The 142,215-nt window shown below is 44.2% G+C and overlaps 5 protein-coding genes and 1 long non-coding RNA gene across 12 annotated transcripts; 3 read left to right on the plus strand and 3 right to left on the minus strand.

Annotated features, from left to right (window-relative positions):
• Positions 1-1,948: 1,948 nt before the first annotated feature.
• NYNRIN (NYN domain and retroviral integrase containing) lies at positions 1,949-22,478 on the plus strand. Of its 2 annotated transcripts, none has more exons than XM_037985643.2 (9): positions 1,949-2,124; positions 2,273-2,481; positions 10,849-11,507; positions 11,632-13,188; positions 14,054-14,184; positions 14,332-14,428; positions 16,172-16,273; positions 16,491-16,592; positions 17,792-21,281. In XM_037985643.2, the coding sequence occupies exons 2-9, from the start codon at positions 2,284-2,286 to the stop codon at positions 20,640-20,642; spliced, it is 5,697 nt and encodes a 1,898-aa protein (XP_037841571.1). In that variant the 5' UTR covers positions 1,949-2,124; positions 2,273-2,283; the 3' UTR covers positions 20,643-21,281. The 2 variants fall into 2 exon arrangements, with proteins under 2 accessions (XP_037841571.1, XP_007984533.1); XM_007986342.3 differs by having other exon boundaries at positions 1,996-2,124; positions 2,267-2,481; positions 17,792-22,478.
• Positions 22,479-30,043: 7,565 nt separating this feature from the next.
• CBLN3 (cerebellin 3 precursor) lies at positions 30,044-33,173 on the minus strand. The gene is made up of 3 exons (XM_007986349.3): positions 32,137-33,173; positions 31,671-31,790; positions 30,044-31,372 (listed from the first exon to the last, which is right to left on the minus strand). The coding sequence occupies exons 1-3, from the start codon at positions 32,434-32,436 to the stop codon at positions 31,175-31,177; spliced, it is 618 nt and encodes a 205-aa protein (XP_007984540.3). The 5' UTR covers positions 32,437-33,173; the 3' UTR covers positions 30,044-31,174.
• KHNYN (KH and NYN domain containing) lies at positions 32,684-44,687 on the plus strand. Of its 5 annotated transcripts, XM_007986345.3 has the most exons (9): positions 33,314-33,479; positions 33,820-33,984; positions 34,075-34,292; positions 34,809-35,956; positions 36,068-36,198; positions 36,282-36,378; positions 39,396-39,503; positions 39,705-39,806; positions 40,359-44,687. In XM_007986345.3, the coding sequence occupies exons 3-9, from the start codon at positions 34,092-34,094 to the stop codon at positions 40,606-40,608; spliced, it is 2,037 nt and encodes a 678-aa protein (XP_007984536.3). In that variant the 5' UTR covers positions 33,314-33,479; positions 33,820-33,984; positions 34,075-34,091; the 3' UTR covers positions 40,609-44,687. The 5 variants fall into 5 exon arrangements, with proteins under 5 accessions (XP_037841596.2, XP_007984537.3, XP_037841588.2 ...); XM_037985668.2 differs by lacking the exons at positions 33,314-33,479; positions 33,820-33,984 and adding an exon at positions 32,684-32,789; XM_007986346.3 differs by lacking the exon at positions 33,820-33,984 and having other exon boundaries at positions 33,247-33,351.
• Positions 43,099-46,144, minus strand: SDR39U1 (short chain dehydrogenase/reductase family 39U member 1). 2 transcript variants are annotated; one of them, XM_037985678.2, is made up of 6 exons: positions 46,088-46,144; positions 45,679-45,785; positions 45,511-45,593; positions 45,122-45,146; positions 44,129-44,483; positions 43,099-43,825 (listed from the first exon to the last, which is right to left on the minus strand). In XM_037985678.2, the coding sequence occupies exons 1-6, from the start codon at positions 46,101-46,103 to the stop codon at positions 43,416-43,418; spliced, it is 996 nt and encodes a 331-aa protein (XP_037841606.1). In that variant the 5' UTR covers positions 46,104-46,144; the 3' UTR covers positions 43,099-43,415. The 2 variants fall into 2 exon arrangements, with proteins under 2 accessions (XP_037841606.1, XP_007984541.1); XM_007986350.3 differs by having other exon boundaries at positions 44,129-44,272; positions 45,025-45,146.
• A 23-nt stretch (positions 46,145-46,167) lies between these two features.
• Positions 46,168-91,484, plus strand: LOC140710056 (uncharacterized). Its single transcript, XR_012090927.1, has 3 exons — positions 46,168-46,466; positions 47,293-48,573; positions 90,848-91,484. It is a non-coding gene; the product is annotated as an uncharacterized lncRNA (long non-coding RNA).
• A 2,408-nt stretch (positions 91,485-93,892) lies between these two features.
• Positions 93,893-97,217, minus strand: CMA1 (chymase 1). Its single transcript, XM_007986352.3, has 5 exons — positions 96,739-97,217; positions 95,905-96,055; positions 95,016-95,151; positions 94,575-94,829; positions 93,893-94,199 (listed from the first exon to the last, which is right to left on the minus strand). The coding sequence occupies exons 1-5, from the start codon at positions 96,794-96,796 to the stop codon at positions 94,056-94,058; spliced, it is 744 nt and encodes a 247-aa protein (XP_007984543.1). The 5' UTR covers positions 96,797-97,217; the 3' UTR covers positions 93,893-94,055.
• Positions 97,218-142,215: the final 44,998 nt, after the last annotated feature.

Raw genomic sequence — 142,215 nt, forward strand, 5'->3', positions numbered from 1 at the left:
AATGAATTTGGTCCTATGAGTGAATTTAGATGAGGAAGCCCAGAGAGTTCAAGGGACTTAGTGACCTGCCTGAGTCCACATTAACTCATTAACTCATCCAGAACTGGGCACAGCTGGGATTAAAACCAGGCTACCTAACTAAATCTCTACCTCCAGGAGAGGCAGGAGCTGGGGGATGGGTTAGTAGGAAGGGTAAGGAGAGGATTTCTACGAAGGTGTGGTGACACATTGCCCAGAACTGAGGTTGGGGAGAAGAGATAAGCTCTTGAAAGGGGGAACTAACATATATTGGGTATCTACTCTATGTCAGGCATTGTGCCTGGCACTTTACCTGTGTGGTCTGATTTCTACCCTCTGCTGTATGTATTATCATCCCAGTTTTCATGAGTTAAGGAAATAGGGATGCAAGAGTTTAAATAAATTGTCTGCTTTTGTCCGTTAATACATAACTTGACTCCTAAGCTTGACCTCTTCTGACCCTCAACATGGCCTCTTTAAACATAGAATTAAACCCAGGAGTTCTCCATGAAGATGGCCACCATGCTTGGGGTTCATGATCAGATAGAGGAGGGCAACAAGAGTTAAGTATTCATTCAGGGAAAGTGCAGGGAACAGGGGTATGTAACTCTCACCTTGCTTTGTAACAGAAACTGAAGCACAATAAGGCAGGAGCCTCTTTTGATAAAAGGAGAGCAGTCAGAGGTGGAAAGAGGGCCAGAGATGGAGATTCACCCCAAAGGCCTTCTGCTTCAAGGTACTATAGAGGGGCAGGACAGGAGGACCAGGCAGTTTGGAGCAGAAGGCTTTGGAGCCAGAAGTAACACAGATGACTTTTTCCTTTTCTGGATTCCAATCTAGGGAGAAGAATCAGGTGTGTGGGATGAAGCGGGGTCCGGTGAGACCAAGAGTAGCATAAGCCCCTCCCTGCCCCCAGTTGGGCCCCTTCCTTGCAGTGGGGTGCTCCTGGTCCCTTGCCTGCACACAAACATATGATGACCCTGCAGCCCAGATGTTCCAGGGCAGGCCTAATTTAAAGTCTGATGCCTTTTGACCCCATAGATATACTTGTGTCTATCAGACTGTGGCTCTTCGTTTTAATCTGGAAAATAAGGTCACTGAGGCCGAGACACACGCCCTGCCCTCCATAGGGCCAAGTTCTGCTCAGGCCCAGGGCTGTATAAGGTGTTCTTTGTGCTGGAGATGTGACCAGAGCCTGGGTGTTGAAGGTGGCCCCCTAGCCCAGGGCTAGTCCCAGAGCACTCATGCCAATTGGCTGGCTGGTCAGGTGTTGCAGGAGACCTCGGAGGTTACATTACTGCCTGGACCCTCTATCTCCTTCCCCTCACAGCATAACTCAAACGTGCTAAAAAGGGCTTTCATAAACAACTCAAGTCTGAAAACTCTGGCAGCTTTCCCGCCCCTCCAGCCCTGGGGGGCTTCAGAAGGGTCTGGGCTGCCCGCCAGCTCCAGGCTGTCCCTAGACTTCAGTGGGGGGTGGGGAGTCAGTACTGTTACCCTTTCCTTCCTGCTTGGTCTCCAGCCCAGAGTTTCCTTAGGCCCCGGCCTCCCTGGGCTCCCCACCCTACTCTACCTTAACCCTTTCCTTCCAGGGAAGGAGTGGCCGAGGTCCCCGTTCTCTTGGGACGCCTGGGAGAGGCGGTTGGGGGTTCGGGGGGGAAGGCGAGGGTAAAAGGGAGAGATCCCTGTTCCAAATCTCAAAAGAGTGTCCCGGAAACCAATCTTCCCCTCCTTCCTCTTCCCCCGTCCTTCCACTAGCAAGAGGGGAACGTGGAAGGAAACTAACTTTGACCCCTGGATTCTGGCTGTGGGCCCAAAACTTGGGTGGAAGGCAGAGGCCTCCGGGACCCTCCCCGCCCCCTCCTCCCCGCCCCGGCTCCCCCTCCCTCTTCTCCGCGCCCCTTTAAGCTATCCAGCAGACGCAGACAGAGTTGATCCAGGAGGGGCTGGCGGAGTGCTGGAGGGGGAAGGCTGGGGGCGGAGGGAAGGGCGGCAGGAGCCCGACCGGTCCCACCCCTCCTACAACCCCGGGCAGGAAGAGCTCGTCGCGGGAGCGGCGGTCGGAGGGGACCAAGCTCCAGAGGGCGGGCGCCCGAGCGGTGCCGGGTGGGTCCGGCAGCCTGGAGGAAGGAGGCCGTGCGGGGGGCGCGCCGCGGGAGGAGGGGGCGTGGCTTAGGCGCCTGGGGCTGGGGGCTGGGGCGCCTGCCGCGCCGAGACCCGGGTGACACTATCTTTTCCTTCGTTCCAGGAGCAGGCGGGGCAGCCATGCTCCTGTCTGGGGGCGATCCTCCGGCGCAGGAATGGTTCATGGTGCAGACAAAATCGAAGCCTCGGGTGCAGCGGCAGCGGCTGCAAGTGCAGCGCATCTTTAGGGTCAAGCTGAACGCCTTCCAGAGCCGCCCGGACACCCCCTACTTCTGGCTACAGCTCGAGGGGCCCCGAGAGAACATGGGTAAAGCCAAGGTAAACAGCTTCTCCCCACCCCCACCCATCTCTTCCAGCCAGATCACTCTCTTCCGTTCCCCTGGGGAAATGGTGGTCCTCAGAGGCACCACCCACCCTGCCCCCGCCTGGATTTGGCAGTGTGGCGGGCAGGTACTGGGCCTTCCTCCTGCCTCGCCAGATAAGCCTGCGCTCCTTCCATGCCCTCTCTTTCCCTCTGGTTCCTTCCTTTCCTGCCCCACCCCTTCCCTACGTGTCACCTCTGTCCCTCAAGTGCACTGAGAGCACCTCCTCGGTGTGTGTCCCCCCATGAGACTTCCCTGGCTAGGGCCCCAGCATCCGCAGCGCCACTTTTCCATCTGGGCAGCAACTCAAGGCGCTGTATTTCTGTGGCCTCTGCAACACACCTCTTTGTTCTCCACCAGGACTGAAAGGCCCAGGTCCTTCTGTCTCCTCTTAAGTCTCCTTAAATCCTGGGCGGCCCCTTGGAGCCTCTGAGTACTAGGACTGGAGGGGCCTTTAGAGATCCTTCTAGAGTGATACTGGCATTTTACAGATGAGGTACTGGTGGCCAGAGAGGGTAAGGGGCCTGGCTGAGTGCTCAGAGTCAGGTAGGTGAGGTGGTGGGGGTTGGACCAGAAGCCAGGACTCTGGGCTCCTTACCCCACACTCTTGATGCTACTCAGCCTCTTGCAGGGGTTCTGAGTGGGGTGCAGCCCTCTTCCCAGATTCCCACCCATCTCCAAGGGCTGGGAATCTGGGAGGAGGGCTGTGGGCTTTCAGATGAAAGGGCTTGCTATGTGGGGCTGGACCTTGGACAGGCCAGATCACAGCACACCTCTCTTGCAATCTCCCTGGCTTCTCTCACAAGCTTTTCCTCCCCTTGGGCCTGTTAGATTCCCCTGTCCCCCAAAGTTTACCTCTTCCCTTAGATTCCTTTATCTTACTTCTTTGTAGAAATGCGACAGTCTCCCTCTGCCCCAGACCACCACCACCTTCCCCTTCAACACACACACCTACTGCAGCTGGGTCTATACCTATATCTTAATTGGTCAAGGCCTTGGGTAGACAGGCCCAGAACTCGGGTAGACAGGCCCAGAACTCGGCCAGCCAGGCTGGTAGGCATGCAGGCTGGGAAGTTCCTCCCTCAACCCCCCTGTGCAGCTGCTGGGTCAGCAGTTTTTCCAATTTTGACAGAGGTGCTAGGAGAGGGAAGTTCCGGGTGGGTGTCTTCCCAGAGAACAGATGTGCAGGAGGCCTTGAGAGGAAGATGTTTCAGAAGCCTAGGTAGGGTACGCTAACAAGAGGAGTGTTTTGGGTTCTTTGGGTTCTTAATCTTTTTGTTACTTTGAAAGGCAGCAGCTCACCCTCTTAGGGGACTCGCACTTTCTTTTTCTTTTTCTTTCTTTCTTTCTTTCTTTTTTTTTTTTTGAGATGGAGTTTCACTCTATTGCTCAGGCTGGAGTGCAATGATGTGGTCTTAGCTCACTGCAACCTCTACCTCCACCTCTCGTGTTCAAGTGATTCTCCTGCCTCAGCCTCCCGAGTAGCTGGGATTACAGGCACCTGCCACCATCCCCAGCTAAGTTTTGTATTTTAGTAGAGATGAGGTTTCACCATGTTGGCCAGGCTGGTCTTGAACTGACCTTAGGTGATCCACCCGTCTTGGCCTCCCAAAGTGCTGGGATTACAGGCATGAACCACTGTTCCGGGCCTCATACTTTCAGAGGTGCTCCACAACCCCCTCCTTGCTCAAATCCTGGATTGGCTTCTCCAGGCCTACCTGCTCCGTCTCCCTCTCCTGCTTCAGGGTTCTTCAGGCCACAGATCTCACACCTCAGGCTCCCACTCTAGGCCCTGCTAATGGAATCAGTGGCTCCCTTGATTCCTAGCTCTGTTCCTCCACTTCCCTTTGTCTTCCCTTTGGGAAAGGCATTGTTGAAAAGTGGGAACCCAGCATGTGGGGATTCTGGGTAGCTCCCTGACATATTGTACACAATGAGCAGAAAGGAAACTTTGTTGGCAATTTGGAGGAGGACGAAGGGAAGGTGGAGGGGGATAAAGTTTTGTCTCAGGGGTTAGGGGATCTGGGTTTTATATGCTGTCACCAAGTTACAACCAAGATAGGAAGGGTATGGTGAGTAGAGTATGAGACTGGGGTTTGCTACCTGTTAACTGGGTGACCAGATCGAATAATTTATCCTCTCTTGAGCCATTTCCCTCATCTGTGGAACAGACTATAATAATACCTGGTTCATGAAGAGGTTGTGACAGTCTGCGGAAATCATGCATGTTACAATACTTTCATAAAATGTGGAGAGCTATAGAGTATAGATGTTAGCTACTATTGTTTTTAACTAGCTCCGTAACTTTGAGCAAGTCCTTTTCCCTCTCTGAGTCTCGATCTCCCTGTTTGTAAAGTGGAAGTCTTGGATTAAATGCTAAGGTCCAGCGATCTGACACATGAACATTTCCCAAGTGTAAGGATCTCCTGTGGTTCTCATAGGGAGGTAGTGTGGCTGGCCCCAGTCTCAGCTATAGGGACGCAGAATTATGCACTTTGTTAATGGCCTACTGAACACAGGCCAACAGGCAGAGAGGACTCTGGGAGACCACAGGTTGCAGGATGCTGGGAGGGCTGACGGTGAGGGTGGCTTGCTGGGGTCTAAGGGGAGGAGGGATCGAGAAGGATACAGGCTCATCTGGAGAAGGGCCTGAGTGTTTCTACGTGGTTGGTTTCTCAGGAAAATCTCTGTAAAACTTGAGTGCTTTAAATTGTTTTGTTTGGTGGGATTAAAAAACATTGAAGACATTACTGTGAAACACATTCCCAGGCAGCAAAACAAACACTGGGGAGGACTCTCTGAGGTGAAATCAGTGAGTCGGGAGGCGGGTTTTAGTAATGATCAGAAGAGGCCCAGAACAAGCCCTGCTCCGCCCTTCTGCCCTTTGGCAATGAGGTGAGGATGGGGTGGGCGGCAGAGAAGAGAGGTGACCACCGCGGGAGGTGATGGGGAGCCTAAAGGCAGTGGTACCTTCTGGAGACTGGGTTCTGGAGCTCTGGGACAGGGTGTGGCCTGCTGACATCTGGCTTGGCTGTCAGATGGAAGTTGAACTATCTTTGCTGCACACTAACTGTGAGAAGTACCCTGAGAGTTGGTTGTGGTCAGTGCCTGCAGTTGGCTCCTATGGACCCACTGTTAAAATTTTGGGAATTGTGCAAGCGAGTGGAGGAGTATTTACAGCCATGGTGGGAGTATTTATGCCACAAAAATTGGCAAATGTGACAAATCAAGGTTACCCCCCACCCCCAGCTGATTGTTAAACATTTACCAGGACACCTACTTGTGTTTGGGCACTGAATGCTTCTTTTTCTTTAAACTTAAATTTTCTTTTATCAAAGTAATACACATTTGGAAAGTCCAATTATTACCAAAAGGCTTAGAAGAGCACACAGTGGTTCCCTGCCCTGGCCCTCCCAATTCCTCCTTCAACAACCGTCCCCATTGACAGTATTTGCTCTGGCATTTACGCATCTCCACATTTCTAAAAGAATATGTAGACACTGTTGTCTTTTAATTAATCGATTTTTGGTGTTATCTTTTTTTGGTCCCATTATTGTATGTGAGGATTTAGCTCCCTTTCCCTGCCAGTCCCTCTTCTCAAGATAGTTCTGTTTCAATTATCTGCTAAATCTACATTTAGCATTGCCTCATTATGCCTGTGCACATAGCGTTCACATTGAAGCACTGAAGTGTACTATGATTTTGTTTTCCTTCTTACTTTTTGGTTTCACTGAGGTCATTGAGGTTAAGTACTCCTTGTTTTTCAATTTGCCTTTCTTTGTACCTATTGTTAATTCTTACCACTTCCAGTAGCCTCTCAGTACAGTTTTCTACAAGGTCAGTCTATCAGTTCAAGGTGTTCTTTTGGTTCTAAATTTTTTCTCGGCGCCATCTCTCCTGTCTGGTCAGTTGCTTTCCAGGCTGACACAGCTGTCATTCTTGGCATCCTTTGCCTTTTTTCTTTGCTAAATACTCATGTCCTGGACCTTGAAACTTTTTCTTTCTTGGGTTGATGGAACACATCCATCTATAGCCTCAAGTTAAAAAGATGGCGCAGCAGCAAAGTGTATGCAGATGCCTGCTTTCAACATGCCTGCTTTCAACATGCCTGTTTCTTGAGTCATACCCTCCAATCTGAACTAGTTGTCCTGTGTAATGACCATTGTCACCCTAAAACAGTGCCTGGCATGTAGTGAAGAATGATTTATCAAATGGATGAATAAATTCTGAGATTTCTCTTCACCGTCATCCTGGAGATGGTCTTTGCTTCTTTCCTATTTGGTTTGCTGGAAAACTGCTCTCCAGTGGCTTCCTGGGAAAGGTTTTACAGGAGGAAAAATGCTGAGGTTGCATGTCTACATTGCATAGCCAAAGGATACTTGATTGATAGCTTGGCTGATATCGAATTATAAAAGGAAAATTATTTTCCTTCAGAAATGTGAGGGTTGTGCTCCATTTGGAGGAGCCTGAAGCTATTCTGGTCCCTGGTCATTTGCGTCAGATGTTTTTTTCTCTCTGGAAGTTGTCAGTTTTCCCCGGTGTTCTGCAGTCTCCCAGTGAGGCCCCTTTGTGTGGGTCTGTTTTCCTCCATTGTCAGGCACTCTTGTTGTACTTAGGGGGCCTTCTATCTGGACGCTCATGTTCCTCAGATCTGGGAAATGTGGGGGAAATATTTAGTGGATGATTTCCTCTCCTATGCTATCTCTGTCCTCTCTTTCTGGAAGTCCTCTACTTTTCTTATGTTTTCTCCTCTTTTTCAACTTCTTGTTCTGCTTTCTGAAGATTTCCTTATTTTTATCTTTGAAGCCTTTTCTTGGGTCTTTCATTTCTGCCATCAAATTTTTAATGTCTGGAAGTCACTTATATTCTGTCTGTTAAAAAGCAGTATCCTATGCTTTTATAATAAAATTTGAAACTTATGTATTCTATTCTTGTTTAGTGTGTACCATATTCTGTTATCTCTCTGAGGAGAGAAATGACAGTGAGCTTTTTGAAGTTTTCTTCTCCCCACCTAGTTTCTCTTCTTTCAGGTTGCTTTTTTTTTTTCCCCCCCTGTATGGTTTGGTCTCTGTGTTTCACATTAGAAGTTTTTCTCATAAGCCTGATAATCCTTGCATGATAAAGAGTGAAGGACAAAAAGCTGATTGGGAGTGAAGGCTGTGGGCAAGACTTGTTGATTTTGAACTTGATTGTACAGAGATTTGCAGGTGCTGTCGGTTAGGGACCCCGTTTTGTGATCTTTAAGTCTTTGCTCTTGGGCTGGCCAGGTTTTCCAGAATGTATGCCTCTCTTCTCTGGCCTGGAGGGTCAAGGTCTGGCTGCCAAGCGAATCTCTGAGTGGGCAGAATGAGTTTCTCTGCATTTAGCTTGCATTATATACATCATTCTTTGGCCGTCCTCAGTCCCTCCATGTTTTTTGTGTGGTACTCACACTTTTGATTATGCTGATCAACCTCTACTCCTAAGACCTTGTTTTGTACTCCCTGGAGAACAGCCCTCCAGTGAGCGGGAAGGTACTTGTCACACCTATGTGTGTGTGTGTCTGTGTGAGAATGTCAGTGTGTGTGAATGTGTGTGAATGTGTGTGTGTGTGTGTGTTGGGAGTGGTTGGGCTCCCAGGTCTAACTGCTCCTCAAAGAACCTGGTTTTTCGTGTTCCCCTTCACTTCCAATTCCAGAGTTTCTTGTTGTTTTCTGAGTCTTTTGAGTATCCTGCAGTGTAAATTGGGGTGGTTCTGGAAAGTAGACAGTGAATGATAACTGACTTATGAGAAAGGAGAACCCTAAGTTAGGCGTTAAGTAATAAAGCACCTTGACAAGTATAGAATAGTATTAAAATAGGTCATATAAATGCTTTTATTTAACTTACAAGTTGACTAACAACCTGCCGGTATTGGACAATCTATTCTTACAAATACAGTGCACTTTTTCTGTGCCCTTTTCTATTCAGCCATATCATCTTTCTACCTAGTTGTTAGTTGTTCCTGCCTCTTCTTCTCTACTTTTTCTCCTCTTGGAGGAAGAAGGTCTGGGTTGGCTTTAGGCAGGAAAGCTGTTCAGGTATTTTCAGGCTGTAAATGCCTGTTGTTTCCTTATCTTCTCTCCCTCTACAGTGTAGACAGCATCATGGTGAAGACGCCCGACTGTGGAGCTAGGGTGCCTGAGTATCCCAGCCTACTAACTGTGTGATCTTGGACATATGGCCTTCCTTGCTCATCTAAAATGGGGATAATACTGTTTCCTTAAAGGGCAGAGAGAAGAATAAATAAGAAAATGTGTGCAAAGTGCTTGACACATAATAAGCTCTCACTAAATATTAGTTCAGATTTATTATTTTAAAAATTATCACAGTTCCTATATATTTCTTAATTTTAAAATATCAGGCCGGGCACAGTGGCTCACACTTGTAATTCCAGCACTTTAGGAGGCCGAGGAGGGTGGATCACATGAGGCCAGGAGTTCGAGACCAGCCTGACCAACATGGCGAAACCCCATCTCTACTAAAAATACAAAAATTAGCAGGGTGTGGTGGTGCACGTCTGTAGTCCCAGCTACTCGGGAGGCTGAGGCAGGAGAATTGCTTGAACCTGGGAGGCAGAGGCTGCAGTGAGCCGAGATCGTGCCACTACTCCAGCCTGGGTGACAGAGTGAGACTCTGTCTCAAAAAATAAAATAAAAAAATAAAATAAAATAAAATAAAAAAAATATATTGAACAATTGATGGCACCATAACTATTCTAAGCTCTCTGCAGAAAGAGAAAGAAGCCTCCCATAATCTTCTTCCCCAGCACATCTCTCCATGTTTCATGCTGTTTTCAGGTCATTGAAATGGGGGTGCATGGGGTGGGGAATATTTGTTAAGGTCTAAGACAGCCCACACCTGCTCAGATTTAACCTTGCTAGGCAGTGGGACCAGATGAGGTTGGGATAGGAGGGGTTGGCTTGGGATGTCCATCAGGTTTTGAGCTGGTTTTGGACTGACTGAAAAGGGATTAGACATGTATTTCAGGCTCTGAGGAAGACGTTGCAGGTCTGTGGCCTTGGCCAGGTGGAAGAGGGACACGTAGGCCTGAGCAGGGAAGGATGGCCCGGGGACTGAGGAGAGGCACCTGGGTGGTCTTCAGGATGGCTGTTGGAGATCCAAAATGGAGTATGGGACTGCCAGGGGAAAGCAGGAAGAGGGATGAGAGGGATGACTGTCAAAGAAAGGAGATGTGGAGGGGCATGGGGGCATATGAAGTCCACGTGGGGTGGCTGATCGGAGAGAGAGCTCATGGGACCACACTGATGGAACTCAGCCAGAGTGGAGGAACCCCAACCTCGCCCACCCCAGCCAGTGCTAAAGATGGCGAGTGTGTGCCCTGTGAGCTCTGTGAACTCTAGGACTTAGTCTGCCCAGAAAGCCAGAGGTCTTCCTTCTGGTTAGCTATTGTGTGTATGTGCAGGTGCAAGGGTTCCCCTGGACACTGGCCCAGTGGCTTATCTCCTCCTCTGTCCCCTCTGGGCAACACAGTTACTATGATTAGGGGTACAGGTTGTGCTAGAGGCATTCTGGAGGGGGATGAAGCTCGAGTCTCACATGATTACCCTGTAGTCACTGTGGTCAGCCAGAGGAGGTGGAAAAAACTCTGGTATCAGAGCCTCTAGCTATGTGCCCTTGGACAAGCTGCATAGCTCTTCTCAGCCTGCAAAATGGGAACAGGTTGTGCCAGGTGTCATCCTCAGTACTTTCTGCATATTAATTCACTGAAGCTTCACAGTGGCCCAATGAGGCAGGAACTATTACTGTTCCCATTTTACAGATGAGGAACCGCAGGCCTGGGGCAGGCGTGTTGTGTGATTAATAACTTGCCCCACATTGCATCAGTTCCTAGCTTATGGAGGGTGCTCAGAAGTGTGCAGCCACTTTCCCCCCAGCTGTCACACTATTCAGGAATGCCAAACTGGGACTAGACCTCAGGAGCATCCAGTTCCATCTTCCTTTTTCTCGGTGAAGAGACTGAGATGCTGAGAAGGTGATAAATGCCCCACAATTAAGCTAATCAGTTGAGGTTGAGTTGGAGCTGCAACCTGGGTTCTTTCCCTCCTCCCTCCCAGGCTTCCCTGTTCTGTTGGTGTTCCCTGGAAAGAAATGGGTGTGTGAGGGTGCAGGACCAGGGAAAGAGTGGCTGGCCATGGTGGAGTCATTTGGCTCGTGATGGATGGGGGGTGGTAGTGGTGGGGCCACATGGTTAGTGAGGGACTGGCCTTTTGGGTGGCGAGGGCAGATCCCAGGACAGGCCCCTAACGGGCTAACTTCATTGTGTTCTCCCCACTGTGCCCAGGAATACCTGAAGGGCCTGTGTAACCCGGAGCTGTGGAAGGAGGTTCGCTACCCACCGATCCTGCACTGTGCCTTCCTTGGGGCCCAAGGCCTCTTCTTGGACTGCCTCTGCTGGAGCACGCTGGCCTACCTGGTGCCTGGCCCCCCTGGCTCCCTGATGGTGGGCGGGCTGACTGAGTCTTTCGTCATGACACAGAACTGGCTGGAGGAGCTGGTGGGGCGACTGCGCTGGGGCCCTGCCCCTCTGCTGACCCCCCGGGGGATCTGGGAGGCTGAGGTGACCCGGGCCTTTGGGGCCCTGGTTTGGATCCGTGGTGACCAGCATGCAGGGGACCTACTGCAGCTGCCCCCAGCAGTCCAGGAGCTGCTGCTGAGCCTGGTGCGGGATGCTGCGGGCAAGGAAGACATCATCGAGTGGCTCAGCCGCTTCGGCATCTCTGACTCCCACTCTGATCCAGAGGTTCTAATCTGCCCTCCCCAGCAGCAGAAGGAAGCCCCAGCCATGGTGTCTGTGGGAGAGAGTCCTGGACCCTTTGTGGACATGGGGACCCTCCAGAACAGGGTCCCAGAAAATTCAAAGAGATTATCTAGCCTGGGAGCCACTGGGTCCCTGATCCCAGCCCAGAGTACACCGCAGGAGGCAGCAAACCAGCTGGTACGGTAAGTTCTGGAAAATGAGCCTGGCTTCTCTGATCCTACCCCTGCTCCCCTACCCCAAGGAAATAGTAGTAGTTTGGGATCAAACTGGCCTTCCACCTTTTCAATGAACTTGGGCTTCCTCCAGGGTCGGTTCCAACAGCCAAGGTGGTATGGACAGTGCTCAAGAGGAAGGGCCAGTGCAAGCCACCAGCAGCCAAGACTCCACGAACCACACACAAGCCTTGTTGAAGCAAAAGCAGGTCCAGAGGATAGAAGATAAACTCCTCTTCCAACCTCCAGTATCAGCCCTGGGTGTGTGCCCATCCTGGAAGGCCTGGACCCCGGGGCCAGCCTTTGGGCCATTGTGGCCGGGGGCTATTGCTGCAACCTTCTGGAGGATCAATGAGCTGCATTCTCTCCATCTGGCCTGGCTCCTGTCCCAGGCATGCTTCAATTTCCCCTTCTGGCAGAGGCCTCTGGGCCCCATTCAGTTGAAGCTGCCAGGGCAGAATCCTTTGCCCTTAAATCTGGAGTGGAAGCAGAAGGAGCTGGCTCCTCTGCCCAGTGCAGAGAGCCCAGCTGGTAGACCAGATGGGGGGCTGGGAGGAGAAGCAGCCCTGCAGAATTGCCCAAGGCCAGAGATTCCCCCAAAAGTTACGAGTTTATTGGTGGTCCCTGGGAGCTCAGATGTAAAAGACAAAGTCAGCTCGGATCTTCCACAGATAGGGCCACCCTTGACCTCTACACCCCAACTACAGGCTGGAGGTGAGTCGGGGGATCAAGGGAGTATGCAGTTGGATTTTAAGGGACTGGAAGAGGGACCCGCTCCAGTGCTGCCAACAGGGCAAGGGAAGCCCATGGCTCAAGGGGAACTGACAGATCAGTCAGTACCTGGAGCTCAAACAGTGCCTGAAACTCTCAAAGTGCCCATGGCTGCAGCAGTGCCCAAAGCTGAAAATCCCCCAAGAACTCAAGTGCCACCTGCAGCTCCCAAAGTGCCTACCTCCCAAATGATGCCGGCAGTGCACACAGAGCCTGCAGCTCCCAAAGTGCCTTCGGCTCCTACAAAGCCAGCAGCTCAATTGATGGCCACAGCTCAAAAAACAGTTGTGAATCAACCAGTGTTGGCAGCTCAAGTGGAACCCACAACTCCAAAAACTCCCCAGGCTCAGAAGATGCCTGTAGCGAAAACATCACCTGCAGGTCCCAAAACACCCAAAGCTCAAGCCGGGCCTGCAGCTACAGTTTCCAAAGCACCTGCAGCTTCCAAAGCACCTGCAGCTCCCAAAGTACCTGTGACCCCCAAAGTTTCCAGAGCTCCCAAAACGCCTGCAGCTCAGAAGGTGCCCATGGATGCAGGGCCAACCTTGGATGTAGCCAAACTTCTGAGTGAGGTCCAACCTACATCAAGGGCTAGTGCCTCCTTACCAAAGGGCCAGGGGCAGGCTGGAAGGCAGGGTCCCCAGCCCAGCGGCACCGTGGCCCTCAGCAGTAAGCACCAGTTTCAGATGGAGGGGCTCCTGGGGGCGTGGGAGGGGGCCCCAAGGCAGCCGCCTCGCCACCTGCAAGCGAACAACACAGTGACCAGCTTCCAGAGGTACCACGAGGCCCTGAATACACCCTTCGAGCTGAACCTGTCAGGGGAACCTGGAAACCAGGGGTTGCGGCGAGTGGTCATTGATGGCAGCAGCGTGGCCATGGTGTGAGTAGTCATGGGCGTGGGGTGGGTTGGGGATGCTGTGGAGCTGGGGCAGGACATCCCAGGGGGACAGAATGTCCCATGCTTCTGATGGGTGACATGGGGAAGAAATGGGAGGGAAGTGGTCCATGTTGAATGGCTCCTGCATGCCAGGCAGTGTGCATGGAATCCTCACTGCAGCCCTCAAGGGCAGGTTTCTGGTTTTCCTCTCTGATAGATGCTGAAACAGGCTCAGAGGTGGCAAATCCTGCCCAAGGTCCCTGAGCCAGCAAGGGGTCCAGCTGGCCTTTTGGCTCAGCTGTGTCCACTGCCAAGGTCTATGCCCTTCCCAGGCCAGCTTTTAAACTTTTAGCCCAAACTTCAAGGCCCAGCATAGATCTCTGGTGTGAAGCTTTTCCTGATCGTGCTGGCCCTTAGTGATTGCTCTTCCTGCACAGCACTTACTGCTGTAGAGGTGTTAGCATAAACACGTGCATGCCACTGAATTTGCCACATGATAGAGTAGTTATCTGTGCAGAGCACACTCCCAGCACACAGTCAGTGGCCAGGGAATTTTTGTTTGCTTTAAGCTCTCAACTGAGCTCTCTGAGTGGAGGGGCTGCCTTCTTCCTCTTGCCCTCAGTGTCCCTACACACATGCTTGCACACAAGTACATGCACACACACACATGCACACACACATGCGTGTACACAGAGTTTCTGGCAGTGCCCCGCACCCAGTAGGTGCTCACAGAATGTCTGAATATGGAGGGAAGGGGAGAGGGCATCATTAGTGTCCTTGGTGCTGGCATTGCCTGCTTGCTGCCCCAGGGCTGGCTCTGAGGGAGGAGTGGTGAGGCAGGGTGTTTCCTTGTCCCACAACCCCACAGGCACGGCCTCCAGCACTTCTTCTCCTGCCGAGGCATTGCCATGGCAGTGCAGTTTTTTTGGAACCGGGGACACCGAGAGGTCACTGTGTTTGTACCCACCTGGCAGCTGAAGAAGAACCGGAGGGTGAGAGGTGAGGTGTCCCCTGCCTGCCCAACCTCCGCAGTGTCACTAGGCTTCCTTCTCTCTGCCTTGCTGCCCCCACCCTCCGCCACTCCAGAGTGACCGTTTCCACTTAGCCCTCCCTTGACCATTTCTGTCTTCTGCCTTTTGCCCCCAGAAAGCCACTTTCTGACGAAGCTACACTCGCTCAAGATGCTTTCAATCACACCCTCCCAGCTGGAGAACGGCAAGAAGATCACCACCTACGATTATAGGTGTGCCGGTCCCCAGGCCTGCCCTCCTGGGCTCAGGGAGTTGGGCCTGGCTGGTGTGTCAGGTGGAGTCTGGCCTGTCTTCTCTGGGGAAGTGGAGGCAAATATGTTGGGGGTGCAGGTCGTGCAGAGGGTGGGGTGGAGCATGGGCTTCTGTTGGCAGAGGGATGGTCACAGTGAGGAAAGGGCTGGAGAGTTGGCTCTCCCCAAGCCCGGAGTTGTTCCTGACTTTGGGACTCTGGAGTCCGTCTGCCTTAGCTAACAGCCATTCTTTCTTCCCCCATGACCTGTGAACATCAGAGGTTCCCCGGGTTTTGGGTGCCCGTTTTGGTTGAGGCTTATGTCTCCAGACTGCTTTAGTCTTTTCCTCCCTCGGAGCCCTGGCCCTGGCGGAGGTCTATGCATGGCTGATGTGGATGGAGCCCTGGGCAGGGCTCTGAAAAAGGAGAGACCTGAATGCGTAAACCCCGAATGCTTGCCTGCTTGTCAATCCTAAGCGCCCACTCTTCGGCATGGCTTCAGGACCACTGTACTCAGGGAAAGCCTGTGACCCCACCTCTCTTAGGGCAGGGAAGGCCCTGGCATAGTCACTGGTCCTGGGTTGGAGTTGATGCTGGGCAGACAGAGATCTTGGTTTCGCATAGTCAACTCTCATGCCAGGCAGGGAGAAGTTCTGTTTCTCCACACTTTTCCCAAGACATGGCACCCAACCAGGCCTGGGAAGGGCTGGGCAGAGAGCCTGGCGCATCCCTCCTTGTAGAGCTAGTCCCCTCCCTAGTCTTTAAGTACCTCTAAGTTCAGGCATAGGTTTGAGGGAAGATGCCTTTTCTGCAGACAGTCCCTCTGCTGGGCACTTGTGGAATAGCATGCTCTGGGGAGCAGGAATGGAAAGTTTCAGGGAATACTGAGAAGTAGGTAGCCTTTGCTTTCTTTACTGGTCACAGCCCTCTTTAGAGGAGAGGTGATCCTTGGAAAAGTGGATTTGTTTATTCAGGTATGTGTGCTTATATGTGTTAGCGTATATATGTATCTATGTCTTGGCATGTGTATGAATATTGTGCATTGGTGAGACATTATAATGGAATATGTGTGTGTTTGCTATGTGGCGGGCACTTACCTAGACACTTAAAAGCATTATCTCATTCAGTTTAATCCTCACAGCAACATGGGGTAGGTATTTTGTCTTTTTTTTTTTTTTTTTTTTTGAGACGGAGTCTCGCTCTGTCGCCCAGGCTGGAGTGCAATGGCACGATCTCCTCTCACTGCAAGCTCCGTCTCCCGGGTTCACACCATTCTCCTGCCTCAGCCTCCCGATAGCTGGGACTACAGGTGCCCGCCACCACGCCCAGCTAATTTTTTGTATTTTTAGTAGAGACGGGGGTCTCTGTTTTACAGATGCAAAAACGGAAGAAGTAAAAATACATGTGTGAATGTGGATGAATGTGAGTTGCTGTGTCTGTGCATGTGTATGTATGTGCCCATGTGTATAACAGGGGTGTGTGTTTGTATATACAGCTGGGAGTGTGTGCATCCAAGGTCACCCTTGGATGACGTCGATCCCTATCAGTGATCTCACATGGCTGCATAGAGGAGGGGATGGGCTGGGGGTCCTGGATTTCTGAGTAGGAAGGGCAGTGCCTTTGTCTGACACACCTCAATGTGAAGCTGCAAGTTCATTTTCCCAGATGACCCAGGAAGTAAAGGGGCTAGTTACTGGATCATTAGTGACTCCCCCTCTCCCTGCAGGTTCATGGTAAAGCTGGCAGAGGAGACAGATGGCATCATTGTTACCAATGAGCAGATTCACATCCTGATGAATAATTCCAAGAAACTGATGGTCAAAGATCGGTAAGATGGCTCCCAGAGATTTGAGCCATTCCTTCCCCTTGGATGTCAGGCAGCCCCTGGCATGGGAGAGGTTAGAGCAGGAAGAGAGGCCTTGGAGTAGTGCCCAGCAGCACCTGCCAGGATGTGGGTCTCAGCCCCGTGGAGAAGCCAGGCGACAACAGGGTGTGGGTGGGTCAAGGGCTCACAGTGACTGTGCCTCTTCTCCTCCTGGGCCCAGCTTGCTGCCTTTCACCTTTGCGGGGAATCTCTTCATGGTGCCTGATGACCCCCTGGGCCGTGATGGCCCCACCTTGGATGAATTTCTGAAGAAGCCAAACAGGTAATGGGTCAGGCCTCCCCAGCCTCCCAGGCCCTCCTGGGGCTGATCAGAAACTTCCCCTTAGTGTTGGCCAACATCTAGTGTGTAATAACGATCGGAGTGATCGGACTTTTTCATGTCTTTATACTTGTGCCATGTTTATGTGTTTATAAACCACTTACAGTAGGTTTTAATACAGACATGAAAGCACATATGTAGAATGTAGTTTTAACATTCTATATACATCCTTTAATAGTATATGTATCTTTCCAAACTGGCATTTGTACTCAATGATTTATTAGTTTTTTCAGATGTATCCTATGCTAATTCATGTAGCTCTGTTTAATGGTCATATAGTATTCCATTACATGAGTACCCAATAGATTTTTTCTGTTTTCTTGTTGAGGGCCATTTGGCCATTTCCATTATATGCTGTTGGGTCCAAGGCTGCGGTGAACAGCCTTGCTCTTATTCTTTGTATCCAAGGGAAGCTGTGTCTAGAATATTCACCAAGTAGGATTTTTTCTATGTTTATTATCTCATTCAATCCTCACAACTTGAGTTATACGTAAATGACCACTGTCCTCATTTTATAGATGAGGAATCTGTGACTCAAGTGACTTTTCCAAGGTCACGTTGCTGATGCCAGCAGAACTGGTTTGCAGTAACTTGGATCTTCGGCTGCCCACCTGCCAGTTCCCTAGGCCCGGCAGGGGACCTTGGTCAGAATCTTCTGGGCAGAGCACTGCTTCCTGGGGCCAGATCCCCCAGTCTCACCTTGCCAGTTTGGAAAAAGTGATGTGGATGAAGTTTGTCTGCTGTGTCCTCACAAGTCCCTTGTCAGGCTCTCCTTTGCTTTGGTGACCCCTCCGCTCCCCCGCCTTTTCCAGGATTGCTCATCCTGGGTTAGGCTGGAAGCCATCAGTCATCTCTTATCAAACCGTTGGCTTACAGCTAGTTTAAATGTTACTTGGTCAGTGACGTTTTGATTGGATGAACCTTTAAGGCACAGATGAACTTCTAGTATTGGAGGTCTGGCCCATGCAGGAGGTAGAGGAAGTGTTTATAGGCAGGGGCCCAATTGTGCCTATGCCATGCAAGTTGTTGGCACTTGGCCCAGCCTCAGGACACTTTGGAATGGGGTTTCCACAGAGGTGCTTTCCCTTTGGAGGATTGCTCAGAATGGGGCTGCCCTCCCTCTTCCATCTGTTTTGGTGTAGGTTGGACACTGACATTGGCAACTTCCTGAAGGTGTGGAAGACCCTTCCTCCCAGCTCAGCCAGTGTCACTGAGCTGAGTGATGACGCTGACTCTGGGCCCCTGGAGAGTCCGCCGAATATGGAAGAAGTCAGGGAAGAGAAGGAGGAGAGGCAGGATGAGGAGCAGAGACAGGGGCAGGGCACGCAGAAGGCGGCTGAGGAGGACGACCTTGACTCTTCGCTGGCATCAGTGTTCAGGGTGGAGTGCCCGTCCCTTTCAGAGGAGATCCTGCGGTGCCTCAGCCTTCATGATCCCCCCGATGGGGCCCTGGACATTGACCTCCTGCCAGGGGCAGCTTCTCCCTACCTGGACATCCCCTGGGATGGACAGGCTCCCTGCCAGCAGGTTCTTGCCCACCTGGCCCAGCTCACCATCCCCAGCAACTTCACCGCACTCTCCTTCTTCGTGGGCTTCATGGACTCCCACAGGGATGCCATCCCTGACTATGAAGCCCTTGTGGGCCCCCTGCACAGCCTCCTCAAGCAGAAGCCTGACTGGCAGTGGGATCAGGAGCATGAGGAGGCCTTCCTGGCCCTGAAGCGAGCCCTGGTGTCTGCCCTCTGCCTGACGGCCCCCAACTCCCAGCTGCCCTTCCACCTGGAGGTGACCGTTAGCCATGTGGCCCTGACGGCCATCCTCCATCAGGAGCACTCAGGGAGGAAGCACCCCATAGCCTATACCTCAAAACCCCTCCTCCCTGACGAGGAGAGCCAGGGCCCCCAGTCAGGGGGAGACAGCCCCTATGCCGTGGCCTGGGCCCTCAAGCATTTTTCCCGCTGCATCGGAGACACCCCCGTGGTCTTGGACCTTTCCTATGCTTCCCGGACCACGGTGGACCCTGAGGTGCGGGAGGGCCGCAGGGTTTCCAAAGCTTGGTTGATCCGATGGTCCCTCTTGGTTCAGGACAAAGGCAAGAGGGCCCTGGAATTGGCCCTCCTCCAGGGCCTGCTGGGGGAGAACCGCCTGCTGACCCCTGCGGCCTCCATGCCTCGCTTCTTCCAGGTTCTGCCGCCTTTCTCTGACCTGTCCACGTTTGTCTGCATCCACATGTCGGGCTACTGCTTCTACCGTGAGGATGAGTGGTGTGCTGGCTTTGGTCTCTATGTTCTATCGCCCACCAGTCCCCCTGTTTCCCTTTCCTTCTCCTGCTCCCCTTACACACCAACCTATGCCCACCTGGCAGCCGTGGCCTGTGGCCTGGAGCGCTTTGGCCAGTCCCCACTCCCAGTGGTTTTCCTCACTCACTGCAACTGGATCTTCAGCCTTCTGTGGGAGCTGCTGCCCCTCTGGAGGGCTCGGGGCTTCCTGTCCTCCGATGGGGCTCCACTCCCTCACCCAAGCCTGCTCTCCTACATTATATCCCTCACCTCTGGCCTCTCATCCCTTCCGTTTATCTACCGAACCTCCTACCGGGGCTCTCTGTTTGCTGTGACAGTGGACACCCTGGCCAAGCAGGGTGCCCAGGGGGGTGGGCAGTGGTGGAATTTGCCAAACGATGTGCCAGCCCCTACAGTGACTCCCCATGCCATGGGCAAGAGGCCCAATTTGCTGGCATTACAGCTGAGCGACAGCACCCTAGCCGATATCATTGCCAGGCTGCAGGCTGGGCAGAAACTGTCCGGCTCTTCACCGTTTAGTTCTGCCTTTAACTCACTCAGCCTCGACAAGGAGAGTGGCCTGCTTATGTTCAAGGGAGATAAGAAGCCCAGGGTCTGGGTAGTCCCGACGCAACTCCGGAGGGATCTGATTTTCTCTGTGCATGACATTCCCTTGGGGGCCCACCAGAGGCCCGAAGAGACCTACAAGAAGTTGCGTTTGCTGGGGTGGTGGCCCGGGATGCAGGAGCATGTGAGAGATTACTGCAGGAGCTGCTTGTTCTGCATCCCTCGAAATCTCATAGGCAGTGAGTTGAAGGTTATTGAGTCTCCATGGCCACTCAGGTCGACCGCCCCCTGGTCGAACCTGCAGATCGAGGTGGTGGGCCCGGTCACCATCAGTGAGGAGGGCCATAAGCATGTGCTTATTGTGGCGGACCCGAACACCAGGTGGGTGGAGGCATTCCCCCTGAAGCCCTACACACACACGGCTGTGGCCCAGGTGCTGCTTCAGCATGTGTTTGCAAGGTGGGGTGTTCCTGTGAGGCTGGAGGCAGCCCAGGGGCCCCAATTTGCCCGGCATGTCCTTGTGAGCTGTGGGCTGGCCCTGGGAGCCCAAGTAGCCTCCCTGAGTAGGGACCTCCAGTTCCCCTGCCTGACGAGCTCAGGGGCCTACTGGGAATTCAAGAGGGCCCTCAAGGAGTTCATCTTCCTGCATGGGAAGAAGTGGGCGGCCTCCCTGCCCTTGCTGCACCTGGCCTTTAGGGCCTCCTCCACTGACGCCACACCATTCAAGGTCCTGACTGGGGGTGAGTCAAGGCTCACAGAGCCCCTGTGGTGGGAGATGAGCTCTGCAAACATTGAAGGGCTCAAGATGGACGTCTTCCTGCTACAGCTGATAGGGGAGCTGCTGGAGCTCCATTGGAGGGTGGCTGACAAGGCAAGTGAAAAGGCTGAGAACAGGCGTTTCAAGCGGGAGAGCCAGGAGAAGGAGTGGAATGTGGGTGACCAGGTGCTTTTGCTGTCCCTCCCCAGGAATGGCAGCAGTGCCAAATGGGTGGGTCCCTTCTATATTGGGGACCGTCTGAGCCTGTCACTCTATAGGATATGGGGCTTCCCAACCCCAGAGAAGCTGGGGTGCATCTATCCCAGCAGTCTGATGAAGGCCTTTGCCAAGAGTGGCACCCCCCTGTCCTTCAAGGTTTTGGAGCAGTGAGCGGGAACAGTGGGGGTGCCCCCTGTCCCAGGGCCCTGGGTTTCTGCTGCTAGGCCTCCCTCTGTCCCAGCAGTTCTCTCAGTCCACTGGGAGCCCTCAGTTGTGCCTTTTGTAGAGAAGTTGCTTCATAAAGCTTTGCTGAATTGCCTTGAACTAGGGACCAGCATCCCCATGGAAACATCCCTAGTTTGGGGTACTTGGAGAATTTGCCAAAGGCTGCCAGATATGAGTCCCTGGCAGTTTTACACTGGGAAGTAGAGTGCTCCTCTAGGATATACCAGGCTCCGTGTCTTTTCCCCAAGTATCCTCTTTCCCCTTCACGTGTCGGTGTGTGGTGGTGTGCACACACACTCACCCCAGAATCTTACTATCTTGGCTATGAAACTATGGCTGTGGGCCTCAGAATTGGAACCACAGTTCTTTCCCATACAGAAACCCCAGATGAGGGCTCCTCCCTCCAACCTGTTCTTTTGGGGACCCTTTGCCCTTAAAGCTGTCACAGCTGACATAAACCTGGGCAGGCTGTGGGGAGGCCACTGCCTCCTAGCCTCACAGCTTTCTTAAGCCAGGTGTGGCCTGCTCAGCTGTGAGGGCAGGGCTGGCCATCCTCCCAGGCCTCGAGGACAGTGTCATGGAGTGGGAGAATGGCCAGCCACAAGCCACCGGCTTGTCAGCACGGGAAGGGCAAGAGGGAAATGGGTTGGCCTACCTCATTTGACTCCAGCCAATGGAGACAATTCCTGACCCCTGCTTTGATGGTGTTGACCCCACAGGAATCAAGGATATTGATGCCAAGTGTGGCAACTCTACCTGAAGAGCTGCTTCTGTTAGACCCAGGGGCCCTGGCCTCTGTTTTAAACGAGGAGGGCATCTGCAACGAGAGTGGCACACGGCGAAGTGCTGGCGTGGCTCTACCTCCCAACCTCTCCCAACCCCATCCCAAAGCCCACAGCTCTCTGCTCCTTCCACCTCCACTGTACCCTGCATCCCAGACCCTACAGACTGTGTGATTGCTTCATCTGTATCACCCCGCAGTCATGTGGACCTGCCTTCTGTGTAGAGCAAAACCCAGGCTCCCTCACAGCCATTCTTTGCAGAGAGCACCCTTGCAGTGAGAGTGAGTTCCTCGCAGGTGTGTGCGCGTACACTCACCCTCTGAATTGCTGCCACTGCCAAGGAAGTGGGCTCCAGGTGAAAGCCAGTGCCACGTCACTCTGGCTGGCCTTCTGAGTAGTTTCATTTCTCTGGAAGCTGAGCCAGTCTCCTGGTCTAGCCCAGGTTGCCAGAAAGCTTGGCGTTGCAGAGTGCTAGAGCCAGTACGGAACTTGCCGACTTGATTGTTTTACAGCAGAGGAAAGAGGATCACAGAGGGAAAGTGATTCACCCAAAGTCACACAGCGAGTTCATGGCTGAGCTGAGACCAGGATTAAGCTTCCTGACTCCCAGTTCACCATGAAAAGGGTTCTGGCAATAGGTTCAAGCTGGAGAATCCTTCAAAATCCTACACCCACATTCCCTGCAACTCCTCATCTCCCTGATCTTCCAGACAAACTACCTGGATGTTGCCCTTAAACCATTTCTAGCTGTTAACCCTGTCCAGAAAAATGATTGAGTGATAGCTGAGAAGTGGAAAGTGTGGGATTTTTGGCAGGTGCTCTCTTTCCTCCGCTCCCTGTGCCATTCTTTCTCTTCCTCCTCTCTGTGATGGTATGTCCAGCCTCACTCTCCCTCCCTGGTGCTGTATGCTGTATCCCCCTGTTAGCTACATTTGTGATCACATACCCTTTTAAGTGAATTTTTTTTCATTTGATTTGTCAATAAACGAATCAAACTGGAGCTGATGTCCAGTTTTTTGTTTAGCTTCAGTCTCAATTGTGGAAATGAGGAGTGTGGGGCAGTCATGGGGTATGACTGCTATATGTTTCCCAGATAGACTTGCAGATTTGAAGACCTGGATAGTACCTTTTCCAGATCATCTGCCCTAAGCTCCTACTGTACAGATGAGGAGACCAGGGCCCAGAGTGTGATATGCTTAAGGCCCCATAGCTGGTTCATGGCAGGGATAGAAGGAGAGTCCCACCTTTGGCCTTCCAAGCTGGTACCCTTGGCAGTTAATGTCTTGGAAGTGGGCAGGGTGGGAATGAAAACAAATGATGAGGCAGGGCACGGTAGCTCATGCCTGTTATCCCAGCACTTTGGGAGGCCAAGGCGGGTGAATCACTTGAGGCCAGGAGTTCAAGACCAGCCTGGCCAACGTGGTGAAATCCGTCTCTACTAAAAATACAAAAATCAGCTGGGTGTGGTGTCAGGCGTCTGTAATCCCAGCTACTCGGGAGGCTGAGGCAGGAGAATTGCTTGAACCCAGGAGGCAAGGTTGCAGTGAGCTGAGATCACACCACTGCACTCCAGTGAGACTCCGTCTCAAAAAGAAAAGAAAAGAAGAAAAGAAAATTTATAAATGAATGATGAGAGAATGGTGTTAGTGCTGAACCAGCTTCATTGTACTGGAAAAATTATAGACCTAGGTTTGTGTCTATATTTGCTACCTATGGCAGGCTGTTTCCTGGGGCCTCAGTTTCCCCATCTGTAAAACACAAGGTTAACAATTCCTAATTTATGAGATGGTTCAAGGATTACATGAAATAATCTGTTTGAAGAGGCCAGTATGGCTGGGATGGAATAGCATTCATCACATGTAGCTAACATTACTCTTCTTGCTGCCCTGGGAACTCTTGCTGTTCTCTCCCCTTAGGGTCAGAGACCTTCTTAACCCAGGCCAAGCTTCGTGACTTTAGGCCTTTGCTTTTTGCTGCCTTTCTCACCTGCCCAGGGTTCTGCTCAGCACTGGCTGGCATATGGGTGGGGGTGGGGACCATCCTTCCTGAGAACTCCCCAGCTCATGTGCATACCATTGTTCATTCAGTATTTATAGGACAACTACTATATGCCAGGCTCCACCTAGGTGTGGGATGACTAACAGGTAACAGGAGTGACACGGTCTCTGCCTCTTTGCAGCCTACAGTCAGGTGAGGGAGACAGACAATCCAACAAACAAATACAGTTCAGGGTGGTAAGGGAAACAATGTGGCTTAGGAGCCCATGGTGCAGGGGCCTGGGGCCTTCAGCCCACATGACAGTCAGAGAGGTCTTGCCTGAGCCCCTTCGTCAAAAGTAATAAATTGTTTGCAGCACAGGTCAGCAATGGAAAGGGTCAGCACTCTAAAAGTGGAAGGCTGACTGGAAAGGTGGCTTGGCAAAATCCTATTATTTTTTACTCTAGATGACTTTAAGCAGGAATCAGATTTTACTCACACTGACTTCTAAGTCCTCTGACAGTGAGGTTTTTCTTCTTTGCTGTTCAACAATCTACCAGGTCTGAACAGAAGTTTGAGATTCCTTCTATGTTTGGAGGGGTGAATTAAAGAGTTTTGTCCATAGCAAAGAACCACGGACACTCTAGGCAACCAGTCAGTGTTTCTCTGGTTTACACCATCACAATTATTCCTTCTTATTTGGGCCCTGGCAGGAGGGCTTCCCTAAGTCTCTAACAGAGAAATTACAAAGTTGCCAGTATCCAGACAATCCCATGACATAAGCAAACAATAAAAATAAAGAATATCCCTATCTCGTGCCCTTGTTAAAACTTACATAAACTATCTGGTGAGGTTGGCACCACCTAAGACTTCCTATACCATGCTTTCCTAGCAAGTATTTACTAAGTCCATGCATTCATGAATGAAAGTGAACACACTTGGAAGACAAAAATCCTTGTAACAGGTAAATGGCTACAATAAATCAAAAATCCTACCTGCTTTTAAAAGATTGTCCAAGAATCCCTGGGACAGGCCCAAGTTTTAACTTGTTTACTAAGTCATCTGGTAACAGTAACTTACATATACTGAGTACTTGCTTTGTGTTGGGTACTGTTCTAAATGCTTTCCAACCCTGTGGGGTGCGAACAATTAATATCTCCATTTTATAGATGAAGAAAATGAGGCGTGGAGAGGTGAAGTAACTCACTGAAAGTCATGTACAGCCACTGAGAGGCTGGATTTGAGCACTGACCCCTGTGCTGACCATCTTTTTCTTTTCTTTTTCTTTTTTTTTTTGCAACAGAGTTTTGCTCGTGTTGCCCAGGCTGGAGTGCAATGGTGCAATCTCGGCTCACTGCAACCTCCGCCTCCCGGGTTCAAGCGATTCTCATGCCTCAGCCTCCTGTATAGCTGGGATTATAGGCGCCTGCCACCATGCCTGGCTAATTTTTGTACTTTTAGTAGAGACGGGGTTTCACCACATTGGCCAGGCTGGTCTCGAACTCCTGACCTCAGGTGATCCACCTGCCTCAGTCTCCCAAACTGCTGAGATTACAGGCATGAGCCACCGTGCCTGGCCTCTGTGCTTACCATCTTAACCACTATACTACTGCCTCTGACACAAGTACATTCATTTTGTTGTTAGAATTAGTCTCCCCTCGTTTAATTTATGGTCTCTCCATCTGTTATTAATGCACTATATAGTATCCGCTAAGATGCCTCCATTAAAGTTTGGTTCTCAGTAAGATGATTCATAAACTAAAACGGATTTACCTCCATTGAGTCCAAGAACTATTCTCTTGGTCCTGATAAGTTTTGACTGAAACGCTGTACTCTCTTTTTCCAAAGAGGGCCGTTTCCCCTCAGCTAATAAGTGGCACTATTTCTTAGGTCTGTACATTCTTGTAGATGGTGAAAAATGAAGTAGTGGAGATTCTGGGAGATGAATTGTGAGGGATCTCGAAAACCATGGTAAGAAATATGGATTTCATTCTGAGGCCCACCTGGAGCCCCCAAAGGGCCTTAGGCAGTGAAGTTTATTTACACAGATCACTAAGACAACTGCAGTCTGGAGAACTGAAGGGAAAAACCAGAGACCACAGGACCAGTTAAGAGGCTTTCATAGAAATCTAGCTAAAAGATGGTTAGTTTGAGCCAGGGCAGATGGAAAGAAATGAATGGAACCGATGGATGTGAATGACTAGATATGAGGTTATGGGAAAGGGAAGAATTAAGGATAATGGCCATTTTTGGTTTGGGCAACAGGGAAGTTCCATTTACAGATACAGAAAACAAGGGCAAGAGAACAGATTTAGGGCAGAAGGACTATAATTTCAGGTTTCAGCATGTAGACTTGAAAGTGGAATATTCAATGTATGAGTCTGAGTTTTAGAAAGGGCGATCCTGGATAGAGACAACATTGTCAGCATATGGATGGTCATTTGTGCCTTTGAGAGTGTCTTAGGACCAAAGAATGCTAGGGCAGAACCTTGACGAAAATCAACACTTAAGAGACGCAGGGCGCAGGAAGAGAGGTGGAGGAAAACCAGGGAGCACACAGTCAGGGAAGTCAGGGCAGAGAGTGCTTTTAGAAGGAGGGCATAGTCAGCAGGGTCAAGTTAGGGAGAGTCTGAATGACAGGAGGACTAGGAAGTGTTCACCAGCTTCAGTAACACGGAAGTTATGAGCCATGGCTGAGGGCAGTTCAGGTGGAGCAGTGGAGGCCATAGTTCACTGGTGATTACGAAGTGTAAGGGAGAGTGTAGGCATTTGTACGATGATATTTTGCTTTAAAGAGGAGGTGAGCTGATGCTAACTACCTGCAGGAATAGATAGAGCTGAGGATAGCTATATCTATATCTACAACTACTCCATGCCTATCTTCTCTTTTAGATTTAAGAGACTTGAGCTCTTAAACTTTAAAGCTGCTGAAGGGAAGGAGTGAGTAGAAAGGAGAGTGATAGATGGCAGGATGTCTGCAGGAAACTGGATCCAAGACTGGTGGATAAGGATAGCAGCCTTGACAGGAGGAAGAACTCGTCTCCCATCAAGACAGACAGGAGGAAGCAGAGATGGGGAGGAAGGTGAGTTTATAAGTGTGGTGGTGGGCAGGGTCCTGCTTGGAGTTTCTGTGTGCTCAGTGAGGTGAGGCTGTCTGCCGCTGACCATGGGCCATAGGAGCAGAACCGGTGGGGCAAAAGGCTTAAAGAGTGAACAGAAGTCGGCAGTGGATTCTGGGGAAGATGAGGGGCAGCAGGCAAAGGAAACCAGTAAAGAGTCAGAGGACTGAGGATTACAGGATTGAGGACCAGATGTGGCTGGAGGCCATGGATTTAGATCCACACTGAATCCTTCATCAGTGGGACTTCTCTGTAGGAATCAGCTGCCAGGCCATGGGCATAGGGAAGGTGAACAGTTGGAGTCTGCTGTTAGGATCCTTAAAGTCTGAGGAGCTTTTGGTACCTGAAGAGGATCACTCACCATCACCTGTGCTTTATTTATTGTTTAATCTAGTCACAAACCTACTGAAGGAAAAATGGTCTAAATATTTGAACACAATTTCTATGACCAGCAAATCAAAATCTCTACATTTAACAAGTAAAATTATTTAAACATTGATTAAAAACAATCAAATCCTCCTAAATATTTCAATTGAATCACGAATACATCAGTTTCTCTAAAAGCTTCATTTTGATAAAGGACACACACCATTATAAGGATGATACAGTTTATGACACCTATGCTTAAATCCACTATAAAAATGGGCTGTAGACCTGAGAGATATTATTTCAGCTCAGGCCAAGTTTTGAATTTAGATATCTAAAATAAAAATATATCTCAATGTAGATCAAGTTTTGAATTATTAATCAATGAATTTTTGGTTGGGACCTGGGAATTGGTTCACCTTCTAAAATGATTAAAATCTGAACTGATATTTATCTTGTACACATCATGGGAAATTTTCAAGCCCATACATTTTCCATGCAGTGGTATTGGTATTGTAGCTAGATGCCTTTTCTCTACATGATGCCATCTTTAAGTTTAGTGACTCTGATATGCAGATATCCCAAAGATGTCTATGTCTTAATCCCTGGAACCTATGAATATGTTATGTTACATGGCAAAACAAACTTCAAATATGCAATTCAGGTTGTGGACCTTAAAATAGGGAGATTATCCTGGCTTATCTGGGTGGGCCCAATCTAATCACATGAGTCCTTTAACTCACAGAACTTTCTCCACTGAAGTCAGAGAGATGGTAGAAAGGTAGGCCTGAGAGATTCAAAGTGTGAGAAGCACTTGGCTTGCCATTGTTGGCTTGAGAATGGAGGGGGCCAGGACCTAAGTCTTACAACCATAAGGAACTGAACTTTAAATGAGTTTAGAAGTGAATTCCTCCCCTCCAGTAAGGAAGGCCGCCCTGCTTATACTTTGCTTTTGACCTTGTGAAACCCTGAGCAGAGAAGCCAGTCACGTTTTGTTGGACTTCTGACCCACAGAGACTGTTAGATAATAAATAGTTGCTTTAAGCCACCAAGTTGGTAGTACTTTGTGGCCGGATGTGGTAGCTCACACCTGTAATTGGATCACGTGAGGCCAGGAGTTTGAGACCAGCCTGGACAACATGGCGAAACCCCATCTTTACTGAAAATACAAAAAATTAGCTGGGCCTGGTGGCGCACAACTGTAATCCCAGCTACTCGGGGGGCTGAGGCATGAGAATTGCTTGAACCTGGGAGGTGGAGGTTGCAGTGAGCAGAAATTGCGCCACTGCACTACGGCCTGGTCAACGGAGCATGACTCTGTCTCAAAAAACAACAACAAAAAACAACTTCCAGTTGTCTTCCCCGATAGCTAATCTCCCCTTCTTCTTTATTATAAAACTCCCAACTTCTAGCTGGACATGGCTGCCTGGAATAAACCCTATAGCTCCTAGCCTCTCTCCCTGGCTTGGTGAGCCCAGGTGACTAAATTCTACTGAGACACAATCAGACATATTGGTGCACCTTTCAGAAAGCTTCTTTTTTTTTTTTTTTTTTTTTTTGAGACAGAGTCTCGCTCTGTCACCCAGGCTGGAGTGCAGTGGCCGGATCTCAGCTCACTGCAAGCTCCGCCTCCCCGGTTTATGCCATTCTCCTGCCTCAGCCTCCCGAGTAGCTGGGACTGCAGGCGCCCGCCACCTCGCCCGGCTAGTTTTTTGTATTTTTTAGTAGAGACGGGGTTTCACGGGGTTAGCCATGATGGTCTCGATCTCCTGACCTCGTGATCCGACCGTCTCGGCCTCCCAAAGTGCTGGGATTATAGGCTTGAGCCACTGCACCTGGCCCAGAAAGCTTCTTTCAAGGAAAGAGATGTGCTGTTTCTTCCTTCCTCCTTCCTGTTAGGCTGATGTAATGGCTGGAGCTCAGGGAGCCGTCTTGGGTCATGAGGTGGCAAGCTAAGGATGGTAGAATAGCAAGACAGGAGACTGGGCTTTCAAATGATCATAAGGCTGCCATCCATCCCTGGACCCTTATTTACAGATTATTCTATGTGAGACAGAAATGAATTCCTATTTTGTTTAAGCTATTCTTATTTTGGGTTTTACTGTTACAGCCAAACCTACTCTTAATCATTTTGCCTAATTAATATCTCATTATAATAAGTGGGGTAATACAGAGGATTCATTTTCCAGGAGATGAACAATCAAGCCTGAGCAGTGAACAGTTGTCTTGGACATTTGACTAATCCATTGTCTTATAACACACCATTGGACTGTTTTTCTTCTTAGTTGCAAAATATACCCAAATAGTTCCATCAGTATCTTTCATTCTTGGCACAGTGCCAGATCTTCCTGGAATTACTCACAGTTCTCTGTACTCACCCCTCCCTACTTACACAGATAAAGAAAAACAAACGTACCTTGCAAATAGACAAAATGTCTACTATATTTATGTTCTACTTATCGTGACTCACTAAAAATAGCCTATTACGTTCACTCTTTTTCACTTAGTATATTAACTACCTTTTGGCACACTTTATAGTGACTTCTTTCTTTTTGAATATCATTATAGATGCATGGATTTTAAAAAATTCACCTTGTTCCAATTAGCTATATTATTTTCCTTTTGATAATCAAATTGTCAAAGCATGTTAAGTGGGAGCCTCTTTAAATTGATTCCTTTGCCTTTCAGCTTTACTTTATACATTTCAAAAGTATCTTTGCTTTCCATCATCAACAACATTTTCTGGGCCTGGAGTTACTTAAGGTGTGCAGCTATTCTTCAAGGAACCTGAGGTTTTTTTGGTATTTTTTTTTAATGGTGACTAATATTTGAAGCAAAGATCCAGTTTCTAAGAATGGATATCAGATTGTTCCTAATGTTGTTTTTAGTGTTAGTGACAGTTCAAAAAGTTATTTCTTTTTAAAACCACAAATTCACCTTGGTATTTCCTATTTAACTCAAACATTATTCAACTTTTAAAATGTAACTTTAGTATACAGTTTAATATTTATTTTCCTCTGCAACATACCTACTTGTACCTGTAATACCCGATCCAAACTCCAGAGGCATCTTCTCTTTAGTGATCCTATAGTGTCTCACTGACCACCATTCTCTAGTTGTTTTATTGATAGATTCATCCAGGCTGGGCCAATGGGACAGAAGGATAAGAAAGAGAGAGGGAGGGTTTAGCATACTGGCAGGAGAGGGTCTGAAGGAATGAATCATGGAATCCCAGGTAATAGGAGGCCTAAGGAGGAGAATAAGACAGCACAGATCAGGAGAAGGAGAGATGGTGTAGATAGGCTGGAACAGGTACAGTGAAGATAACTCAGTGAGAGAGCTGGGAGGAGGGAGGCAGCAGTCAGAATGTGGAGGGACCGACATTCAAACTTCAAAGGTGGAGCAGTTTCAGGAGGTGGCCAAGCAAGAGGATGCATGGTTATTGATGTTTTCCATGGTCCACCTCCAGCTCTGTATACCTGCTCTCAGCTCTGCTCTCAGCCAGAGCAAACACACTCACCCTAGTCTCAGGTGGGGAGGTAAGGGCCAGAGTCTATCTGGGATCTGGCATAGAAGGACAGCCAGGATTGCTGCCTGCTGGCTGCTCTGCTATACATGCAGAATGTGTACCATGTTCAGACTAGACAATACACCCTCCTTCCTTCCTCACCAGCTACAGATTCCAGGCCCTTCCCACACTTCTGCCTGTGGCTGAGCTTTCCACCCTAGCCCATACGGTGCTGGTTCAGCTTCTGACGGTGCTGGCTGAGATCTGTGATGCTGGCATTCCTCACAGGAAGAAGCCTGCAGGGTATGCTGAGGCTTGTCCATCTGGGCTCCTGTGGGGGCCTGTGAGGCTCACCTGTGCCACCTGTTCCTGAACAGCATTGAGCAGGAAGCTGGGGTGGGGGAACAGGAGGAGCAGAGGCTGCAAAGTAGTGCAGATCTTCCTTCTTGCCAAACCTTGCCCTGATTCTAGGGCTGCAGGCAGGAACAGATGCAGCAGGTGGCTGGGAGGGGAACTGGTGGTGGGTGGGTGGAAAGACCAGGTCTGGAGATGCCACAGCTCTACTCTTTTCTTAAACTTGGGTGTTTGGCACAGGGTCCCATGCAAGGAGGTGGGATATGGGCAGCCAGAGGGGAGTCTCTCTCCTGCCTCTGCTGTTTCTGGGGCAAGAGAGGGCAGAAGAAAGTCGTCAGCGGCTGGATTCTTGTGCTTGAAAGGCTTGGGTCCTCAGAGAGGGAAGATGAGGAAGCCAGAGAAACTTGAGTATTTCCAGCCACCCAGTAGATTTCCCCGACGCAGGCGCAGAGACACTCGGTCCCCGGGGTCCAAGGGCAGTAGCACAGAGCTGGTGGCTGCCTCCCGGGTCACATCAGGGTCATTGGCAAAGGCTGAGATGACAGGCCACGTGTTCAGCATCAGGCTCACCTGGGGAGGGGAGCCCAGTTAGCCTCCATTCCCCAGTCCTTAGCTCAGGACCCCCACTTTCCCAGGGGCTTCCTCTTGGGAAGCTGGGTCTTAACGGGCTCTCCTGGGAGGGTTGAGGGGTGGCCAGCATTGGACTCTGCACATCCTCCACACTCAATGCAAGGCAGGCCCATTCCTCCCCTGGTCCTGGCCTCCAGGACACAGGTCAGTGGAGGGTCCACCTGGAGGTCAGCTGGGCTCCACTTCTTCCCCCTCCCTCCCCTCCTGAGCCAGGGATGGGGGCCAGTGCTGAGGTCACCTGGACAGTTTGGCGGTTGTACACTTTCACCACATGGAACCGGAAGCTGTAGACACCCCGGACAGGGGCTACGAAGGAGCCGGAGGCCCGGTCAAAGCCACCGCCCTCGTTCACCAGGACCTGGGGGAAGCAGAGCCTGCTGAGTGGGGCTCAGGAAATGCCCATGGCTCAGGGGTACCATGGGGACTGGGCAGGGGCAGTGAGTAATGAATAGAAGGAGTGGCAAGTAGGAGTTAATAGGCATGAACAGATTCAAAAGAAATGGTGAGAAGGGGCAAGGAGGGGCTGCGTATGGGTGGAGGGAGGGGAAACCATTGGTGGGGTGGAGTGGCAACAGGCCAGATTAGGGAAAGATGTAGGAAGCTGTTTTCTTAAAGCCTCAGGGACAGCAAAGTGGGCTTGGACAGTTGCTTCCAGGTCCTTGCAGGGTCCTTCCAGGTCCCATGGACAGGGGTAGGGGGATTACCTGGTCGAAGTAGATGGCCCCACTGGTGCCATTGCCGGTTTCCCCTGCTGGCTCATGGTGGTGGCTTCGGACCGCAGCAAATGCCACTCGCCCAGGGGGCGCCTCTCCCAGGGCTGCTCCTCCGGGCCCCCCTGCGGCAGCTCGCCCAGGCTCACAGACCACAAGGCACTCCCCCTCCAGCAAGACGGGCTCTGACCCCTCCTGGGCCCACCCGGCCCCCAGGGCCAGAAGCACCAGAGCCAAGGGAAGCCCGGGACTGTGTAGGGGACCTGGTAGCCAGTGTGGCTTGGCTCCCCACATGGCTGAGGGGCTCTGCAACCCACAAGTGCCCCTGTCTTCTGCTCCTCTTCTGTTCCCGCTCCTCTCCCTGGACTCTCACCGCCAGCACCCTGATCGTCTGCCCTCTCTAGGCTCGCTAAACCCCCTCTCCATACCTGTGTCCCGGCTCTGTCCTGCCTCCCACTCTTACTCCTGCTGTCACTGCAGTTCCCTCCTCCTTGGCAGAGCATGCAGTGACAGCAGTTGGGCTTTGGGAGAGAGAGGAGGGATGAAGCCGCCCGCCCGCTGGACGGGAGGGCTGCAGCCAGAGCTTCAGGGCAGCCCTGCTGGACGGGACTGCACTGAAGGCTGGACCTGGGGGGATGGAGAACACGGTATGTGTGTGTGTGAGGGAAGTGAGAGAATGTGTGAGTGTGTGCATATGCCAGAGGCAGCCCCTCGACCCCCTCCTCCTATTCCTCCTCTCTTCAAAATCCCCCACAAATCAACAGCCCTTCTTCGTGGCATCTTTCCATTTGTTGGAAGAAAGGGGTACTCCACCCGGGGTACCCCCCTCTCTCGCCTCCGCCACGATTGCTTTGGTGGAAAGTGCTTGGGCCTAGAGCACCAGTGGAGCCAGTGACGCTGCCTCTTTGGTTGGCCACATCTTTATTCGCGGGAAAAAACTTTCAACGCATGGTTTCACTTTCCGAGAAATAACTGCGCAGAATGCGCAAGGACCCCGAGGGCGGGGAGACAGAGTGGAGAAGCGCGAGGAGCGAGCCCTGGAACCGCCGAGGGGACTAGGCCGAGCGGGCCCGTCGGGGCCGCTGGGCGCGGCGGCGGGGCTGGGAGGAGGGCGCGCAGCCGGGAGGAGCTGGGCTGACTCCGCCCCAGGCCAGGAAGTGACTCAAGAAACAGTTTGCGTGCGATGTGGACAAGAGAGGTCCCCGTTGGGTGAGGAACCCGGGAAGGACCGCCCAGATTCGGGCCCCCTGCCCTTGTCCCCTGGGCTAGGGGCGCGGGCAAGGCGGGGGCCCGGCGGGCGCTGAGAGGACCCGAGGCCGGCACGGGCGGCGGAGGCGGTAGGCGCGCCCCTCCCCCGCGCCCGGGAGAGGGGAGCGGGGGCCATGGTGCGGAGTAGGCCTGGCCCGGGGTGGCTGTCCCAGTCCGCGGTGGGCGGGCCCGGCCCGGCCCGGCCCCTGGGCCCTGGGCGGTGCTCGTGGCGTGACGGAGAGGGGCAGCGGACGGCTGGGGGAGGGGTGGGAGTGGCTTGAACCTTGGAAATGGCAGACCAGGGCCCCCAGAGGACAGCCTAGTTCAAACCCCTGCTGAGGATTCGTCTTTAAGAAGCTGCAGAGTCCCCCAGGAGACTCCTTCTGGCCTCCAGGCCGAGAGCTGAAGCCCCCCACCCTTCTTGCTCAGGACTGTGGTCTTCGTTTTCCAAAGCCCAGACGCCCACCCTCGGTAGACAGCCTTGTTTACCGGGACTTCCTCTCCGGAAAGGCCTGCATGACATACTCCCTCCCTACCTCCAGTGGACTCAGATGCTTGTCACCTACTGGGGCTGTTTACCAGAGCCTTAACTAGGTGCGACCTGTTGATAGCTAGTGTAGTCCCACAAACCAGGATTTGGATTGAGGGTGCAGTGAGGCTCTGAGCTGCCTTCTCCCCTTCCAGGGCTGGGGGCAGCAGCCATGCCTACCTGGGAGGCCCGCCCCGCGTCCCCAGACCGCTTTGCGGTGTCTGCGGAGGCTGAGAACAAGGTTCGGGAACAGCAGCCTCATGTGGAGCGCATCTTCAGCGTGGGGGTGAGTGTCCTTCCGAAGGACTGTCCGGACAACCCCCACATCTGGCTGCAGCTGGAGGGCCCTAAGGAAAACGCCAGCAGAGCCAAGGTGAACTCCTTCTCTCCCCCATCCCTGCAGGCACCAAGGACGCTTTCCCCCGGGGCGGAGGAGAGCAGGGAAGAGGAGGGGCCTGGGGAGGATCTCGACTTCTTGGTTGTCTCACTGGCAACCTCAGTGCCCCTGAGTTTTGAGGGACTTTCCAACTCTATATTTGTTTTCAGTTTCAGCTTAGTTTCTTCTGTGATAGCCCAGGCTCGCAAAAATCATTCTGTGCTCTTTGGTAGAGTAGCGATATCTGGCTGAACAAGTTGGCCCCACCCAGGAATGCACTGTGGGGTGGGAGGCTGGGCCACATTGCTTCCTTTGGGATTAGGCTGGGGTTCCAGGATGGCTCAGTTTTGTGATGGGAGTCTCAGTTTCCTTGTTTCTCAAATGAGAATAACATCATGTGGATACTTCAGACATTCTGGAGCTCAGGAGCGAGCAAGGAGCCAGGAGAGGTGACCCAGGCCAGTTAGGATTCCAGCAGTTTACTTTCCCTGACCTTCCCTTCCTCCCAACCAGGAGTACCTGAAGGGCCTCTGCAGCCCAGAACTGCAGGATGAAATCCACTACCCGCCCAAACTGCACTGCATCTTTCTGGGAGCCCAGGGCTTCTTCCTTGACTGTCTGGCCTGGAGCACATCAGCCCATCTGGTGCCCAGGGCGCCCGGCTCACTGATGATCAGTGGCCTGACTGAGGCTTTTGTCATGGCTCAGAGCCGGGTAGAAGAGCTGACAGAGCGGCTGAGCTGGGACTTCATGCCAGGACCATCTTCTGGAGCCTCTCAGTGTACTGGAGTGCTGAGAGACTTCTCTGCCCTGCTGCAGTCGCCGGGGGATGCCCATAGAGAGGCTCTGCTGCAGTTGCCCCTGGCTGTCCAGGAGGAGCTGCTGAGTCTGGTGCAGGAGGCGTCCAGTGGGCAGGGGCCAGGAGCGCTGGCTTCTTGGGAGGGGCGGAGCTCAGGCTTGCTGGGTGCTCAGTGCCAAGAAGAGAGAGCTCCCCCTAGTGACAGCAGGGAGTCCCTGGACACTGGATCTGTGGGACCCAGAGATTCCAGGGGAGCAAGGGGAGACAATTATGCTGTGGAGAAGGAGGGAGGGAAACAGGGTGGTCCCAGGGAGATGGATTTGGGGTGGAAGGAGTTGCCTGGGGAAGAGGCCTGGGAGAGAGAAGTGGCCCTCAGGCCACAGTCAGTGGGTGAAGGGTTAAGGGAGTCAGCACCCTTGAAAGGGAAGGCCCTGGGGAAGGAGGAGGTAACTCAAGGAGGAGGAGGGGTCTGTGTCCACCGTGAGCCTCCCGGTGCCCATGGCTCCTGTCACAGGGCAGCTCAGTCCCGAGGAGCCTCCCTCCTCCAGCGGCTCCACAATGGGAATGCCTCTCCTCCAAGGGTGCCCAGCCCTCCGCCTGCACCGGAACCCCCATGGCACTGTGGAGACCGGGGTGACTGGGGAGACCGGGGAGACGGTGGGGACAGGGGAGACAAGCAGCAGGGCATGACACGGGGTCGGGGACCTCAATGGAAGCGAGGTGCCCGAGGGGGCAACTTGGTGACTGGCACACAGCGTTTCAAGGAGGCCCTGCAGGATCCTTTCACACTGTGCCTTGCCAATGTGCCTGGCCAGCCAGACCTCCGCCATATTGTCATTGACGGCAGCAACGTGGCCATGGTGTGAGTACCTGGTGGGGCTAAGGGCCCAGGGGAGGGAGGATATGTCCTGAGGGGCTGGCATTGTAGCCAGGGTGCCAAGCCCCTCCTCTGGCCGACCCCCTCCCACTGCAGGCATGGCCTTCAGCACTACTTCTCCAGCCGGGGCATTGCCATTGCTGTGCAGTACTTCTGGGACCGTGGCCACCGTGACATAACTGTCTTTGTGCCTCAGTGGCGCTTCAGTAAGGATTCCAAAGTCAGAGGTGAGTTGGGCCTGGTCTTCAGTGTCCCAGGGTAGGCTCTGTTTCCACCTTGAGGAGAACCCTATTATGTTTTTTTTTAATAGAGAGTCACTTCCTGCAAAAGCTGTATTCCCTCAGCCTGCTCTCCCTCACACCCTCACGAGTCATGGATGGCAAGAGGATCTCCTCCTATGATGACAGGTACTTGCTCCTCTCCTGGCCCCAGGCTTGATATTCAAGGAGCCGTGTGGAAGATTGAGGGAGAGAGAAAAGCTCCTGGTGGTTTATACTGTTTCCAAGCCTTGGTGGTGGGTAAGGGCCAGTTACTCCTCTGTGTGCCTTATGATCGGGTAGGTAAACCTGCCCTGCAGGTGTGATGAGACGAACTGTAGACAACCATGTTTGCCCATTCATCATTCATCAAACAAAATGATACCTCGTATTTGTATAGTGCCTTACTGTCTAGAAAATACTGGTTTAGTGGAAAGGTGGGAAAGCTGGTTACATAAATAGCTGACAGATGTCTTCTTATAACCTGAATTTCCAAACATGCAGAGAAACTTCCCTAACATTCTGGAAAAACCAGAGTAAAGATCAAAATAACAAATAAAATGAAGAAACAACCCACGAATAATAGGACTGTACAAAACATGGTATAATAGAAAGATCACTGGATTTAGAATTGGAAGATCTGAATTTGAGCCTCATGTAGCACTACTCATTGACTTTGACTGTGCAACTTTTCTTAGTGAATTAACCTCTTTGTCTCAGGGTCCTCCTCCATTCATTTACCCTCCTTGTGAATATACGAAAAAGATGAGGTACGTGCTTGCCTTGCTCAAGGTGCCGGGCAAGAGTACACTGACGTTCCCTCGTAACTTTGCACAGACCTACTCAAGTGTAGCAGCAGGTATATCTCCAATCTACAGTCGTGGAGACAGAGCGTCAGAGTGGTTACCTTTCTTAGCAAAGGGAAATTAGACCTCAAAGCTGCCAGATGGTTTGAATGAAAATACAAGGCACACTTCTAGGTGGTGTGAGAAATGAGCAGATTTTAGAAAGCCAAGGTAAAAAATTTACAAGTTCTTTATTCTCTAGGGCATTATTCAGTTTTTAAAAATTAGTTTCCAAACCATAGTGATTATATACTTTGTCTTTTCAAACACTTACCTTCTATTCCTTAACAAGTAAATGGTATTCTACAAAAAAGCAGTTTACTTTCTCCCAATGTTATTCTATTTATGTCTAGATTTCACAGATTACCCAAGATATGGAACCTTCTTTCCACACCTGCATTGAAACAGAATTGAAACTGAAGATTGAGTTCGTTTTAATGAATGTTAAAGGCATGTGTCTGCCCAGTTGTGTGGGACCTGGTTGGCAGATAACATAATATAAATTGGGAATTTGCCCAATAACAGTGAATAAACACAGTGGTGCACAGCATAGGCATACTGAATGAATGTTGCTGAACAACATACTGTGTAATGCAATCATAGTAAAATATGCTTAACCGGAAAATACCATTTGCATACCATAAGTGTACCATATACTTTTTTTTTTTTTTTTTGGAGACAGAGCCATGCTCTGTCCCCATGCTGGAGTGCAGTGGCATGATCTCAGCTCACTGCAACCTCCGCCTCCTGGGTTCAAGTGATTCCCCCACCTCAGCCTCCCAAGTAGCTGGGACTTCAGGTGCATGCCACCATGCCTGGCTAATTTTTAGCATTTTAGTAGAGACAGGGTTTCACCGTGTTGGCCAGGGTGATCTTGATTTCCTGACCTCGTGATCCGCCCACCTCGGCCTCCCAAAGTGCTGGGGTTACAGATGTGAGCCACCAAGTCCGGCCAAGTGTACCATAGACATTTGTATGTCATTACCTGAATTTGTTTCCCAGACAGAAGCTCAGAGGCCGATATCTGTCACATCTAATCCTGACTCCCAGTTCCCCCTATACCACACTATCTTTCAAATAGTGACTGCTCACTTAGTACTAGGTGGATGGCCTGCAGGGGGAGGTGGGAACACTGGGAACAAGATCTGATTCTTGACTAGGGAGCTGAAAGAAACCATAAACCAAACACTACAGGAATGCGCCCTTCTGGCTGGGGTTTTGTGGGAAAGGAGAGATTTGTGTTTTTGTGTTGAGAAGACTGGGATAGTTTGGATCTCTTGGTTTCTAAATCTGTTAAAAGACCACCACCCACCACCTCATGAGTCCTATCCTGTCTTGTGGAATCAGAATTACCGAAGTGGAGCCGAGGCATTTTTAAAAAAAGTTCCCTTGGTGATTCTTTTCCTCAGCAAGTCTTGGGAAGTGCCTTCCAGATAGAGGAAATAGTTGGAGAAATATGGAAGTCAGCATAAGACATATGTGGAGAGCAGAGTGTAATCTGATTATTGATTTTAGCTGGAGTTGGGAGTGGATTAGGGAATATTGGGAGAGAGAAGGCTGTAAGGGTGATTTGAGCTGGCCTGTAGAAGGCCTTAGCTGCCAGGCCTGGGCGTGTAGACTTTATTTGGTAAATAAAGGGCAAGTGTGGAAGAGTTTTGTGTAGGGGATAAGCATGCTTTCTTGTGGCAGAGCAGGGGAGACTCGAGGGTGGGTGAGTGGTCAGACGCGGGGACCCCCTTGTTAGGAAGTGATGCATGATCTCAGTTGCAATATTTGAATTACTAGGGTGGTAATGGTGGGCCTGGGAAGGAAGGGAGCAGAGCACAAAGGCTTTTCAAAGGAAGGGCATGTTGGATTTGCGGGGGTTTGGTTGGGCAGGGTGGAAGACAGTCAGAGCTAGATCTTACTGTTTACTAATGAGGCACAAGGTGTTGGGTAAAGGACTATGGTGAGCAGATAGGATACTACTGGGAGACCACCTTGGATTCATCTTTGTTTCCTCTCTAGCCCATAGCACTTATATCTAGTCAGTTGCCTGTAGCTGGGTCAAGTGAGGTAGGGGGCCAGATCTCCATCATCAGAAGTGACTCATGGGAGTCAGTAAAACTTCTGGGGTTGGGGCCTTGGAGAGTCTCAAATAGTTGCTGTGGTTTTTACTTTTATTTTTATAGATTTGGGGGATACCAGTACAGTTTTGCTACATGGATATAATGCATAGTGGTGAAGTCTAGGCTTTTAATGTAACCATGATCCAAATAGTGAACATTGTACCCAGTAGGTAATTTTTCAACCCTCTCTTGGTTGCTGTGATTTTGGAGACAGGTTCATGGTGAAGCTGGCTGAAGAGACAGATGGGATAATTGTCTCCAATGACCAGTTCCGGGACCTGGCGGAGGAGTCTGAGAAGTGGATGGCAATCATCAGAGAACGGTGAGGGAGCCCTCCTGCTGAGAATTGGGCACAGATGCAGATGTTTTTCTAAAGCCAGCTCTGCTCTGGCCATGGGGTGAAAACTCTGGGAAGCAGGTGAAGTTTTCTTGAAGGATGGAGCCAGCAGCTTCTGGTGATACTGGTCTCAGTCATCTGGGAGGTGGGCCAGGGCCCTCTGTGACCGTATCTTTCGCCATCCAGCCTGCTGCCCTTTACCTTTGTGGGAAACCTCTTCATGGTACCTGATGACCCACTGGGACGAAACGGCCCCACCCTGGATGAATTTCTGAAGAAGCCAACCAGGTAATCCTTCCCCTAGACTACTTGCAGGCAGCCCCCACCCCTGGCCCTCTCTCAGCAGGCCCAGAGACTTGGGTGGAAGTGTGATCTCAGTTTGGGCAAAATTAAGTGTAGTCTTAATTTTGCAGTGGTTTGAGTTGCCTTGGCCTTTATAAGCTTCCCAGGGGATCCTGACATAGAACCTCCTTGCTGGGAGGGAAACACCTGCTTCCTGTTTCTCTTAATCAGCATGTTTGATGGAGTTATTTGGAAAACGGTTGCTTATACTGAGAGCCAGTTGTATTCAGCATGCCTTCTACTGACCATTACATAAATGATTCATTTAGGACTAGAACTAGATCATAATAGTGGCAGAGTTCACCCTGGTTCCAAAAGAACGGCCCAGTTCCCCTTCAGAAGTGGGTTGATACTGCCACTCAGTGGTCAGCTTCAGGAACTTCAGGGTTTCTCCCCCAAAGCCAAGAATAGGCAGGACAATTAAGAGAGGGATAGCCCACTAAGATCTGATTTCCCCCCAGGATGCTCATCAGCTCTTTTTGGTCTGTTTCTTCCTAGGACACAAGGGTCTTCTAAGGCTCAGCATCCTTCCAGGGGCTTTGCAGAACATGGTAAACAGCAGCACGGGAGAGAAGAGGAAAAAGGTAGTGGTGGCATTCGGAAGACTCGGGAAACAGAGCGGCTCCGGCGGCAGCTGCTGGAGGTGTTTTGGGGTCAGGATCACAAGGTGGACTTCATCCTGCAGCGGGAGCCATACTGCCGGGACATTAACCAACTGTCTGAGGCCCTGCTCAGTCTTAACTTTTGAGCCTCACCTGCTTGAGTGGTTGCCGCCCCGTCAGCTCCAGCCGCCTCCAGCTCAGCCCTTTCTGTGAGAGTCCCTCTGCTGCTCACACTCTGATCCAGAGTCACCCTGAGTTGATGCTTTGGATCAGGGAAGCCACTTTGGGACAGGTCCATAAAGTGACCTGATCTTACCAAGTCAGGACCTCAGCCAGCTCTCAAGAGGTTCTGCTCAGCCTTAACTTCTCAACTTTGCCTTAGCACAGGGTTTCTGTAGGGAGTAGGGGCTGCTGGAGAGGATTAGTTCTGGACACTGAGACTGTTGGCTCCACCTCCAAGCTGAGCTGGGGTGGAGGGCAGGGTGGGCGGGAACTGACAGGAAGTTAAGCTGTTCCTCTCTCTGGCTGCTGCTGTGGATGGCCAGAGGACAGGATACTCCCTGGCTGAGCTCCTGGGAGGAAGGAGACGCTGGGCCCTGGAAGGGCCACAGTGTTATGTGGATGGGGCCACGATAGAATGGAGTGAGCTAGTGAAGAAGGCAGAGGGAGACTTGGCTTCTGGTCTCAGCTATGCCTGTTTGTGACCTTGATTGAGTTGCTTGGGCTTTACTTCCACCTACAAATCAGTGGTAAAAATACCTGTTGGGAGGAGAAATGAGAACATAGAGAAAAGGTGCTTGGACCAAGTCTCAGGTGTGTCTGCCTGTGGCTGCACAGGCTCTCTAACCAAAACCTCACTTTCAGAGAGATGTGGGTCCTTTGTCTTCAGGGTCCACACCCTAGATTTTAACACTGCATTCTCACTATAACATGCCCTATAATGGCTGCATCCCTTTTGAGCAACCTCCAAAATCCACATTTACACAATAGGTAAATTAGGGATGACTGCATTATCAGAATACTCTCAGGGTTCCTATAAATGGCAGCTCTCCTGTTGTATTCAAGTGTTTGTTTACAGACTAACAAATTTGTTGGCAAATCCCTGGTTAGATGCACTTGCTGGTGTTGAGATGAACACATCGATTTTTCACCAAATTGATGAAGCCATGCTCTGCAATGACAATATTAATGTGATCCAACCCTAACATTTTCTCTATGGAAGACATATGTTGCATAAAGCGAGGCACACTTCTGCTTTCTGTATATGTATGGGGATGGGAGGACTTAACGGAAGTTGAACCAGTTGGTTCTAGATGAACCAATTATCTGGAAAATGAAAGAACCAGAGTTGGAAGGCACTTGACTGGCCACCAGACCAACTCTGCTGTCACTAACATGCTCTCTCCACCCTGATTCCTACAGGTCATTGCCCTGGGTCTGCTTGAAGTCCTCCTGTGCCAGGGAATTTACTATCTCCAAGGTAGCACATTCCCTGTGTAGACGGTATTAATCAGTACTCCTTCCTTTAGTGCAGCCTAAAGTATGCTTTTCTGTTACGTCTACCTTTGAGGCTGGTCATACCCCCAGGAACAATACAGAGCCAGTCAACTTCCTGGAATCCAAGACCAGATAAAGAAGTAGGACAGGTGCCCCTGGATTCTGTTCTATGTGGGCCCTGTGGTGAGTCTCTGGATAAGATCTTTTCCAGGCCCTGACTTTTGCCTCCCTCTGAATGGCACAGGGAGTTGAATACTGCATGGAGAATGTAATGATGATGGGGAGGGTCCTTGGGTCCTTGTGTCCTCACCCCTCCCTTTTTGGTGATTTACACCACTGTACCATACTGACCCAGGCTGGGGGCAGGTGTGTTGGAGACAGGCTGGTCAAGGAGGTGACAATGATTCAGAGATAACCCAGAGGTCCCTGAGAAGAAGAGACTGGTTAATATGGCCTGAACCGGTGGCTGGGGGAACTGTGTCTGATCAAGTTATGGCAGATGTCACAGCTTTAGGTAGGTAAAAAGGGTCCTAGATGAAAACTTGGGAGGTTTTTTTTTTTTTTTTTTTCCGGATAGGGTTGTTTATAGTTCTTGATTGGTATCTTGCCCTTTTCACTTTCAGTGATGGTGGGTGTACAGTAGACCAAAAGTATCTTCTGCCCTTTTGTGCTAACGGTGCTGGTTGACTTGAGTGGCCCCAGTCAGATGAAAGGCAAGTCCTAAGCTTCTTATAGACAGGGATGTTGGCTTTGTTCTGCTGCAGCCTGATAAACTGGGACCACTGTGTGGTTAGTAATGCACTTGCCATTTGGTGACACAGACTGAAGTCTATCCTACACCTGGGCCTCAACTCTTCCTCTACTGGCATTCTAATGGCACTCTGACAGCATCCAGGGTGACTACAGGGCCCACTGGAAATGGATCATCATTCTGTCTTCTAGTGCCTACCTTTATCATAACCAGATGTCCCAAACTTGTGACAAGCTTTTTTGGCAACTGAAGGACCAAGAAGGGAGAGGGTGATGAGAGAGACTGCCCATTATAACTTTCAAAACCCCGTCTTGGGGGAGGAATCATCTAGGGTGACATTCCTTGAAGTAAATCGTAGGCGAATCTAGGCCAGAGAGATGAGCCAAGGTTAGTGAGATAATTTATCTTTATTGCCTAAACTGCAGAGCATTCTCTACACAGCATAAAGGAGAAGTGGGGCAGCTGCAGGACATGTAGAGAAACCCAACTGGGAAATCTTGCAAGGAGTTGAAAAGATTAATGTCCCAACCTGATGAGATTACAGCCTTGAGACAATAAGGTGGAGCAACAGAACAATGGGAAAGAGGACTGGGGGAGAAATCTAAGAACCAGATGGCTTCAGCTCTCTAGAGGAGCCGAGCCTATTCACAGTGCCTAACCTGGAAGCCTATGACGGACAGGCCTCAGGCCCTTGCCATGACCTACTTAGGCTACAATTTCCTTTAAGGCAGCCCCTAGCTCTGGGAAGGAGTACTGGTAGCCAGTAGCCAGTGTTCGCCGTGGGATCACCTTCTGGCCCTCCAGCAGCATGATGGCACGCTCTCGCCCAAAGACAGCTTGCACTATAGTGCTGGGGACAGGGATGAAGGCTCGGTGGCCCAGGGCAGCACCCAAGGCCTGGGCAAACTCAGCATTAGTGGCGGAGGATGGAGCCACTCCATTCAGGACCCCGTGCACGTGGTTTGCTTCAAGAGCATGGGTCAGGATTCCTGCCAGGTCCCCGATGTGTATCCAGGGGAAGAATTGGTGGCCTGAGCCGATGGGGCCCCCCAGGCCCAGCCGAAAGGGCAGCAGCATGTGGCCGATGGCACCACCCCCACGGCCCAGTACAACCCCTACAGCAGGCAAGAGGGAAGGTACAGAGGTCCTCTCAGCCTTGAAGCAGCCCCACTGCTCCTCCTGGTTTCTGTTTCCCTTTCCTCACTCTCCCCATGCTGACTTGGCTCTGTAACAGAAGTGAGCAGTATGGCTCTCTAAGACTTCACACCTTCTCATCTGCAGGTTGGCTAGAAGTGGTAGCATCCTCTCACTCTGTAATCTCAGCTCTCCTAATCCCATCAGCTCTCCTAATCCCATCACTTCCCCAGCCCAGAGAAGACATTCCAACCCTGTCTGATACCCAGGCCCCTGTTTCTCACCCGAGCGCACCACCACCTGGCGTGTAGAATCTCCAGGAAGCCTGGCTTCAGCTTCCCATTTGGTTACGAGGTTGGAGAAAAAGTCAAAGTCCCCTCCTGGGCTGTCTTCATCATACTCCGCAGTCAGACTGGGCTGGTAGTAAGCTGCCGGTGGAACACACTCATTTGCCCTGGGTGTCCTTGGTCCTGCCTGGCTCTCTGTAGTGGAGGCTTCCTTGGCCTCACCTTCTTTGGCCCTTAGGATCTCCCCATTTGGAGACAGCGCCATTTGGATATTTTCCCCTTGACCTTCTCCAGGACCTGAAGTGTTCCTTCCCTGGAGGAACTCTGGTTGCAGGGCTAAACTTAGAGGCTGCTAGAGTGTAGTGGTTAAGAACAGGAACTTGGGTACCAGGCTGCCTGAGTTTTAATCAGCTTCCTCATTTTTAACTCTGTGACTTGATGCAAGTTACTTAACCTCTCTGTATAGAATTTTCACATCTTTAAAATGGGAATAATAGTACCTACCTCATAGGGTTGTTGTAAGGAATAAATGATAATAAGCATAAAACACTTCAAATAGTGGCTGGTGTGTGCATTATAATTGTTTGCAATTACTTGGTCCCAGAGGTGACCAGGAACTCTGTTCCTAAAGAACCATGGTGTGAGAAGTAAGGGACTTTGGAATAGGTGGGCTTTTCCCGGGCACTAAGAGTGATGCCACTCCTCACTCTTTTTCAGGGTCTTAGTTTCTTAGTGAAAGTACACAAAGGTTAGGAGAAACATGCATGGATCAAGGGCCTAGGAAGTCATTTTGCCTGGAAAAGACCAGTGCTCTGGTGTGTGCACACCTACAGAGGTCTGAGTTACCCCCTTCCCATGGCTAATATGAGGGGCTGGTGATTTAGGGGGCATACCTACACCTGTGACTAAGACCCAGGCCTTGGGGGGTTGTGGGGCTTTGGTGATGGCTTTAGCCAGCAATTGGGTGGTCTCTAGGCGGCTGCGGAGAACCTCTTTTTGGAAGGTTTCATTCCATCTGCAGGAGAAACATGGGAAATAAAAAGCCACTAAATACATAGGTGCACATATCCCTCTCTCTATCTTTTCCTGGGAACTATTTCATACCCATTTCTAGTAAAGTCCTGAATTTTGGCTTAATAGAAACAGTCAGCGTCTCCTGTAGAGGGAAAGGGCATACATTTTCTGGGCACCCTGAGTTATACCTGAGGACTTAAGCCAGTTGGCTGACTGGGTGGAGAAGTGGAGCAGAATGAGTAGTCTGGGATATCGGTTTAGTTCAGAATCTGGGAGCTCCATTACCGGTAGCTCACAGATTCTCATCAGTGGTACACTCTCCTCCCTATGCTCTAGTGGGTATCAGCTTTAGGGCCCAGGCTGACCTTCGGAGAGGGTTGAGGATGTTCTCTCCGGCCAGGTTGACGGCGGCATCGCAGCTCGGCAGCCCAGATGCAGCGAGCTCATCCTGTTGGAGAAAGCACACAGTGCCCCTGCCCCACCCTGCACCGCCCAACTCTGCCCTCCCACCCGCTTCCAGAGGATGGACTTACCCACGTGATCCGGCCGGGCCCGGGCTGTCGGGAGACCAACGTCACTTCGTGGCCTCTGGCATTCAGCAGCTGGCTTAGGGCTGTCCCAATGAAGCCCGTCCCGCCACCTGATCGGAAAATACAAATTGCTTACATTCCCGGGGAGTCGGGGTGGGGGCGCCTTTCGTCCCCGCTGTGGTCCCCCTCTTCCGGCGCCAGCCCATCTGACACCAGACTGCTCCCCACTTCTCCCCCTCCCCGCTATGCAGAGGTGACACAGGTCACAGGGATTAGGGAGATTCAGCTTCTCGGGCTAGGAGGCCAAGGCCGGGTTACCAGTGCACTAGACAGTGCCCTCCCGGAAGCGGATTCCCAGCCCTCAATATCCGACTAAGCCCGCCCGGCACTCTCCCTTTCTGCGGTCCCTCACCCACAAGCACACGCATAGTGACTAGGACCTAACGCGCCTGCGTAAGGTTTAGAATTTACCTCACTTCAAACGCGACTACGACCTCTCTGCGCATGTCCCTTTCGGAAAGCGGGTTCCAATAGAGGTCGCAATCCTGTGCGTGGCCCTTCTCGGCGACCCGGAAAAACTTGTAAATATAGGCTGTGTGTTTCTCTAGCAAGCGAGGTGGGAGGGATTAGACCGAAGGACCCAGAAAGGGCGGAGGAGGGAAGGTTTTAGTGTAGAAAACCAGCCAAACCGAACTCAACCAACAAAACCCTTCGCTTAAAACTCGAAGCTACCCAGACCTCAGAATTCTGGATGTCTATTAAGTTGGTAATGCAAGAGAACCCTTCCACCGGTAGTCTGGATTTCTTTCCACTCGGCCAGTTTTTTCTTCTCTCTCTTCCCGCTGGCTCCTTTCTATCTGCATTTAAACATTCCAAAGATCCCCTCATATTAAAATAACCCTTCTCCAGACCTGTTTTCCCTCCAGCTAATATTCTGTTTTTTTTTTTTTTTTTTTGCCTTCATAGCCAAACTTCCCAAAAGTGTGGTTGCCATTTTCTCCTTCTTACTTCACTCCTATAGGGTTTGTGCCTTTATCATTCATTTCCTCACTCTCCAAGAACATGTTTCCCATGTGTCAACAAATCTAATCCCTAGTTTTCAGTTAGTTTTCTTGACCTCTCTGTATCATTGGGCAACTGCTGATTCCTTCCACTCTTTGAAAATGTTTGGCCTCGGTGAAAGACATTCTCTTCTGGGTCTTTCTCCTACCTTTTTTCAGTCTCTGATGCTTGCTCCACCTCTGCTAAGTTCTTAAAATATTGGTATTCCTCAGAGCTGGGTCCTAAGACCTTCTCTTCCCACTCTGCACTTTACGCCAGGCATCTATGCCTTGAATTCAGTTACCAGGCTTTAACAGAAGACATCCCAAATCTCCTATGCAACTTGGATCTCTCATCTGAGCTCCTAACCCCTATAAAAACTTTTCACTACACATCTCTTCTTGGACATCTGAAACCCTATTGATTTTAAATACGGAATCTCTCCCAGGTTTATCTGAGAGGGGTCTTTGAAAAGTTCATGGAAAATGTGTATTATGCTAAAAACTACATAGGTTTCCAAATTTTTTTACACCAAAATAAACTTGTATTGACTTGTTATATAACATGTCTGAACAGGATCTGAGGCACTAAGACGGCTAAGACAGTTTGAAAAGAGCCCCTATTCAAGCAATCTGAATTCTGCGAAAATTGAAGCAAGAACAAACACGGAATTTGTGGTGAAGAATGATGAAATTGATGCTTTAGGAAAAATTTATGAGGACAATGCCCCAAATAAATCAGCAGTCTACAAATGCGTAACTCATTTTAAGAAACGAGGAGGCGTCAAGGCATGGTGGCTCATGCCTGTAATCCCAGCACTTTGGGAGGATTATGCACGAGGCTCTCTCAAGTCCAGGAGTTTGAGACCAGCCTGGGTAACATAGCGAGACCTCACCTGTACTAAAATTTAAAAATTAGCCAGGTGTGGTGGTGCACACCTGTAGTCCCAGTGTCTTGGGAGGCTGAGGCAGGAGGATTGCTTGAGCCCAGCAGTTCAAGGTTGCAGTGAGCTATGATTGAGCCACTGTGGTCCAGCCTGGGCAACAGAGTGAGACCCCATCTCAACAAAATGGGGAGGAGTTGATGTTGAAGATATAGATAGTGGCAGAGTATCCACATCACTTTGTGAGGAAAAAAATTCATCTTGTTTGTGCCCTAATTGAAGAGAACAGCAGAAACAATAGCCAACACAAGAAACATCTCAATTGGTTCAGTTTACACAATTCTGACTGAAAAATTACAGTGGAGCAAACTTTCCACTCAATGGGTGACAAAACTGTTGTACTCAGATCTGCTACAGATAACAGCAGAGCTTTCAGTGGAAAGTTTAAACAAGTGGAGTCAAGATCCTTGATATGACTTTGTGATCTCACCCAAATCTCATCTTTAATTGTAATCCCCAGCTATTGAGGGAAAGACCTGGTGGGAGGTGATTGGATCATTGGGGCAGTTTCCCCCATGCTGTCTTCATGATAGTGAGGGTGTTCCCATGAGATCTGATGGTTTTATAAACAGCAGTTTCCTCTGGGCTTTTCACTCACTCTTTCCTACCACCATGTGAAGAAGGGCTTTGCTTCCTCTTTGCCTTCCACCATGATTTTAAGTTTCCTGAGGCCTCCTGAGACATGCAGAACCGTGACTCAGTTAAACCTATTTTGTTTATAAATTACTCAGTCCCCGGCAGTTGTTTATAGCAGTGTGAAAACAGACGAATACAGTCCTGAAGCATTTCATCAAAGAATTGTAACAGGAGATGAAACATGGCTTCACCAGTATGATCCTGAAGAAAAAGCACAAGCAAAGCAATGGCTATCAAGAGGAGGAAGTCAAAGCAAAGCAGACCAGTCAACAACAAAGGTAGTGGCAACAGTTTTTTTGGGATACTCAAGGTATTTTTCTTGTTGACTTTGTGGAGGACCAAAGAATGATAACATTAATTTGCCTATTGAGAGTGTTTTGAGAAAGTTAGCCAAAGCTTTAGAAGAAAAACACCTGAGAAAGTTTCACCAGACAGTTCTTCTCCACTGTGACAATGCTTCCGCTCATGTCTCTCATCAAACAAGAACAATTTTGTTAGTGTTTCAATGGGAAATCATTAGGCATCCACCTGATTTGGCCCCTTCTGACTTCTTTTTGTTTTCTAATCTTAAAAATATCTGTCAAGGGCACACAATTTTCTTCAGTTAATAATGTAAAAAGGACTGTATTGACATGGTTAAGTCTCCAGGACTCTCAGTTCTTTAGGGTGTACTAAATGGCTGGTGTCATTTCTTACAAAAGTGTCTTGAACTTGGTGGAACTTATGTTGAGAAATAAAGTTCATATTTTATATTTTTTATCTTTTAATTCATTTTTTCTGCATTTTGAAATTTCCTCATATTTCCCTCTGTCTCTGCCATCACAATCCTCTTATGAGTTATTCTGTCTTGTGTAAATATCTGCAATAGTCACCTAGTAGGTCTTCCTGCTTTTGCATGTTTCTCCTCTCCAAACTATTTCAGACATTGCAAGCTGAGTGACTTTTGAAAACCATATGAGGGGAACATTATAGTGGCATGTATAGTTTAAAAAACTCCCAGTTTAAAATTCCTGGATATGCTGGATAAAATTAAACATACTCCATTTAAATGTATTGCCAAGTTAGCTAGAAAAATAAAAAAATCCCAGAGGCCAAAAATTGAAATGTGTCTTGGGACTGAGGTTATGACAAAGATTATTTGCTTGGCCAAACTTTAGTCAGGCTTCTGAACCTTCTAGGCTTATTTGTACACCTCTTTGTAAAATCCAGTTTTCACAAAGAGCCTTGCTAAGTCAGTTTAGCAAGAACCCCCTCACCCTTGATATCTGATCATTCTCAATCTCTGATCAGGCCCCTCATCCTTCACCCCCTAGGTGATGTCTGATCACCTTGGCCTATCTTCACATGAATCCCATTACTTTGGGTTAGCCAGAATCCCTCTTACCCTTGATATTTTTCTCTTATTTGTTGTTCATCTACAGAGTTGAGCCCAATCTCTCCCACTGCAAGACCACATTGTAGTGGTACCTATACTTATTGTGATGGAAAATCTTCCTTACCTTACTCTATGAAATGTCACTGAATAATTGTCTTTAACAGGTATTTTGTGGCTTTTAATTTCAGTAACCCAGAGGCTTGGGTGGCAGGAGACAATGCCTGAGATTGAAGTAAATTTGGAACGGAGACCCCTGCATAAAGCCCTTGGACTGTGTTCTCAGAGAAAAAGTAAACTTTAAAAGTCCACCTGGTATCAAAGAACATGGCTTGGAAACTTGTTTCTCTAGGCTTTGCTCTTGTCTAGGACTGGTTGTAAAAAAAAATTACTATTCTCTGAGAAGTTTTATCTATTTTCCTGTCCTCCATCATATTTGTGATTTGAATTAGTTGTTACCTACTTGGCCTAGGAGGCTCTAACCCAATAGTTTAAATTAAGTGTCCCAGAAAGAAGACATAAATCTTCCCTTGGTTTGGTTTCACAGGATTTCAATAGATAAAATCCTGTGAAACATAAACATACAATCCAAAATTACAAAACACACAAATAAACAAAGCACTCTGAAGAAGTGTCAAAACAACAACAACAACAACAAACAGCAGAATTAGACAATCAAGGATTTAAAATGTTAGAATTTAGAGATATAGAATATAAAATTACTAAGTTTCAAATGTTTAAGAAAGAGAAGAAATTAAAAACATGAGAAAGGGACAAGATGCTATCAAAAAATACCAGCAGAATTGATAAAGAACCAACCTGAACTTTGAAAAATTAAAATGTGACGATTCAAATTTTTTTTATTATACTTTAAGTTCTAGAGTACATGAGCACAACGTGCAGGTTCATTACATATGTATACATGTACCATGTTGGTGTGCTGCACCCATTAACTCGTCATTTACATTAGGTATTCCTTCTAATACTATCCCTCTCCCCTCCCCCCACTCCACGACAGACCCTGGTGTGTGATGTTCCCCACCCTGTGTCCAAGTGTTCTCATTGTTCAATTCCTACCTATGAGTGAGAACATGTGGTGTTTGGTTTTCTGTCCTTGCGGTAGTTTGCTCAGAATGATGGTTTCCAGCTTCATCCATGTCCCTACAAAGGACATGAACTCATCCTTTTTTATGGCTGCTTAGTATTCCATGGTGTATATGTGCCACATTTTCTTTTTTTTTTTTTCTTTTTCTTTTTTATTTTTGAGACGGAGTCTCACACTGTCGCCCAGGCTGGAGTGCAGTGGCGTGATCTTGGCTCACTGCAAGCTCTGTCCCCTGGGCTCATGCCATTCTCCTGCCTCAGCCTCCCGTGTAGCTGGGACTACAGGCACCCGCCACCATGCCTGGCTAATTTATTGTATTTTTAGTAGAGACAGCGTTTCACTGTGTTAGCCAGGATGGTCTTGATCTCCTGACCTCATGATCTGCCCGTCTCAGCTTCCCAAAGTGCTGGGAGCCACCGTGCCTGGCCATGCCACATTTTCTTAATCCAGTCTATTGTTGATGGACATTTGGGTTTGTTCCAAGTTTTTGCTATTGTGAATAGTGCTGCAATAAACATACGTGTGTGCATGTGTCTTTATAGTAGCATGATTTATAATCCTTTGGGTATATCCCCAGTAATGGGATGGCTGGGTCAAATGGTATTTCTGGTTCTAGATCCTTGAGGAATCACCACACTGTCTTCTACAATGATTGAACTAGTTTACACTCCCACCAACAGTGTAAAAATGTTCCTATTTCTCCACATCCTCTTGAGCACCTGTTGTTTCCTGACTTTTTAATGATTGCCATTCTAACTGGTGTGAGATGGTATCTCATTGTGGTTTTGATTTGCATTTCTCTGATGGCCAGTGATGATGAGCATTTTTTCATGTGTCTTTTGGCTGCATAAATGTATTCTTTTGAGAAGCGTCTGTTTTTATCCTTCGCCCACTTTTTGATGGGGTTGTTTTTTTTCTTGTAAATTTGTTTTAGTTCTTTGTAGATTCTAGTGTCCCAGAAGAGAGGAGTCAGAGAAGAGGGCAGAGAAAATTTTTGATGAAACAATAGCTGATTGTTTTCTAGAATTAAAGAAAGATATGAATCCTCAGACTCAGTAAACAAAATGAGTTTCAAGTAGGATAAATAAAAACAAAACTATACCTAGTTTCATCATAGTAAAACTAGAAAAACAAAGAGAGCTATTAAAAGTAGTCAGAAAGAAGACAGATTATCTATAAAGAAATGCCTTTTTTTTTTTTTTTTTTTTTGAGATGGAGTCTCTCTGTTGCTCAGGGTGGAGTGCAGTGGCAGGATCTCAGCTCACTGCAACCTCCACCTACTGGATTCAAGAGAGTCTCCTGCCTCAGCTTCCTGAGTACCTGGGATTATGGGCATGTGCCACCACAGCCAGCTAATTTTTATATTTTTAGTAGAGATGGATTTTGCCATGTTGGCCAGTATGGTCTCCAACTCCTGACCTCAATTGGTCCACCCACCTCGGCCTTCCAAAGTGCTGAGATTACAGGCGTGAGCTACTGTGCCCGACCTAAGAAATGACAATTAGAAAGACACCTGACACCTCAGCTGCAACAACACAATCTAGTGGAATAATATCTCAAGCGTGAACAGAAAATAATTACCAACCTAGAACTGCTTATCAACAAATTATTCAAGAGTGAAGGTGTTGAGACCAGCTGGGTCGTGGAGACCCTAAACCAGCGGGCGCTAGAGGAATTAGAGACACACACACAGAAATAGTGGGAAATCAGGGGTCTCACAGCTTTTCGAGCTGAGAGCCCTGAACAGAGATTTACCCTTATATTTATTGACAGCAAGCCAGTGATAAGCATTGTTTCTATAGATTATAGATTTACTAAAAGTATTCCTTGTGGGAAACAAAGGGATGGGCTGAAACAAAGGGATGGGCTCTGGCTAGTTATCTGGCTAGTTACGCAGCAGGAACATGTCCTTAAGGCACAGATCGCTCATGCTATTTTTTATGGCTCAGGAATGCCTTTAAGTGGTTTTCTGCCCTGGGTGGGCCGGGGTTCCTTGCCCTCATTCAGGTAAACCCACAACCTGCAGCGTGGGTGTCATGGCCATCACAAACAGTTTATGACGATTTGGAAGCCTGTTCCCAACATGAAGGTAAAACAAGGATACTTTTTAGACAAGCAAAAACTGAGAGCATTTGACATCATCAGACTTAATATACTTTGTCAGGAAAAAAGAAAATGATCTCAAAAGGAAAATGTAAGATACAGGAAAATAGTGATCAAAGGAATTGATAAAGTTGATAAATATAAATATTTACTATGTTAAGCAACAACAATAATGTTTAATTTGTGGGTAAAAATTAAAAATATTAGTCACAAGTAATAGGTAGTAAGAGAAATATTTGACTGGAGTTGAATTGTTATGAAAAATATAGCAATACTGAATAATGTTAAACTTTGTTAAATGTAAATTTAAAAAGGCTAAATCTTGCATATTAGAAGTAAAGTGTGCACTTCTAAATCAGTAGAGGGAAACAACTGAATAAGATAATCTAATCAATTTAAAAGTTATCAGGAAAAGATAAAAAGAGGATGCTTAGAAAAAACTAGAAAGGCCAAAATAAGATAATAGAAATAATCAGTAACCATAATAAATTTAAATGGAGTAAGAAATTAAATTAACTAGATATAACTGGAATTACAAATTTCAAGAGAAGTGAATCTCACAACTATAATGTTAAACAGAAAAGAAGTTGCAGAAAAGTACCTGCAATGTAATGCTATTTACCTAGAGATTAAAAGTATGCAAAATAATACTTTTTTTAAATTGAGGGGCTAAATATATTTGTAGTTAGAGTAAAAAGAAATACAAGGGAATGATGATAATAATAGTACTGTGATCAGGGAGGAGTACCCAGGGAAATTTAACTTCTTATTTCTTAGGCTGTATTCATTTTATCTTTTGTATATCTGAAATATTTCACAATATGCAAAAATGTGTAGTGGATTTAAGATGTGCTGTCATATTTCAGCTGTATGGAAAGATAACTATTTTCTGTAATTGAACAGAACTTGCTCATAAACATTTCTCCTTGGAAGTGGTATAACTTAAACTCACCCAACAAAGTTAATTATCATTTCTAGTTTAAAACTGCTCATATACTCAATTTTCTTTGGGTAAATTCTTAGTCTTTCAGCATGCCTTGTCCCTTTTCTCCTTTCCTTCTCCTAGCTAGACATCCGGGTGTAGCAGGCCCTTTGGCAGGCACTATTATCTAGTCCTCAGTGCCTGCTTGGAAGGGTCTCATCTCCTTTGGCCTTTGGATCTTGCCTGCTGAGATCGGCTAAGGTGCAACTGGTTAGGCCAGACCTCTGGGCAGTATTGTGATCACTGCTTCTGATACCCATGGCTCTTGCCTTGATATCAGGGTTCCACAGCATCTGCTGGAGGATGAAGAAACACTTGGCTTGCCCCTGGCCAACAGAATGGAATGCATGGGCCTTGCTGAGTGTCCCCTCAGGCTCATCTCTTGGTAATTTTTCACAGTCATTACTGCTCAATCACGTTATTGTGATCTAGCACTGAGTCAGTTATATGTTGCTGTTAACAAATTATCTCAAAACTTAGTGGTTTGAAACAACAATAGTGTTTATTATCTTATACAGTCTTGTGGGTTAGGAATATGGTAGCAGTTTAGCTCAGTGAATGTGGGGTATGGCTCAGGGTCTCTCCTGAGGTTATGCTCAAGATATCACCTAGGGCTGCAATCATCTGAAGACTGGGGCTGGAAGATCCTCTTTCAAGAAGGCTCATACATTCTGTTGCAGGAGGCTTCATTCCTTGCTTATTGTTTCTTGCCATGTGGACCTCTTCACATTGCTGCTTGAGTATCCTTATGACATGGCAGCTGGCTTCCCTGGAGTGAGTGATTCAAGAGAGTGAGAATGAGGAGAAAGCTTCAACACCTTTAACGACTAATCTAATCTCAGTGTAACATACAGTTACTTTGATCACAATCTATTTGTTAGATGTGAGTCACTGAGTCCAAGGGGAGAGAAATTTAGCTCTAAAACTTTTAAAGGGAAGAGAGTCAAATAATTTGTTCGCACATTTTAAAACCAACACAAGCTCTGTGTTGAATTTAGGGCGGCTTCTCTGAGATCCTTGTAGACTCTCTCAATTGTGCCTGGGAATTGTGGTACAATCCCTGTTATTTTCAGATGCCTCTTTTACCTCTCTAGGTTTTCAAGCATCTCTCCTTACCTCCCTAGCTAGGCTCCTTCTCAGAGGGTTCAGGCAGCATTTATAATCTAGTTATGTTCTCTCCAAATCTTTTAGCTCCTTCCCTAAGCCCAGGGAAAGCTAGGTAATGGGCAACTGCTCTGATGTCATAGCCAGTTTCTTTCCTACCCTCTGATTTATAGAACAAATTCCATGCTTGCACTTCTCCGAACAAAACCCTTGCTCTTGAATTTCCTCCTTTCCAGGCTATTAGATATGTAATAAAACAACTTGCTTTTGAGAGTCAAAACTAAGGCTTGCTGGATTTGTTCCCTTACACAGCAAAGAGAAAAGGAAGTACTGAGAGGGAAAATACATTGGGTAATATTGCAAAGCAAACTGGCTTCATACATGGCTAGGTCCAGGTGCTTACATAATGTCATCAAGAATCCACATCTTTTTAATTCTCAGCTTTTATTTTTTGATGGTTGACTTCATTCTTAGGAAGATTTTCTCCTTTTAGAGTGAGGATGAATTCTTGGCTTCTGTTTCCAGCAGGAAAACTGTTTCTCTTAGTTCCATAAAGAATGTCAGAACTAACTCTCCTTGGACTGTTATGGGTCTTGTGCCATCTCTGAACCAACTATTGTGGCCAAGTGTGGAGTGTTCTGCCTGGCCAGGCCTGAGTCATGTGTCTACTGCTGGACCAGGGGTGGGGTAGCCCCACTCACTGTCCTCCACTGTGGAAACCCAGCTGAGCCCCTGAGGTGTTAAGGAACTCCTCTTCTCTTCAACAACGTTGACAATCCTTCCTTTCTCTCCTGTCTATGTCTTTCCTTCCAGTGAGCTGAGGGTTGCAGTGTAGAAGGTGAGAGGTGAGTGGGAGGGTTCCACTAAATTAGATACCTTTTAGTGTATAGATTTAGGAGGGTGGATGTCCATCAATATCCTCAAGGAGGTGAGATGGAAACCTCCTGCAGAGCTTTACACCCCTTGTGAAGAGGAAGTACATAGGGGCAGAGCTCTGATTGCAGCAGCCAGCCCCTCATCTCCAGGGAGGCTGATGGAGAGCAGGCTCTGTCTGAGTGTGTTCCATCTTTCCCTCCAACCTCCTTAAAGTTGTTGTTCTTCTGGGTTCTGGGGATGGGTGGGTCAACTTCTCTTATCCTCCTTAGCCTCTCCTTTAGCAACTGAACTATTTTAGTTAAACTTTTTGCAGCTCTCAGCATCCATCTGTCACTTTGGAGGTAAAACATTCAAACCTTAGACAACAAGACATTAGAAATATTCATCTGCACATCTGGGCATAGGGGTGAGTGCAGCTGGCTTTCCCTTTGGGAATCAAAGACTTCTTCCTGGGTCTGCAGCAACCACAAGGACTTTGTTCATTGAAACAGGACTGTTTTCCTCACAGCTGCTTCCTGAAACAACAAAAGGAGCTGAGCTCAGTCAACCTCTGGGACATCAGGCCAGCCCTGCAGGGCAGGATAAAAAGTCAGAGAGGGATCCTGGCTGCTTCCTTAGCTTGGGCAGAGGCAGAGCGGGATGGGGGATTTGCTGGTGACAAGTGCCTCTGCTCCTTCCCAGTGCCACCTGTGTGAATATTCCCTGCTTCATTTTGTTTGAGTAGATTTTTGTGACTTCTCTCAGGCTCTGAGATGTTACTTGCTAAATGCTATTCACACATTTTATATGTTTCTGTTACTACATGGTAGAACCAACCAACCAACCAACCAACCAACCAACCAACCAACCAACAAACAAACCAAAGTCCTAATTCTGGAGACACATTAGATAAAGGATCCTAGAACTCTATCTTCCTTTTTATAAGATAGTCTGTTCTGACCTCAGGGTCTGGGGCCATAGGAACAGCATTGCTGAGCCTCGGCATCTGTGGAGATGCCAGGTCTTCTCCAGGGGCTGCACCTTGTCTTCTTTCTCCCTTCCACTAAGACTTTTAGATGCCTCCATCCCTAGTCTGAACCCTAACCAGACATCTGTTCCCAGTGGGACCTTTTGTAGGAGCTGAGAGACCTGACCAGCCTCCAGCATCAGCTCCATACCCTCCATTGTTGGCCAGGACCTGCTGTGGAGAACAAGTAGCCTTGAGATCTCTCTGCTCTTAGTTTCCAGGGCAGTGAATGAGAAATACCCTCTTACACACTTTGACAGTGTGTAAAGAAAGATAGATGGACAGATTGATTGATAGAGAATGATGTTAGTTTTTGACGAGGCCAGACCTGAGGGGAACTGTTTAGCATGAGCAGCTCTTCTTGCACCACCAGAGGCTTCACCAGCCCAGAAATTCCATTTCCTACTCACTCAGAGGAAGGGCTACTGGCTGCAGGCTCTTGCCACTGTTTGGCTCTGTGCTGTAAAATGGCCATTAGGAGTCTACTCCTGGGTCTGTTTTCCGCTGGCCCCAGCACAGGCCCCTCTGAAATTGATCTGTGGAGAATGTATTTCCTCACCTCCAGTGTGGCTGTGGCCCTTTGCCTACAGTCTACTCAGCACTACATGAGATGAGGGTAGTGGGAGGCTGGGCCCTGGGGAAGGGACCCAGGGAGGCATGATCAGGTACTTGCAGGGAAGGTCAGTTTTCTCCAGCTCCTTTCTCATGGCAGACACTCAGTTAGAGGGCCTCCCAGGTACCGGATAGCTCTGTGCTGGCAGAATGCTACTTCTCATACCCCTCTGCACAGCAGAGATGATGAGGGCTGGGCCTGCTTTTCTCCCTGCACTCTGATATAATAAAGGTGTTGTCACTAGGACCTATTAAATAAGACACTCATGGCAGTAAATGTGGAGACCAGGCAGCTTGGAAATCCTCAGGCACATGTGCCTGTGGATGCGTGTGTGTGTCATGAGGATACAGGATAAAGTCTGTTGTCTGTGGCCCTGGGGAGTTGAGGCAGTGATCACCAGAGCTGGCTTTATCTTTGTGCTCATGCATCTTCTGCCCATTCAGCTCACATTTCGTTATACAATTCAGCAATTGGCAACCTGAGGTGTTTCTAAGGAGGGAGATGTAGTCTAGTCTATCTTCTCCTCCATGGATCAACATGGGCCAGACCCAGCTACAGGAGGCTGGACCATAACCAACATGGAATTTTTACTGAGTTTAGAGAGAAGGTCACTATGTCATCTCACTGAAGACTTGATTAGATAGAGGAGATGATGGAGAAGAAAGAAAGATGACAGGAGAAGAGAAGGGGGTGGCCATGACAACAGAGGAAGAGAGAGGACTCAGAGGGTGTCCCCAAAGCTTAGACTCTAATTAAGAGACAGCCCTGGGCTCAGTATCCAGTTTAGATCTGTGTAGGATCCCTAGGGCACTGAAGTTGAGGGTGTAACTAGTGGCTTGAAGGTGGAGTTGAGAGGTTCGGGGTGCCTGGTGTGGATTGTGGGGAAGAAGGTTACAACTAGGACCTTTTATGGACTGTTCACGGGACTCCACATCCAGGCAAAGGCCAGAGTATTGATTCTTAAATGAAATGCTGTTACACAGCATGGGGACTTCATTTTTTTGAGATTGAAGAACTTTGAGGGGAAATAAAATGTCTGAAAAGAAGCTAGGTTCCATCTACAGAGGTAGCATGGCTTAGTGCCTCTCCTCCATTCTGTTGAAACAGCTGTTGTCAGTGACCTCTATGTTGCTAAATTCATTGATCTCAGATCACCACATACTTTGCCTCTCTGCAACATTTGTTTCAGTGAAAACACTTTCTCCACTGGTTTCCAGGACATGATTTGTCCTCCTCTTACCTCACTAGCCACTGCTCAGTCCCCTTGGCTGGCTTTGACTGTCACCTAATCTCTGAACATTGGCACACTGCAATCTTTGTCTTTGGGCCTCTTCTCCATGTAGGCTCTCTCCTTAGTATGAATCTCAGGTTTTTGAATAGTATCTAATGAATCCCAAGTTTCTGACTCCAGCCTGAACATTTTTCCTGAATTCTAGGTTTAAATATCAAACTACCTACTCAATGTTTGTATGTGGATGACTAACAGCCATCTAAACTTAACACTCCCAATACCACTCTCTTGATTTCCATGGCCCCAAACTTGTCCCTTTGCTGGTTCTCCCAGTCTCATCTAATGGCAGTGTAGTTTTCCCATTTGCTCAGGTCAAAATAAAAAACTGGAAGTCATCATTAACTCCCCTAATCCATGAGCAGGAATGGTTGGATTTATCTCTAGAAGAAATCCATACAGGCAATAAATCCATAATTAGGTATCTCACCATGTCCACCACAGCTACCATCTGGTTCAAGTTAATTTCATCTTTGTCTGGATCATCATAAGGGCCTCCTTACTGGTTTTTCTGCTCTAATTCTTACTCCCTTACAATTTATTCTTCACTTAGTAGATGGAGTTATCCCTATAAAAACTTAAATCAATTGTGCCACTCCTCTGCTCAAAGTCTTCCAATAGGATTCTGGTTTCAGAGTAAAAGCCAAAGATCTTTCAAGATCTTGGGGACCCTTGAGACCCCCAGTGATTTGGTCCTCACTTGTCTATATGACTTCACCTCCTGCCTGTCCTGCCCAAGTCACACTGGCTTCTCAGTATAGCGTGACAAACTTGCTTCTGCCCCAGGGCCTTTTTGCTATTCCCCTGCTTGAAATGCCATGCCTCCAAATAGCCACATGGCTCTCCTAGACCTCACTTCCTTCAGGTCTCGAATCAAATGTCTTATTAGACATTATTTCACCAGTATATTTAAAATCAATTTTCTTCTTCATGTTTGGAACTTCCTTTTATGTTCATCCTGTCTTATGTTTCATATCACTTATTACCATCTGATGTATTGTATATTTACTTGTTTGTTTCTCACCTGTCTCCTCTCACTAGAATGCAGACTCCACAAGAGCAGGGATTTTATCTGCTTTATTCACTCTTCACCCCTGAATTTTGGAGAGTACCTTCATTTTGTAGATGCTCAATTAGTATTTATTGAGTAAATGAAACAATGTGGTTGAGAGTGTAGGTCCTGGAAAAAGATTCCCTGAGTTCAAATTCCAGATCTTCTTTTTAACAACTGTATGACTTTGGGGAAGTTTCTTAACCTCTCTGTACCTTAGTTTCCTTACAGTAATTGAGGATAACAAGTACCTGCCTCATATAATTGCTGTGAAGACTAAGTTAATACATTTAAATCTCAGATCAGTCCACAGCACATAGATCTGATAGATGTCAATCATCATCACCATCATCATCATCATTGTCATCATCATCACATGAAATTATTGGCTGGGGCATTAGAAATATAAGAAAAGACAGAATTTTGAAAATCTGGGAGAAGTGAGAGGTTGCAGAACATATGGATGGGATTGGTGGAAGCTTTGTGTGGCAGATTGTGTTTTTCAAAGATGGCTGCAACAATATCTCAGTTTCACATGCTATTCTGGAAAGTTTTCACTCCCCATCAAAAGGTAAAGTGTATGTACTTTCCCTTCAAGTCCAGATGGATATTTATGACTGCCTCAAGTGATGTAATTTCCAAGACTAGGTTATAAAAATTCCACACACTTCGACCTTATTTTCTTGAAATGTTCACTTTTAGAACCACCCATCATGCTATGAGAAAGTCCAAACTAGCCCACGTAGACAGACTACATAGAGAGGCCATATGGGTGTTCCTGCTGATAGCCCAGCTGAGGTCCTTGCCAACAGCCAGCAACAACTGCCAGATGTGTGAATGAAGATGCCTCTAGATGGCTCCAGTCCCTGTTGAGTCATCCCCAGCCTTCAAGTATTCCCACATGAAGCACCAGGCTTCATGGAGCATAGACCAGTTGTCTCTGCTGTGCTCTGAAATTCCTGGACCAGGCAATCCATAAGAATAATCCTATGGTTGTTTTATGGCACTAAATTATGGAGCAGTTTGTAGTGCAGCAACAGCAATAGCATACACAGGTTCAACTGTCAAGAGACCAGTCAACAGTGTAGCAAATAGATAACAGACAAGAAAGCCACACAAAAGCAGGTGCGAGAAGTGGTCCTATTTCATTGCTGGGTCACGGATTACTAAACAGGAGATTTGAAACCCTTAACAGCATATCTGATCAGCAGGGGTTTAATGGGGAGAACATGATTGGAACGTAATTCCAGAGTAAAAGAAAGATATATGAACATGCAGATGAGGGTAAAGTGGTCCCGTATGTGAGGAAGGCATAAGTAATTTTAAAACAAAACTTTATAAAATATCTATGGGAGGAAATTACATTTTCATGTGAATCTGAAAATCACACTCACATATAATAAAACATTTGTGACTTTATGATGCAATATACTCTAGGAGGTTGCTTGAGAAGGCAGATTGTCAGATGAATTAAACTTATGTATTTATTGGCTTACTAGAACATAGTTGGCATCCTTTTTTGGGAACCACTGAGTGAGTGAATGGGGTGGTAAAGTATACTTTTATTTTTCAAGATTGAATGGATAAAACAGTGAAACACGAGTGTAAAAAACTGGAGGCACTCTTTTTTTCTTTTTCTCTTCATATATATGTATCTTTTTTTTTCTTTTTCTTTTTCACACCTGGTGAACAGGAGTAGAGGTACTTCTTCTTGTAGATCACCTGACTTGTCCAAAAGACTGAGTAAAAAATGAGATTTTAGAAGCTGTTAATTGAATACAAACAGTACTACTTGATGAAACAAATGGTGGAAAATGCCTTATGATGGAAATTAAAGGTGACGTTTTTAAGATTTGGGGATATAAAAATAGACTGGCATATAAACCAGGTCAGGTGTTGGCTATAATTCTTTGTTTTTTTTTTTTTTTTTTGGGACGGAGTCTCGCTCTGTGGCCCAGGCTGGAGTGCAGTGGCGCAATCTCGGCTCACTGTAAGCTCCGCCTCCCGGGTTCACGCCGTTCTCCTGCCTCAGCCTCCCGAGTAGCTGGGACTACAGGCGCCCACCACCACCACGCCCAGCTATTTTTTTTTGTATTTGTAGTAGAGACGGGGTTTCACCGTGTCAGCCAGGATGGTCTTGATCTCCTGACCTCGTGATCCAGCCGCCTCGGCCTTCCAAAGTGCTGGGATTACAGGCGTGAGCCACTGCGCCCGGCCTGGCTATAATTCTTTTAGCAATAGTGTTTATGCCCAATTAAATTCAATATCCTCATGGGAAAAGGGAGAAAACTGAGATAAAATAGGAAAATTAGTTAATGAAAAATTGAAAGATAGAATATGAAAAGGTAATAACCTCTAAGAGCCAGGTAAATTAGAGGCACAGTGGAAGTTCAAGAAATAACAATTTCTGGATCAATATTTTCATGTATTTAATATTTTTTCCTTGGTGATTAATAGCGTAATCAAAGAGGCTGTTATGGATAAAAATATGCCTCTTAATATATGGTAAAATTGAGAAGGTGAGGGAAAAATGAGGTCACTGAAAAGTCTTAATTATAAATTAGGAAACCAAAAATTCTCACAGGGACTGAAAGCCAACTTAAAACAAAAACAGACCCAACACACCAAACTTTTTTATTTTTATTTTTTTTGAGACAGGGTCTCTATTGCCTAGGCTGGAGTGCAGTGGCAAGATCACAGCTCATTGCAACCTTGACCTCCTGGGCTCAATCGACCCTCCCACCTCAGCCTTCTGAGTACCTGGGACTACAGATGCACCCCAGCACGGCCGGCTAATTTTTGTATTTTTTTTGTAGAGATGGGGTTTCGCCATGATGCCCAGGCTGGTCTCAAACACCTGGTCTCAAACAATCTATCCTCTTCGACCTGGCAAGGTGCTGGAACTCTGAGCATGAGCTACCATGCCCAGCCCAAACCAAACTTTTAATTGCAGCATGGTGCTCTACTAATATAACTCAGCAATCACAAAGTGAACACGTCCATGTTACCACCACCCTAATCAGGAAATAGGATATCACCAACACGTCAGAGGTCCCCCAACAACCATGTGCCTCATCCTAATTCTTGCCATCTCCACCCTCACCAAATGGGACTGCCATCTTGACTTTTAACACCAAAGATTGATTTTGTTTGTTTCTGTTCTTTTTATAGGTGTACTGACACAATAGGTCTCTTTTTAAATTTAGCTTTTGCTCCCCTTAACATTATACTTGTGAGATTCATCAATGTCATTGTAATAGCAGTTAATTTTTGTTGCTGGGGAGTATCCCATTGTATAACTGTTCCATAATTGTATTTATTCTTTCTGCTGTTGAAGGACTTTTGGGCTGTTTCACATATCACGTTGTAATGAACATTATTGTTCATGCTTTATGATGCAGAGATTTCTTTTGGGTGTATTCTTAGGCATTGAATTGATGTCATAGGATATGTGCATTTTCAGTTTCTCAGCTGATACTGAGAAAGTGAAAAGTGATGGAGCTGTTAACTGGCACTTCCTCTAATAGTGTAGGAGAGTTCTAGTTGCTCTCCTTGTCAATATTTGATATTATCAATCTTTCTAATTTTAGCTATTCTAATGAATGCATGCTGCTCTTGCTCTGTGGTTTTAATTTGTATTTTTCTAGTTACTAATGAGGTTAGTACCTTTCATATATTTATAGGTCAGTTGGTTATTTTACTTTTGTTAACTTTTCTGTTCAAGTCTCTTATCTGTGTTTCATTGAGTTGTCTGATTTTTTTTCTTATTGATTGATAGGCACAACCTGTAAGTTCTGCATGTGAACCCTTTGTTGATATATGTGATGCAAGGATCTTCTCTCATTCTACGGTTTGCTTTTTCGCTCTCTTAAAGGTGTCTTTTCGTGAGCAAAAGTCCTTCTTGTAGTCTCATTTTTTAAAATCATTTTTCCTTTAAGGCAATGATTCTCAACAATGGGCTGAGTATTTTTCAGGCAATATTTGGGACATACTGAGTATCTATCATCTATCTATCTATGATATCTGCCTATCTATCTAATCTATCTGAGGTATCTATCTATTTATATGGTTTTATCCTTGTTGTTTATCTGAGATTCTAATTGAATTTGGCATCTTGCTTTTTTCCTCCTAAATCTGGTAACCATACCCCCAGGGCACATTGGAGAATGTATTGCAGAAACTTTGGTTGTCATAACTGGAGAGTGGTGGTGGGGAATCTTTTGGCATCTGGTGGGTAGAGGTCAGGGATGCTGCTGAACATCCTACAATGCACAGAACAGCTCCCCACAACAAAATTGTATTCAGTTTGGTATGTCAATAGTGCGAGGTTGAGAAGCTTGCTTTAAAATTAGTGCTTTTTTATGTGCCTTGAAGAAATCTATCTAAACTCCAAAATATTAAATATATTTTTCTATTGTATCATCTCAGAGTTTTATTGTTTTGCCTTTCCCATGTGGATCACCTGGAATTAATTTTTGTGTGTCTGTGAGATGGGGGTCAAATTTCATTTTTCCTTCTAGATATTCACTTGACCCAGCAACATTGATTGAAATGACCATCCTTCCCACTTCTCTACAGTTCCTCCTTTGTCATAAACCAAGCGTTTGTGGATAAAGGTGTTTATTTCTGATCTCTGTTCTGTTCTATTGCTTTAATTGATTGTGTTTGCATTCACACCATATTTTACTGATTATAGTAGTTTTAAATAAATCTTGGTATCTGGAAGTATCGTTTTTTTGGTCTTTAAAACATTTCTATAAATGTCTGGGGTGCAAGTGCATTTCATTACATGCATAAATTGCATAATGGCCAACTCAGAGCTTTTAGGGTATCCAGTACCCTAATAACCTACATTGTACCCATTAAGTAATTTATTATCACGGGAATATCTTGACTGGTAAACCAAATACACCCTGGCAGATAATAGCAGACTACTCTACCAAGTGGTGGCCCAGCGGTTACCGCAGTTCTGTATGTTGTGTCTTCATTAGAATGGAGCAACACAGCCTCTAGTATTTGATATGTGACTTTTGATAAGGCAAATATGTTCTTTTAGTTCCCATCAGGAGGAAGGATCAGAACAGTTTGCATTCACCCAGGATGGAAAGCAGTCTCATCTCAGCACTATATTAAACCTCTGGTTCTCTCTCAACACAGTCCAGAGACCTTTGCATCTGGACATTCTACAGAACATCAGACGGATCCACTATATTGATGACATGGACCACAAAGAGGCGCAGTGCCAGGCAGGCCTCTTTGGATTTTGCAGATAGCATATAACACTCTTGGGAATACTGCTCCAGCCCATTTATTGGGTTTCTCAGAAGGCTGCTGTCAGCTTTTTAGAGGATCTCCCGAAACAAGAGAGTCCTGCAGCACGTCCAGACTGCTGTATGAGCAGCCCTGGCACTTAATCATATGACCCAGCAGATCCCATGGGTGCTAAAGGTAGCCATGACAGATAAGGGTGGGCACCTGTGAAATGACTGACAAGCCCTCATAAATGAATTATAGCACAGACCTCTAGGGTTCCATAGTAAGGTTATGCCATATGTAGCAGAGAACTATTTACCATATGAAAAGTAGCTGCCAGGGTGCTACTGGGCCCTAGCAGACAATGAGTATCTGACCATGGGACATAAGGGTGACTGTGTGATCACAGCTGTCCATCATGAGCTGAATCATACCAGAACCACCAAGTCATAGTATAAGGCAAGCACTCCTATTGACCAACCTGGTGAGTTTGGCTTTTCTGTCCCCACAACTTTAGGTGCCACTTAATTAAAGGTCCTTGTTTCCAAGCACAGAGTGGGGGATTTGCTTTCACCAGGGCCAGGGATACAATAAGGGTTTCGCTAAAAAATAGAGTTATGGCTGCCAACCATCATGTCAAGCTTCCCTTAACAGTAGATCTCTAGGCAACAGTGAAGTTACAAAATGACCTGGTTATCATGAAGAGATCAAGTTGTTGCCGCACAACAATGCAATTGTGGCCCAGGAAGCAGTACAAGACACTTCTTGATGCTTCTACCCAGTGATAACTATAACACACAATTGCAGCAATCCTACTTTAACAATGGCATGGTAACCTTAGAGATAAAGATCTGAGTTGCCTTATTGAATAAACAACCTAAACCATCAGAAGTGCTTGCCAGGGAGTTAGGGAAAGTAGAAAATGTGCTAAAGGAAGATAATGACTGTTAATAATGACCTCAGGACTGACTGTAAAAGTATGAACTGTAGCAAATGTAAGAAAATGTTTGCAATCTACGCATCTGACAAAGAGCTAATATCCAGAATCTACAAAGAACTTAAACAAATTTACAAGAAAAAAACAAACCACCCCATCAAAAAAGTGGGCAAAGGATATGAACAGACACTTCTCAAAAGAAGACATTTATGCAGTCGACACATGAAAAAATGCTCATCATCACTGGTCATCAGAAAAATGCAAATCAAAACCACAATGAGATTCCATCTCACACCAATTAGAATGGCAATCATTAAAAAGTCAGGAAACAACAGATGCTGGAGAGGATGTGGAGAAATAGGAACGCTTTTACACTGTTGGTGGGAGTGAAAACTAGTTCAACCTTTGTGGAAGATAGTGTGGCGATTCCTCAAGGATCTAGAACCAGAAATACCATTTGACCCAGTGATCCCATTACTGGATATATACCCAAAGGATTATAAATCATGCTACTATAAAGACACTTGCACACGTGTGTTTATTGCAGCACTATTCATAATAGCAAAAACTTGGAACCAATCCAAATGTCCATCAATGATAGACTGGATTAAGAAAATGTGGCACATATACACCATGGAATACTATGCAGCCATAAAAAAGGATGAGTTCGTGTCCTTTTGCAGGGACATGGATGAAGCTGGAAACCGTCATTCTCAGCAAACTATCACAAGGACAGAAAACCAAATACCGCATGTTCTCACTCATAGGTGGGAATTGAACAATGAGAACACTTGGACACAGGCCCCCCACACACGGGGGCTGTCATGGGGTGAGGGGCATGGGGAGGGATAGGATTAGGAGAAATAACTAATGTAAATGACCAATTAATTGGTGCAGCAAACCAACATGGCGCATGTATACCTATGTAACAAACCTACACATTGTGCACATGTACCCTAGAACTTAAAGTATAATAAAAATTAAATAAAATTATGAAAAAAGTATGGACTATAGCTTGTCCCTATAAAAATATTTTAAGAGGTTATTAATATTTGTATGACATTTTCATTTTTAAATTTTGCTATTGATATAAAATTGTACATATTTATGGAGTACATACATAGTGATGTTTTGATACAAAAAATGTATAGTGATCAGGTCAGGGTAATTAGTATATCCATCATCTAAAACATCATTTCTTTGTGTCGAGGACAGTCAATACCTTCCTTCTAGTTGTTTGAACCTATATATTATTGTTTACTATGGTCATCCTACAGTGCTATAGAACCCTAGAACTCATTCTTGCTATCTAGCTCCAGGGTTAGGAGTTAATTGTTATGGAGTGATCAAAAGATGTTTCTCTGGCTCCTGCAATACCTCCGACCCCCTTGGTGGCCTCTGTTACATAGGGATTGGAAGACTCCCTCTTGAGGGGAGTGACTTCAAAAAAGAACATTTCCTATCTCCAGGAACTGGAGACATAACAGTATACTTTTTGGCCTGCTTGTTTTTCTTTACCAAAAATTATTTTAGAGAAAGCTTGAGAATATCTAAGGCTCAGTGATTTGACTTTTTCCTTTTTCTTCTGTCCTTGAAGAGGAAGAGTTGAGGAACCTCCTTGGATAGAAGGGGTATAGCTTATTTTAGGACTTCAACCAAAGGCACGGGAGAGAAGAAGAGGCCAAAGGAGTGTAAGGAAGGTTACCTCAGGACTGGGATCTGGCAGGAAAAAGGCTCCAGGTCGTTATTCTCCACTTACCCCTCCAGGACAGCTCCTCACCCTGCTCTGGGTCCTACTTTTGTGGGCGGCTTCAAAAGCCATTCTGTGCTCTGGCTGGCAGTTGGATTTGGCCAGTGGAAGCACTGGCAGGAGATGGAGGCAGGAGGAGAGTGAGGTGATGGAATTTTTTCACACAGTCTCTTCCTGCCAGACCACCAGTTGGCTGTGGGTCCTTCCTCTATTGCAGCCCACAGCTCCTGCCTTATAGCTGCAACTGGCACCATAGAGGTAGAACTTCAACTCTCTTCCCAGGTTTCAAGAACCAATTTTTCTCCAGGCCCCTTCCTGCTGCTAGGCAGTGGTGGCTTCTCTTACTAGCTCTGGGTCACATCATCATGCTCTACTGGTTTCCTGTAACTCTGTTTCTTTTGCAAATATTCCCTCTGTTGAACTTTCCCTACATTACCCTGTGTGATTGTGCAATCGGCTACTACTGGGATGTGACAGAAAGGCCATTTGAAGATAAAGGACCAAAGAACAGGTCAGTGTGATTATTTCAGAGCCTGAGGTGGGGTTGATTACAGAAAATTCACAGCTGGTCACGGTGCACTTTTCAGAGCCGGGGGGCCCAGCAAAGATACGGTCATATACTAGATGAAAATCAGAGAAGATTTTCATCAGGAAAACTACCACGAAAATTAGCAAAGATCTTAGCTTCCTGGCTACCCCTACCTAATGATATTATTGATGAGAAAATGAACCCAAAGTAATGCTGCCAACTCCTTTTCTGGGGAGTGGGAACATTTAATTGCACTAAAGCCACGTAACAAAAACAACAGCAAAACCCCCAAACACTTAAACTATCCAAACAAATTGAAAGGGTTGAAAAGTTGAGTGAGGACAGATGCCTCTCATCATTTAATCCAAAACATAGACTCACTAAATAATAACCCCAGCCACAAATCATGTAATATGGAGAGAGATCTATGAGCTTTTTCTCTGTCTCTCTCTGGCCTGGCAGACTGAGAGATCCAGTGCACAGAAGGGCAGCCTCACATGGTTTGTGTGGGGAGTGCTTAGTCTTGGGATATTCAAAAGGAGAAGAGGAAAAGTCCAGGGCTTTTCCCAGAAAAACCAGGCTTGCCTTAGAGCCCTCATACTGACACACCCTTTAATTACATGTATTGTGCTGTGTATTGACATGTAGTCAGTATTCAGTGTTTTTATGGAGTTGTTTTTGCTTTTTTTTCTTTAGAGACAGAGTCTCGCTCTGTTGCCCAGGCTGGAATACTGTGGCACAATCACAGCTCACTGTAGCCTCAAAATCCTGGGCTCAAGTCATCCTCCTGCCTTGGCCTCCTGTGTATCTAGGATTACAGACCCACACTACTGGGCCTGACCAGCAGCGTGTTTTGACTTGAGCAGTGTTGGCTTCTTTCTCTTTCCCTCAGCAGAGGGGACTCAACTTGGCCAGTGCTTGTGTTGGGCAAACCTGGGGCATCCCCTTCTCATGGGCTAGGTGAAGCCTCTATGCTGAACGACAAAGCTCACACAACTCCCCACTTTTGGCTCTTAGCACCAGCCAGACAGGAGCAAGCACCGGGAACAACTCCCAGCATCTCAGAATCAAATCTCCACTGCTGGATGCTCTAGTCTTTCCTGATTACAGGCCCACATGGAGCTTATTTGAAGGGGTCGCTGCCATGGGCTGAGTCAGGGCATTGAGGCCTGGATGTCAGGGCTCAGCAGTGTCCAGTTTCCAGGCCTAATTTCAGCTGCTCCCATGAAGGGTTCCCCTAGCACTGAGCCTGGAGAGTTATGAGTCTCTCCTGTACTTTTTGCTCTGGGGACCTGTTTCCACAATCTTCTGGGAAGGTCTTTCTGCTGTATGTGCTCTGTTTGAGTTTACATTCTGGACTCCTATGAAGATGTTTCAGCAAAGTCTTTTGCTCCTTTGTGTTTTATGTTTACTTATGTCTATTGTAAAAAATCAAGGTAATAACTTTAAAATTAATTTTAAAAAACCCGGTCACTTCTAATCCCACAAACAAGTGTGCACCTATTATCATATTGTTGGAGATATGGTACGTATACATTTTTTTTCTTTGCCTCAACATTGCATTATATTAAGACTAAAGGCTGGACAATGGCTCCATGTGGAGGAGGGGAGGAGTTTCAGAAGCCTGGCCCTCATCTTGTCTTTTTTTTTTTTTTTTTCCGAGACCAGGTCTTGGTTTGTTACTTAGGCTGGAATTCAGTGGTGTGAACACAGCTCACTGCAGCCTCAATCTCCTGGGTTTAGCAATTCTCCCACCTCAGCCTCCTGAGTAGGGTAGCTGAGACTACAGGCATGTGCCACCATGCCCAGCTAGGTTTTGTATTTTTTGTAGAGATGGCATCTCACCATGTTACCCAGGTTGGTCTCAAACTCCTGAGCTCAAAAGATCCTCCTGCCTCAGCCTCCTAAAGTGCTGGATTACAGGCATGAGTCACTGTACCAGCCTCCTCTTGTTTTATACAAGGGAAGAATTCTATTTCAAAGTGAAAGGAGGAGTTCATCTTCTTGTACTGGATCCTGTGTCAGAAATATTTTAAAAATATTTTATTATAAAAGTTTTTGAATGCATACAAAAGTAGGAAGGATTGTATAGTGAACTCAATGTATCTGTTCCTCAACTTGCATCATAATCAATACATGGCCAATTTAATTTCCTTTACACCTTCCATTCCTTGCCTTGTGCCAACCTCCCCAACCCCTCAGATTATTTTGAAGCAAATCCAAGACATCAACAAATACTTTTGTCAGCTACACCATGAGTATGGGTCTCGAGTTAGGCAAGTGATCTGGTTCTACTTTGTATACTTGGCTTGCCCCACTCCTCCAGTGGCCTGAAGAGTCATGGGTAGGGCAGGGGGCCTTGCCTCCTGCTCTTGCATGTGGTCTTTCACAACAGTTGAACATATGGGAGACCTGTCCCAGGAAAGCATCAACCCTGGACCTTGAGGGATATGTCCAGAGAAGTGAGGAGGTTGGAGGAATGAGAGCTATTAGTCAGAGAAAAAAAAGACCTGGAGAGGTATGACCAATGTCTTTAAACTATTGGAGGGTGGTCTTGGATTTGAAGTGTTAGATTTGTTTGACTTGTTCCGGTGTGAACACAGAATGCAAGTGAAGACCCTCTGGGCAGAAATAACCGGCAAGCAGATTTTTAGTTCAAGAACTTTCTAATCATTTGAGTGGTCAAAAAGTGGAGCAGGTCACCCAGGCTTGGGGATCACCAGGTGAGGATGAGGTAGGAGAATTTAAGCAATGGGTTTAGGTGGTACATGAGTAAATTAAGTTCCTTTAAATGAATTTTCCAGTTTCTAAGAGAATCAATGACACACTTCATTAAGAGTTAAGAACTTTGTGTGACCACAGAAGTCCTTTTACCTTATTGGGTCCTACTCATACAATTAGGGTTTTGGATTGTGTGATAGCAATAATAGCTAACTATGTTGAGCCCTTACGTGTTTTAAGCAAGTATTAACTTGCTTTCAATAACTACATAAGATAGTGTATTAGTCCAATCTCACGCTGCTAATAAAGACATCCCCAAGATTGGGTAATTTATAAAGGAGAAAGTTTTAATTGACTCAAAGCTCAGCATGACTGGGCAGGCCTCAGGAAACTTAACAATCACTGCAGAAGGGGAAGCAAACATGCCCTCTTCACATGGTGGTAGGAAGGAGATGTGCCAAGCAAAAGTGGGAAAAGCCTCTTATAAAAACATCAGGTCTCTTGAGAACTCATTCACTTTCACAAGAACAGCAGCATAGGGGTAACTGCCCCCATGATTCAATTAGTTCCCACTGGGTTCCTCCCATGACATGTGGGAATTATGGGAACTACAATTCTAGATGAGATTTGGGTGGGGACACTGCCAAACCTTATAATTCCACCACTGGCTTCACCCAAATCTCATGTCCTCACATTTCAGATCACAATCATGCCCTCCCAACAGTCCCCCAAAGGCTTAACTCGTTCCAGCATTAACTCAAAAGTCTAAGTCTAAAGTCTCATCTGAAAAAGGCAAGTCCCGCCTGCCTATGAGCCTGTAAAATCAAAAGTAAGTTACTTCCTAGATACAGTGGGGGTATAGACATTGGGTAAATACACCCATTTCAAATGGGAGAAATTGGCCAAAATGAAGGGGCTACAAGCCCCGTGCAAGTCCAAATTCCATTAGAGCAGTCATTAAAACTTGAAGTTCCAAAATGATCTCTTTTGACCCCATGTCTCACATCCAGGTCACACTGATGCAAGAGGTTGGTTTTCACAGTCTTGGGGAGGCCTGCCCCTTGGCTTTTCAGGGTACAGCCCCAACTTCTAGCTGCTTTCACAGGCTAACATTGAATGTTTGTGGCTGCACATGATGCAAGCTGCTGCTGGGTCTACCATTCTGGGTTCTGAGGACAGTAGCCCTCTTCTCACAACTACACTAGGCAGTGCTCCAGTGTGGACTCTGTGTGGGGCTCCCATCCCACATTTCCTTTCCACACTGCCCTAGCAGAGATTCTCCATGAGGGCTCTGCCCCTGCAGCAAACTTCTGCCTGAGCATCCAGACATTTCCATACATCCTTTGAAATCTAAGCAGAGGTTCCCAAATCTCACTTCTTGATTTCTCTGCACCTGCAAGCCCAATGCCATGTGTAAACCACCAAGGCTTGGGGCTTGCATCCTCTGAAGCAAAGGCCTGAGCTATACATTGGCCTCTTTTGGCCATAGCTGGGATTCAGGGCACTAAGTCCCAAGACTGCACAAAGCAGCAAGGCCCTGGGCACAGCCCACGAAGCTATTTTTTTCTCCTAAGCCTCCAAGCCTGTGATGGGAGGGACTGCTGTAAAGACCTCTGACATACCCTGGAGACATTTTCCCCATTGTCTTCAGAATTAACATTTGGCTCCTCATTACTTATGCAAATTTCTGCAGCTGCCTTGAATTTCTCCTCAGAAAATGGGTTTTTCTTTTCTAGCACATCACCAGGCTGCAAATTTTCTGAACTTTCATGCTCTGCTTCCCTGTTAAACATGAGTTCCAATTCCAAACCATATCTTCGTGAAAGAATAAAACCATGTGTTTTTAAGAGCACCTAAGTCACATCTTGAATGCTTTGCTGCTTAGAAATTTCTTCTGCCAGATACCCTGAATCATCTCTCTCAAGTTCAAAGTTCCACAGATCTCTAGGGTAGGGGCAAAAAGCCACCAGTCTCTGTGCTAAAGCATAACAAGAGTTACCTTTGCTTTATTTCCCAACAAGTTCCTCATCTCCATCTGAGACCATCTCAGCCTGGACTTTATTGTCCATATCATTATCAGCATTTTGGTCAAAGTCATTCGAGAAGTCTACAGGAATTTCCAAACTTTCCCACATTTTTCTGTCTTCTTCTGAGCCCTCCAAACTGTTCCAACCTCTGCCTGGTACCCAGTTCCAAGGTTGCTTCCATGTTTTTGGGTATCTTTACAGCATTGCCTCACTACCTGGTACCAATTTACTGTATTAGTCCATTCTCACACTGCTAATCAAGACATACCCAAGACTGGGTAATTTATAAAGGAAAGATGTTTAATTGATTCACAGTTCTGCAGGGCTGGGGAGACCTCAGGAAACTTACAATCATGGCACAAGGGGAAACAAACACGTCCTTTTTCCTTCTTCACATGGTGGCAGGAAGGAGAAGTGCCAAGCAAAAGAAGGAAAAGCCCCTTATAAAACCATCAGATTTTGTGAGAATTCACTCACTATCATGAGAACAGCAGCATGGGGTAACCACCTCCATGATTCAATTACCTCCCACTGGGTTCCTCCCATGACATATGGGGATTATAAGAACTACAATTCAAGATGAGATTTGGGTGGGGACACAGCAAAACTGTATCAGATAGGTACTATAATTATCTGTATTTTGGATATGGAGAAACTGAGGCACAGAGACAGTATGTATTTTGCTCAAAGTCACACAGCTATCATATGATAGAGCTGGGATTTGAACCCAGGCAGTTGGTTTCAGTGCTAGCATGCTTAACCACTATGGCACAGTACATTTCAAAGATAAGTTTGAGTGTTTCAGCTCTAATCATACAGTGATTCTAGTATGAAATGAGATAATATATGTGACCTTGCATTATTCTATACAAATGACACCCCTTCACATCTTATATTTTTCTCAAAACAAGGTTATGGCTGCATAGTATTCCATGGTGTATATGTGCCACATTTTCTTAATCCAATCTATCACTGATGGACATTTGGGTTGATTCCAAGTCTTTGCTATTGTGAATAGTGCTGCAATAAACATACGTGTGCATGTGTCTTTATAGCAGCATAATTTATAATCCTTTGGGTATATACCCAGTAATGGGATGGCTGGGTCATATGGTACATCTAGTTCTAGATCCTTGAGGAATCGCCATACTGTTTTCCATAATGGTTGAACTAGTTTACACTCCCACCAACAGTGTAAAAGTGTTCCTATTTCTCCACATCCTCTCCAGCACCTGTTGTTTCCTGACTTTTGAATGATCGCCGTTCTAACTGGTGTGAGATGGTATCTCATTGTGGTTTTGATTTGCATTTCTTTGATGGCCAGTGATGATGAGCATTTTTTCATGTGTCTGTTGGCTGTATGAATGTCTTCTTTTGAGAAATGTCTGTTCATATCCTTTGCCCACTTTTTGATGGGGTTGTTTGTTTTTTTCTTGTAAATTTGTTTGAGTTCTTTGTAGGTTCTGGATATTAGCCCTTTGTCAGATGAGTAGATTGCAAACATTTTCTCCCATTCTGTGGGTTGCCTGTTCACTCTGATGGTAGTTTCTTTTGCTATGCAGAAGCTCTTTAGTTTAATGAGATCCCATTTGTCAATTTTGGCTTTTGCTGCCGTTGCTTTTGGTGTTTTAGACATGAAGTCTTTGCCCATGCCTATGTCCTGAATGGTACTACCTAGGTTTTCCTCTAGGATTTTTATGGTATTAGGTCTAACATTTAAGTCTCTAATCCATCTTGAATTAATTTTCGTATAAGGAGTAAGGAAAGGATCCAGTTTCAGCTTTCTACTTATGGCTAGCCAATTTTCCCAGCACCATTTATTAAATAGGGAATCCTTTCCCCATTTCTTGTTTCTCTCAGGTTTGTCAAAGATCAGATGGCTGTAGATGTGTGGTATTATTTCTGAGGACTCTGTTCTGTTGTAGGGACATGGATGCAGCTGGAAACCATCATTCTCAGCAAACTATCACAAGAACAGAAAACCAAACACCGCATGTTCTCACTCATAGGCGGGAACTGAACAATGAGATCACTTGGACTCGGGAAGGGGAACATCACACACCGGGGCCTATCATGGGGAGGGGGGAGGGGGGAGGGATTGCATTGGGAGTTATACCTGATGTAAATGACGAGTTGATGGGTGCAGCACACCAACATGGCACAAGTATACATATGTAGCAAACCTGCACGTTGTGCACATGTACGCTACAACTTGAAGTTTAATAATAATAAATAAATTAAAAAAAAAAAAAAAAAAACAAGGTTATTACAATTTTTTTTCCCCCAACCAGATCTTGGACAAGCTGTGCTCCTCTGAGACAGTAACATCAGGCACAAGTCTCATACACTGTGGTCTCCGATAGGGCGAGTACTGAACCAGGCATATTCACTTTTGTAAGCCTGGGACGATGTAGGCCCTCAGGAGGATTTGTTTATTGATTGATGGCAGGGCTATGGCCCAGGAACATATTCACTCGAAAGGCGCCATGCTCCAGGTGGCCAGCTGGGGGAGCCTTAGCCCAAAGGCAGGGCAGGCTGAAAGTAGCAGAGGCTGCGTTGTGATTGGCGGTCAGCGGTCCGGAGTCCACCGAGTGCTGGGCTGGATGTGAATAGTTGAGTTTCCTGTGAGGAGAGGTCTTGCCTGCTCCAGAGGCCTGGTCCCGCTCAGCCAGGGCATGGGACAGTGGAAAGGCCCCGCTGGAACCTGGGAGGAAGTTGCGCGGGTCAAGACGGTCTTAGGGGACAGGAGCTGGTGGCGGGAGGGGAGACAGCACTCCGAGCAACCTCAGCGTGCCTGGAGGGGGACAGGCATCCGGGACGCAAGCGGCTGAGCTGGGTTCTGGGCGCTGGCAGGTCAGCAGGGCAGGGAAGAGAGGGGCATGGACGGTGGGCCTGGGGGCTTCCCAGCAGCCAGCCCCTGTGACTGGGAGAAAGTCCTGCCCCTGGGCGGAAAGGCCCCCATCTCTCCCTAGGGGTGAAAGGGTAGGACCCCAAAGGGGCTCCAAGCCGTGCCTCTCAGTGTGCGCCTCCTTCAGGCGATTTCCCACCCCATCCCCGTCTTCTCTGCCATTCAGAGGGGTAACGGTGTGTAGGAGACGAGGTAGGGAGATTCCTCTCTCCCGAGGAGCCCTGGCAGAGGGGCCTGGCACTGCAGGGGTGCATGCAAGAAGTGGGTGCACGTCCGCAGAGCTTGGGTGGGCAGCAACGAGGGGGCTTGGTTGGGCGAGAAGAGAAGGCAGGGAATGGCCGCTTGCACTCATCTTGTTTCAACCCCACAGAATGCGACTCAACCACGAGGTGAGTTGCTGAGGCTGAGCGAATGCTCTGCTCCCATTTTACCCAGGGAAGCCAGATGGAGACCTGAGAGAAGATAGGAGGAAGAACCCGGAACCCTACTCTCATGGGAAGTGAACTCGGACCACAGACCTTCCTCTTCTTTATGTTTTTTTTTTATTTTATGTTTTTAGAGACAGGGTCTCACTCTGTTGCCCAGGCTGGAGCGTAGTAGCACCATCACAGCTCACTGCAGCCTCAACCTCCTGGGCTCAAGCAATCTTCCTGCCTCAGCCTCCTGAGTAGCTGGGACCACAGGTGTGCACCACCATGCCCCACTAATTAATTTTTTTTTGATGGAGGTGGAGTCTAACCATGTTGCCCAGACTGGTCTCAAACTCCTGGCCTTAAGTGATCCTCCCAGTTCAACCTCCCAAAGTGCTGGGATTACAGGTGTGAACCACTGTGCCTAGTTCCTCCTTTTTTGACTCTATTTCCTCTTTCCCAAGGAAGGGGCTGAAGGAGAGGCCTCTGTTAGCTGCTAGTGTGAGGTTAAGCTGGGAGGATGGCCAGAGGCTGAGTCACAACTCTCGAGGCCCCTTTAGGTGCTGTGGTTCCAGTAGTCCAGCCTCCTACCCTCTTTAGGCCACTTCAGCCCCAGGTGCTAGCACCTTCACCCTGGTACTTTTTCCTCCCAGGGAGTCTCATGAACTATTTCGTTTGGGAAGGTGAAGAAAGTCCACAATTTAGCTTGGAGGGGACCATCTCTACTACTCAATGCCCCAATAAAGGACTTCCCAGCTTCATCTCAAAATTTCTCATTCTTGGCTCTTGTGGGTAAAGTCTAATTCTAGAGCTCCCCAGAGTCACTTTATCTCCTGGGGCAGTAAAAATGGCACTGATCTTGGAGGAGACCTCTTATCTTCAGGGACACTGCATCTGCTGGAGGTAGCAGAGGCTTTTCTGTCGTTCCTTTCCGCCTGTGAGCTGCAGCACCTTTTTCTCGGCTGGTCTGGAGAACCCCTTTACCCACACTGCAGGCTGGAGGTTGCCTTGCATGCTCCAGCTCCTAGGCTAGGTGAGCCTTAGAGCCTTTGGGCAAACTCCTGCTTTAGCAGCTTAGAAAGGCAAATCCTGGCTCCTCTTTCTCCCCTCACTTGCTAGGACTCAGAGCAGAGAGAGGATGGCTTTTCTCCAGTCCTTCTCCCTTTTCGGACAGTCAGCACAGCTAGAGAAATTTGTAAAGATCAGGGGAAGCCTGTTTTGCATAGTGAGAGTCTTGCATGCTTGGGACATCAGGACAGCCTCCAGGGGTTCTAAGAGTGTGTGGACTAATCTCAGGGAAGAAATGCTGGAGGGCCTTGGGCTGACATTCTAGCTCCTCCACACTGCTCTTGACATCCTAGAATAAAGAGGGAAGGCCAAGGTCACCTTTAGGGCGTTCTTCGAACGTAGCTGGCCTGGGACTGGAATGGGAGAATATAGTGCGGTCCTGGCTCTGAAAAACCACAGTTACTCTGGGTCTGTGCCTTAAAGCTGTGGTTTCATGAGGTCAGATTTCCCCTCAACAGCCATGAGTAATCAAGATAAAGAATCATTTAGGCTTGTTCCTTCCTATATGTCAACAGTTATTCTGTCCCAGGGCTCAGGATTTAGAGCTAGTGTCCTGTTCCCTTTAGCAGAACTGACTCCTCTCTCCTCTGTGCCTCTGTGTGATTGCTGACCTGGCCTTAAGCACCGCCTCAGTGGTTAAGTTTTGCAGAGAGGGCTGGTTACTTCCCTGGTACCTCTCTTTTGTTATTGAACCCTAGTTTCCTATGCATATCTATCTTTTCTTCATTTACTCCTTATTTTGTCATGTCTAGCTCCCAGCAGCTTTCTGAGAAAGGGTACTTGGAAAGCCATTTTTTTGAGACTTTCAAAGATGGAAATAGATTTTTTTCATTCCTCACAGTTGGTTGATAAACTGGCTGCTTAAGCATTTCAAGGGTCAAATTATGTTTTCTGGTATCAGTAGTAACTGTGAGCTGTGAGAGATCTTTCTGTTTCATGATAAACAGGTACAATATGAAGGACTCTTGGAGAAATAGCTGGTCACAAGGGAAGTAGGTGAGGTCTCTGATGACCCTCCCGAAGTACACATAACCAATAAGCCAAATCATATCTGAGCCCAGTATACTGGAGCTGTGGATTGGGGTGGCCAAGAGCTTTGTCACACGTATGGTAATAACTTATTAGTATTTATTCCCAAATGGCTAAGAAATTAACCCAGCACCATTTATTTTACCACGGTTTCTGTGTTTACTATATACCAAATGTTTTCTATAGGCTAAAGCCATTATCTGAGCTCTCTAGTCATTTTCATGGATCTATCTGGTCAATTCTTGTAGCATCATATATATTTTAAAGTTTCTCTTCTCTTTGTGTATTTATTTTATTTATCAGGTGTCTTAAGAAGCAATCTCAAACTGTCAAAAGGCTCTGATTTTGTTCTTGGGCTACCTAGTGCTTTCGACAACCTTGGAGATGCAATGGAAAGCATATATATATATATATACACACACACACACAGAGTCTCATTGGGATTACAGGGATTACAGGCACCTGCCACCATGCCCAGCTAATTTTTGTATTTTTAGTAGAGATGGGATTTCACCACATTGGCCAGGCTGGTCTCGAACTCCTGACCTCAGGCAATCCGCCTGCTTTGGACTCCCAAAGTGCTGGGATTACAGGCGTGAGCCACAGCACCCGGCCTATATGTATATACTTAAAGGATAGATATAGAGTCTCTCATTTGGTTTAAAGACAAACTGCACAAGACTAAAAGTGAGTAAGAATGCCTTAACAGTTGCATATGTCAAGAACACATGGGGTTTCACTTGGATGCAAAGTCAGCTTGAGACTGCTCTACTCTGATCAGGTAAAATACCTACAGGAACCAGGATGATAACTGCACTAGTGCAGTGAGCTGTTAATTTAACTGTATTACATTATATTTAATTTAATATGTACACATTAAATTTATGTGTAACTTTGTTTACATATTAAACATTAAACCCATAGGAAGAATCTTTGTTCCTACAAAGCCGTGTGTGCTCTCCCCACTTTTTTTGAAGCACATGGCCAGCTCTCTCAATCTGTATTTATCATTCTCCATGTTCAATACAGAAAAATGTCAAGAAAAATTTCATTTTTCTCCTAACAGCAAGAAAAGCAACAGCATAACAGCAATGATACATGGAAACTGACACTCTGTGCTGGAGAGGCAAATAAAGGGAGGTTGGATTTCCTGTGTGGGAATTAGATGGTTGCGTGCTCCTTCTAAACTGAGCAGCCTTCAGCTCCAGCTGATTCTTGCTGTACGGGAATATGGGTCAATGATTGCCAGACCTGATGTTCAGGAGATGCCAGCAATCTGGATTTTCCCATGAGATTTCCTGATTTTAAAAATTTTGGCAACCTTGTTCCTAAAACCTTGTGCAGGACAGGCTCAACGAGCAGGATGCTGGATTGTGCTGTCTTAAACATTGTAGCCAGCTCTAAGTACTTTATTTTATTTTATTTTTTTTGAGGTGGAGTCTTGCTCTGTCACCCAGGCTGGAGTGCAGTGGGGTGATCTCAACTCCCTGCAACCTCTGCCTCCTGGGTTCAAGCAGTTCTGCCTCAGCCTCCTGAGCAGCTGGGATTACAGGCATGCAACTCCGTGGCCAGTTAATTTTTGTATTTTTCATGGAGATGGTGTTTCACTGTGTTGACCAGGCTGGTACTGACCTCAGATGCTCCACTTGCCTTGGTCTCCCAAAGTGCTGGGATTATAGGCCTGAGCCACCATGTCTGTCCAGCCCTGAGTACTTCAAAGTAACAGTGACAAACTAGAGCACATTAAAATTGTGAGAGAAACTAGAAGCTTGGAAAAAGGGTGGAAGACCCAGGGATGATGCTTCTGTGAAAAGAAAGCTCAGCTGAGATTTGATACCAGACTTCTGGTTGTGTATGAACTTCTCTGTTAGGGACAAAACATGTTTTTTTACTAGAGACAAGAGGAGGGATGGGATCAGGTCTAGGGTTGGAAGGTATTTTGGAAGCAGCTGTGAGATCTATATAAGCAGAACTAACAATCAGCTACTTTACGACATCAGGACATATCTGCCTGGGGAAAAGCAGTGAGTTTCCATCATTGGAGATGTTCAAGCAGAGTCTTCAACCAGTTGGGGACATCATAAAGAGTACTGAAACACTGGAGGAGGGCATCATGCCCAGTCTTGATGGTCCTGTCCATCCCCAAGGGAATATGATTCCAATCTTCTTTAGCTACTGTGGAGCATTTGGGCTTTTCCTTTCCCTAAGCTCCCATGCAAGTTGCACCATTCTTTTGGCCATTTAAGGCATGCAGTAGGCAATAATTCAATGTATAGGGCTCCAATCCTGGGTGCCCTGACTTTTGCCCTTGGCAAAGCTTTATAGCTTCTCTTAGCCTTACTTTATTTATAAAAATATGAGTGAATACAAAATATCAGTGTGAAGATTCATATGGCCCATGCAGCTCTTGTGAGAGGTCGTGGAGATTGTGACTGTCCAATGACCTTTTAAAAAAAATTAATCCAATGGTCTTTTAAAAAGTAGGTCTTTAAAAAAAAATTTAGCTCTGCTGAAGGGAGAGGTTCCAAAATGGCTGAATAGGAACAGCTCCAGTCTACAGCTCCCAGTATGAGTGACACAGAAGACTGGTGATTTCTGCATTTCCAACTGAGGTACCAGGTTCATCTCACTGGAGCTTGTCAGACAGTGGGTGCAGGACAGTGGGTACAGGACAGTGGGTGGAGCCTACAAACTGTGAACCGAAGCAGGGTGAGGCATTGCCTCACCTAGGAAGCACAAGGGGTCAGGGAATTCCCTTTCCTAGCCAAGGGAAGTCGTAACAGATGGCACCTGGAAAATCAGGGTCACTCCCACCCTAATACTGAGCTTTTCTTTTCTTTTCTTTTTTTTTTTTTGAGATGGAGTCTCGCTTTGTCACCCAGGCTGGAGTGCAGTAGCGTGATCTCGGCTCACTGCAAGCTCCGCCTCCTGGGTTCATGCCATTCTCCTGCCTCAGCCTCCGAGTAGCTGGGACTACAGGTGTGCACCACGAGGCCCCACTAATTTTTTCTATTTTTAGTAGAGACAGGTTTTCACTGTGTTAGCCAGGATGGTCTCGATCTCCTGACCTCATGGTGTGCCCGCCTCGGCCTCCCAAAGTGCTGGGATTATAGGTGTGAGCCACCATGCCTGGTGTAATATTGCACTTTTCAAATGGTCTTAGCAAATGGCACACCAGGAGATTATATCCTACGCCTGGCTCAGAGGGTCCCATGCCCAGGAAGCCTTGTTCACTGCTAGCCCAACACTCTGGGATCAAACTGCAAGGCAGCAGCGAGGCTGGGGGAGTCACACCCACCATTGCTGAGGCTTGAGTAGGTAAACAAAGCAGCTGGGAAGCTCGAACTGGGTGGAGCCCACCGCAGCTCAAGGAGGCCTGCCTGCCTCTGTAGACTCCACCTCTGGGGCCAGGGCATAGCCGAACAAAAGGTAGCAGAAACTTCTGCAGACTTAAACGTCCCTATCTGACAACTTTAAAGAGAGTAGTGGTTCTCCCAGCATGGAGCTTGAGATCTGAGAACAGACAGACTGCCTCCTCAAGTGGGTCTCTGACCCCCCAGTAGCCAAACTGGGAGGCACCTCCCAGATGGGGCTGACTGACACCTCATATGGCTGGGTGCCTCTCTGAGACGGAGCTTCCAGAGGAACAATCAGGCAGCAACAGTTGCTGTTCTGCAATATTTGCAGTTCTGCAGCCTCCGGTGGTGATACCCAGGCAAACAGGTTTGGAATGGACCTCCAGGAAACTCCAACGGACCTGCAGCTGAGGGTCCTGACTGTTAGAAGGAAAACTAACAAACAGAAAGGACATCCACAACAAAACCCTGTCTGTACGTTACCATCATCAAAGACCAAAGGTAGATAAAACCACAAAGATGGGGAGAAACCAGAGCAGAAAAGCTGAAAATTCTAAAAATCAGAGCACCTCTTCTCCTCCAAAGGAATGCAGCTCCTCGCCTGCAACGGAACAAAGCTGAACGGAGAATGACTTTGATGAGTTGAGAGAAGAAGACTTCAGAAGACCGGTAATAAAAAACTTCTCTGAGCTAAAGGAGGATGTTTGAACCCATCTCAAAGAAGCTGAAAACCTTGAAAAAAGATTAGACAAATGGCTAACTAGAATAAACAGCATAGAGTAGACCTTAAATGACGTGATGGAGCTGAAAACCATAGCATGAGAACTATGTGACGCATGCACAAGCTTCAGTAGCTGATTTGATCAAGTGGAAGAAAGGGTATCAGTGATTGAAGATCAAATGAATGAAATGAAGCGAGAAGAGAAATTTAGAGAAAAAAGAGTTAAAAAAAGCCTCCAAGAAGTATGGGACTATGTGAAAAGACCAAATCTAGGTCTGATTTGTGTACCTGAAAATGATGGGGAGAGTGGAACCAAGTTGGAAAACACTCTGCAGGATATTTTCCAGAACTTCCCCAACCTAGCAAGGCAGGCCAACATTCAAATTCAGGAAATACAGAGAATGCCACAAAGATACTCCTCAAGAAGAGCAACTCCAAGACACATAATTGTCAGATTCACCAAAGTTAAAATGAAGGAAAAAATGTTAAGGGCAGCCAGAAAGAAAGGTCGGGTTACCCACAAAAGGAAGCCCATCAGATTAACAGAGGATCTCTCAGCAGAAACTATCCAAGCCAGAAGAGAGTGGGGGCCAATATTCAACATTCTTAAAGAAAAGAATTTTAAACCCAGAATTTCATATCCAGCCAAACTAAGCTTCATAAGTGAAGGAGAAATAAAATCCTTTACAGACAAGCAAATGCTTAGAGATTTTGTCACCACCAGGCCTGCCTTACAAGAGCTCCTGAAGGAAGCACTAAACATGGAAAGGAACAACCGGTACCAGCCACTGCAAAAACATGCCAAATTGTAAAGACCATTGATGCTAGGAAGAAACTACATCAACTAATGAGCAAAATAACCAGCTAACATTATAATGATGGGATCAAATTCACACATAACAATATTAACCTTAAATGTAAATGGGCTAAATGCCTCAATTAAAAGACACAGACTGGCAAATTGGATAAAGAGTCAAGACCCATCAGTGTGCTGTATTCAAGAGACCATCTCACGTGCAGAGACACACATAGGCTCAAAATAAAGGGATGGAGGAAGATCTACCAAACAAATGGAAAACAAAAACAAGCGGGGTTGCAATCCTAGTCTCTGACAAAATAGACTTTAAACCAACAAAGATCAAAAGAGATAAAGAAGGCCATTACATAATGGTAAAGTGATCAATTCAACAAGAAGAGCTAACTATCCTAAATATATATGCACCCAACACAGGAGCACCCAGATTGATAAAGCGACTCCTTAGAGACCTACAAAGAGACTTAGACTCCCACACAATAATAATGGGAGACTTTAACACCCCACTATCAACATTAGACAGATCAATGAGACAGAAAGTTAACAAGGACATCCAGGACTTGAACTGAGCTCTGCACAAAGTGGACCTAATAGACATCTACAGAACTCTACACCCCAAATCAACAGAATATACATTGTTCTCAGCACCACATCACATTTATTCCAAAATTGACCACATAGTTAGAAGTAAAGCACTTCTCAGCAAAAGTAAAAGAAGAGAAATTATTATAAACGGTATCAGACCACAGTGCAACCAAACTAGAACTCAGGATTAAGAAACTCACTCAAAACTGCTCAACTACATGGAAACTGAACAACCTGTTCCTGAATGACTATTGGGTACGTAACGAAATGAAGGCAGAAATAAAGATGTTCTTTGAAACCAGTGAGAACAAAGACACAACATGCCAGAATCTCTGGGAAACATTTAAAGCAATGTGTACAGGGAAATTTGTAGCACTAAGTGCCCACAAGAGAAAGCAGGAAAGATCTAAAATTGATACCCTACCATCACAATTAAAAGAACTAGAGAAGCAAGAGCAAACACATTCAAAAGCTAGCAGAAGGCAAGAAATAACTAAGATCAGAGCAGAACTGAAGGAGATAGACACACAAAAAAACCCTTCAAAAAAATCAATGACTCCAGGAGCTGGTTTTTTGAAAAGATCAACAAAATACATAGACCACTAGCAAGACTAATAAAGAAGAAAAGAGAGAAGAATCAAATAGATGCAATAAAAAATGATAAAGGGGGTATCACCCCTGATCCCACAGAGATACAAACTATCATCAGAGAATACTATAAACACCTCTATGCAAATAAACTAGAAAATCTAGAAGAAACAGATAGATTCCAGAACACATACACCCTCCCAAGTCTAAACAGGAAGTTGAATCCATGAATAGACCAATAACAGGCTCTAAAATTGAGGCAATAATTAAGAGCCTACCAACCAAAAAAAGTCCAGGACCAGATGGATTCACAGTCGAATTCTAACAGAGATACAAAAAGGAGCTGCTACCATTCCTTCTGAAACTAGTCCAATCCATAGAAAAAGAGGGAATCTTCCCTAACTCATTTTGTGAGGCCAGCATCATCCTAATACCAAAGCCTGGCAGAGATACAACAAAAAAAGACAATTTTAGACCAATATCCCTGATGAACATCAATGCAAAAATCCTCAATAAAATACCAGCAAACCAAATCCAGCAGCACATCAAAAAGCTTGTCTACCATTATCAAGTTGGTTTCACCCCTGGGATGCAAGGTTGGTTCAACATACACAAATCAGTAAATGTAATCCATTATATAAACAGAACCAAAGACAAAAACAACATGATTATCTCAATAGATGCAGAAAAAACCTTCTAAAAAATTCAACAGCCTTTCATGCTGAAAACTCCCAATAAATTAGATATTGATGGGATGTGTCTCAAGATAGTAATAAGAGCTATTTATGACAAACCCACAGCCAATATCATACTGAATGGGCAAAAACTGGAAGGATTCCCTTTGAAAACTCGCACAAGACAGGGATACCCTCTCTCACCACTCCTATTCAGCATAGTGTTGGAAGTTCTGGCCCAGGCAATCAGTTAGGAGAAAGAAATAAAGGGTATTCAATTAGGAAAAGAAGAAGTCAAATTGTTTGCAGATGACATGATTGTATGTTTAGAAAACCCCATTGTCTCAGCCCCAAATCTCCTTAAGCTGATAAGCAACTTCAGCAAAGTCTCAGGATACAAAATCAATGTGCAAAAATCACAAGCATTCCAATACACCAATAACAGACAAACAGAGAGCCAAATTATGAATGAACTCCCATTCACAATAGCTTCAAAGAGAAAAAAATACCTAGGAATCCAACTTACAAGGGATGTGAAGGACCTCTTCAAGGAGAATTACAAACCACTGCTCAATGAAATAAAAGAGGACAGAAATAAATGGAAGAACATTCCATGTTCATGGATAGGGAGAATCAATATCACAAAAATGGCCATACTGCCCAAGGTAATTTATAGATTCAATACCATCCCCATCAAGTTACCAATGACTTTCTTCACAGAATCGGAAAAAAACTACTTTAAAGTTCATATGGAACCAAAAAAGAGCCCGCATTGCCAAGACAATCCTAAGCCAAAAGAACAAAGCTGGAGTCATCACACTACCTGACTTCAAACTATACTACAAGGTTATAGTAACCAAAACAGCATGGTACTGGTACCAAAACAGAGATATAGACCAATGGAACAGAACAGAGCCCTCAGAAATAATACCACACATCTACAACCATCTGATCTTTGAGAAACCTGACAAAAACAAGCAATGGGGAAAGGATTCCCTATTTAATAAATGATGCTGGGAAAACTGGCTAGTCATATGTAGAAAGCTGAAACTGAATCTGTTCCTTACACCTTATACAAAAATTAATTCAAGATGGATTAAAGACTTAAATGTCAGACCTAAAACCATAAAAACCCTAGGTGAAAACCTAGGCAATATCATTCAAGATACAGGCATCGGCAAGGACTTCATCTCTAAAACACCAAAAGCAACAGCAACAGAAGCCGAAATTGAGAAATGGGATCTAATTAAACTAAAGAGCTTCTGCACAGCAAAAGAAACAACCATCAGAGCGAACAGGCAACCTACAGTATGGGAGAAAGTTTTTGCAATCTGTCCATCTGACAAAGGGCCAATATCCAGAAGCTACAAAGAACTTAAACAAATTTACAAGAAAAAATCAAACAACCCCATCAAAAAGGGGGCAAAGGATATGAACAGACACTTCTCAAAAGAAGACATTTATGCAGCCAACAGACACATGAAAAAATGCTCATCTTCACTGGCCATGGGGTGGAGTGGGGTGAGGGGGGAGGGATAGCATTAGGAGATATGCCTACATAAATGACGAGTTAATGGGTGCAGCACACCAACATGGCACATGTATACATAAGTAACAAACCTGCACATTGTGCACATGTACCCTAGAACTTAAAGTATAATAAAAAAAGAAAAAAAATTTAAAAAGTTTTTTCAAATTTTAATTTTTCCAGTTTTATTTATTACTATCACTATTTATTTATTTGTTTATTTATTTATTTATTTATTTATTTATTTTTTGAGACTGAATCTCGCCCTTTTGTCCAGGCTGGAGTGCAGTGTTACAATCTTGGCTCACTGCAGCCTTCACTTCCTGCATTCAAGTGATTCTCGTGCCTCAGCCTCCCAAGTAGCTGGGACCGCAGGCACACCACACCATGTCCGGCTAATTTTTGTATTTTTAGTGGAGACAGGATTTCACCATGTTGGCTAGGCTGGTCTCGAACTCCTGACCTCAAGTGATCTGCCAGCCTCGGCCTCCCAAAGTGCTGAGATTACAGGCATGAGCCACTGCACCTAGTCAATATTAATTTTTAAATTGACAAATACAAATTGTACATATTTACAGTGTACAACATGATGTTTTGATACACATATGCGTTGTGGAATGACTAAATCAAGCTAATGAACATATTCAATGCCTCACATGCTTATCTTTTTTTGTGCTGAGAACACTTAGAATTTATTCTCTTCATGATTTTCAGTTCTCAAAATGCATTGTTATTAACCATAACCAGCATGTTGTACAATAGGTCTCTTGAAATAGACCTTTAGTGTTGTTAAATTCCTTCCTTTATTTATGTTTTGCTCATAAAACTTTTTCACAAGTAAATGATGAGTTTGCCCATTGAGTCAAAACCCTTGTCAGGGAAGGTCAGGAGTGCACATATCACATGTTTTGGACCTCTGCCATGACACCAGTGATTTACAGGTGTGCAGTTTGCAGGCCCTCGCTATGTCCTGCTTTACACAGAAGTGGTTTTCATCCTGATTTTATTCTGCTTCACCCACAAGTTTGCTGATCTCTCTTTACCTAGATTGTTGAAGACTAGATAAATCATTTTTGATTTGACTATCAAATGGCCATGAGGAGACAAATCTCCGTTTATAAGAACGTATATGTTTGCAAGAACTTTTCTTAGGGAGGGGCAGAGGCTGAGAAGAATTCAAGAGTGTTGGGCAGTGTGCAGAGAGAAGAGTGCTATGAAGCTGTCAGAGCACAATGTTTACAAGCATCAGATGTTCCTGAACATTCTGGAACTGTACTCTGTACAAGCTCTTGCAGTAGGATAAGCCTTCTTTGTTTCTCTTTTCAATTTTTTTTTGTTATCGTTTACTGTATAACCACTTTAAAATAATTTGACACATATAAGGGAAATCTATTTCTCTATTACCCCTTGCTCTATATCAAGTGGGATTGTGAGTGTACAAAATAGTTAAGGGAATGGTGGAATGGAGGGAGGGGAACAGTTTGCAGTATTTTAGGTGAAGGCTCAGCGTTGGGTCAGGGTCAGGGTCGGGAGCTGGGGGTGTCCGTGTTTGGCCTCCTTACTTCTGTCTCTGCCTTTTCTGCAGAACCCAGGGAAACTGGGCTGTTTTGGATTATAATTGTACAGTGTTTGTGTTGGGCAGGTCCCTTCCCATTGCATGGAGGAAAAATCCCTCATATCTAGGCTAAATCTGCAGATGTTGGAACATTTTTCTTCCCCTTATCAGATCCTAGCCTCCGTTAACACAGTCAGTGTCACTCTCTGAATCACTGAATCAAAACTGCAATGATGGTTGATCTTGTCTTTTATGGATGGGCTGGCTGAAGAGGCCAGTGTGGCACCAACAGCTGTTTCCACACTCCTTGCCCAAGAGGGACTTGTCTTCTTTGGGTTCACACTACAGGGCAGACCCAGCCACTGGCCTCAGGGCATCCTTAAAGATTTTCCTAGGTAGTTTCTCCCAGCTCAGGCTCTGGATGATCCTGAGTATGTCCTCCTCACTCCCCATCTTCTGCCCAGGGCGACAGGGTACCATGTCTTGTGGTTTCCCTGCTTCCTGGGGAATGTGCTCTGTATGGGAAAAACAGAAAATAAGACCATTTGCTGAGCATCTAAGCAAATGTTTGAGAAGACCCCCCTGCATTTTTGTGTTTCTTCATTTTTTTTGCAATTTGTGAAAATAAAAACAATTTTAAGGAGAATAAAAAATAAAAATAAGAATAAATAAATAAATAAGCCATCCTTTAAGTTACAATTCTGAGAAAACTACCTCTATATTTGAAGGATACTTTCCACTTTTCCCTAAAATGTATAGTTTTCCATACTGTTGCAATCAAAGTATATGTACATTTTTGAAGATTCTTTTTTCTTCAATTCACACTATATTGCACTTATAACTAGATTTGGAGTTGGGATTCCCAAGCTCTGAGGCAAGCAGGGAGAGCTGTTGGAGGCCCCTTGATGTTTGTGCCTTTGGAGTAGGATGGTTGTGACAGCAGTAGAAGGACTTCAGAACCAGGAAGGTCGTCTCCTCCTGTACCTCTCCCCTACCCCAGGCTGTGGTAACCACCATTCTACTTATTTCTATGAGTTTGGCTTTTAAGAGTATATGACCGAGATTATGCAGTATTTCTCTTTCTGTGCCTGGTTTATTTCACTTAGCATAATGTCCTCCTGGTTCATCCATGTTGTTGCAAATGACACCATTTCTTCTTTTTAAGGATGGATAATAGTATTCCACTCTGTGTGTGTGTGTGTGTGTGTGTGTATGTATGTATGTATTCTTTATCCATTCATCCAGTGATGGACACCTAGGTTGATTCCATATCTTAGTTATTATGAATAAGCATGGGAGTGCAGATATCTCTTGGACATACTGATTTCAGTTCCTTTAAATATATATCCAGTAATGGGATTGCTTGATCATATGGCAATTGTATTTTTAATTTTTGGGTAAAGCTCCATATTTTTTTTCATAATGGCTATACTAATTTACATTGCCATCAACAGTGTACAAGTGTTCTCTTTTCTCTACATCTTCTTTATCAGTTATCTTTTATTTTTTGATAATTGCCATTTTAATAGGTGGTATCTCATTGTGGCTTAATTTGCATTTCCATGGTGATCAGTGATGTTGAGCATATTTTCATATACCTATTGGCTATTTGTATTTCTTTTTTTGAGAGATGTCATTAGGTTCTTTGCCCATTTCAAAATTGGGTTATTTGCTTTCTTGCTATTGAGATGACTTCTTTATTTATTTTGAATATTCACCCCTTATTAGATGTGTGATTTGCAAATATTTTCTCCCATTCTATTGATTGTTTCTTTACTCTGTTGATTGTTTCCTTGGTTGTGCAGAAGACTTTTAGTTAGATGCAATCCCATTTGTCTATTTTTGCTTTGTTGCCTGTGTTTTTGGGAAATATCCAAAAATTTATTGCCCAGAGCAATGTCATGGAGTTTTCCCCTATGCTTTCTCCTAGTAGTTTTACAATTTCGGGATTTATATTTAAGTCTTTAATCCATTTTGAGTTTATTTTTGTATATGGTGTGAGACAAGGGTCTAATTTCATTCTTTTGAATGTGGACATCCAGTTTTCCCAACACCATCTATTGAATAGACTGTCCTTGCCCTATTATGTGTCCTTGGCAGCCATGTCAAAAATCAATTTGGGCATCTCTTTTGTGTGGAGAGAAGTGGCTCAGGGAAAGGATATATATGAACTCATGGACATGGATATTGGCTGATGGCTATCACTCACAACAGCTGGGGAATGGGTGCATCACCTGCTTAATAGGTCCTGGAAAGGGCATCAACAATGTCTACTAAAATCCATTCCTTGCACTATTCAGATTCACTTGTTTCTGGCTTTCAGGTGGGCAGCTTTTATTTTCTCATCCACCATTGGTGTTACCTCCTCAACCCCCTCCTTCACTCACTCTAATAGATGACATTTATATGCATAATTAGGTCCACTGTTTGACAATATACTTTGCTCAGAATGATCTAATTATCAGCAGAATAAAGGTGAGCTTGTTTTTGGAGGGTCTCAACTACATCTGTAGGTAAGGACCAGTGCACCTGGTCCAGTTTATACACCACCCCAGCTCCCCTGGATTCCACTTGCGTTGACTGCTTGCTTTGCTTTTAGATTGGAGTGACTCTAGTGACAACTCACTCTGTTCTCATGGTCATAAATCGCTGCTCATTGCTGCCACTGCTGCTGCCACCACAGACTGAGAACTCCACTTACACAGTGCTGTCTGCTAAGGAGAAGTTGCTGTGCCTGAGCACCAGACCACATGGACTCACAGAGACTCCCAACCAGGTAAAGAGGTGATATGGCTTGTGGATGTCAGCCACATTCTCTTCTTGATCACCTTGCTGCTGGAACAATGGGCAATGATCAGAGTAGAGTGGTCATGGAGATTGAATGGAGGCTATTCATGGGTCCAAGAACATGGACACTCTCTTTCGCCAAAATCAATTCGAGTCTTGCCACTATTAATCACCTAACTTGCCAGCAGCAGAGACTATCGCTGAGTCTTTGAGATGGCACCGCTTTTGGAGAGATCAGGTGGCTCTCCAGTGAGAGGTTGACCCCTCTACTTTGGAGGCAATGGACATTCATCTTTATCACCATTGATACCTGCTCTAGACATGAGTTTTCCTTCTCTGTGTGAAATCCCTCTGCCACTACCACCATATGAGGGCTTACAGATTTCCCAATCCATCAACCTGGTTCTCACACATGTTACCTCAGAGCAAGGGACTCCTTTTATGGCAAATAATGTAAAATGATGGGCTCATTGGTCTTAATATATACCATGCCACCCAGAAGCAGTCAACCTAGTGGAATTATGAGCTGGCCTGTTGAAAGCTCAGCTAAGGTGCCAGCTCAGAGATGACACCCTGTAGGGTTGGAAGTTGGAGCACTGCTTTCCAGGATGTGATACATATGCTGAATCAATAACCAATTTATGGTTCAGTGTCCCACATAGCTAGAATATATGAGTCCAGGAACCAAGGGTTAGAAGTAGAATTGATCCCTTTAGTTATCACTCCCAGGGACTTACTTGTGGAATTTGTATCTTCCTGTTCCTGCAAACTCAAATTCTGCCAGTTTAGAGGTCTAAGTTTCCAGGAAGAAAATGCTTTTTCCAATGCAGGTGGGAAAGGCTCCAGTGAACTGGAAGTTGTGACTATCACTCAGTCATCTGGGACTCCTCATAACAGTGGACCAGCAGGCAAAGGAAAGAGTTGCCTTATGGCTAGAATAATTGGCCTTAATTACCATGAGAAGCTAGGGTCGCTGCAATGCAATGGGAGAAGATAAGAGTATGACTGCAACCGAGGGGATTCCCTGGAAGTATCCCCTATACTTTTGTGCTCACTGAATTGTAAATGGGCAGTTACAACAACCCAAACCTAACAAGTGCAAAGCAACTAACAACTCAGTCCCCTCAGGGTGGAGCTCTGGATCACTCCATCAGACTACAGCTCAGACTTACTAAACTGCTAGATGGTTGTGAGGGGGCACCTAGAGTGGGTGGTGGAAGTGAGATGCAAAATATCAATTAGGACTCTAGGACCAACTGTGGCAGTGGAGATTTTCAGGAGATTGCAATTGACCATTGACACCAATTACCAGAAAAGACTACTCATTAACCTGAGGGAACCTGTAGGACTTAGCTTCTGTGGTAGCTTCCTGAATGGGCTGAGTGACGCACCTGGAAATGGAAGGATGCTTTGTTCCCATGCAGAAAACCCTGACCAATAGGATTCTGAAGATAGGTATATGCATTTATCCACTGGTGGAGCCATGAGTGGTGCTGCATCCTCAATAGTTAGAATACAAGGATGGGACTTGGAGCCAGCATAAAGACAAAATCAGAATAGCTATTAATCCCATCATGTAGAGATAACCCCCATAATTATTTTGATGTAATTACTTCCAATTTTTTCCTGTGCATATATAAAACATATAGCTACAAAACTGAGATTCTACTATAGGAAGATTTTTCATATTGCTTTGTAAAAACATTACATTATATTGAATATATTGAATTTTCTTGAATTTTTCCATATTAAATGTTTTTAACACAAAGCTTATGAATTTAAAATATTCATTCATACAAGTTTGTCATAGAAGCTTTCCTCCATGTCTGGGATTCCAGATTTTTGCTATTAAAAATGCTGCAATTAAAATTTTTATGAATGAATCTTTGTATATGTCTTTGATTTTTTCTTAAAGAAAATTCCTAGCAATAGTTCACTTGGCCAAAGGTGTTCAGCACACCCTCAGAAGGGATGGGTGTTGCCAGCCTCAGGCTCTGGCTGTCCTGTCCCTATCCTGCCCTGTTTTCTCTCCTCCAGTCAGTCTCCCGTGACAAGGGTTTGTGTTGAGCAGGCTCTAGGTTGTGGACTTCCTGCTGGTTTGGGTGAAGCCATTTGTGGATGGGTGTTGCTCATACAGACCTTGTGATGCTGTCTCTCCTCTAATCTGTTCTCAGTATCTGTTTTGTAACAATAAGCGGGTGGGAGGCAATCTTCTCTGCATATCAGATGAAAGCTTCACAGAGGGAAGATCTTTTCTTATCAATGTGGACTATGAGGAGGGCCCTGTGTGGTATCAACTGCCTTCTTTATATCATGTATCTAAACCAGCGGCAACGAAAGAGAGTGATCTTTCTTTCCTCCTCCCTCCCTCTCCTGGGGATATTTAGCAATGCCTGGAGACATTTTGGTTGTCACAACTTTGCAGTGGAGAAGGGGGTGTTGCAACTGGCATCTAGTAGGAAGATGCCAGGGATGCTGTAAACATCTTATATCTTGTTTATAATTCAAAATGTTCTTAGTGATTCTGAATATTACTAAAGATAAATCAGAACTGGTATAGCGTTGATAATTAAGGCAAGGAAGGATTTGGTGGCATTTCTTATGCTGGAAATATGGATCCCGCCTTTCCAGGGAAAATCTCTTCTTTTTTCTCAATTTTTTCTTCATTATTTCCTATTTCTCTCTCTCTCTCTCTTTCTTTCTCTTTCTGTCTCTCTCTCTCATACACACACACACACACACACACACACACAGACACACCCCTTCCAAATCCTTGTGTACTTGGGCTGGGAATCAGGTCGCTATGTGCAAGGAGAAGAGAGCAGCAGAGAGGGGACACACACTCATGACTAGAAACTGTGTCTTCACTGAGGTTTATTGAGAGTTCTGTGTCCTGTAGGATACTTCTGGAGGCTCAGGGTTGTGGTTGAGGGACCAAGGGCAGGCCAGAATGAGTGGCACACACTTTGCTGGTCAGGTCCAGTTCCAGGTTCCCTTTAAGGCTGGCTCAGGATCCAGGGTTAATTTGCCTGCAGGATCTTGTTGATCCAGGGCCGGTAATGGGAGATTCGGGTGAAGACAGCAGGGGGCTTTGCATCCAACCGACCATAGGATACGATGCCCTGGGCCACCCCAGCACACAGAAGAGGGCCCCCAGAGTCTCCCTGGAGGGGGAGGAGAGAGAGAGAGAGAAGAAGGTAAGCCCAGGAAGTCCTCCACTCCTGTCTGCCAGCCAGCTTGGAGTCACAGTGAGACCTAAAGTCAGACCCGGGAGCTGGGGCTCCTCACTTACACATCTAGTTCTGATGCCCCTTCTTCCTTTCTTGGGACAGTCACCTACATTCTTCACGTCACCCCATGCCCCCAGTGCAGTAGACTGGAATGGATGGTCAGAGGCTGTCTTGGGCCATGGGAGGACAGACAATCCCTGTGATGCCAACTCTGTCACTGGCTGACAACCTTCTGACCCAATCTCCTTCTAAGAGCATTCTGGTCCCTGAACAGTGAGTTTTGGAGAAGAAACCTAGTTGGAGGATCACCTTAAATGCAGATTTTGTCTTCCTGGGATTGCCCACACACAGCTGAAGATTGTGGTCAAAGTATCTGAAGTGGCTGCAGGCCTGGGGATCCATGAGTCTCAGCTTCACCTCTTGCAGAGTGTCTGAGCCCGGCTTCAACACACCTGTTCTTCCCCAGCCAGCCACCCGGCACATTCTCCCAGGTGGGACAAAGTTGAATTGGGATGGGAAGGGGAGTGTCCCCACGGCCAGGGTCAGTTTGGCTTTCTCCTTCAACTGTGAAGGGAATAAAGGACTGTCAGTCCTCGAAATGGGTTCTGGACAGTTGGAGGTGATCAGGGAGGGACAGGGTGAGTAGCTTCATGTTAGAGTCAAGTCCTAAGAAAACTTCAGGGCAATGAGGACCTGAAGGAGAAGCTTAGGAGAATGGGAAGTGGAAAAGGAGAAGAGAGGTGTTGTCACCTTTAGTAACATGATATCGTGGTGAAGAGTAGAAGTGTTATATTTTGGATGACGGAATTGCTTTATAACCTCAAGCTTCTGCCATGTGTCTTCTTTCTCTGTTATGTTATGGGCTCCAAGGGTGACTGTTATAGACCTGTTGTGAGGAATAAGGAAGGAAAAGGAGTGACAGGCATGGCTTGGGGTTTCTCCTGAGGTGAGCTCATTCTGAGAAAAGGGGACTGAAGTCTCTCACTGGGTCGCCGGACTCTACCCATCTCCCTTTTCATGGGCCACTTGTGGCGTTTAGGGGCTCAGGTTTTACTCATGAAAGAGCTTTCTCGGGGAAGAGACACGATTTCTAGGACCCCTGGAATTACTGGGGAATGAACAGACCATGGAGGACTCAGGGGACAGGGTTCATACTTCCTGATTCAGGGAACCCTGGATGAGGGCCAGCCCCCTGAAGCAGGAGATATCAGTTAAAGGGGAAAGTGAGGGTCTCATGTGGACCCTGTTCTCTGCCTCCCATAAAATGATGGGTTCAGGACCCTGAGAACTAGAGGCCAGCGTTTTTGAAAAGGCCATAGAGGAAGTGGCCCTGAGACTGGGTGGGGCCCTGAAAAGTGAACCGTGTGCCTTGAGTTCGGTAGGGGTGAGGGGTGCTACTGCTACAGGAGGGACCTTGGACAGGGCCTCCTTCTCCTCCGAAGGGGAGCTTAGCTCACAGTGACTGAGGCTCAAGGAAGCTATTCAATCACAGACTAAAGTCTTTCAGCCCAAGTGTTCCCTCTCCTGAAAGCTGACCAGACCCAGGACCCCCTCTTCAGGCCCCAGTGCAGGTGTACCCCTGGTTGCTACTCTGGTTGTTCACCTCCCATTTGGAGATAAATGAACCCTGTTGTCTCACCTTCCTGCACAATGAGCAGCTGTCAGCACAAAGTTCCGTCTTATCAGGAAACCACCACAAAATTTTGAGGGACCACTGGAAGTGACAATTTCCAGGTAGGCCATGTAGGGGCGGGAGTGTGGCTTGCATTCTGTGCCCCCGATGATCTCCCCTGGAACAGAGCACCCCAGGGTTTAAACATGGGCATTGATACTCTCTCCAATGAATGGACAAATTGGGTTAAAGCTGAGCGAGGCTTCCCTAGAATCTCATTCTTACCCTGTGTTCTGCCCATCTTCCCTCTCCTGTCTCCTATATTTCGTATCTTTCCCACTTATAACCTTCCAGGTGAAATCTTATTCTTTCCTCCAGGTGAAACAGCTGGTCCTGCCTCTGCTCCATTCAGATGTTTTCACCTCAGATTTCCCCCACTCCCACCTTGCCCTGGCCCACCCTCCTCTCTCTTTGTGTAGGACCGGCTGTCCAGGTTCCTGTTTTAGATTTCTCCACAGCTCATGAGCATGGTCACAGAGTCAGCAAATAACAAGGTAATGGGTAGCCCTGATGCTCAGAAGATTAAGAGGACATGTCTGTTTTCCTGGGGATACCCCTTTTCCTTCCACTTGCTCTGGGTTTTTCCACAATTGAGGTAAAATTCCTTGTTCCTGGGAGCTGTCCTAGGCTGTAGAGAATGGCAGTGGGTGGGTTGGCGTGCATCCCAAGTGGAAATTTCCCTTTGGGACTCTTGAAGAGAGATCTTGGAACGCTGTTCAAGAGTCAGCTATTTTCAGACTAAACATATTTGTTTCAGGAGCTGATACTGCAGATTTCAGAGGGAAGAACCCCGATACTCACCAGCTTCAGCTCTGGAGCACAAGAGAAAGAGCAGCAGGGGGAGAGGAAGAAGCAGCATCTTCCCAGAGAGGTTGCCTGAGCAAATGCTGGTTTTCCTTTCCAGTCTTGGGTTTTATAATACCCAGCAGGCAAGAGAGGGGCAGGACTGGTAACCACAGGAACTGCGTGGTCATGTTTTCTTTTCTCACTCTGAATTGGCTGTGTTTATGATCAGAAGTTCCCCCAGAATCACCCTGTGTTTTTCTAGAGAGGAACGTGAGCCCTGAACTCCCAAGGGCTGGCTTCTCAGATGTACCCTCAACCATAGTGCTTTTTCTGGAGTTGGGGGCAGGAAATGGAGGGACTATGTTTTTCTTTTCCAGTTAGGGCAGCTTGTGAAAGGCCCACTGAATGTTCAGTGCAAAGATTTTTATGGCTATGATCCATAGTCAGAAATGCATATTGCAGAGTCCCAATGTATGCACATATGTATGTGTGAGTACATAAGCAAAAATCAAAGGTTTCAGAAAACAATCTTTATCTTAACCTTGTGCGATGTTCTCTGTTAGTTTCCATTCCACTCCACTCCACTCCACTCCATTCCACTACATGTCAAAACTTGAGCAACAATGCCACTAAAAGGGATAATTCCTTGTAATTTGAAAAACATTGACCTGGATCTCTCTCCTCTGAACCACATGTTTTTGGCAGAAGAGAGATCCAAGGAGGCTAGATGTGGGAAAGGAACAGACCCTAGGACAGAAATTTATGCAAAGAGCAATTAGGATTGGAATTAGCATTTTCTGAGAGTCTAGGCATATCATATATTGTCACAACTCTTAGATACATTATTACTTTCATAGCAACCCTATCAATATGTATTACCGTTATGATCGTTATCATGTTATGATAGTCAAATTTTTAAATCAGCTATCATAGCTTATGGTTCAGAATTAGGTTTTTCTGATTCCAAATCAAGGGCCCTTTCTGCTCTAGCACTAGAGAGAAATAGAGGAATAGAGTCCTGCCAATGTGGAGGGGAAGTCAAGATATAGAAGGGTGTTTGCTCCAGAGAGGTTGGGGTTTCCTACTGTCACATTAAGAATCAAGCTTTCCACAACAACCTGGGGATACACCATTACTGTCACTTTACAATTGTAGAATTGAGACTCAGACACATTAACATGACCAAGATCACACACCTTATAATATCAGAAGTGGGTTTCAAGCACATAGCTGTTATTTTCCCTGGACTTAGAGAAGGCAGTCCACATGGTGGACTGTCATTTCTCTTGGAGATTTACAAGGCATTTAGTTCAAAAGATGGGGATGTGTAGTGTATAAGTGCCTTTTCCAAATCGTCTTGCTATGCCCTTGGTCTCAGTTTGGGCTTGTGACCAGAGTGATCCACTCCTTAGTATATATTGGCCAGGCCCTCTGTTGCTTTTAACTTAATTTCCCAAGTTCTACCTACAGCTCTAACTCTATCTAGAATAAGACATTTACACACATTCCTAATGTCTTTTCAAATCTGGTCTTCTTAGGTGTCCTTATACCACTTTCTTCACTCTCTCAAGTGTTGCCAGAGAATATTCAGAATGCCCAGTTAAATTTGTATTTCAGATGACCAACAAATCATTTTTTAGTTAAGTATGTCCAAATATTGAATGAGACATACTAATACTACAAAATTGTTGTTTATCTAAAATTTGAATTTAGCTGGGAATCCTGTATTTTTTATTTGCTAAAGTTGGCAACCCTACTCTGGGCATTCCACCATTAGCAGAACAGAAGAGAATCCAGAGCTGGAGAAGTCTTGTCCTGTGGTCTTACATCAGTTAGACCAAAAAAGCAGAGGCTTAAACAAATCAAAGGTGTTTGTTTTCACTGATATAATGAGAAATTGAGAGGTAGGTAGTCTGGGACTAGTATGACAGCTCCACAGCATCAAGATTCAGATCCACCAAGACTTAAGTTTTGTTCCACCTGCCTGGCTGAGGGTGAGGAAATGGAATAGGTATAACCCCAGTCAGGGGACCAATTTCAGAAATGAGGACTGCACTATCTGCTCACATTTTCTTCTTTTCTCTGTCATAAGTATACCTGTGTATTTTAAGATATTTCCTTTTTCTCATTCTTCTTCGAAGCCCCTTTGGTTATTTTATATGTAGCATGTTGGTAGTGAACTTTATGGATTAGTGTACAGTTATCAAGCTGGAAGACTAGAGAATATCAAATTGAAAATGTGATCAAACTATTGTTGGAGCATGTATCACCTCTCTAGGTACTCTAGGTACTTCACAGTACTTGAAGTTAAAAGCAGTAACTGTTGACACTGGGTTATTTCAGTTCTGCTGAGTCAAGCCTAATTTTCCTTTATATGAAAGATAGTAAAGATTACGTTCAGTGGGATAATTTTTGTTCTTGGAAACTTTAAGTATGGCAAAAGAATGAATGTTGATGTTGGGCAGCCAAGTGATGGATTGTAGTAGACATTTTCCATTTATGTGGCTCCTTAATGTCTCTGGAACACCCTTCTTGTATTAGAGGAATTCCCAATGATAATTTTTGCCTTACTAAGGTGGAATCCACAAACTTCCATTCCCAGTTTCTCTTGCATTTAGGTCATGTGACTTAGACTCTGTTTATCAGATAAAGGGGTGTACAATTTGACTTAGAAGGGAGTAACATGAGGGAGCTATTATCATGTAGAATTAATTCTTCTAGTGAGGGCGAGTGGCAGAGGGGTAAGGGTTTGTGGAAATAATTGATGATTCAGATGTCTAGTGCTGCCTAGAATGTTGGGGCCAACCAAGGGGTAGTGGGACCTTTGCTGCACAGTGTAATGGTGTATTTTGGACATTGCTTCTGGCTAGTTCAACTCTAGACATAATCCTACAGCATCTTGGGAAGCAGCTGTTAAGTATGTATAGAAAAAACTAACAATCTGTTTTTACAAAATAAATGTGCGGTCAGTGGAGGTAAGTGATTTCTCATCGTGGCAGATACTCAAGTAGAGGTTGAATTGAGTCTTGATTAACAGTTAGTAGGACAGAAAATTTGGGCCTGATGTAGAAGCACTGGCATTTAAATAATGGCAATGATTCCTTAGTAACTCTAATGCAGAGGGATCATCCCTTCTCTGAGTTCCCAAAGCATGTATTAACTGTGCTATTATTCACTTTGCCTTTTAAGGCCTGCAGTTTGCTCCGCGGTTAGATGGGGTGAGTTTGAATCTTGGTTCTGCCACTTAGCTATGTGTATGAACTTAGGAAAATTTTTAAAGTTCTCAACCTTAGTTACTGCATCCATAAAATATGAAGAATGATACAGTACAAGGCTTTTTTTGAGCATTAAATATGATGCTCAATAGGAAATGCCACGTGATTGGTTCTTAATAAATGTTGGTTTTATTCCTTTGTGTTTTGCCTTGTGCTGCCATATCACCACTTGATGGATAATTGATAGATGTGCCCTCATTGGCTGTATTTTTTTTTTGATGAAAGAATAAATCTCATACTTCCTCTAAATTCTCCTAAACACATTACAGATTAACATCCATTATGGACTTTGGTTATTCCATGTTTTGCATATAACATCTTTTTTCTATTCATTCATGTGCTGCCAGGCTATTTATTGTTCTTTGAGTAATGACTGTGTCTTTCTTGATTGAACATTTCTATGCAAATTGTTTTAACCCTCGAGGTGGCAGGTATAAAACACCTAGAAATTTTCATGAATTTTGCAGTCTCTTGTAAAGAACTTGTAAAGAACTTGTAAAGAACTCCTGTGGGTCAGGGACAGCTGATGGCATAGGCTCAGACCGAGCAGTAGTGCAGTGGAGCAGACAGAGTACATCCTTTATGGCATTGGCAGATTTTCTTGAAGCAGGCTGGAGCTCACTCTGCGTTTGCCCTTGCAGTAAGTCCTGCCTGGTTCTATAGTTTCTGAATGACCAAGTTTTTCTGAATTTAAGGTTTACATTTAACAGGTACTAGCTTACATTAAACATCTATAAAGCAATTTAAGAGAATTACTTTCAAATTGATTTATTTTACTGTATTGCCTTCACTCTTAACACAATAGTTCACTTTTGAATTACTGCACTCTGCACAATATTTCTGAGTGAACAGAGTATCCAGGAGAATGAGATATGGAGAGATCCTGGGAGATTATTCCCAGTGTTGGGGCAGGAGGAAGATTTCTCAGTGTGTGTGTCTTTATTTCTTTTCCAGGCTCTTTAGCACAAACCTAAAAACATTTTGCTCTTTTGAGGGGTTCTTCGTAAGATTTCTCTTTCCATTCATCATTTCTGAAATGGGCTAGTATTAAAGTAGGGAGAGTCTGAGGGTGTCCTTTATCATAAGTTTGGACAAAGCTCTTTTATGTGGATGGCTTCTGCTGTAGTCTCTGAGATGCTACCGCTCCCCTTATCACTCTGTTTCAGTTAAGCAGGCCTACTTCTTGGGCCATCATCTTCTGTAACATTGTAGCCATGATGATTTTATCTTTTCTGGGTGGGCTGTGGGGGACGCTGATAAGGCAACAGCTATTCTTTCCATCCCAGGGGTCCACATGATGCTTGTTTAATCTGTGGTTGGTGGCAGTGGTGGAGCTGGTGCTCACAGGCTCAGCCCTGATCCTCATCATCTTCACTTCTGCTTCCTGTGAGCCAAGATGTTAGAGTATTGTTCCTGGATTGAAAGGAACTATACTCTAGTTGTATTCTAGATGGTCCTGCAATGGCTTGATAGCTCCTTATTGAGATTACTATATTATGGGATTTTTATATTGTGCTGGGGCCTTAAAGGGTGTCTCATTGGTCTAGTCATTCTTGGTTGGAAGGAGATTCCTTAGTTTCTTGAAGGGCAGATGCTGCCCAGGATGCAGGTATGGTTTTGGTAAGGCTGATGGGGTAGATAGTGTGAAAGGGCAAGTTATGTGAGACTCACGAGACAGGTGGTATCAACAGCATGTGTCCACGGCCACAGGGTAGAGCCTGCAGGGGTTGTTTAGGGATTTTTCAATGGTGCTTCTTTCCAACCACAGTTGGAAGGAAAGGCAGAGGGAGCAAATCAGGACAACAGACAGCTCCCAGCCCTTCACTTTTTTTTTTTCTGGGAAATGCCAGGTTGTTCAAAGAAAATGAGTTGTCCTCTGGGGAAGGTAAGGAGGATGGAAATGCAGGTCAAGAACGGCAAGATACAGATGGAGTGGACATGGAGAGATGTATAAATAAACTTGCATATCGATTATGTATTTTTTTTTTTTTTTTTTTTGAGACAGAGTCTCGCTCTGAGGCCCAGGCTGGAGTGCAGTGGCCAGATCTCAGCTCACTGCAAGGTCCGCCAACCGGGTTCACGCCATTCTCCTGCCTCAGCCTCCCGAGTAGCTGGGACTACAGGCGCCCGCCACCTCGCCCGGCTAGTTTTTTGTATTTTTTAGTAGAGACGGGGTTTCACCGTGTCAGCCAGGATGGTCTCGATCTCCTGACCTCGTGATCCACCCGTCTCGGCCTCCCAAAGTGCTGGGATTACAGGCTTGAGCCACCGCGCCCGGCCCGATTATGTATTAACCAGGATCCCTGTTAGGAAACTCCTCTCCCCCAACCTTTTTTCCGCCCTGAAACTTGAAGTTCTTTTTCATAATTTCAAACATTCCCTTTAATGATCTTTAATACTACCAAAGGTGGAGAAATCAATATTTCACTATCAGTTAATGACCGAAGTAAGGAAGGGGCACTGGCTGCTCAGGGAATGGGTCAGTGGGCAGTAGAAATGGCAGTCACAAACAGGCCTTCAATGTGTGTTTTTAAGGGGTTTATCTGGACACACCCCATCACCTAAGTGCATCCCTAAAGGCTGGTGAGGAGCACAGTTCTTCTGTATGACCTGGCTACAGAAAAAAATGGCTTCTCTCTGGTTATGGTTCATGTTAATTTTTTTTAAAACTGAGAATCATAACATAAATACTTGAGTGAAAAAATATTTTTTCTTTAAATCAATAATTATAAATTAAACATTCATGGAATCATTACCCAGCTTGATTTGTCATTTCCTTTAGACATTTCATCATGTCCTTATCCTGCCCTCCTCAATACGAGAGAAAGGCCGTGGATAAGAATTGGGGGCATTTTGAACAAAATAGGTTAAGGGAAACTTCCAAAGCCAGTTTCTAATTCTTTCTCCACCCTAGTCTTCTTGTCCCTGGGACACTCGCATCAACTGCAGGAAAGAATATGACTCTTCTAGGTAGAGATCTCCCTTTGGAACACAAGCAAAGATATCCTGCAGCATTATTTTAGGCTCTTTTCTGACCCAGGTTAAAGATTTTGGAATAGGGGCTGAGGACCTAGAGGAGAGGAAGTTATACCCTAGACTCACTAGATCTGGCTTCAGGAGGCAAGAGGAAGACCAGCAAAATGATCAGGGCCTGCATTTTCCCTGTGACACTGCCCATGCTGACCATAGTTAGTTCTTCTGTCACCCATTCACTGGGCCCTGCTTTTATAGCCCTAGAAGTAGAAGAAAGGGGAGGGCTTGAAGCCACAGAAACCGCCTGATCTCGTTTCTGTCTTTCATGCTGGCATAGTTATCTTCCTCATCAGAAATTCTTATGACTCTACTCTCTGCTCTGGTGGTGTAGAAGTTGTGGTCAGTTCCCAAGAGTACTAGGATGAGGGATGCACGCTTGTCATTCAGAGCAGCTTTCTAGAAGTAGATAGTGGAACACATGGAGGCGGGAGTTTTAGGTGCTGTAGCGCCCATTCTAAGCAGGGATTAGGGACCTTTTCTGTAGATCACCAGGTAGGAAGTACTTTCAACTTTGAGAGCCAAATGGTCTCTGTGGCAGCTATTCAACTCTGCTGCATAGCACAAAAGCAAACACAGACAATTTGTAAACTCTGGATATGAATGTGTTGCAGTACAACTTCATTTACAAAAGAAAGTGGGAGGCTGATTTGGCCTGCAGACCATAGTTTGCCAGACCCTAATCTAGGTATCAGCCCTTCTTTCAATTCTAACAATCAGAAGAAAGGAATGTGGTGGTGTGAGGAGGAAGGAAAAAGGGAGAGTTTATTTTTTAATTTTTTCTTTCTTTCTGTGTTTTTATTGAAACGTAATTCACATACCATAAAATTACCCTTTGAAAATATACTATTTAGTGCCTTTTAGTAAACTCACAAGGTTGTGCAATCATCAACACTATTTAATCTAGGACATTTTCATCACCCCATAAAGAAATCTGTATTCATGAGTAGTCACTCCCATTGTCCACCTCCCCACAACCCCTGGCAACAAATAATCTACTTTCTGTCTCTATGTATTTTGCCTATTCTGGACATAAATGGAATTATATAATATTTAGCTTATTATGTCTGGGTTCTTTCACCAAAAGTAAAGGGTGAATTTACAATGTGTTTGGCACTGCTAGGACTTTCCATGTATCTTCTCATTTAATCTTTATTAACAATCTTTTGGGGTTAGTATTATTATACACAATTATGTGGCACTCAGTGGAAGTTCAGAATGTCACATAGCGGCAGAGCCAAAATTTAATTTGTCTGGTTCCGAAGCTCATACTTTTTCCATTCCACTAATATGAGTAATAGGGGTTGTGGGAGGAAGAGTTAGTCCAATGAATGGAGAAAAAAATGTAACGTATAAAGGAGAACAGTTGTGTTCTCTGGAGGGGTTGGGGTTACCACTTGCGCATTGAGAGTCACACTTGGCTTGAGAATAAATTGATATCTGCAGCTGTTGTTATTTGAAGTTACCCTGGACTCTCATTATTTTATGTGCCACTGAGGAAGAATAAAATTGTTCTAAATTAAACAATAATGTGTCATTAATTACCAGGTTCATTTCTGTTGTGAAGAAATTAAAATGAGAAATGTTGTGCATCTTTTAACCTATGACATATGGGAGAGTTCAGGTGTGTGCTTTATCTCATTCACCCTCAAATCAACCCTGAGAAATATTATTGTTTTTATTTTACAGATGAAGAAACTAAGTCTTAGATAATTTGAATCACTTGACAAAATTTTGTAAGCGTAAACATAACTAGGTATCGAACTTGTATCCAATTGCATGATCTTTCCTTGCATCATCCTGCTGTCCTGGACTGTAGAAGCAGAGCAAAACCAACAACAAACCATTTCTCTCAATTTTATAAGGCATGATCTGTATTATTATGATTTTTAACATTATTTTAATTTCATTTTAGATTCAGTGGGTACATGTGCAGGTTTGTTACATGGATATATTGTGTAATGGTGAGGTTTGGGCTTCTAGTGAAATATTGTACTCAATATGTAATTTTTCAATCACTCTGCTTTGGAGTTCCTGGTGTCTCTTATTTTCATCTCCATGTCCATGTGTACCCATTGTTTAGCTCCCACTTATAAAAGGGAACATGCAGAATTTGATTTTCTGTTTCTGAGTTACTACACTTGGGATAATGGCTTCCAGGCCCATCCATATTGTTGCAATGGGCATGATTTCATTCTTTCTTATGGCTGCATAGTATTCCACGATGTGTGGTGTGTGTGTGTGTGTGTGTGTGGTTAGATATTTTCTTTATCCAGTCAGCCATTGATGGACACTTAGGTTGATTTTATGACTTTGCTATTGTGAATAGTGTTGTGATAACCATACAAGTGCAGGAATCTTTGAAATATAATGATATCTTTTCCTTTGGGTAGATATCTAGTAGCGAGATTGCTGGGTTGAATGCTAGTTCTATTTTTTGTTCTTTCAGAAACTCCATACTGTTTTTCGTAGGAAATTTACACTCCTACCAACAGTGAATAAGCATTCCCTTTTCTCTGCATCCTTGCTAGCATTGGCTTTTTTTTTTTTTTGACTTTTTATTAATAGCCTTTCTGACTGGTGTGAGATGGTAACTCATTTTGGTTTTGATTTGCATTTCTCTCATGATTAGTGATGAGTTTTTTTTATATGTTTGTTGGCTGTCTTCTTTTCAGAAATGTCTGTTAATGTCCTTTGCTCTTTTTTTTTTTGAGACAAAGTCTCACTCTTTCGCCCAGGCTGGAGTGCAGTGGTGCTGTCTTGACTCACTGCAGCCTCTTCCTCCCAGGTTCAAGCGATTTTCCTGCCTCAGCCTCCCAAGTGTCTGGGATTACCGGCACCCACAATCACTCCCAGCTATTTTTTGTATTTTTTGTAGAAACAGGGTTTCACCACATTGACCAGGCTGGTCTCAAACTTCTGATCTCAAGTGATCCGCTCACCTCAGCCTCCTAAAATACTGGGATTACAGGCGTGAGCCACTGTGCATGGTTTTTGCCCACTTTTAAAATGAGGTTATTTGTATTTTTTTCTTGTTGATTTGTTTGAGTTTCTTATATATTAGTCCTTTATTGAATGTATAGTTTGCAAGTGTTTTCTCTCACTCTATATATTGTCTGTACGTAGGTCTGTCTCATTCTGTAGGTTCTCTCATTCTGTAGGTTGATTGTTTTGCTGTGCTGAAGCTCTTTAGTTTAATTAAGTCCCATTTTTCTAATTTTGTTTTTGTTGCATTTGTTTTTGAGGTCTTATTCATAAATTCTTTACCTAGGCCAATGTCTAAAAGAGTTTTTTCTAGATTTTCTTCTAGGATTTTTATAGTCTCAGGCCTCACAGGCGAGGCCTCCCAAGTAGCTGGAAGTATAGGTGCGCACCACCACGCCTGGCTAGTTTTTTGAACTTTTAGTAGAGACTGGGTTTTGCCACATTGGTCAGGCTGGTCTCAAACTCCTGACCTCAAGTGATCTGCCCACCTCGGCTTCCCAAAGTGGTGGGATTACAGGAGTGAGCCACTGCACCCGACCATTTTGCTTTCTTGCTTCCATTGCAGATTCATTGCAGACCCGAGAACAGTTGGGTTTATGTTGTTTCCTGTTCTGTCTTACTTCCTTTCACCAGTCTCCTTCAGTGTTCATTCTAAGCAGTCCTTAAACCATCCCTTTCCCATGGGTTTGGGTAGGGACCCTTAAATCTGGGATGCTTCTCTCATTAAACCTTGTGATGCTGCCCTTCCCTCTATCAGCTTTCAGCATTGGCAAGGCCAGCAACGGAAAGTTCTCTGCATCTTAGAATCAGATCTATCAATGGTGATCTCATATCTGGTGAGATTTAGAAGAGGTCTGTAATGTCACAAACTGTCCTTTTCACATGCCTACATGAACCTCATTTGATTTGTGGTTGTTGCCAGGAATGGAGGCAGCCTACTCAGGAGTCCTGAGTAGTCCTGGATTTAGCCCTCCAGGATCTGAAATCAGTGTTGTCCCAGATAATGATTCTGCCTTTCAGTTGCTCTTTATTCCTGTATTTCCTTATCTCTTAACACATACATCCAGGAAAAACTTTCTCCTTCCCTTAGAAGTTATGCATGACAGACACAGTTCTGAACATTTGGCTAGTCTATTGATGCTGCCATAGGGAAGTGCTCTAAATATTAAGACCTCTTCTGAAAGACTGATTTTTCAGTGCCTGTAAGGGGAATGTCATAAGGAGAAAGGAGCGGTGAATTTCTCAGGACAAATGTTCTTGATTAACAGCAAAGATCACATTGTCGAGACCTGGGAAAGGGTACATCTTTTTCCTACAAAAGCCTTATTCACACCATGCATTTGGGAATGAGGTAAAGTGAGTATTAAATACATAGTTAAGAGCTCTGGAATCAGACTGCATTGGAATCCTGGTAGCACCCTTTACTAGCTTTGTGACTTTGGGTGCGTTTCTTTATCTCTCTTAGCTCCCCACTTCCACATCTATAAAATGGGCTTAATGATAGTGAGGATTAAAATTGTTTTGGGAAAGTATCAGGCATAGTAAGTACTCAAAGTTAGTTATCAGTATTGACATTATTGGAACCAAGATCACTAACCTCTTCCAAGAGTTTGTGAACCAGAATTGTCTTCCTTTAAGTTACACCAGGACTCTAAAAGGCCAAAGAAATAAAAAGAGGACCTCTCAACACTTGGAACAGTCTTCCACCTGCCCCAATCCTATCACAGCATCTGAGGGATTCTGGGAGCCACCACTCTGTTCCCAGCCCCTACTCTGAGGAGCAGTGGTTCTGTGTCCTGGGGTTTCCCAGCCTTGTGAGAATGATAACATCCTTTCTATGTTATGCTGGGGCAGTTAGGTGCATCCTCATTTTGTGTTGTGGGACCTCATGTGCCACTATTTCCATTCATTCTTGCAGTTGCTCAGCTTCCCCTAATTTTTATAACCTTTTCTGTATGGCCTGGGTTCCTTGAGAACCACCTGATACATGACTGGCACTATCTCACCCAGCCTCAACCTTCTATTCTTTTTCTTCTGCTGTCTTATGAGTTCTTTCAATGACAATATTTGTGTCAGCCTGGCTATCAAAATTCTCTATTCCTCCCAAGCTCTGGGGTTCTAATAAAATGCCACTCACTCACTCACTGACTCACTTTACCGTGAGAAAGTAGATGGATGAGCAGTTCCTAGATACCAGACCCTGGTGAGACAAAGGAGATCACAATCTGCAAGCTCATAACTACAGCACAAATAGCCATGTGCTTCAGTGAGAGATGTATAATGTGCTGTGGGGTGGTTAGAGAAGCTCTCGAGTCTGTCCTGGGAAAGCAGTGACAGCCTCATTTGAGCTGAGATCTCAAGGATAGGTTAGATTTATCATTGGCCACATTGAGACGGGGCTTTCTGTGCAGAAGTAGTAACCTATGCAAAGAGGGCAAGAGAAAGGACGGGTGTTTGTGGAACTACATAAAGTATCCAGCAGAAAGTTGAGTGAAAAAGGGCAGGAATGGCGGAAGATGAGGCTGGAGAAGAGCTGGGTTAGGAAGGGCTTATGTGCCATGAAAGTGTAGAGTTTGTCCTATAGGTCAGTTTTTAAAAATTGTGGTAAAAAACACATAAAATCATGGTAAAAACCATATAATTTACAAACCTAACCATGTTTAAATGTACAGCACAGTAGTGTTAACTATATGCACGCTGCTGTGCAGATCTCTAGAACTCTCTCATCTTGCACAATTGAAACTCTATACCCATTGAATAATTCCCCATTTCCCCCTTCCCCAGCCACCATTCTGCTTTCTGTTTCTATGAGTATTGGCTACTTGAAATACCTGATGTAAGGGGAACTATGCAGTTTAAAAATTTTTTTGCTTGTGTGTGATTGGCTTACATCACCCAACACAACGTCTTCAAGTTTCATCCACGTTTTAACATATAACAGGATTTCCTCATTTTTTAAGGCTGAATAATATTTCATAGTATGTATATAGCACATTTGCTTTATTCATTCATCCATGGTCATTTAGATTGCTCCTCCCTCTTGTCTTTTTTTTTTTGGGCGGGGGACAGGGTCTTACTCTGTCACTCAGGCTGGAGTGTAGTGGCACATTTATAGCACACTGCAACCTTGAACTCCTGGGGTCAAGCAATCCTCCTCCCTCAGCCTCCTGAGTAGCTAGGACTACACGTGTTCATCACTATGCCTGGCTTATTTTTTGTTTTTAAATTGTGAAATATATCACCTATACAGAAAGGACTTACAGTGTACCTGTCAGTTTAAAGAATGATTATAGAGCAGATGCTTGTATTACCATTACCTAGGTTAAGAAATAGAAACATAGACAGCTCTCAGAAGCCCTGTATGCTTCCCAATCACAATTCTATACCTCCACTAGAGGTAACTGTTAGCCTGACTGACTTCTGTGATAATTTCTTACTTTTTTGAATCTATTTGGCTCTTGAGTTTGGAAAAGTGAAATAGTTATATTTTTACCATCTATATATGTACCTCTATAAAATATAGTTTGGTCTATTTTGAATACTATATAAATGGGATAATATGTATGTATTATTTTGTAACTAGCTTCTTTCACTTAATATTATGTATGTGGGATCTACTTATGTTGTTGTGTGTAGGTCATTGTTTCCATTGTGTGAATACCACAATTTAACTATCAATTTTACAGATGATGGACATTTTCTTCTGTCTCGTTTCTTTAAATTATGCATCTAATACTGGGAAAAGCATTCTTGAACATGTATCCTGGTGCACATTTGAACATGTCTTTATGGCCTGTTATCTAGGAATACAATCACTTGGTCAAAGCATACACATAGCTTCAACTTTAATAGGGAATGCCAAACTGTTTCCAAAATCATTGTACCAATTTATGCTCTTTCCAGCAGCTTATGAGACTTCTTTTTGCACTACAGCTACACAAACATATGGTGTTTTCAGGCAGTTTAAAACGAACTTTTTATTGAAGAATGACACAAGCATACCAAAGTGTACAAATCTTAGGTGTAGTCCCAACGTTTTGTTACAAAGTGACACACTTATGAAACTGCAACGTAGATCAGACAATAGACCATTGCCAACATCTCAGAATTCCTTCTCAGACACTGCCTTTCTTTTCCTGAAATGTAACCTCTATTTTGACTCCCATTACCTTAGATTAATTTTACCTGTTTGTTTTAAAACTTTATGTAAATAGGATCAATCAGTCAGTTTTGTGTCTGGTTCCTTTTGTTTAACATTATTATTGTGAAGATTCATCCATGTGTTTGTGTGAAATGTTATTCCTTAATTCTGATTGATGATTACTCTTCCATTAAATGATTATACTATAATTTATATATGAATCCTACTGGATATTGAAATTTGTCTTATTTCTAATTTAGTTGTTGCTATTGGAAATGGATCGGCTCTGAACCTTGTTATTCGTATCTTTGGTACGTAGATGTACGCATTTCTGTTGCATGTATCTTTAGAAAGGAATTGCCGTGCTCAACATAAGCATACATTGAACAAAACATTTTTTCTTCAAAGTGATTGTGTCACTCCCATCAGTAGTATACAAAAGTTCTGGTATTGTTGGTTTACTTTGCTGACACTTAGGATGTCAAAACTTTTTATGGTAGGCACTCCGGAGGTTGGGTAATGGTATCTTATTGTGGTTTTAAATTTGCATTTATCTAAAGACCAATAGGGTTGAACAATGTTTTACATATATATTGGCCATCTCCATATCTATTGTGCTAAGTGTGTATTTAAAATTTTGTTCATTAAAAATTGCATTGTCTGTATTTTTCTTACTGATTTGTAGTTCTTTGTATATTCTGGATATGAGTCTTTTGTCAAATACATGCATTGCAAATGTTTTCTTCAATGTTGTGGTTTGCCTTTTCATCCTCTTATCTTTTGACGAACAAAAATTCTTAATTTTAAGATTAATTCGCTTGTACATATAGATTTTGTGCATATGTCAAAATAAATGAGAACATTTTTGCAAGTGTTCCCTATAGAGGCAGCAGAGACATTCCAGGTCAGAAAGTGAGAGATGCATAATGCAGTGGAGGCAAGGTGCCATCCGGTTGCATTGTGGGGAACTGATTGCTATGGCAATGACTGGAGTAAAAATGTGGGCCAAGAGAATGTGAGACGGGGCACAAGAGGTGTTCAATATGCATGTAGATATTTTAATCTGCCTGTATATCAATAGAGATGCCTGTTGTACAAATAGAGATGTGTTAAAACATTCCACTATGTTTGAGGATTTGTTTTGTTGACTATTGCTTTATATATTCCGAAGTTATGTTATTAGATGCACATGGTTTAGAATTATTATGTCTTCTCAACGAGTTGACTTTTTGACATGATTAAATGTCTTCTAAATCTCTAGTAATATTCCTGTCTTTAAAGTTTTCTTTGTGAAGTTAGATCAGCTTTACGTTTTGGTTAGTGTTTGCAAGTGATCTATTTTTTCATCTTTTTACTTTCAACTATTCTGTATTATTATATTTAAGGCATTTTCCTAGTAAGTAGTGTATAGCTGTTTTTCAATCCAATATGATCATTTTGTCTTTTAATTAGATTATTTTTGGGGTGCATTTTAGGTGCATTTAAAAAATATCTAATATTCATTGAGCACTTACTATACATTGTACTAGGCACTGCATTAAATGCTTTTCATATGCTCTGCCATTCATTTCTTACCACAGCTCTATTTAGGTAGTAATTGATATAGTTGATGTAAAATCTACTACCTTACTACCTGTTTTCTATTTGTTTCACCTGCTATATGTCCTTTTTGTTTCTATTCTTTTCTTCCTCTGGATTAATTTCTTAATCATTTAATTTGGCTTCTGTTTCCGCTTACTAATTATATGTTATTTTTCTATTCTTTTCATAGTTACCCTGGAGATGAAAAATTAAGTCTTGACTTATTAAATGTAGTCTAAGTTAGTACTCTTTGCATTTAAAAAAAATAAAATAAAAAGTTAGTACTCTTTGCATAGTATTTCTTTGCATTTGATTCATTCTTACATTTGAGTAATTTTGCTGAAAACATATTTTATTAGTTCGAATAACTTTGTATAAATATTTTTCTAGTGTTTTTTTTTGGCAAATAATTCTGTCAGTTTTCTATTTATTTGGAAATATTATTATTTCACCTTCAGCATTAAAGAATATGTTCTTTAGATATAGAATATTAAGTTGGTAACTATTTAAAAAAAACTTTATACATATATGTTCAGCACCTTAAAGTATATTATATTGTCTTATGGCTTCCATTGTTTTTATAATAAGAAGCCAGGTGCCAGTCTTATTGTTCCTTTTTTACTTTACTAAAATGTTTTCAGCATTTTACTATAATATGGCAAGGTGTGTTTTTCATTTTTCTTTTTAAAATTTATACTTTAAAAATTCTGTAGCTTGATATATTTTACCAGTTTGAAAATTTCTTGGTCTTCAGAACTTCAAATATTTTTTCTGTTTTATATTCTCTTTCTTCCCCTTTTAAGACTCGAATTTCATTTTACATTAGAACTTCTTACTATTTTCCATGTGGCTCTTATACATCCTTTTCTATTTTATGTATTTTTCTTTCTATGATTTCTCAACCATGATAAGTTCAGAAGAAAAATGGGAAACATAGTAATTGCTGGTCCATAACCATGATGAAATCCCACTGGGCAAATGTTACAAGGATAAATCTATTAGCTCCTGTATCTTCACCCAGGGAAGGGCTTCCCAATGTATTGTTCTATAGGATCAGATTCAGATGCCTTAGCCTGCCCTGTAAAGGGCTTCACAAAAGAAATCCAGCCACCTTCTCCAGTCTCATCTTCAGTCTCTTTCCTTTAGGTCCTTCAGTACACTTCCTCTTCCTCTCCCACATCACGCTCTTCTGTCATTTTTGGACCAAGGCTTGTACTCTTTCTTCTGTCTGAAAGGGCCCTCCCCTCTTGAGAATTTTGGAAAGCTCTTCATCATTCTGCACAACTCAGCTCGACTATAACTTTCCCCTGACATTCATCTGCCTTCTTCCTTCACTAAGACAGAGTAAATTTCTTTCTTATGTACGTTCTAACAGCAATTTACACCTACATCTATTGTACCTTTTAATGTATTGTCATAGATAACCCTCTGTGTATCCACCGCTTCTACAATAATTTGGGTGTCTCAATCAAGGACTTTATCTTGTTTATCTTTGAATCTCTAGAACCTAGCAGAGTAATTTATACATGGGGAGCCCTCTCTGACTGGTTGAATTACACTGCTGAGTTTATACCTATAGAAGCTGCCTCTGACCATGCAAAGTAGGGCCCCTGCACAATCTTCTCATGACCTGAACTGGATTGTGTGAGGTTGAGAGGTGATGAGAGTTAGTAAGAAAATCATTCCTGAAGACTTAGGAGATTAATATGGCTGTTGAGGTGTGTTAACTGTATTTTGCCAAGTTCAGAACATAAGGATGGGAAATACAGAGGAAGGCAGTAGGGCTATGGTAAGAGGTTAGGAACCAGGACCCAGTTCTCCAAAAGAGTGTCCAGAATATGTTGGGTAATGGGGACATATGGTGATATAAACAAGACATAGACAGGAGTTCTAGCTTTCAGGGCTCCTGAGCAGACCCATACCCAGGTAAAAGAAGGCTTTGTGAAGGCTTTGTTAAGGGAGCTACTGTGATGGTAGTGGAGTAACTCATTTAACTCCACATCTCCTTTTCTTTTCTGTTGTTTTGGGCTTCCACAATGTAAATGATACACTCTTTAAACGTGCCTCTAATCTGCGTAGCCAGTGGGGATGGATGTGTGAAGTCTGGACATCTTTTAAGGTGCAGTTTTTGAGGAGTTCTTAGTTCTGGTGAGCCTTGGGGGAAATCGTTACTAGTGTTATTTGCATTTAACACATTTCTGGGTGGAAGTCATCAGCTTTCTCCAGGGTTCTTCTTGAAGTAGGGGAAATCCTGGGAGTCACTTGGAATTAGATGAAAACCAGATAGGGATGTTGGTTGTTTCAAGTTCATCACTTTCTATTTATCAGCTTCATGAAGGTCATGGAAGGTTCTAAATTGGATGGAAGTGATCCTTTTTCTATCCTGTCAGTCAGCTGTTTCAGAGAACTGATAAAAGAAGTCATGCTTTCCCCCAAAGGAAACATAAAACAGTCCCAAGATAAGGATGACACCCCAGGCCTGAGACTCCTGTGTCTACCCTTTTTTTAAATACAGAGTTCGCTGCATAAGAAGAATGGTGGCCATATTAGGAAGATTGGCCCCTAGCTCATTCTTGGGCTGGATCCTCATTTGAGCTCCCACTGGGGTATAGAACATGCCTTTCTCCCAGTGATGATCATTGCTACATTGCTTGTCATGTTATGTTAGTATCACCTGCACAAAATCCAAGAGCATCTCATCCTAGAACTTCGTCCGTAAGCTCTGGGGAGAGTTTCCAGAGGAGAAGGTCTTGTGTGGTAAATGTACTCCCAACTGTCTCATAGTGGGGACCAGTGAAAAACTGAGAGCGGTGGAGAGTAGAGGTGTTTAACTTAGAACTCAGTAGAATTTCCCTGCATTGGGGATGGGGGAAAGTGTGTGTGACAACTGTCTTTAAGCATTATACAGACCATTAGATGGCACATGTGTTCCTTGTACACATGATTTTATGTAGGGTGTAAAAGAAAAATGGTTGAATTCTGTATATTATCTGTCCAGGTTTGCATCTGAGTAGCCAGATGTTTGCTTGACCAGGGTAGTTGGGATGAAAGCTAATGGGGAAGGAGGTGGCTAAGTGAGTTTGAAGGCCACTTGCTCCTCTTAAAAAGTCACATCTCTGGGCTGGAAGAGCACTGACATTGCAGTTGGGAGACCAAGGTTTAAAACCTGGCTTTGTGGGTAACTCAATAAATGGCCGTCTAGGGTCACTTTCTCTGCCTTGGTTTCTTTATATCCCAAAGGAGGAAGTTGTTCTCTATCAGTGGGTTTCAAAGCTTTTTCCTTTTTTAAAAAGTAAAAGGGATCTCCTTTTCAAAGGAAATTTCACACTATGCCTATACCTAAAAGAGATAGAGATATGCTCTTCTGATTGAAGTGAAGGACAGTGGGGCTGGGAATAGTTAACTGGTTGCTTTTCTCTTCCTTCCCACTTCCTGTAGCTCCACAGAGCACAGTAGTGGAAGAAGGTGACAACTAAGCAAACAATCCTTTATTCTAGTGCCAACAAGATATATTTCTAGGATCAATGAGGTGATTTAAGCTTTAACTATAGTGTTCTTTACAAATGAGAGGCATGGTAATTATTCTGAAATTAGAAGGTTTTAAATTCTGATAGACATCTAATGAGGTCTAAGCCATATAGGACTCAGAAGATGGGACACGAACCTGTGGCTCTCAGATCCAGGGCACCTTAAATGTTAACTGTTAGTGAGAGCAGGGAGTGTTCACTCTGTGCACCACTGGATTTCTGTGCCTAGCACAGTGCTGAGCATATGCTAGTTGCATATAAAATTTATTTGATAACTAATGGTAGGAGCATAGCCTTCCTGTTATTCCACAGAAAGAATCTCCTGTAACTCAAGAGGGGCTGGCAAGAGAGTCTTATTCTGGGAACCAGGCTGTGGGCTAAGACTAAGGAAGAATAGGCTGTAAGGGGCTGAGGCCACTGAGTGGCCGAGAAGCCAGTAGTCCCTGATCCCATGGGGGATGCTGGGCTGGACATGAGAGCTAAGTTGACTGTACTTCAGTGGACAGTGTGTCTGGGGCTTTAGGGACATTTCTCCTGCTCAATTGTCCAGGGACTTCTTGGTACAGGCAGCGGACTCCTTTAGGGTAGCCCTGGTCTAAGGGAAGTAAGGGACGGGCCTTAAGAATTTTCTGGTAGATACAAAGCCCTGAGGGGCCCATGCCTTGGCCTTCAATCTCCAGGGCTCCTCAGGTCCTTCTCTCATCCAAGTTATTATGGCCCTTTGGTTGGGGGTGATGATGGGGGAGAGGAGATACTCTGTACTGACCTAATGGAGGAGGCACAAACTTTTTTGGCAGGTGCATCTAATGGTTTCAGCTTCCTCTGGAAAGAATGATTAATGTGTATCTGTATCTTTTAAAATTATTAATAGGTTGCTGTAGAGTAAGATTTGATTTGTGCAGGTCTGTTTTATAAATTCAACTATTTCTGTTATCACACTGACCTCATTCTGTCACCACAAACTAACAGAATTTGACAGTAAAAAAGTTAGGTATATTCCACCCCTCCCACATCATACATTCATAAATTTTATCTTATTCTTGTTATGTGTCCACTGCTCTTTTGTTGCTTCTGTATGAAATATTTTGGTCTTGTGGCAAAGTGAAAAACAAACAGGCAAGTCACGTGGTGGCTGACAGAGCTGCTTTGCAGAAGTGGAATAAGTCACTATGCTCACATGGCAATGGTCAAAATGAGTCACATGCCCCAGCTTGGCATTACTGCTGTGGGGGCATACAATCTTTTCTTAAGGAGGCGTACTGTGGAGAGGAGCAGCACATATTTTGAAATATAATGTAATCTACTACAATAATTAGATTGTTTTTGTGGGCTTATAAGACATGTATTGATTTTTATATTTTGACCTTTTATCCATTAGTTTTGCTGAGCTCTCTTATACGTGGATTGCTATCTGAAGACAGCAGTTGTTTCTACTTGAAATAGCAACTTATGTCTTCCTTTTCAATTTCCAAATCCTTATTTTTGTTGTTGCATGACTTAGGACATCCATACAATATCAAATAGAAACAGTAATAGACACTTTTAAATGTTTCTTACTGAATGTAAATGCTTTAAAATATTATGCTTATGGAAGATACAATTGATATGATTTAGACAGTTTCCTTTTAATTTTGTCTTCCAAAAGACTTAAAAAATTAATCATTGAGTGTTAAACATATAGAAGTCACCATGCTACAATGTGGTTGTCAGTCAGCTTTCCCTAGCTTATGCTGTGGGGAAGAAATAACTCCCAAAGTACAGTGCTTTCGACAACAATAAAAATATTTATTTCTTGCTTCTATTACATGTTGACTGCAGATCTGCTGGGGCTACATTCTAGCTGGGTTTCTACTCTATGACTTCATAATTTTGGGATTTAGGGAATTATTTTATTTATAAAGTGAAGTCTTTTTCTTCCAGTGTGACAATCATAGCCTTTTCATTGGAATATTTAGACTATTTATTTGTAACATAATTACTAATATCATTGTATTTAAATCTACCATCTTATCATTTTTTTTCTATTGTCTCATATGCTCTTTGTTCCACCTCCCTATTTTCTTGACTTTTTGGAATTTAGTTTTTTTTTTTTTTTTTTTTTTTTTGAGACAAGGTCTTGCTTTATCAAACTTAGGCTGGAATGCAGTGGCACAAACATGGCTCACTGCAGCTTCAACCTTCCAGGCTCAAGCAATCCTCCTGTCTCAGCCCCCAAAGTAGCTGAAACTCCAGGCACCTGCCACTGTGCCAGGCTAATTTTGTAGAGATGGGGTGTCACCATGTTGCCCAGGATTGTCTTGAACTCTTGAGCTCAAGCAATCCACTCATGTCAGCCTCCCAAAATGCTGGGATTACAGACATGACCCATGGTGCCTGGTCTAATTTAGTATTGTTATGATCCTGTGTAATCATCACAAGTGGCTTGCAAACTATACCTCTTTGTTTTGTTCTTGGGACATTCTAATCAATTTTTTTTAAAGAGACGAAGTCTCACTGAGTTGCCCAGGCTGGACTCAAACTCCTGGGCTCAAGTGGTCCCCTAGCCTCATCCTCTCATGTATCTGAGACTACAGGCATGTACCACTGAGTCCTGCTGTATTATTATTCTAAAATGGTTGCTCTAGGCACTACCCTTGCTGCCAGTGTGAATGTACATGTGAAGGCCACAAGCCCTGTACCTGCCAGTACTCTACCCCAGCTGATGAGCATGCATCCCCTTGTGCTACCACTGCTGCTGGCACATGCCAACAAGCATGAATCCCCCTGCCACTGCCCAATGAAGCCCTTTGGCTAGCACTACCCATTGGAGTATTGTGACCAGAGGTATGGGAACACCTTGACCCCTCCAGCATAGCAGGTTCCTAACCTCTAGGGACCAGAAAACAAAGCCAGGAGCCTAATATCAGCTCTCTAGAGTCAGTGCATGCAGCCCAGTAGTGCTGAGCTGAGCCTTGGTCTCCTAAAATCTTCCAGAAATGAAGCCAGTTGACTGAACCCACCATCAAATCCCCAAGGACATCGAGGAAGATAAAAGCAAAATTAAAAAAAAAAACCCATCCAAAGGACAGCAGCTTCAAAGACTGAAGGAACATCAGCCCACACAGTTGAAAACAACCAGTGCAAGAACTGTGGCAACGCAAAAGCCAGAGCCTTTGTACCTCCAAATGACTGCACTAGTTCCCTGGCAATGTTTTTTTAACCAGGATAAAATTACAGAAGAAAAATTCAGAAAATATGGATAGGAATGAAGATCATTGAGATTCAGGAGAAAGTTGACACCCAATCCAAGGATTCTAAGGAATACTATAGAATGATACAGGAGATGAAAGGTGAAATGACCATTTTAAGAAAGAACCAAACTGATTTGATAGAGCTGAAAAACTCACTTCGAGAATTTCAGAATATAATTGCAAGTGTTAACAGCATAATTGAACAAGCTGGGCAAAGAATCTCAGAGCTTGAAGACCAGTTCTCCAAAATAACTCATTCAGAAAAAATAAAGAAAAACACTCTGAAGGAAGTGCTAAATATGGAAAGGAAAGACTGTTATCAGCCCCTACGAAAACACATTTAAGTACGTAGACTAGCAACACTATACAGTAGTCACATCAACAAGCCTGCATAATAACCAGCTAACAACATGATGACAGGATCAAATCTGCACATGTCAGTACAGATCTTGAATGTAAATGGACTAAATGCCCCAATTAAGAGGCATAGAGTGGCAAGTTGGATAAAGAAGCAAAACCTAATGTTACGCGGTCTTCAAGACACCCATCTCACATGCAACAACACCTATAGGCTCAAAGTAAAGGCGTGGAGAAAAATCTACCAAGCAAATTTAAAACATAAAAAGGCAGGGAGTGCTATTCTAATTTCAGTCAAAACAGACTTTAAGCCAACAAAATAGAAAAAGACAAAGAAGGGCATTAGGTACTGGTAAAGGGCTCAATTCAACAAGAAGATCTAACTATCCTAAATATATATGCACCCAACACAGGAGCACCCAGATTCACAAAGCAAGTTCTTAGAGACCTACAAAGAGACTTAGATAAGCACACAATAATAGTGGGAGTCCTTAACACTTCACTGATTGTATTAGATAGATCTTTGAGGCAGAAAACTAACAAAGATATTCAGGACCTGAACTCGACACTTGGCCAAATGGACCTAGTAGACATCTACAAAATTCTCTACCCCCAAACAACAGAATATACATTGTTCTTATGTACACATGGCACATACTCTAAAATCAACCACACAATTATACATAAAACAATTCTCAGCAAATTAAAAAAACCCTAAATCATATCAACCACCTTCTTGGACTACAGTGCAATAAAAATAGAAATCAATACTAAGAATATTGCTCAAAACTATGTAACTACATGGAAATTAAACAACATGGTCCTGAATGACTTTTGGGTAAATAACAAAATTAAGATTTAAATCAATAATTCTTTGAAATCAATGAGAACAAAGATACAACATATCAGAATCTCTGGGATATAGCCAAAGTAGTGTTAAGAGGGACATTTATAGCACTAAACACCCACATCAAAAAGTTAGAAAGATATCACAGGAACAACTTATCATCCCAACTAGAAGAACTGAGAACCAAGGGCAAACCAACCCCAAACCTAGCAGAAGACATAACCAAAATCCTAGCTGAACTGAAGGAAATTGACACAAATAAACATACAAAAGATGAATGAATGCAAGAGTTTGTTTTTCTTGAAAGAATTAGTAAGACAGACTGCTAGTGAGGCTAATAAAGAAAAAAGAGAGAAGATTCAAATAAACACAGTCTGAAGTGACAAAGAGGATGTTACCACCGACCTCACAGAAATACAAAAAAACCTCTCAGAAACTGCAACAAACAACAAACACCTTTATGCACACAAGCTAGAAAACCTAGAAGAAATGAATACATTCCCAGAAACACATAAGCTCTCAAGATTGAACCAGCAAGAAATGGAATCCCTAAAGAAACCAATAATGAGTTCAGAAATATAATCTGTAATAAAAGCCTGCTAACAAGAAAAAGCCTAGGGGCAGATGGATTCACAGCCAAATTCTATGAGATGTACAAAAAAAAGAGCTTTTACCTTTCCTACTGAAACCATTCCAAAAAAAATGAGGAGAAGGGACTCCTTTCCAGCTCATCTTATGAGGCCAGCATCTTCCTGATACCAAAACCTGGCAGAGACAGAACAGTAAAAGAAAACTTCAGGCCAATATTTTTGATAAACATAGATGCAAAGATCCTTGACAAAATACTAGAAAATCAAATCTAGCAACACATCAAAAAGCTAATCCACTATAATCAAGTAGGCTTTATCCCTGGGATGCAAGGTTGGTTCAACATACTCAAATCAATAACTGTGATTCATCACATAAGCAGAACTGAAAACAAAAACCACAGAGTATTTCCATAGATACAGAAAAGGTTTTTGATAAAATTCAATGTCCCTTCATATTAAAAACCCATAACAAACTAGGAATTTAAGGAACATAGCTCAAAACAATAAGAGCCATATATGAAAAACCCACAGCCAATATCATAGGGAATGGGCAAAAGCTGGAAGCATTACCCTTGAAAACCAGAACAAGCTAAGATGTCCTCTCTCACTACTCCCACTTAATGTATTATGGAAGTCTTGACTAGAACAATCTGTTAAGAGAAAGAAATGAAAGTCATCCAAATAGGAAGAGAAGGAGTCAAACTATCCTGGTTTGCAGATGATATGATTCTATACCGAGAAACCCCCATAGTCTCTGCCTAAAAGCTCTTTGGTCTGATAAACAACTTTAGCAAAGTTTCAGGATATGAAATCAATGTACACAAAACAGTAGCATTCCTATGCACTGCCAACATCCAAGCTGAGAGCTGAATCAAGAACACAATCCTATTCACAATAGTCATGAAAAGAATAAAATACCTAGGAATACAGCCAACCAGGGAGTAAAAGATCTCTACAATGAGAATTACAAAACACTGCTCAAAGAATCAGAGATGACACAAACAAATGGAAAAGCATTCCATGATAGTTGGATAGCCATATGCTGAAGATTGAAACTGGACCCCTTCCTTACACCACATACAAAACCCAACTCAAGGTGAATTAAAGACTTGAATGTAAAAACCTGAAACTGTAAAAACCCTGGAAGATAACCTAGGAAATACCATTCTGGACATAGGATCTGGTGAAGATTTTATTATGAAGAGCCAAAGCAATTGCAACAAAAACAGAAATTGATAAATGGGACCTAATTAAACTAAAGAGCTTCTGTACAGCAAAAAGACTATTAACAGAGCAAACAGACAACCTACAGAATGGGAGAAAATATTTGCAAACTATTTACCCAACAAAGGTCTAATAACCAGAATCTATAAGCAACATGAACAGATGCTTTTATTTATTTATTTATTTTTATTATACTTTAAGTTCTAGGGTACATGTGCATAACGTGCAGGTTTGTTACATATGTATACTTGTGTCATGTTGGTGTGCTGCACCCATCAACTCGTCAGCACCCATCAACTCGTCATTTACATCAGGTATAACTCCCAATGCAATCCCTCCCCCCTCCCCGTGATAGGCCCCAGTGTGTGATGTTCCCCTTCCCGGGTCCAAGTGATCTCATTGTTCAGTTCCCACCTATGAGTGAGGAACATGTGGTGTTTGGTTTTCTGTTCTTGCGATAGTTTGCTGAGAATGATGGTTTCCAGCTGCATCCATGTCCCTACAAAGGACACAAACTCATCCTTTTTTATGGCTGCATAGTATTCCATGATGTATATGTGCCACATTTTCTTAATCCAGTCTGTCACTGATGGACATTTGGGTTGATTCCAAGTCTTTGCTATTGTGAATAGTGCCACAATAAACATACGTGTGCATGTGTCTTTATAGCAGCATGATTTATAATCCTTTGGGTATATACCCAGTAATGGGATGGCTGGGTCATATGGTACTTCTAGTTCTAGATCCTTGAGGAATCGCCATACTGTTTTCCATAATGGTTGAACTAGTTTACAATCCCACCAACAGTGTAAAAGTGTTCCTATTTCTCCACATCCTCTCCAGCACCTGTTGTTTCCTGACTTTTTAATGATCGCCATTCTAACTGGTGTGAGATGGTATCTCGTTGTGGTTTTGATTTGCATTTCTCTGATGGCCAGTGATGATGAGCATTTTTTCATGTGTCTGTTGGCTGCATAAATGTATTCTTTTGAGAAGCGTCTGTTTTTATCCTTTGCCCACTTTTTGATGGGGTTGTTTGTTTTCTTGTAAATTTGTTTGAGTTCTTTGTAGGTTCTGGATATTAGCCCTTTGTCAGATGAGTAGATTGCAAAAATCTTCTCCCATTCTGTAGGTTGCCTGTTCACTCTGATGGTAGTTTGTTTTGCTGTGCAGAAGCTCTTTAGTTTAATTAGATCCCATTTGTCAATTTTGGCTTTTGTTGCTGTTGCTTTTGGTGTTTTAGACATGAAGTCCTTGCCCATGCCTATGTCCTGAATGGTATTACCTAGGTTTTCTTCTAGGGTTTTTATGGTTTTAGGTCTAACATTTAAGTCTCTAATCCATTTGAATTAATTTTCGTGTAAGGAGTAAGGAAAGGATCCAGTTTCAGCTTTCTACTTATGGCTAGCCAATTTTCCCAGCACCATTTATTAAATAGGGAATCCTTTCTCCATTTCTTGTTTTTCTCAGGTTTATCAAAGATCAGATAGCTGTAGATGTGTGGTATTACTTCTGAGGACTCTGTTCGAACAGATGCTTTTAAAACGAAGATATACACATGGCCAACAAGCATATGAAAAAATGTTCAACATCACTAAACGTTAGAGAAATGCAGATCAAAACCACAGTGAGATACCATCTCACAAAAGTCAGAACGGCTATTACTAAAAAGTAAAAAAATAACAGATGCCAGCGAGATTGTGGAGTACGGGGAAGACTTATATACTGCTGGTGGAAATGTACATTAGTCTGACTATCATGGAAAGCAGTTTGGCAATATCTCAAAGAATTCAAATCAGAATTGCTATCTGACCCACCAACCCCATTATTGGGTATATATCTGAAGGAATGTAAATTGTTCTACCAAAAAGACACATGTATGCATATGTTCCTCACAGCACTATTCACAATAGCAAAGACATGAAATCAACCTAAATGCCTAAATTCAATGGTGGACTGAATAAAGAAAATGTAGCACAGGTACACCGTGGAATACTATGCAGCCATAAAAACAAATGAGATCATGTCCTTTGCAGCAATACAGATGGAGCTGGAGGCCATTATCCTAAGCAAACTAATATGGGAACAGAAAACCAAATAGCAAATGTTCTCATTTATAAATGGGAGCTAAACATTGAGTACACGTGGACACAAAGAAGAGAACAACAAACACCAGGGTGTACTTAATGGTGGAGGGAGGGTGAAGGGTGAGGATCAAAAAACTACCTATTGGGTACTATACTTAACACCTGGGCGATGAACTCATCCGTATGCAAAACCCCCATGACACACAATTTACCTATATAACAAACCTGCACATGTACACCTGAACCAAAAACAAAAGTTAAAAAAGACATAAAAATTCAAAAAGTTTGTTGCAGAGTTTACAACATACATCTCTAACTTATCACAGTCTGCCTTCAAGGAATATTATACCAATTCATATCATGCAAGATCCTTATAGCAGTGCATTTCTATCTTCCCTGTCCATCCTTGTGCTATCTAATGATAGTACATGATGCAGATACATTACATATGAAGTATCATTATGTTTTCTTATACATATGTTCTGAACCTCATAACTTTTTGTTTTTATTTTTTACTTTAAACTATCCTGTTTTAAAGAAGTAAAAAGTTTACATTTACCCAATAGTTATAATTTCTGGTGCTCTTCATTCCTTTTTACAAACTTGAGGTTTCATCTGAAGTTTTTTAAATTTTTTTCCCTGAAAAATTTTCTTTAACATTTTCTATAGTGCAATTGTACTGGTCCTAAATTCTTTCAATTTTCATTTGTATAAAAACATGTTTACACATGTTTTGGATGATAGGGCAATTGGTAAGCCAAGAGAATTCCCTGGACGTGAATCTGTTGCTACATTTAGTCATGAATAGTGATATAGTTTGGATGTCCTATCTAAATCTCATATTGAGATGTAATCCCCAGTGTTAGGGGTGGGGCCTGGTGGGAGGTGTTTGGGACATGGGAGCATAGCCCTCATGGCTTGGTGGTGCCCTTGCAATAGTGAGTGAGTTCTTGTGGGATCTGGTTATTTTAAAGTGTGTGGCACCTCCCTCCCACGTCTCTCTTGTTTCTGCTCTCACCACGTGACCTGCCTGCTCTTACTTCACCTTCTACCACAAGTAAAAGCTCCGTGAGACTTCCCCAGAAGCTGAGCAGATGCTAATGGCATGCTTGTACAGTGTGCAGAACTGTGAGCCAAGTAAGCCTCTTTTCCTTAGAAAATTTCCTGTCTCAGGTATTTCTTTATAGCAATAGAAGAATGGCCAAGTAGAACTTTTTCCCCCTCTAAACCCTGTCTTTTATTTTAGCAACCAGACCCCAAGGGTGATTCCTAATCCATACCCTTTTTTTTTCAGCACCATCTATAAAATTCTAGCACTTCGTAGATGAATTAATACTTGTTAAGATCCTTTATTTCACACAAACACTAGTACAGGAAGTGCATTTGTTTTCTCCTGTGGTTCCTCTTATGAGAAGCTGGTCAGAATTGGAACTAAGTTGATTTATAATGTGGATGTACTATAAAAATTGTGCTTTCAAGTTTGCATGGTATTTCCAAGTTGGTCTGATTTCTTTCATTGCAAATATTTATACTTAGCAAAACAAAGTCCCTCTTTCATGTAAAAACACTATGTCAGACTCTGATTTCTTCCAAATTAAAGAGATATAGATTTAAGTAGCACTAAGTCTTCCCAACATTTTGAGATTTAGTTCATTTTAAAATTTAACCACTTGTTAAAAAAGCCTGGGTTGATGCTAGGGAGCAATGTCGCTGACTATCAGATGGGCAATTTTAAGTTACCTAGTTAATTTCTTATGATTCTGATTTAGCTCTCAATTAGGAAGACATTTGATGTTATAGTTTATATATTTCCCCTCTCAAGGCACATGTGTGTCTACAAAATGTCCACTAAACCTCATCTTAACCCAAGGTTGGTTCCTTAGGTCTTCCTTTTTAAAATTTTTTGTGGGTCGTAGTAGGTGTATATATTTGTGGAGTACATGAGATATTTTGATACAGACCTGCAATATGAAATAAGCACATCATGGAGAATGGGGTATCCATCCCATTCAAGCATTTATCCTTTGAGTCACAAACAATGCAATTATTCTTTAAGTTATTTAAAAATGCACAATAAAGTTATTATTGACTGTAGTCACCCTACTGCATTATCAAATAGCAGGTCTTATTTATTCTTTCTATGTTTTTGGTACATTAACTATCCCAACCTGCCCCCGTCCCCTCTTCTCAGCCTCTGATAATCATCTTTCTTTTTTCTATGTCCATGAGTTCAGTTGTTTTGATTTTTAGACCCCACAAATAAATGAGAACATGCGATGTTTCTCTTTCTGTACCTGACTTATTTCTCTTAATGATCTCCGGTTCCATCCATGTCATTGCAAATGACTAAATTTCATTCCTTTTTATGGTTGAATAGTACTTCATTGTGTATATGGATCACATTTTCTTTATCCATTCATCTGCTGGAGGACACTTAGGTTGCTTCCAAATCTTATCTATTGTGAACAGTGCTGCAACAAACATGGGAATACAGATATTTCTTCATTATAATGATTCTTTTCTTTTTTTTTTTTTGAGTATATACCCAGCAGTGGGATTGTTGGATCATGGTAGTTCAATTTTTAGGTTTTTGAGGAACCTCCAAACTGTTCTCAATAGTGGTTATACTAATTTACATTATCACCAACAGTATACAAGGGTTCCTTTTTCTCCACATCCTCACCAGCATTTGTTATTGCCTGTCTTTTGGTTATAAGCCATTTTAATTGGAGTGAGATGATATCTCATTGTACTTTTTATTTGCATTTATGTGATGATCAATAACATTGAACACCTTTTCATATACCTGTTTGCCATTTGTATGTCTTCTTTTGAGAAATGTCTATTCAAACTTGTGCCCATTTTTTGGATCAGATTGTTAGATATTTTCCTATAGAGTTATTTGAACTCCTTATATATTCTGGTTATTCATCCCCAGTCAGATGGGTAGTTTGCAAATATTTTCTCCCATTTTGTGGGTTGTCTCTTCACTTTGTTGATTGTATCCCTTGCTGTGCAGAAGCTTTTTAACTTGATATGATCCCATTTGTACATTTTTGCTTTGGTTGCCTGTGCTTGTGGGGTATTGCTCAAGAAATTTTTGCCCAGACCAATGTCCTGGATACTTTCTGCAATGTTTTCTTATAGTAGTTTCATAGTTTAAGGTCTTAGATTTAAATTTTTAATTCATTTTGATTTTATTTTTGTATATGGTGAGAGATAGGGGTCTAATTTTATTATTCTGCATATGGATATTCAGTTTTCCCAGTACCTCTTATTGAAGAGACTGTCTTTTCTCTAGTGTGTGTTCTTGGTACCTTTATTGAAAATGAGTTCAGTGTAAGTATGTGGATTTGTTTCTGGGTTCTCTAGTCTTGTCCATTGGTCTATGTGCGCATTTTAACGCCAGTACCATGCTGTTTTGGTTACTATAGCACTGTAGTCTAATTTGAAGTCAGGTAATGTGATTCCTCCAGTTTTGTTCTTTTGGCTTTGGATAACTTTGGTTATTTGGGGTCTTTTTTGGTTCTTCATAAATTTTAGGATTGATTTTTCTATTTCTGTGATGAATGTCCTTGGTATTTTGACAGGGATTGCATTGAATCTGTATAATGCTTTGGGTAGTATGGACCTTTTAACAACATTGATTATTCTAATCTATAAACATGGAATATTTTTCCAATTTTGTGTCCTTTTCAATTTCCTTCATTAATGTTTTATAGTTTCTATTATAGAGATCCTTCACTTCCTTGGTTAAGTTAATTCTTAGGTATTTAAGTTTGTGTGTGGCTATTGTAAATGGGATTACTTTTTAATTTCTTTTTTTAGATTGTTCACTGTTGTCATAAAGAAATACTACTAATTTTTGTAGGTTGATTTTGTATCCTGCAACTTTACTGAACTTATCAACTGTAATAGTTTTCTGGTGGAGTCTTTAGGTTTTTCCAAATATAAGATTGTATCATCTGCAAACGAGGATAATTTGACTTTTTCCTTTCTGATTTGGATGCCTTTTATCTTCGTCATGTCTAATTGCTCTAGCTAGGACTTCCAGTACTATGTTGAATAACAATGGTGGAAATAAGCATCCTTGTTATGTTCCAGATCTTAGAAGAAAGACTTTCAGTTTTTCCTTATTCAGTATGATACTAACTGTGGGTTTGTCATATATGGTTTTTATTACGTTGAGGTATGTTCCTTCTATCCCACTTTCTTGGGTGTTTTTCTATCATGAAGAGATGTTAGATTTTATCAAATGCTTTTTTTAAAGCATCAATTGAAAAGATCATATGGTTTTATCCTTCATTCTGTTGATGTGATGTCATATTGATTGATTTGTGTATGTTAACCATCCTTGCATCCCAGGGATAAATCTCACTTCATTGTGATGAATGATCTTTCTAATATATTTTTGAATTTGATTTAGTGTATTTTGCTGATAATTTTTTGTATCAGTATTTGTATTTGTCCATCTTCACACTGCTAGTAAAGATATACCCAAGACTGGGCAGTTTACAAAAGAAAGTGGTTTAATGGAATTAAGAGTTCCAGATGGCTAGAGAGGCCTCACCATCATGGCAGAAGGCAAGGAGGAGCACGTCACATCTTATGTGGATGGTAGCAGGCAAAGAGAGCTTATGCAGGGAAATTTCCCTTTATATAATCATCAACTCTCATGAGACTTATTCACTATCCTATGACAACACAAGAAAGACCTGCCCCCATGATTCAATTACTTCCCACTGGGTCCCTCCCACAGCACATGGAAATTCAAGATGAGATTTGGGTGGGGACACAGCCAAGCCATATCATTCTGCCCCTGGCACCTCCCAAATCTCGTGTCCTCACATTTCAAAACAATATTACCTTCCCAACAGTCCCCCAAAGTCTCAACTCATTTCACTCATTTCAGCATTAACTCAGATGTCCACAGTCCAAAGTCTCATCTGAGACAAGGCAAGTCCCTTCCGCCTATGAGCCTGTAATATCAAAAGCAAGTTAGTTACTTCCTAGATACAATGGGAGTACAGTCTTTGGGTAAATATAGCCATTCCAAATGGGATAAATTGGCCAAAACAAAGGGGCTACAGGCCCTATGCAAGTCCAAAATCCAGCTGGGTGGTCAAATCTTAAAGCTCTAAAATGTTCTCCTTTGACTCCATGTCTCTCATCCAGGTCACCTTGATGCAAGAGATGGGATCCCATGGCCTTGGGCAGCTTCCTGTGGCTTTGCAGAGTATAGCCCCCAATCATGGCTGCTTTCATGGGCTGGCATTGAGTGTCTGTAGCTTTTCCAGGCACACAGTGCAAGCTGTCAGTTGATCTACCATTCTGGGGTCTGGAGGACAGTGGTCCTCTTCTCACAGTTCCACTAAGTGGTACCCCAGTAGGGAGTCTGTGTGGGGGCCCTAACCCCACATTTCCCTTCTCTATGCACTAGCAGAGGTTCTCCACGAGTGCCCTGCCCCTGCAACAATTTTCTGCCTGGACATCCAGGTGTTTCTGTACATCTTCTGAAACTTAGGTGGAGGTTCCCAAACCTCAGCTCTTGAGTTCTGTGCACTTGCAGGCCCAACACTACATGGAATCTCTCAAGGCTCGAGGCTTGCACCCTCTGAAGCCACAGCAGAAGCTCTATGTTGACCTCTTTCAGCAATGCTGGAGCAGCTGGGATGGAGGGCACCAAGTCCTTAGGCTGCACACAGCATGGGGACTCTGGGCCTTGTTCCCAAAACCACTTTTTTCTCCTAGGCCTCTGGGCCTGTGATGAGAGGGGCTGCTGTGAAGACCTTGGACATGCCTGGGATACATTTTCCTTATTGTTTTGGGGATTAACATTTGGTTCTTCATTACTTATGCAAATTTATGCAGCTGGCTTGAATTTCTCCTCAGAAAATGGGATTTTCTTTTATATTGCATTGTCAGGTTACAATTTTTTTTTTTTTTGAGATGGAGTCTCGCTCTGTTGCCCAGGCTGGAGTGCAGTGGCCAGATCTCAGCTTACTGCAAGCTCCGCCTCCTGGGTTTAGGCCATTCTCCTGCCTCAGCCTCCCGAGTAGCTGGGACTACAGGCGCCCACCACCTCACCCGGCTAGTTTTTTGTATTTTTTAGTAGAGACGGGGTTTCACCGTGTTAGCCAGGATGGTCTCGATCTCCTGACCTGGTGATCTGCCCACCTCGGCCTCCCAAAGTGCTGGGATTACAGGCTTGAGCCACCGCGCCCGGCCTAGGTTACAATTTTTTAAAACTGTTATGCTCTTTTCCCTTTTAAAACTGAATGCCTTTAACAGCATCCAAGTCACCTCTTGAATGCTTTGCTGCTTAGAAATTTCTTCCACTAGATACCCTACACCATCTCTCTCAAGCTCAAAGTTCCACAGATCTCTAGGGCAGAGGCAAAATGCTACCAGTCTCTTTGCTAAAACATAACAAGAGTTGCCTTTGCTCCAGTTCCCAACAAGTTCCTCATCTCCATTTGGGAGCACCTCAGGCTGGATTTCATTGTCTATAACATTATCAGCATTTTTGTCAAAGACATTTAACAAGTAGCTAGAGAATTCCAAACTTTCCCACATTTTCCCATCTTCTGAGCGTTCCAAACTGTTCTAACCTCTGCCTGTTACCCAGTTACAAAGTTGCTTCCACATTTTTGGGTATCTTCTCATTAGCACCCCATTCCTGGTACCAATTTACTATATTTGTCCATTTTCACACTGCTGATAAAGACATACCTGAGACTGGGAAATTTACAAAAGAAAGAGGTTTAATGGACTTACAGTTCCACGTGGCTGGGGAGGCTTCACAATCATGGTGGAAGGCAAGGAGGAGCAAGTCACATCATACGTGGATGGTGGCAGGCAAAAAGAGCTTGTGCAGGGAAAATCCCCCTTATATAATAATCAGATTACATGAGACTTATTCACTATTACGAGAACAGCACAGGAAAGACCTGCCCTCATGATTCAATTACCCCTCACTGGGTACCTCCCACAACATGTGGGAATTCAAGATGAGATTTGGGTGGGGACGTAGCCAAACCATATCAATATTCATTAGAGGTACTGGCCTGTAGTTTTCTCCTTTTCATCTATATTTGTCTGGTTTTGTTATCAGGGTAATACTGGCCTCATAGAATAAGTTTGGAAGTATTCCTTCCTACTCTGTTTTTAGGAATAGTTTGATTAAGATTGGTATTAGTTCTTACATAAATGTTGGTACAATTCAGCAGTGAAGGCATTGGGTCCCAGGCTCTTCTTTATGAAGACTTTTTATTATGTCTTCGATCTTGTGACTTGTTATTGGTCTGTTTACATTTTGGATTTCTTCCTGATTCACTCGTGGTGGTTGTACATGTCTAGGAATTTGTCCATTTCTTCTAGATTTTCAAATTTATTGACATATAGTTGCTTATAGTAGCCATTAATGATCCTTTGAATTTCTGTGGTATCAGCTGTAATGTCTCTTTTTCTTTTCTGATTTTGTTTATTTGTATCTTCTCTCATATTTTTCTTAGTCAACCTGGGTAAGAATTTGTCAATTTTGTTTAACTTTAAAAAAAACCAGCTTTTTGTTTCACTGGTGTTTCGTATTGTTGCCTCATTTTAATTTCATTTATTTCTGCTCTGATCTTTATTATTTCTTTTCATTTACTAATTTTGGATTTAGTTTGCTCTTGCTTTTCTAATTCTTTTTTTTTTTTTTTTGCAAGACATTTTCATTTTGTTTTACTTCTTTTAAAATTTTTTAGCTTTTTATTTTGGAATCCTGTCAGATTAATGGAAAAGTCTAAAACTTCAGTTTTCCTTAATGCTAGTATCTTATGTAACCACAATACAAATACAAAAACTAGGACATTAATGATGGTATATTGTCATTTAACAGACATTCTTAAAAATTGCCAGCTGTCCCACTGGTGTCCTTTTTCTGCTCCAGGAAACCCACAGCACAGGATTGTCATGTCTTGCTTGTCTCCTTCATCCTGTTCTTTACACTTCTTTTTATTTTTTTCTATGACTTAAATACTTTTTTTTTTGCTTTTTTAAATTTTTTTTTTTTTTAGTTTTATTTATTTATTTATTTTTAAATTGGGTCAGGTGGTAGATTTATATCTATTTTTATTAGTATCACCAAAATTGCCTCCATATGGGAATTGCTTTGTTTTAACATCATCAGAGTATGAGAGAGTCAGTTTTCCAACAGTTTCATCAACAAGGTGAATTTTTGGAATTTTTGAAAATTGAAATACACTTTTAACATTTGTTAAGATTTCTTATTTGTTCCTAAGGTATTTAGAAGTGTTTGATCCTGTTCTTTACACTTCTTTTTATCTTTTTCTATGAATTAAATACTTTTTTTTTACTATTTAAATTTATTTTTAATTTATTTTTAATTTATTTCTTATTATTTTATTTTTTATTAGTATACTTTACGTTCTAGGGTACATGTGCACAATGTGCAGGTTTGTTACATATATATACATGTGCCATGTTGGTGTGCTGCACCCATTAACTCATCATTTACATTAGGTATATCTCCTAATACTATACCTCCCACCTCCCCCCTTCCCACAATAGGACCCAGTGTGTGATGTTCCCCTTCCTGTGTCCAAGTGATCTCATTGTTCAATTCCCACCTATGAGTGAGAACATGCGGTATTTGGTTTTCTATTCTTGTGATAGTTTGCTGAGAATGATGGTTTCCAGTTGCATCCATCTCCCTTCAAAGGACACGAACTCATCCTTTTTTATGGCTGCATAGTATTCCATGGTGTATATGTGCCACACTTTCTTAACCTAGTTTGTCATTGATGGACATTTGGGTTGATTCCAAGTCTTTGCTGTTGTGAATAATGCCACAATAAACATACATGTCCATGTGTCTTTATAGCAGCATGACTTATAATCCTTTGGGAATATACCCAGTAATGGGATGGCTGGGTCGAATGGTATTTCTAGTTCTAGATCCTTGAGGAATTGCCACACTGTTTTCCACAATGGTTGAACTAGTTTACAGTCCCACCAACAGTGTAAAAGTGTTCCTATTTCTCCACATCCTCTCCAGCACCTGCTGTTTCCTGACTTTTTAACGATTGCCATTCTAACTGGTGTGAGATGGTATCTCATTGTGGTTTTGATTTGCATTTCTCTGATGGCCAGTGATGATGAGCATTTTTTCATGTGTCTGTTGGCTGTATGAATGTCTTCTTTTGAGAAGTGTCTGTTCATATCCTTTGCCCACTTTTTCATGGGGTTGTTTGTTTTTTTCTTGTAAATTTGATTGAGTTTTTTAGAGGTTCCGAATATTAGCCATTTGTCAGATAAGTAGATTGCAAAAATTTCCTCCCATTCTGCAAAATAAGTAGATTGCAAAAATTTCCTCCCATTCAACCAGTAGGTTGTCTGTTCACTCTGATGGGAGTTTCTTTTGCTGTGCAGAAGCTCTTTAGTTTAATTAGATCCCATTTGTCAATTTTGGCTTTTGTTGCTGTTGCTTTTGGTGTTTTAGACATGAAGTCCTTGCCCATGCCTATGTCCTGAATGGTATTACCTAGGTTTTCTTCTAGGGTTTTTATGGTACTAGGTCTAACATTTAAGTCTCTAATCCATCTTGAACTAATTTTCGTATAAGGAGTAAGGAAAGGATCCAGTTTCAGCTTTCTACTTATGGCTGGTCAATTTTCCCAGCACCATTTATTAAATAGGGAATCCTCCCCATTTCTTGTTTTTGTCAGGTTTGTCAAAGATCAGATAGCTGTAGATGTGTGGTATTATTTCTGAGGACTCTGTTCTGTTCCATTGATCTATATCTCTGTTTTGGTACCAGTACCATGCTGTTTTGGTTACTGTAGCCTTGTAGTAGAGTTTGAAGTCAGGTAGCGTGATGCCTCCTGCTTTGTTCTTTTGACTTAGGATTGTCTTGGCAATGCAGGGTCTTTTTTGGTTCCATATGAACTTTAAAGCAGTTTTTTTCCAGTTCTGTGAAGAAAGTCATTGGTAGCTTAATGGGGATGGCATTGAATCTATAAATTACCTTGGACAATATGACCATTTTCACAATATTGATTCTTCCTATCCATGAGCATGGTATGTTCTTCCATTTGTTTGTGTCCTCTTTTATTTCACTGAGCAGTGGTTTGTAGTTCTCCTTGAAGAGGTCCTTTACATCCCTTGTAAGTTGTATTCCTAGGTATTTTATTCTCTTTGAAGCTATTGTGAATGAGAGTTCATTCATGATTTGGCTCTCTGTTTGTCTGTTATTGGTGTATAAGAATGCTTGTGATTTTTGCACATTGATTTTGTATCCTGAGACTTTGCTGAAGTTGCTTATCAGCTTAAGGAGATTTTGGGCTGAGATGATGGGGTTTCTAAATATACAATCCTGTCATCTGCAAATAGGGACAATTTGACTTCTTCTTTTCCTAACTGAATACTGTTTATTTCTTTCTCTTGCCCGATTGCCCTAGCCAGAACTTCCAACACCATGTTGAATAGGAGAGGTGAGAGAGGGCATCCCTATCTTGTGCCAGTTTTCAAAGGGAATGCTTCCAGTTTTTGCCCATTCAGTATGATATTGGCTGTGGGTTTGTCATAAACAGCTCTTATTATTTTGAGATACGTTCCATCAATACCGAATTTATTGAAAGTTTTTAGCATGAAGGACTGTTGAATTTTGTCAAAGGCCTTTTCTGCATCTATTGTGATAATCATGTGGTTTTTGTCTTTGGTTCTGTTTATATGCCAGATTATGTTTATTGATTTGAGTATGTTGAACCAGCCTTACATCCCAGGGATGAAGCCCACTTGATCATGGTGGATAAGCTTTTTGATGTGCTGCTGGATTTGGTTTGCCAGTATTTCATTGAGGATTTTTGCATCAATGTTCATCAGGGATATTGGTCTAAAATTGTCTTTTTTTGTTGTATCTCTGTCAGGCTTTGGTATCAGGATGATGTTGGCCTCATAAAATGAGTTAGGTAGGAGTCTCTCTTTTTCTATTGGTTGGAATAGTTTCAGAAGGAATGGTCCCAACTCCTCCTTGTACCTCTGGTAGAATTCGGCTGTGAATCCGTCTGGTCCTGGACTTTTTTTGGTTGGTAGGCTATTAATTATTGCCTCAATTTCAGAGCCTGCTATTGGTCTACTCAGGGATTCAACTCCTTCCTGGTTTAGTCTTGGAAGAGTGTAAGTGTCCAGGAAATTATCCATTTCTTCTAGGTTTTCTAGTTTATTTGCGTAGAGATGTTTATAGTATTCTCTGATGGTAGTTTGTATTTCTGTGGGATCGGTGGTGATATGCCCTTTATCATTTTTTATTGCATCTATTTGATTCTTCTCTCTTTTCTTCTTTATTAGTCTTGCTAGCAGTCTATCAATTTTGTTGATCTTCAAAAAACCAACTCCTGGATTCATTGATTCTTTGAAGTGTTTTTTGTGTCTCTATCTCCTTCAGTTCTGTGCTGATCTTAGTTATTTCTTGCCTTCTGCTAGCTTTTGAATGTGTTTGCTCTTGCTTCTCTAGTTCTTTTAATTGTGATGTTAGGGTGTCAATTTTAGATCTTTCCTGCTTTTTGTCGTGGGCGTTTAGTGCTATGAATTTCCCTCACACACTGCTTTAAATGTGTCCCAGAGATTCTGGTATGTTGTATCTTTGCTCTCATTGGTTTCAAAGAACATCTTTGTTTCTGCCTTCATTTTGTTATGTAGCCAGTAGTCATTCAGGAGCAGGTTATTCAGTTTCCATGTAGTTGAGTGGTTTTGATTGAGTTTGTTAGTCCTGTGTCCTAGCTTGTTTGCACTGTGGTCTGAGAGACAGTTTTTTTTATAATTTCTGTTCTTTTACATTTGCTGAGGAGTGCTTTACTTCTGACTTTGTGGTCAATTTTGGAATAAGTGCGTTGTGGTGCTGAGAAGAATGCATATTCTATTGATTTGGGGTGGAGAGTTGTGTAGATGTCTGTTAGGTCCACTTGGTGCAGAGTTGAGTTCAATTCCTGGATGTTGTTGTTAACTTTCTGTCTCGTTGATCTGTCTAATGTTGACAGTGGGGCGTTAAAATCTCCCATTATTATTGTATGGGAGTCTAAGTCTCTTTGTAAGTCTCTAAGGACTTGCTTTATGAATCTGGGTTTTCCTGTATTGGGTGCATATATATTTAGGATAGTTAGTTTTTCCTGATGAAATGATCCCTTTACCATTATGTAATGGTCTTTTTTGTCTCTTTTGATCTTTGATGGTTTAAAGTCTGTTTTATCAGAGACTGGGATTGCAACCCCTGCTTTTTTTGTTTTCCATTTTCTTGGTAGATCTTTCTCCATCCCTTTATTTTGAGCCTATGTGTGTCTCTGCATGTGAGATGGGTCTCCTGAATACAGCAAACTGATGGGTCTTGACTCTTTATCCAATTTGCCAGTCTGTGTCTTTTAATTGAACCATTTCCTCCATTTACATTTACAGTTAATATTGTTATGTGTGAACTTGATCATGTCATTATGATATTAGTTGGGTATTTTGCTCGCTAGTTGATCCGGTTTCTTCCTAGTATCGATGGACTTTACATTTTGACATGTTTTTGCAATGGCTGGTGTCTGTTGTTCCTTTCCATGTTTAGTGCTTCCTTCAGGATCTCTTGTAGGGCAGACCTGGTGGTGAGAAAATCTCTAAGCATTTACTTGTCTGTAAAGGATTTTATTTCTCCTTCACTTATGAAACTTAATTTGGCTGGATATGAAATTCTGGGTTTAAAATTCTTTTCTTTAAGGATGTTGAATATTGGCCCCCACTCTCTTCTGGCTTGGAGAGTTTCTGCTGAGAGATCTGCTCTTAGTCTGATGGGCTTCCCTTTTTGTGTAACCTGACCTTTCTCTCCGGTTGCCCTTAACATTTTTTCCTTCATTTCAACTTTGGTGAATCTGATAATTTTATGTCTTGGAGTTGCTCTTCTTGAGGATTATCTTTGTGGCATTCTCTGTATTTCCTGAATTTGAATGTTGGCCTGCCTTACTAGGTTGGGGAAGTTCTCCTGGATGATATCCTGCAGTGTGTTTTCCAACTTGGTTCCATTTTCCCCCTCACTTTCAAGCACACCAATCAGATGTAGATTTGGTCTTTTCACATAATCCCATATTTCTTGGAGGCTTTGCTCATTTCTTTTTACTCTTTTTTTCTCTACACTTCTCTTCTCGCTTCATTTTATTCATTTAATCTTCAGTCACTGTTACTCTTTCTTCCAGTTGATCGAGTCAGTTACTGAAGCTTGTGCATTTGTCATGCAGTTCTCGTGTTATGGTTTTCATCTCTATCAGTTCTTTTAAGGACTTCTCTACATTGGTTATTCTAGTTAGCCATTCATCAAATCTTTTTTCAAGGTTTTTAGTTTCTTTGCTCTGGTTATGTAGTTCCTCCTTTAGCTCTGAGAAGTTTGATCGACTGAAGCCTTTTTCTCTCGACTCGTGAAAGTCATTTTCCATCCAGCTTTGTTCCTTTGCTGGCGATGAGCTGTGTTCCTTTGGAGGGGGAGATGTGCTCTGATTTTTTGAATTTCCAGCTTTTCTGCACTGCTTTTTCCCCATCTTTGTGGTTTTATCTGCCTTTGGTCTTTAATGATGGTGACGTACTGATGGGGTTTTGGTGTGGGTGTCCTTTCTGTTTGTTAATTTTCCTTCTAACAGTCAGGACCTTCAGCTGTAGGTCTGTTGGAGTTTGCTTGAGGTCCACTCCAGACCCTGTTTGCCTGGATATCAGCAGCAGAGGCTGCAGAAGATAGAATATTGCTGCACAGCAAGTGTTGCTGTCTGATTCTTGCTCTGGAAGCTTCTTCTCAGGGGTGTACCCCGCCATGTGAGGTGTGAGGTGTCGTTCTGCACCTAGTGGGGGATGTCTCCCAGTTAGGCTACTCAGGGGTCAGGGACCCACTTGAGCAGGCAGTCTGTCCGTTCTCAGATGTCAACCTCCGTTCTGGGAGATCCACTGCTCTCTTCAAAGCTGTCAGATGGGGGTATTTACCTCTGCCGAGGTTTCTGCTGCTTTTTGTTTAACTATGCCCTCTCCCCAGAGGAGGAATCTACAGAGGCAGGCCGGCCTCCTTGAGCTGTGGTGGGCTCCACCCAATTTGAACTTCCTGGAGGCTTTGTTTACCTACTTAAGCCTCTGCAATGGTGGGTGCCCCTCCCCCAGCCTCACTGCCGCCTTGCAGTTAGATCTCAGACTGCTGTGCTAGCAATGAGGGAGGCTTGGTGGGCGTGGCTCCCTCTCGGCCAGGTGTGGGATGTAATCTCCTGGTGTGCTGTTTGCTAAGACCCTTGGTAAAGCACATTATTAGTGTGGGAGTTACCTGATTTTCCAAGTGTTGTGTGTCTCAATTTCCTTTGGCTAGGAAAAGGAATTGCCTTCCCCCTTGCACTTCCCACATGAGGTGATGCCTCACCCTGCTTCAGTTCTCGCTGGTTGGGCTGCACCTGCAGACCAGCACCAACTGTCCGACACGCCCCAGTGAGATGAACCTGATACCTCAGTTGAAACTGCAGAAATCACCTATCTTCTATGTCGCTTATGCTGGGAACTGGAGGCTGGAGGTGTTCCTATTGGACTATCTTGGGCACGCCCCCCCACAAGCATTCTTATACACCTGTAACAGACAAACAGAGAGCCAAATCATGAATGAACTCCCATTCACAATAGCTTCAAAGAGAAAAATACCTAGGAATCCAACTTACAAGGGATGTAAAAGACCTCTTCAAGGAGAACTACAAACTACTGCTCAGTGAAATAAAAGAGGACACAAGCAAATGGAAGAACATACCATGCTCATGGATAGGAAGAATCAATATTGTGAAAATGGCTATACTGCCCAAGGTAATTTATAGATTCAGTGCCATCCCCATTAAGCTACTGATGACTTTCTTCACAGAACTGGAAAAAAAACTGCTTTAAAGTTCATATGGAACCAAAAAAGACCCTGCATTGCCAAGACAATCCTAAGTCAAAAGAACAAAGCTGGAGGCATCATGCTACCTGACTTCAAACTATACTACAAGGCTACAGTAACCAAAACAGCATGGTACTGGTACCAAAACAGAGATATAGATCAATGGAACAGAACAGAGCCCTCAGAAATAATACCACACATCTACAGCTATCTGATCTTTGACAAACCTGACAAAAACAAGAAATGGGGAAAGGATTCCCTATTTAATAAATGGTGCTGGGAAAATTGACCAGCCATAAGTAGAAAGCTGAAATTGGATCCTTTCCTTACTCCTTATATGAAAACTGATTAAGGATGAATTAGAGACTTAAATGTTAGACCTAGTACCATAAAAACCCTAGAAGAAAACCTAGGTAATACCATTCAGGACATAGGCATGGGCAAGGACTTCATGTCTAAAACACCAAAAGCAACAGCAACAAAAGCCAAAATTGACAAATGAGATCTAATTAAACTAAAGAGCTTCTGCACAGCAAAAGAAACTCCCATCAGAGTGAACAGGCAACCTACAGAATGGGAGAAAATTTTTGCAATCTACTCATCTGACAAAGGGCTAATATCCAGAACCTACAAAGAACTCAATCAAATTTACAAGAAAAAAACAAACAACCCCATGAAAAAGTGGGCAAAGGATATGAACAGACACTTCTCAAAAGAAGACATTCATACAGCCAACAGACGCATGAAAAAATGCTCATCATCACTCGCCATCAGAGAAATGCAGATCAAAACCACAATGAGATACCATCTCACACCTATTAGAATGGCAATCGTTAAAAAATCAGGAAACAGCAGGTGCTGGAGAGGATGTGGAGAAATAGGAACACTTTTACACTGTTGGTGGGCCTGTAAACTAGTTCAACCATTGTGGAAAACAGTGTGGCGATTCCTTAAGGACCTAGAACTAGAAATACCGTTTGACCCAGCCATCCCATTACTGGGTATATTCCCAAAGGATTATAAGTCATGCTTCTATAAAGACACATGGACATGTATGTTTATTGTGGCACTATTCACAATAGTAAAGACTTGGAATCAACCCAAATGTCCATCAGTGACAGACCGTATTAAGAAAGTGTGGCACATATACACCATGGAATACTATGCAGCCATAAAAAAGGATGAGTTCATGTCCTTTGAAGGGAGATGGATGCAACTGGAAACCATCATTCTCAGCAAACTATCGCAAGAACAGAAAACCAAATACCGCATGTTCTTACTCATCAGTGGGAATTGAAGAATGAAATCACTTGGACACAGGAAGGGGAACATCACACACCAGGTCCTATTGTGGGGATGGGGGAGGGGGTAGGGATAGCGTTAGGTGATATACCTAATGTAAATGATGAGTTAATGGGTGCAGCACACCAACAAGGCCCATGTATACATATGTAACAAACCTGTACATTGTGCACATGTACCCTAGAACTTAAAGTATAATAAAAAAATGTAGATACATAGATCAATGGAACAGAATAGAGAACCCAGAAGTAAAGTCACATACCATCAACCAACTGATGCTGACGAAACCAACAAAAATATATACTAGAGAAATAGACACTATTTTCAATAAATGATGCTGGAAAAATTGAATAATTATATGCAGAAGAATGAAACAGGATCCATCTTGGGTTACCATTTGCAAAAGGTAACTCAAGATGGATTTAAGTCCTAAGTGTAATATCTGAAATCATAAAAATCCTAGAAAAAAACGAGAAAAATACTCTTCTGGACGTTGACCAAAGCAATGAATTTATGATCAAGTCCTCAAAAACAAATGCAACAGAAGTGAGAATAGACATATGTCTTCATTAAACTAAAAACCTTCTCTGAACAGTAAAAGAAACAATAAACAGAGTAAACAGACAACCTACACAAATGCGAAAAAATATTTGCAATCTATGCATTTGTTAAAGTGCTAATATCCAGAATTTACCTGGAACTCAAACAACTCAACAAGAAAAAAATCAAATAACCCATTAAGAAGTGTGTAAAAGACGTGAACAAACATTTTTCAAAAGAAGACATATAAGAGGCAAACAAACATATGAAGAAATGCTCAACATTACTAATCATCAGAGAAATGCAAATTAAAACCAAAATAAGATATCATCATACATCATTCAGAATGGCTATTATTAAAAAGTCATAAAACAACATATGTTGAGGAGGATGCAGAGATAAGGGAATGCTTATACACTGTTGGTGGGAATGTAAATTAGTACATCTCTATGGAAAACAGTATGAAGATTTCCAAAAGAACTAAAAGTAGAACTACCATTTGATCTTGCAATCCCACTATTGAATAGTACTGAACTAAAGAGAAATAAATCATTACATAAAAAAGGTAAGTGTACTTATACATTTATTGCAGCATTATTTACAATAGCAAAGTCATTGAATCAACGTAAGAACCCATTAGCAGAGAACTGGATAAAGAAAATGTATATACCATGGAATACTACTCAACCTTAAAAAAGAATGAAATCATGGCTTCTGCAACAACATGGATGGAACTGGAGGCCGTTATCTTAAGTGAAATAGATCAGAAACGAAAGTCAAAAACTGCACGTGGTTTTACTTATAGGTGCAAGCTAAAGAACGGATATACATGGACATATAGCATAGAATAATAGACATTGGAGACTACAAAAGGTGGGAAGTTAGGAGTGGGGTGAGAGTTGAAACACTGCCTATTGGGTACAGTGCTCACTATTCAGGTGATGGATAAGCTAAAAGCCTGGATTCACCACTATGCAACATAGATAGGCATGTAAGAAATCTGCACTTGTAGTTCCCAGATATATTTTAAAAATTCAATTAGGTAATTCACCATTTTAATAACATAACGCAGTAAAACCATATGATCATTTCAACAGTAGCCTCCCCTGCCACCCAGCCCCTCCCATACCTTTCATTCCTGCATCCCATATTTGTTTTGAGCCAGCTTGGAGATTCTCGGATACATCCTTATTAGCCATTGGCTCCACACTCAGGGACTTTCCTGGGCTATTGTTTCTTGGACGGTGCTAGGAATTCCCAGGAAATCCAGGACCAGTTGTTGCTCCTTACATTCCATGAGAGTGAGCTACTGTCAGCACAAAGTTGTCTTGTACCAGGAAACCCCCATACCTCATCCTGTCTGGTTTGTTTTTCTAGAACTTTCCATCACCATGTAGGGTGAGGAGTGTGAATTGGCTTCTTCACCCCATTTGATCTCCCCCAAAACACAAATTTTATATCTGTGTCCACAGAACACAAAAGACAGAAATTCCCTGTGGCTTGAAAAATTGGTCATTAAAAGGTTGGAATGGTCTGTAGCAGTCTTCAGGGAATCCGGCACACTGAGATTGAGGCTCCTGGCTTCTGTGGGCATCATGGCAGGCTTAGAGCATGACCTGACTCCTTGCCTAGTTATCAATCTATTTCTGTAGATATGGAGGAACTCTGTCATTGCTCTGGATCAAATATACTTCAAATACATATTAAGGGAAAGGCATCTATCTTCAGAATAGACCATCCTAGAAAATCTGGAAAACACTCTGACCTACCATGATTGCTACTTTGTTCAAAGCTTTTCAGACCCCATGTCCTGCTCACTTCCAGGATAGGGCTGTCTTTTAATACCTAAACAT

This window comes from Chlorocebus sabaeus, chromosome 24 (genome assembly GCF_047675955.1).
Source record: "Chlorocebus sabaeus isolate Y175 chromosome 24, mChlSab1.0.hap1, whole genome shotgun sequence".
In the NCBI taxonomy this organism is placed as follows: Eukaryota; Metazoa; Chordata; class Mammalia; order Primates; family Cercopithecidae; genus Chlorocebus; species Chlorocebus sabaeus.

Excerpts from the sequence above, each read along its gene's own strand:
- KHNYN (XM_037985668.2), top strand. The coding sequence starts at position 32,684 with ATGAAGCCGCCCGCCCGCTGGACGGGAGGGCTGCAGCCAGAGCTTCAG. Across the intron at positions 35,957-36,067 it reads GGCAGCAACGTGGCCATGGT|GCATGGCCTTCAGCACTACT; the intron begins GTGAGTACCTGG and ends CTCCCACTGCAG. Across the intron at positions 39,807-40,358 it reads TTTCTGAAGAAGCCAACCAG|GACACAAGGGTCTTCTAAGG; the intron begins GTAATCCTTCCC and ends GTTTCTTCCTAG.
- CMA1 (XM_007986352.3), bottom strand. The coding sequence starts at position 96,796 with ATGCTGCTTCTTCCTCTCCCCCTGCTGCTCTTTCTCTTGTGCTCCAGA. Across the intron at positions 96,056-96,738 it reads GTGCTCCAGAGCTGAAGCTG|GGGAGATCATCGGGGGCACA; the intron begins GTGAGTATCGGG and ends GCTCTGTTCCAG. Across the intron at positions 94,830-95,015 it reads ACGATATCATGTTACTAAAG|TTGAAGGAGAAAGCCAAACT; the intron begins GTGACAACACCT and ends TTCCCTTCACAG.
- SDR39U1 (XM_037985678.2), bottom strand. Across the intron at positions 44,484-45,121 it reads ATGAAACCTTCCAAAAAGAG|CAGCCTCTAAGTTTAGCCCT; the intron begins GTTCTCCGCAGC and ends ACTACACTCTAG. Across the intron at positions 43,826-44,128 it reads CCAGGTGGTGGTGCGCTCGG|GGGTTGTACTGGGCCGTGGG; the intron begins GTGAGAAACAGG and ends TGCCTGCTGTAG.
- CBLN3 (XM_007986349.3), bottom strand. The coding sequence starts at position 32,436 with ATGTGGGGAGCCAAGCCACACTGGCTACCAGGTCCCCTACACAGTCCC. Across the intron at positions 31,791-32,136 it reads GGGCCATCTACTTCGACCAG|GTCCTGGTGAACGAGGGCGG; the intron begins GTAATCCCCCTA and ends TGCTTCCCCCAG. Across the intron at positions 31,373-31,670 it reads ACAACCGCCAAACTGTCCAG|GTGAGCCTGATGCTGAACAC; the intron begins GTGACCTCAGCA and ends TCCCCTCCCCAG.
- NYNRIN (XM_037985643.2), top strand. The coding sequence starts at position 2,284 with ATGCTCCTGTCTGGGGGCGATCCTCCGGCGCAGGAATGGTTCATGGTG. Across the intron at positions 14,185-14,331 it reads GAAGAACCGGAGGGTGAGAG|AAAGCCACTTTCTGACGAAG; the intron begins GTGAGGTGTCCC and ends TTTTGCCCCCAG. Across the intron at positions 16,274-16,490 it reads AAACTGATGGTCAAAGATCG|CTTGCTGCCTTTCACCTTTG; the intron begins GTAAGATGGCTC and ends TCCTGGGCCCAG.